The sequence below is a fragment of the Chenopodium album genome, chromosome 18 (genome assembly GCF_948465745.1).
Source record: "Chenopodium album chromosome 18, dcCheAlbu1.1, whole genome shotgun sequence".
In the NCBI taxonomy this organism is placed as follows: Eukaryota; Viridiplantae; Streptophyta; class Magnoliopsida; order Caryophyllales; family Amaranthaceae; genus Chenopodium; species Chenopodium album.
The window spans coordinates 2,995,698-3,136,178 of NC_137851.1; the positions used below are offsets into that span (position 1 = coordinate 2,995,698).

The 140,481-nt window shown below is 34.2% G+C and overlaps 21 protein-coding genes and 1 pseudogene across 23 annotated transcripts; 11 read left to right on the forward strand and 11 right to left on the reverse strand.

Moving 5' to 3' along the window:
* Positions 1–3,073: 3,073 nt before the first annotated feature.
* LOC145591167 (coronatine-insensitive protein 1-like) lies at positions 3,074–8,969 on the forward strand. The gene is made up of 3 exons (XM_081647567.1): positions 3,074–3,890; positions 6,621–7,089; positions 7,362–8,969. The coding sequence occupies exons 1-3, from the start codon at positions 3,385–3,387 to the stop codon at positions 8,169–8,171; spliced, it is 1,785 nt and encodes a 594-aa protein (XP_081503693.1). The 5' UTR covers positions 3,074–3,384; the 3' UTR covers positions 8,172–8,969.
* Positions 8,970–11,773: 2,804 nt separating this feature from the next.
* Positions 11,774–12,643, reverse strand: LOC145590707 (uncharacterized). The gene has a single exon (XM_081647111.1). It carries the CDS (start codon positions 12,641–12,643, stop codon positions 11,774–11,776), a length of 870 nt encoding a protein of 289 aa, XP_081503237.1.
* A 2,353-nt stretch (positions 12,644–14,996) lies between these two features.
* On the reverse strand, positions 14,997–16,951 carry LOC145591169 (transcription factor DIVARICATA-like). The gene is made up of 2 exons (XM_081647568.1): positions 15,997–16,951; positions 14,997–15,572 (listed from the first exon to the last, which is right to left on the reverse strand). Exons 1-2 carry the CDS (start codon positions 16,422–16,424, stop codon positions 15,152–15,154), a joined length of 849 nt encoding a protein of 282 aa, XP_081503694.1. The 5' UTR covers positions 16,425–16,951; the 3' UTR covers positions 14,997–15,151.
* Positions 16,952–21,360: 4,409 nt separating this feature from the next.
* LOC145592701 (laccase-22-like) lies at positions 21,361–24,739 on the reverse strand. Its single transcript, XM_081649213.1, has 6 exons — positions 24,656–24,739; positions 24,136–24,287; positions 23,753–23,997; positions 23,020–23,154; positions 21,895–22,821; positions 21,361–21,662 (listed from the first exon to the last, which is right to left on the reverse strand). The coding sequence occupies exons 1-6, from the start codon at positions 24,737–24,739 to the stop codon at positions 21,532–21,534; spliced, it is 1,674 nt and encodes a 557-aa protein (XP_081505339.1). The 3' UTR covers positions 21,361–21,531.
* A 1,760-nt stretch (positions 24,740–26,499) lies between these two features.
* LOC145591170 (sedoheptulose-1,7-bisphosphatase, chloroplastic) lies at positions 26,500–29,593 on the reverse strand. Its single transcript, XM_081647569.1, has 8 exons — positions 29,383–29,593; positions 28,957–29,079; positions 28,680–28,865; positions 28,069–28,150; positions 27,759–27,980; positions 27,504–27,604; positions 27,319–27,390; positions 26,500–26,985 (listed from the first exon to the last, which is right to left on the reverse strand). The coding sequence occupies exons 1-8, from the start codon at positions 29,479–29,481 to the stop codon at positions 26,704–26,706; spliced, it is 1,167 nt and encodes a 388-aa protein (XP_081503695.1). The 5' UTR covers positions 29,482–29,593; the 3' UTR covers positions 26,500–26,703.
* A 2,247-nt stretch (positions 29,594–31,840) lies between these two features.
* Positions 31,841–32,587, reverse strand: LOC145591171 (ferredoxin-1, chloroplastic-like). Its single transcript, XM_081647570.1, has one exon. The coding sequence runs from the start codon at positions 32,511–32,513 to the stop codon at positions 32,061–32,063; it is 453 nt and encodes a 150-aa protein (XP_081503696.1). The 5' UTR covers positions 32,514–32,587; the 3' UTR covers positions 31,841–32,060.
* A 2,060-nt stretch (positions 32,588–34,647) lies between these two features.
* LOC145592703 (uncharacterized protein At2g39910-like) lies at positions 34,648–40,442 on the forward strand. The gene is made up of 9 exons (XM_081649214.1): positions 34,648–34,735; positions 34,831–35,293; positions 35,389–35,475; positions 37,259–37,449; positions 38,197–38,392; positions 38,481–38,545; positions 38,872–38,973; positions 39,071–39,164; positions 39,754–40,442. The coding sequence occupies exons 1-9, from the start codon at positions 34,689–34,691 to the stop codon at positions 39,763–39,765; spliced, it is 1,257 nt and encodes a 418-aa protein (XP_081505340.1). The 5' UTR covers positions 34,648–34,688; the 3' UTR covers positions 39,766–40,442.
* Positions 40,443–41,391: 949 nt separating this feature from the next.
* LOC145590708 (glucan endo-1,3-beta-glucosidase 13-like) lies at positions 41,392–42,525 on the forward strand. The gene has a single exon (XM_081647112.1). It carries the CDS (start codon positions 41,392–41,394, stop codon positions 42,523–42,525), a length of 1,134 nt encoding a protein of 377 aa, XP_081503238.1.
* An 803-nt stretch (positions 42,526–43,328) lies between these two features.
* Positions 43,329–44,746, reverse strand: LOC145590709 (uncharacterized protein At2g39920-like). The gene is made up of 4 exons (XM_081647113.1): positions 44,698–44,746; positions 44,068–44,455; positions 43,691–43,876; positions 43,329–43,557 (listed from the first exon to the last, which is right to left on the reverse strand). The coding sequence occupies exons 1-4, from the start codon at positions 44,744–44,746 to the stop codon at positions 43,329–43,331; spliced, it is 852 nt and encodes a 283-aa protein (XP_081503239.1).
* A 1,424-nt stretch (positions 44,747–46,170) lies between these two features.
* Positions 46,171–50,330, forward strand: LOC145591174 (ER membrane protein complex subunit 8/9 homolog). Of its 2 annotated transcripts, none has more exons than XM_081647573.1 (6): positions 46,171–46,336; positions 46,837–47,096; positions 48,454–48,600; positions 48,720–48,779; positions 49,826–49,980; positions 50,070–50,330. In XM_081647573.1, exons 2-6 carry the CDS (start codon positions 46,893–46,895, stop codon positions 50,098–50,100), a joined length of 597 nt encoding a protein of 198 aa, XP_081503699.1. In that variant the 5' UTR covers positions 46,171–46,336; positions 46,837–46,892; the 3' UTR covers positions 50,101–50,330. The 2 variants fall into 2 exon arrangements, with proteins under 2 accessions (XP_081503699.1, XP_081503698.1); XM_081647572.1 differs by having other exon boundaries at positions 46,172–46,336; positions 46,821–47,096.
* A 90-nt stretch (positions 50,331–50,420) lies between these two features.
* On the forward strand, positions 50,421–54,696 carry LOC145591172 (uncharacterized). Its single transcript, XM_081647571.1, has 9 exons — positions 50,421–51,448; positions 52,421–52,552; positions 52,641–52,739; positions 52,834–52,941; positions 53,296–53,433; positions 53,530–53,646; positions 54,000–54,158; positions 54,267–54,325; positions 54,443–54,696. Exons 1-8 carry the CDS (start codon positions 51,325–51,327, stop codon positions 54,281–54,283), a joined length of 894 nt encoding a protein of 297 aa, XP_081503697.1. The 5' UTR covers positions 50,421–51,324; the 3' UTR covers positions 54,284–54,325; positions 54,443–54,696.
* Positions 54,697–57,141: 2,445 nt separating this feature from the next.
* On the forward strand, positions 57,142–60,118 carry LOC145591175 (LIM domain-containing protein WLIM2b-like). Its single transcript, XM_081647574.1, has 6 exons — positions 57,142–57,314; positions 57,449–57,701; positions 58,591–58,690; positions 58,812–58,861; positions 58,952–59,041; positions 59,685–60,118. The coding sequence occupies exons 2-6, from the start codon at positions 57,567–57,569 to the stop codon at positions 59,922–59,924; spliced, it is 615 nt and encodes a 204-aa protein (XP_081503700.1). The 5' UTR covers positions 57,142–57,314; positions 57,449–57,566; the 3' UTR covers positions 59,925–60,118.
* A 1,223-nt stretch (positions 60,119–61,341) lies between these two features.
* LOC145590711 (leucine-rich repeat receptor protein kinase HPCA1-like) lies at positions 61,342–74,582 on the reverse strand (annotated as a pseudogene). Its single transcript, XR_014102130.1, has 20 exons — positions 74,144–74,582; positions 71,534–71,620; positions 69,871–69,991; positions 69,690–69,761; positions 69,201–69,275; positions 69,045–69,116; positions 68,602–68,763; positions 68,440–68,514; positions 67,785–67,856; positions 67,638–67,709; positions 67,453–67,521; positions 67,224–67,298; positions 66,356–66,427; positions 66,074–66,205; positions 65,493–65,950; positions 65,234–65,386; positions 64,997–65,121; positions 64,149–64,368; positions 62,232–62,464; positions 61,342–61,965 (listed from the first exon to the last, which is right to left on the reverse strand). The product of XR_014102130.1 is annotated as a leucine-rich repeat receptor protein kinase HPCA1-like (transcript).
* A 7,852-nt stretch (positions 74,583–82,434) lies between these two features.
* LOC145590712 (ubiquitin-ribosomal protein eL40z fusion protein-like) lies at positions 82,435–84,012 on the reverse strand. Its single transcript, XM_081647115.1, has 5 exons — positions 83,910–84,012; positions 83,571–83,657; positions 82,767–82,887; positions 82,586–82,652; positions 82,435–82,485 (listed from the first exon to the last, which is right to left on the reverse strand). Exons 1-5 carry the CDS (start codon positions 84,010–84,012, stop codon positions 82,435–82,437), a joined length of 429 nt encoding a protein of 142 aa, XP_081503241.1.
* Positions 84,013–84,766: 754 nt separating this feature from the next.
* LOC145592705 (leucine-rich repeat receptor protein kinase HPCA1-like) lies at positions 84,767–93,202 on the reverse strand. Its single transcript, XM_081649216.1, has 19 exons — positions 93,121–93,202; positions 92,069–92,189; positions 91,892–91,963; positions 91,241–91,315; positions 91,062–91,133; positions 90,740–90,901; positions 90,583–90,657; positions 89,730–89,801; positions 89,571–89,642; positions 89,391–89,459; positions 89,169–89,243; positions 88,284–88,355; positions 88,030–88,161; positions 87,421–87,881; positions 87,205–87,345; positions 86,976–87,100; positions 86,074–86,293; positions 85,561–85,793; positions 84,767–85,420 (listed from the first exon to the last, which is right to left on the reverse strand). Exons 1-19 carry the CDS (start codon positions 93,200–93,202, stop codon positions 84,974–84,976), a joined length of 2,778 nt encoding a protein of 925 aa, XP_081505342.1. The 3' UTR covers positions 84,767–84,973.
* Positions 93,203–95,646: 2,444 nt separating this feature from the next.
* LOC145592706 (DNA sliding clamp PCNA-like) lies at positions 95,647–98,270 on the forward strand. Its single transcript, XM_081649218.1, has 4 exons — positions 95,647–96,042; positions 96,996–97,148; positions 97,252–97,349; positions 97,454–98,270. The coding sequence occupies exons 1-4, from the start codon at positions 95,724–95,726 to the stop codon at positions 97,997–97,999; spliced, it is 1,116 nt and encodes a 371-aa protein (XP_081505344.1). The 5' UTR covers positions 95,647–95,723; the 3' UTR covers positions 98,000–98,270.
* A 592-nt stretch (positions 98,271–98,862) lies between these two features.
* LOC145590713 (putative sugar phosphate/phosphate translocator At3g11320) lies at positions 98,863–109,998 on the reverse strand. The gene is made up of 9 exons (XM_081647116.1): positions 109,849–109,998; positions 109,515–109,743; positions 109,380–109,418; positions 107,968–108,065; positions 107,740–107,873; positions 102,240–102,712; positions 101,659–101,762; positions 101,294–101,522; positions 98,863–99,243 (listed from the first exon to the last, which is right to left on the reverse strand). The coding sequence occupies exons 1-9, from the start codon at positions 109,914–109,916 to the stop codon at positions 99,097–99,099; spliced, it is 1,521 nt and encodes a 506-aa protein (XP_081503242.1). The 5' UTR covers positions 109,917–109,998; the 3' UTR covers positions 98,863–99,096.
* Positions 109,999–115,559: 5,561 nt separating this feature from the next.
* LOC145590714 (uncharacterized) lies at positions 115,560–117,044 on the forward strand. The gene is made up of 2 exons (XM_081647117.1): positions 115,560–116,150; positions 116,976–117,044. The coding sequence occupies exons 1-2, from the start codon at positions 115,560–115,562 to the stop codon at positions 117,042–117,044; spliced, it is 660 nt and encodes a 219-aa protein (XP_081503243.1).
* A 706-nt stretch (positions 117,045–117,750) lies between these two features.
* Positions 117,751–118,660, forward strand: LOC145590715 (uncharacterized). Its single transcript, XM_081647118.1, has 2 exons — positions 117,751–118,485; positions 118,580–118,660. Exons 1-2 carry the CDS (start codon positions 117,751–117,753, stop codon positions 118,658–118,660), a joined length of 816 nt encoding a protein of 271 aa, XP_081503244.1.
* Positions 118,661–122,417: 3,757 nt separating this feature from the next.
* LOC145590716 (uncharacterized) lies at positions 122,418–122,771 on the forward strand. The gene has a single exon (XM_081647119.1). It carries the CDS (start codon positions 122,418–122,420, stop codon positions 122,769–122,771), a length of 354 nt encoding a protein of 117 aa, XP_081503245.1.
* A 6,266-nt stretch (positions 122,772–129,037) lies between these two features.
* Positions 129,038–129,604, reverse strand: LOC145590718 (uncharacterized). The gene has a single exon (XM_081647120.1). The coding sequence runs from the start codon at positions 129,602–129,604 to the stop codon at positions 129,038–129,040; it is 567 nt and encodes a 188-aa protein (XP_081503246.1).
* Positions 129,605–131,960: 2,356 nt separating this feature from the next.
* Positions 131,961–132,774, forward strand: LOC145590720 (uncharacterized). The gene is made up of 2 exons (XM_081647121.1): positions 131,961–132,602; positions 132,697–132,774. Exons 1-2 carry the CDS (start codon positions 131,961–131,963, stop codon positions 132,772–132,774), a joined length of 720 nt encoding a protein of 239 aa, XP_081503247.1.
* Positions 132,775–140,481: the final 7,707 nt, after the last annotated feature.

Consider the following 140,481-nt stretch of genomic DNA (forward strand, 5'->3'; position numbering starts at 1 on the left):
AGTTTATCATTTGGGGTGAAGGAGCCAACTTATTTGACAAATGACCACTTTTTTGCCATATAATATAAATATAGTATGTATAATCTTTCAATTTCATAAAATAACCCTTTAAAATAAACCCTTTTAAAATACAAATTACTTGTAATTCGTAAATGTTTTCCCTCGAATCGGAATTGTTCATCATTATGTGCAGTATTTTCTTTAAATCCCAATTTATGAATCGTCTTGATTTTCATATTTGCTGATTATAATTATTATTGGAGTTATGTTTAATTTAAAAAAAAAAAAAAAAAAAAAAAAAACTTCTTTCAACTTATTTATGTAGATTTTTTATTTTTTTAAGTAAAGTTATATAAGCGCCGGTTCTTATTCAACTACCTAGCCATTTCTAAGAAATTGTATACGGAGGAGTAATTAGCAATGGAAATTAATAATAGTACTGTTTCTTTTAATTTCAATTATATGTAAGATGTAACCATTATGGAATTATGGAGTAGTCCGTATATTATTGCATTAATATACTTGTACTATCTACAGTATATTTTAATCCTAATAAAACACAAAATGTTAAGGCTTCAACAGTTCAACTAGCTGAGGTCCAATGAAAATGGGAGTAGTACAAGATGATTATAAGTCAACAAGTAGTTGCGTTACAGCTGTCAACCTATGATTACAGCAAGTGAAAAAAACTAATGATGATGTACTCCTTAATGGAAATATAATTACACCTTAAAGATGGAAAAACTCACTTCCACTGTTTACTCGAGATTCCAAGTTCCTATTTTTGTCTCTTAGTTTTTTTTACTAAATTCATACTCCATTTTTTTGTCGTTTTGTGTATAAACCCTAGCGTCAAAGGGTATTGAAATTAGAAGTTTTTCTCAACTTATAGTTGGATTTAAAAAATTAAAAGACATACGGAGTACATATTATGTGTTGTTCAGTTGACATCGAACTAATTATAAGCCTTTAATAGTACACCGTAATACCATAGTAATTAAATGTTTTTAAAGTTATTAGACGTGGTCATTATATTAGGCGAAAGCTAACAAACGTTTCAGGGTGTTGGATAATATAATTAAAAGTAGAAATATTTTAATTATATCAATCAACGCGTGATTTTGTCATGCATTCCCAAATTGAGTATCACTTTAAGAAGTATTTTAAATGCTTATCTAATGTCTCTGGAGCGTTCATTATTAGCAAGATCCTTATATTATACTCGTAAGTATTTATAACTTCATTTTGGATGAAATTACCTCATTAGTATAGATTGAGTAAATGAGATTTATTGCCTTGCATATATGTAATAACTTTGTATATCTTTCAAAGTGAATATTAATTGAGGTATTAATTTGACACACCAATATTGACATCAACTAACAGTATCCCCATGCTATAAGCATAAAAAGAGTAAGAGGCTTTTTGCAAGCATATTATTAAGTAAGGAGTAGCATGGGAGAAAAAAAAATATCAAACTTAAATTAGTACAATTGCCATTTAACACTACTTTATTATTAAAATCAATAGCAATTGTTTAACCGAGTTTTTACTAATATCAAGTTTCACTTGTTATATTTTGAAGTAGTTTTCAATGCACACAAGTGTATTAAAAATTATAAACCATATATTTTGTTTAGGGTTTTTTTTTTTTTTTTTTCCCTCCGATATAGAGAGAGTATTAGATGAATTTGTCGAGTTTCTAAATATGAAAATTAAAAAAATAAAAATATAGTGAGTATTATGTTTTATACTTTTATGACACATTATTAACATCCAATCAATCTAACACCCATTTGTAGCAACTACTCCCTAGTCCCTAACTACTTGCCCCATGAATCTATGATGCAGCTAATATATATATATATATATATATATATATATATATATATATATATATATATATATATATATATATATATATATATATATATATATATATATATATATATAAGGAGGATTATAATCAAACCTCAATTTTTATTATTTTATTGTTTAGTATTTGCGGGTCAGACACTTAGGAGTAGAGTAGAGCGTAAAAAAATCTCTACACCCAAATACCCTTATTTGATAGGATTCGAATTCCAATCCTCTAAACCCTATTAAATGAGTCAACACTTGTTGATAAATTAAATGTTATGGAGTAGTAAGTAATATATTGATAACTGATACATATATATGCGTGACATAATATTCCCACAAAACTACAAAAGATATAATTTTCCAAATGTCACAGATTTAAAAAAGCTGAGGGTTAAAAAAAGTTCCACTAGTAATAGTGATCTTAATTCGTTGACTTTTGTATTTTTTAGTTTTCCAAATTATGAACCACACTTGATTGATCAATCTTCACTGCCTACTTCACAGATTGTAACCCCCTAATTTGAAATTTTGAACAAATTTTGAGTAGTAAGAACATTTTCCCTTGATTAAAGATATGGTCTGTTTGCTTTAATACAGAATTTTATCAAATTTTATGAAATTAAAACACATTTGTTATAATCTGGTAAGACAAATTGGACCACAACATTATCTTTTCCATACAACCAAGTACAAGTACAACCAAATGAGCAAATTGGTTTGCTCTTATATATGGACATCTGATATTAAAATAATATATTATGTCCGAACTTGTTTGAATAATATAAATTGTGTCTAAAATTTCTTGAAATATTTTTTTTTTTCAAACTTATTGTTTTAACCTTTTTTTTTTTTCATTTTTTATTTTTTATTTTTTTAAATTAGTCAAAATAAGATGAAATAAATAGATTCTAAGATGTGAAAAACATCAAATCAGACTAGAACAAATCTAGGAAAAAATGCATATGAGATCGTATAATTCTAGAGAATATAGATTCTTTTAATAAAAAAATAAAAAGTAAAAACAAAAGATATAATATCATATGATTAGAGTATCTAATGATATTCAAGACACAAGTGGTACATTTATTAAAAATTGGACCACCCTAAACCCCTCATTAAACTATATACCGAGTAACGGAGCCACGTCTTTATAGTTAAGACAAAATTAATTCCTGTTTTTTATTTTCTTCATTTTCCGCTCCAAACTTCCCATTGTTTTGCGAAAAAACCTGAAACTTAAAATCATTTTTCATCATCTTTATTACAAAAAAAAAAAAAAAAAAAAAAAAAAAAAAAAAAAAAAAAAAAAAACTGTGTTAGTGTGTTTCTACTACCACTAGCTAAAGTCACTTTCATCATCCAAATCTATGGCTTTTCCTCCATTCTCTCTCCTCTCAAATCTTCTTCTTCTACTTTTATCTTAATTTCTGCATATTCAATTTCAATTGAATTTGATATAATTTTCGATTTCAACTATTTTTCCAGATCTTCAACAAATTTCTGCTATACTATACTATAAAAATGGCGGATACTAATAATAAACATCTTCTTAATAATCATAATAATAATAATAATCGAAGAAGTATGTCAGATGAAATCCTTGAATGCATCCTACCATATATTGAAGATTCCCGCGATCGATCTTCAGTATCAGCAGTGTGTAGAAGATGGTACGAGCTAGATCGATTAACGAGAAAACACGTAACGATTGCTCTGTGCTACACAACAACGCCGCAACAACTCCATGATCGATTTCCGAACATCGAATCGTTGAAGCTAAAAGGAAAACCACGAGCTTCAATGTATAATTTGATTCCAGATGATTGGGGAGGTTATGTGGGTCCATGGGTTCAGATTTTGGCCAGCTTTCCTCGTCTTAATAAGCTTCATTTTAGGCGTATGATTGTTAAGGATTCAGATCTTCAGCATATTGCTAACGTTAAAGGTCGTAATTTAATTTCTTTGAAGTTGGATAAGTGTTCTGGCTTTTCTACTGATGGTTTATTGCATATTTCTCACTCTTGCAGGTAATTTTTTTTTATTTTTATGTTTATTTGCTTTAAGTTTTGATTTAATTTGTTTTGTTTGTTTCGTGTTTGGAAAATGATATATGTAGTCTTAAGTGCTAACTATAAGTCGATATGTTAAGTCGTTAGGGTTGCGTATTGTTTTACAGTATGAGTAGTATATTAATTATTACTTGTAGTAAATTAGTACAGTGTATTGTTACTTGTTAAAGGATTGAATCTGAAGTACTCGTTTATACGTTTATATACTTATGTCAAAAAATTATATACTGTTTTAATTTTTTTTTTTTTTTTTTTTTTGAGATATCGAAAATTGAAATGGTTTATTATTTAGTTTTGTTGAGGTAATAATTTTAAGTACCTTAGGTTTCGGAAAAGATAGTTGACTTGGCTGTTTATTTATCGTACAGAGTAATGGAATAATGTAGTTTTTTTGGGTTTTAATGTTCTATTGCCCTGTTTGTTGAGTTTGTTATAGGGAATACTAATTGAATTTACATACCATCATCTTGTTAAGAGTTGGGCTATTTTGGCTAACTTGTTCTTCCCTAAACACCACCTGAAATTATGTTATTACTCTACCGGGGGTATTGAGTAAGATGATTTCGGGTGGTGTCGATGTAAAACAAGTTAAAGTAATGTTTTGCTGTAATAAAGTACGATTTAATGTTGGCTGATATTGTGATTGATTGTATTTTTGGACTAAAGATCATTTTTTTTGGATTGTAAATGGTTTAATGGTTTGAGTATTGTTTGGAATTCTTGTGTTTAGCACACCGTAGGCATAAAATGGATGTTAATTATATTGTGATTGCTTTGACAAGTTTGACACTCATGGTTAAAAGAGGTAGAAGAAGAGAAATATGGGCATAACGGGGAAAACAGAGAGAGGTCAAAGATGTTTTCCTAGTAATCTGATACCATGAAAGAGATTAATCCCTTGATGGATTCCATTAGATCATCAGTTTATATACACCAATACAAGCGTATGACTAGGCTATAATGCTCTAAGTTAGGAACAAACTAATAATAACAAATATACACTTAATGTAAGGGATTTGTTTTGTTGCTCTTGGTGGCTGTTTCACTTTTCTGCTGTGCAAAGGGCATCTTATTACATATTTACATTGTACTCGTAGTATTTAATGTATTAAAAAAAGGCATGCCTAGGCACTGACGTGCAATACAATAGGGATCAAGCGTTTTTATTGGCCTAAACAAGTAGATTCACAGGAGCGCAGGGGAGACACAAAAAGGTGCACAACTGTATTTTTTACACCAATCTTAAAAGTTATTTATTTAGTTCACCTCACTCTAACAAGGTGCAACAAAGCGCTGAGGGATCCTTACACCTCGATGTGCCTTGAGCTTCTTTTGTACATATGAGCATGTAAAGTTATTGTGTCCTGTACTATAACTGTAACTGTTATCAAAGGCTAAGCAGAGGTGACAGGAGGCATCTGAGTGAATAAGTGAAGTTATGCTTGACAATAATCAAATTGTCCGATGGAAACTTAAACTGTGGATGCTGAGTAGTGTGAGTAAAATGTGGAGTTCTCATTAGTGGTCAACATGTATGTAATTGGTTGGGAAAATCGTATACAGAATTTAACCTTAATGCCATAGTCACCTTGTGAGTGGCTAGTCGCGAGTACTTACTGTTCAGATTTTGTTTGATGGTTATGCCTAAGGTTTTCCCTTTCTTTAGAGGAATGATAGGTCTGATCAGCATTTGATGATATCATCAGTGCATTGGAGGAATGATAGGTTTGATCCTTGAAAAGGCCAGTATATGAAGAGCTTAAACCAGAGAACAATGGGCAATGACTTAATCTAGAGTGCAGACTGTAATTGCGTCTATTGATGGGTGTAGATATAAATTAGTAACTGATGGATTGTGCTACCAGAAGCAAAAAAAATCATTAATTTACTGGTGGCTGGTGTTGACACATCCTCCAATTTGCAATGTTACGCGCCCCAAGCAAAAGAGGGGCAAGAGGGTGGCAAGGTGAAGATTTGTATCTATTTGACCACCAAATTAGTCCATGCTTGACTTAATTTTTCAATTTTAGAGTTTGATGAAAATAATTTAGATTTGCTATTTTGAGGTAAGATCCTTGATAACAGCAAGCAGCATATTTTGGGTTTTTATTCATGGTTGTCAGGCGAGTTGAATTAAGTGGATTATGCACCAGCTGGTTATTTTCTGTCATGCAGTTTCTTTTATTTCTATCTCTCCTTTCTCTCACGGCTGGACTGGCTGGATTTTATATGATTGTCGTGTCCTCATATTCAGATCCAAATTTAAGATAGAGTTCTGTGTCACTAATTTTTTTTTTTCCTTTTTATTAATATCTGTGTTAGATAATTGGATTTGTAGCTACCCAATCACTCATTTCCCCCCTCTCTTTTCTGGAGTTCATGGTAAGAAGGATTTGCTAGTAGACAGTAGAGCTGTAAGTGCTCTGCCCAGGATATACCTGATTGACTCTTTTCTGATCCTGTTATGATTTTGCTTCCTCTTCCTGGTATTGCTATTATATTGATGTTCTTATATAGAAGTGCACAATCATTCACAATATTTTCCTTCTTCTCAAGGATGTGGTTTTTAATACATGTTGAATGCTTATCTTTTTTTACTGGACAGGAAGCTAACTATGTATATATGTCTTACTTGGTTGTGTCTAGTATGTCTACTTGGCTATTAACTTTACTTTTCTTCCTATGAAGGAACCTGAAAACACTGTTTCTGGAAGACAGTGGTGTCGATGAAATCAACGGTGAATGGTTTCACCAGCTGGCACAACACAACACAGTTCTTGAAACTTTGAACTTCTATATGACTTTTTTGGAGCAAATCAAGGTTCAAGATCTAGAACTTCTTGCCAGTAGATGTCCTTTAGTCTCTGTGAAAATTGGAGATACTGATCTTGTCCATCTTGGAAGCTTTTTCCGTACAGCGACAAGATTGCAAGAATTTTCTGGTGGATCATATAATGAAGATTTAGACCAATATGCTAACATTGTATTTCCGGCTAAATTGACCTCATTGGGTCCCATGTACTTGGTGGAAAGTCATTTGACTGTATATTATCCAATTGCGCACTTGTTGCTGAGGTTGGATCTTGTTTACGCATCACTTAATAGTGAGGGGCACTGTGACCTGATACGTAGATGTCAAAATTTAGAAGTTCTGGAGGTATAATCTACATTTTTCTCTCATTAAGCATGCTGGTTTTGTTTTTGTTTTCCTTTGATGCTTTAACAAAACACATTTTTAGTTTCTCTTCTTTTGGTTGATTTTATCTCTCAATAGTGTTGCCTCATTTTTCGTAATAGTAATATATCTTGTCTTCATATTTGTTGTGACCATGTTTTAATACCCAGATTTTTCATCTGAACTTGCAACCTTGAGATTCTTTGCTTGCTCTAATTCTTCTCATGTGCTCATTGTTTATCTCTTGTAAACAGACGACAAATGTTATTGGTGATCAGGGTCTGGAGGTTGTATCTTTGACATGCAAGAGACTGAAGAGACTTCGTATAGAACGAGGGGCAGATGACCAAGGATTAGATGCTGAACTAGTTACACAGAAGGGATTAATTGCTGTAGCACAGGGATGCCCTGACCTGGAATACCTAGCGGTTTATGTGACCGACATAACAAATGAAGCCTTGGAATGTGTAGGTGCAAACTTGATAAATCTGACTGATTTCCGACTTGTATTACTCGACAGAGAAGAAACAATAACTGATTTGCCACTCGATAAAGGAGTCCGGGCTCTTCTACAGGGTTGTAAAAACATGCAACGCTTTGCGTTGTACCTCCGACAGGGAGGTTTGACTGACACTGGTCTTGGTTACATTGGTCAGTTCAGTCAAAATGTGAGGTGGATGCTTCTAGGTTATGTGGGGGAAACTGATGCAGGGCTACTCGAATTCTCTCTGGGCTGCCCTAGCCTTCAGAAACTTGAAATGAGGGCTTGTTGCTTTACAGAACATGCACTTGCTACTGCTGCAACAAGACTGACTTCTTTGAGGTACATGTGGGTCCAAGGATACCGTGCATCTCAAACAGGCATTGTTGATATTGTACAAATGGTTCGACCATATTGGAACATTGAGCTGATTCCTGGGGATCAATACAGTACCAACCCCGACAATGATGGTCAGCCTGTAAGGGTTGACCACCCATCCCACATTGTTGCTTATTACTCGCTTGCTGGACAGAGAACAGATCATCCAGCGACTGTTTACCCGCTACCTCTGCCAGATCTCTAGAGCCTGTATATAGTTCCACTTCTGTCCAATAGGGATCTTCTGCGCTTACATGCACTCTGCTCCACATCTTGTTCATACAGTTTTGACATCTTTCTTTGGAAAACGAATTTGATTGTTGAGACCATTTTTTACATTTTGCAGACAATAAGGTTGTTTCTGAGCTGTTGTATTCTTGTTGTAGTTATTAGTATCCTGATCTCATTCTCATATACCCGATGTATTCTGTGTATTCCATCTCATTGTTTGGCATGCTGCATTTTTGGAGCAAAAATGTTAAAATTTGCCTATTGAATGCAGAGGTTTGTGGTGTCCTTGAGAATAAATATTGTAGTCCTTAACTATATATGGTTTTATACTTGCCTACTTGATGCATTGTGAATCTGTACAAAGTTTAATTTTCTAATTGGCATGTATAGTATAGATGCCTTAAACTTATTCACATCTTGTTTCTTATGCAGGGACTGAGGACTCTATCTGCTACAAGGCCTAGGCCTACACGCTAGGCAGTTGAGCTTGTTTAGTTTTCTCTCCCACAATTTCTTTCCCTGACTCATGTGAATTGGACTTAATACTTAAGCCTCCTCTTCTGAAATGAAGGGTGAGCCCCAAATGTCGAAATCATCTCATTTGTTTCTATTGCTCTTTCTAGTTTCCTCCGCTTCTTATGTTTGGGGTTGATAATTCCTATACCAGTAAGAGAAGCCATTAGATTTTAACCATGTTTTTAACCTTGAAGATGAATGTATATAGAGTTACTGTTCTTTTCGATTCTCTTCTTTTCTGGTTTTCGCTGCACAAGCCATGTAACAGTTAATCAAATAGCAGGGCATAGAAAAGTCTGTCATAACTGTGCTGTTCTCCTTTGTTAACCAAAGCTATCTCTTAATTTGGTTTATCAATGGCATAACAATTAATTCTTCTGTTATTAGTTGCATAGCCTGTTAGGTTGTGTGATATGTTTATGTTTGGTTTACCACAATAAATCTGTCTGATGTATTAGAAAGCGACTTGTCTGATATCTCAAAATTACCCACAGGATGAATCAAAATTCTGAGTGGGCTGAAAATTATGAAATAAGAACTTGCAGGATATCATATGAATATCCTACGGGAAACTGAGCATACTAAATTTCACTCGCATCTAAATCAAAAACAAATACAGGGTCATAAATCCACAGAATACAGACACTATGAACGAGTTTCTGGTGCATTCGCAATGCGCATTCAGAGTTTAGTATATCAATCAGATCTTGATTCATTCAACCGTTTTCGACTTATCTATTTTGCAGACATTATATATGGACCAAGGGTAACCCTGCTGAATTGAGGAACCCTTTGTTGAAACTTGTGAATTTGATGAGTTGATCTCGACTGTCTGAAAGCAAACCCAGAAGTTGTTGGAACAGAAACATCCAGGGTGTACCCAGGTTAGCAATGTCAATTATTTCTCAACAACAATTTTGTATGTATTGTTCTTTGTTAGCTAGCTGCCTCATTTACATTATTGACCTTTTTTCTGAGATTATAATTCTATCAGTCAACCAACCACTTAATTGGTTGCTATGATATTGGGACCAATGAACTAACACTAATCCTGTCATTAGTGCTTGATTAGGACATAATTAGTCGGCTTCGACAACGTGCAACGCAGGATGCACAGTCCCAACCTCAAATGGTTGACTTGAGTAATATAGATAATTAACATTAACTAAACTTAATTCACTCTGTTCATTTCAAATGACACAATGAATGTTTTTTTCAATTTTTTTTTAACTGTAGTGATTTACAAATGTGAAAAGTACTACTAGATTAGCAAAATCTAAAGAGAAATTAGTGTTAATTTATTCTTTGAATAAAAAGAGCATCATAGATTTTCCATTAAGTGTGTTTTATGGTTTAGTCATAGTCTACTTTAAAAAGTTTCATTAATCTTAGAATAAAGCTTAAAGATGGGTGACATTATGCTTTTCTTTCCCCATAATATGTGCAATTTGCAATTGCATGGAACTATTTAAAAGAACAAGGAGCCATAAATAATTATGTGGGATATTTGTCCTTTACCTTAAAAAAAAAAGTTGAAGAAAAAATAGAATAAACTGTACTGGATCAGTTTGAAATTGGGGAACTTTAATCTCTTAGTTTGTGTTTCAGAAAATCAAATCTTTTGTCTATACCTCTTTCCCTTTTTTTTTCCTCCTATTTTTTTGAGGGTTGTAATCCCCATAATTATTTTGGCTGCATACATGAAAAGTGAGTGTATGAACATTAGGAATTCATATTGCTGCAATGATATGCACTCCCTATGATGGCAACTTCAATAACAGCTACCCCAAAATCCATGCAATATTATTGAAAGGGGCAACACATTCCGAAACACACACCTATCACGTTACATTTGATCGAGTGTCATTTTTAAGGAATTGGTTACATCTCTCTAACTCTCTCTTTAGATTTTCACGTCCAACAATAAGACTATATGAGTGATAATTTTTTGTTGAATCAAATTACGTGTATAAATAATATAGAGTATAATCAATATGGAAATTAGAGATTCAAAAGTTAATTACTGAACATAATTAGAAATTGGTTTATTACGCGCATTATTTTAGAACATCTTAAAATAACGAGGTGGTCTATTATTTTGGGGTGGGAAGATCAGAGTTAATATCAGAGTTAATAAAACTTCAACCGCTCGACTAAAGAGGGAAGCTACCAATAGTCAAATAAAGTTCACATTCTATTTGATCCCTCTATTTGCCTATTATCATTAGAATATAACAATTTTATCAAGTACTTGGAAATTATATATTACCTCCGTTACATATTATTTGCAACGATTAGACATTTTTCCCCTCTATTTTATGTCAAATCGTTGCAAATAATATAAAACGGAGGTAGTATATAATTTCCCTCCCCTTCCAATATATATACTTTATACGTAGAATTATGCCTAAACTTTTTTATGGTGATACTCATGCATAATTCTCTTCCAAGAATCATGACCTTTAAATTCAACAAATGAATCTACAATTTTTTAATTAATTTGATCATGCATGTAGTAAGTTAAATAAGAATCTTGAAAAAAAAAATCGAATGTTTTTATCCTGTCGGGGGATCAACCCAATCATTTTGCTTTTACTCTGTAAAAAGAAATTTTAATTTTTAGTGCCGAAAGTTGTTGTAAGATTCAATTCTTATCTTAATTTTGCACCTTGTAATTTCTTGAATATAACATTACTAGAAATTCAGAGCTCAAAGAGATGAAGTATTCTCTACCCAAAGAAGGAATAAATAAGGTGTAAATCAAGATAATGGAATATTAAAACTACTATTAAGCTTCCTAGACCATTTGAAAAGAATAGTCAAAATCTCATTCTATATAATGGAAGATAATGGAGATGCTTTGTTCCCACAACACAGTGTTAAATGTGTAGACTCGACCAGTGGCGTATCCAGGATTTCCAAATAGTGGGTTCGGAATCAGAAAAAAAAAGGAACGCGAATACATTAATTAAATATTCAGTACATTAGTTCAAATTTCGGATTACAAATGGATTACACTTAGAAAAATGAAAAAAAAAATAATAAATTAAAAAAAAAAACCTACAAAAGCATTCTTCGAGTTTTCATACTTTGGAAGCGTATCAATACATCATCATCACTAACTCTAGCAAATAAGTCTCTCTCAAGAAAAGTGACTAAACTATCATTCAATAATTGATCGCCCATACTATTCCGCAACTTATTTTTTACATAAGTCATTGATGAAAACACTCGTTCCACACTTGCAGTCGCCACCGGAAGGATCAATGCTAGTCGTATAAGCAAGCAAACCAATTTGTAAGAATTATGCTTATTTGTTTCAACAAGCACCATAGAAAGCTCATTAATATCCTTCAAGTCTCCAAACCTTGCATCTTTGCGCATATCATCAATAAAAAATCCAAGTTCATGACGAAGTGCAGTCATTGTCATATCATTAGTTGGAAATTCATTGGGATATAGCTCAGCAAGTCTCATCAACTTTTGCTTATCAAATGCCGCAAATGAATTGACCGGATTTAAGCATGATATACAAATAAGCAACTCCATATTTTCCTCATCAAATCTATTATTGAGCTCTTGGAGTTGTAAATCAATGACACTTATAAACATTTCTACCCGAAATCGGTGGAGATTAGAAACTTTGGCAAAGAAGCGTTTCGATCTTCCACGAGGAACATACATATCATCCATAGCAGGTACTTCCACATTATACTTATCACAAAAAGAAATTACAAGATGTAAAAAGTCTTCCCACCCATGGTCCCTCATATTTTGCAATCGCTCCTTAGTTAATGTTACAAATGCCATGGCATTAACAATATCTTGGTCCCCTCTTTGCAAAGCTTGGCACAGTTTATCAGTTTGGCCAAATATTTCAGACATCAAATGTATCATGAAAACAAATTCAAATGATTCAAATGTAGACATAATAGTGATAGCCTTCACACGATCATCCTTATAAATCTTATTTGATCCAACCTTCTCAAGAACTTTAACAATAGTAGAATACAATGAGGTAACATTTGAAACTCATTTGCAAACTGAAATCAAACAACAATCATACAATAAATTAACTACATCAAACAATCATCAATTTATCAATTATAAACCCCACAAATTATATTTATCAAACAATCATCAATTTATCAATTATAAACCCCACAAATTATATTTATCAAACAATCATCAATTTATCAATTATAAACCCCACAAATTATATTTATCAAACAATCATCAATTTATCAATTATAAACCCCAACAATCTAAGTATTCAATATTTCAATCAATAAATCAATTATAATTTATAAACACCACAAATTTACAATCTAATTAAATGAATTAACATTTAAGTATTGAACTATATAGAATTGTACTTGTAGAATACCTAAAAAAAAGTAGAATTGTAGAAATGTAGAATACCTTACTCAGTTGCCTCGCTGCCGTCGCTGGAGTCGCTGCCTCGCTGGGCTGTTGCCGACTTGCCGCCTGTTGGGAAGGTGGTGGAGCCGTGGGTGGAGGAGGAGGAGCCGTAAGTGGTGTCGGCGTGCTGGAGAGGAGTGGTGGAGCCGTGGAGGTGAGGAGACGAGGAGAGCTGGAGAGGCAGAGAGGTGAGTTAGGGTTTTCGAATTTGGGGGAAATAATTTGGGAGTGAATCAGTGAATGACTGAACTGCTGAATAAAAAAAAATTACAGAATAAAAAAAAAAAAGGGTTATGGCAGGGTTCGAACCCGTGCCTTCTTAATAAGAGGGGAAGTAAAGGCGCGCAAGGCAAAACACCACTAGGCTGCACATTGTTTTGTTGATATTTAGTGTAAAGATATTGTATTTAACCTTTTTTCGTTTTTTTTTTTTTAAAAAAAAAAACTTTTAATTTTTTTTCAAAAATTCAGTGGGTTCAATGAACCCACTTGAACCCAACCTGTATCCGCCCCTGGACTCGACTTATGTTTAAATTAACATTATTAAACTCAAGAATTTAGAAAGGAATGATGTTCACATTAACCATTTTTTGTGTGGTTAGAAGATGGGGGTGTAATTTGTAAGATTAGATATTTTTGACTTTTATTTCAAAAATTGCATTCTATTCAGTATGGAATATTCCCAAATGTCGTTCGTGGTTGATATATCTCATCGTAAATACATGAAAATGATACCAATATTGTACTTATTAAGGTAAAATATTCTTTCATACAGGTAAAAAAACATATTTCATATCATCTATATATACACAAGTAATAAAAGAAACCAAAATTCTATCGATAGGGTAGAAAGGAGAGCACAATTGCTTATTCAACCCAATTTCTCAAGTCGATTCTTTTTTTCTTACCTTTATAAATACATTTCTGTAAAAATTATACTTCATTTGATAATTTAAAGCCTTGCAAGCTACTAGATCATTATCTTACATGTTATTGTAGATGTAGCCTTTAATTTATTTTATTGAGTTAATTTTCACATAGTTATTTGGTAAAAAGGTAAAATATACTTGGGATATTTGTCATATGTCCTTAATAATGTAAAGAGGTTATTTATTAACTACCAAGGTGCTTTGTTTGTTAGTGGAATTCAGAGTCACCCCAATGACTAATTGATGCTGATGAAGTGGTTTGGTCACTTTGGCCATGTTTGATCCACTATAATCTAATGAATGGTTGATACGTCTTTTACATTTAGCATAAGAGCAAAAAAGCAAGCAATCAGTTTTAAAGGAATTACCCTTGAAGGTGACCTCCCTTTAGTCAGCTAATTTGGCTACTACTTTTTTGGTGTGACATGGCTTATTATCCTACTTGTCTAGATTCTTCTTTTTTTTCCTAACTTGTTATGCTTATCACTCCTAAAATAAATTAAAAAAAATTAAAAAAGGCGCAGATCGGGTTTGAACCTTGTTCATATTACTACATTAAGTAGTGTTATTCATGCTTATTGCTCCATTTAGTAGGGGTGTAAATAAGTGTAATATGATGCAGGTTTTGGTGGAATCTTAGTCACTTTGCTTCTGATAATTGCATGCACTTTGTTCTACTAATTGTGGAAAAGTGCATTAAGAAATTTTGTAGAATGACAAGTTTTTAGAACACTTGGTTAGCTTGTAGGGAAATGGAGAAGTTGTAGAATATTATGCTCAATCAATTTTCTGAAGCTGAAGAAACTGACTTATTCATTCTCATAAGACGCGAAACCCATCTAAGGATTATAAACAGCACGCGAAAAAATTAACCTTCAGATTGACCCTAGACGACTAGATATCATATCATGAGTACTCTCAAAAGGAAATCGTAATTCAAATATACATTCATTATACCCTCCAAAAGATTGAGATGTTTTCACATTCTATTGGTGTCTACAGACTAAAACCTGATGAGCTTGAGACATGTACTGATGTACCACACAAGAACCATAAGAGATAGTTTACCAGTTGTATTACCCTTACTCTAATGTGATCCTATATAGGCTGAGGCTCCTTGGTAGGCGCTACTGTACAGATTTTGCCGCCCATGAGGGGAGTCGAAAACCATTAATGCTTCACCATTCGTGTTGCTCCAATCGAGTAGCATCTTAGGCATGATGTTGAACGATTTTTGAAGCAATTTAAATGAGCCAGACGAGTGTTCTAAGAGTGATTTGGGCTTTTCATCAGTTTCTGAAACTGATGGCATAGCATTATCAGAAAGATTAGCAGTGGTGATATCATGAATGCTAGGTCTTCGTTTATCCTTCCCACCCGAACTCTGCCTTAGGAAGTACTTTTGGGCATGGCTAGCCACTTGAGTTGGAGTTTTCGATATAACAAAGTTCCGTGATATGTTTCTCCAGTCCCCCTTTCCGTGCTTCTGAAGTCCAAGCAGAAACCGCCTGCATAACTCATTGTTAATAACTCAACCTTCCCACAATATAAATTCCTAACATAATCAATCACATATCATAATGTTTAATCATATCCATTATCTAACATAAAAATAATCAGAAAACATAATCAAGGACATCCTGCATATATCAGACTTTTACAACAGAACTTGCTAACCTAATGCCAACTGTGGAACAATCACATAATCAGACTCACAATTTCTATAAAAACACATATCAGTACTCAGTATATAATTCGTGCATTCGCATACAAACCAGTGCAAACGAAGTAACACGAATACTCAAAGCAGTCTAACCTATTCAGTAATCACTACTCCAGTCTACAGCTTATAATTGCAATATACAATAAAATTTCACAATCAAATTTCATTGACAGTCACAGAAAATGAAAACATGAATTAGCTGATGTTACCTGTGTTCATCCTCAGTCCAAGGCACACCCTTTTTCCTTTCTTGATCATGAGGCCTAGACATAGACATAGACATGGCCATAGAGGCCGCAGACCTCTTCCTAAAAGGATCAAATTTGGCATTATCAACCCACTCCAAAGTGAAGGGAGAAGCAAGGTAGCCAGGAATCGGAACCAAGCCGGCTTCGATATCGGTTACATCTTCCAACAATTCTTTATACTGTTTCATCACATCCCAAGCAGATTTCCCAGGGATCATATCAGCAATCCTTGAAAATCTATCAGGGGTATTCTCATCAAATATTGCAAGTGCTTTCTCAAATCTCTTGTTCTCTTCCTTTGTCCATATTGTACTCTTGGAATCCCCAGGAAATAGCCAATTATCATAACTTGAATTTGTAAACAAAGAAGCAGGATATATTGCTCCCATTTCTCTCCCTCCCAAAACCCTTTTTTTTTTTTTTTGGAATTTGTGATTTTTATTTTATTTGTTTCTCTCACTAAAAATTTAGAATTTTAATTCATGGGGTTTAAGAGAGATGAAATGGGTGAATTTAAAGGGGGGATTTGAGGTGGTGATCAAATAGCAAGAACAGAGGAAATAAGAGAGGAAAATGAAGTTTCAGAATGACCCAAAATTTTTTGTTCAAGGAGAATCAGAATAAACTTTGGGTTATAAATCAAATTTGAAGAATCCCTTATACTATAAAGACCTAAACTTTATAAATTTTACTTCAGAATATCAAAGGAAAATAAAATAATTAATTAAAATTTCTAAAAAAAATATGGAAAAAGCCACCGACTTTGTCCTCCACAGCACTAAAAATTAGAGCTAGTGCAGACCCTACCAAATACTGCTACCTTACAACTTGCACTGCCTGCCCACTGGAGAAGAGGGGAAGAAGCAGAAAAGGCAAAGAAGAAGAACAGTACTCCTAGATTCTGAATTATTATTATTATTTTTAAATTTTTTTTTTTTATACAAGGTAAATTAAATTATGAAGAAAATTATAATTTTGTTATCTTTTTAATGTTTTTTTTTTTTTTTGGAGGTTATGACTCTTATGAGTTATTGGAAGTGTAGAAAGAAGCGGGAGAGAAAATGCTTTGACCTTTGCTTTTGGAGGTCGAATTTGAGAATGACAGGAAGGAAGGTGTGATGAAGAACAGTAGGCTTTATTTAATTGAGTTGCATTAATAAAAGCTTCAGGTTCAGCTGACTTTACATATGTATGAAATACGGAAGTTTTTTTTTTTTTTTTTTCCTAGGCTTGTTCGGCCAAAATAGTTGTTAAGATTGCATATTTAGTCGAGTATTAGGGTTTTGAATTACGGAATAATACTTTTTGAACCTCTAATCCCATTTGGTAAGGTATTGGATCAAGCTATGTTTATAATAACTTTAGCTTGTAGACTTGTAGTTGGCTATGGGTGAGGAATTTGTTGTTTAAGTTCTGTTCTAAGGCTAATTTTGATAAATTTTACATTTTATGAAAAGCTAAATTTGGTAAAAATTAATAAATTAAAAGTTGCTTCACAAACAACAATACCATGTTGAACTTAGGGTTTGGAATTAAATCAAATAATAATTTTTTGACGAATTACAACATGTCCAATTATGCAATATTAATGATACGACACGTGTTTACTGGAAATCTTTTGTTATAATAAAATAATTTCTATCATCCAAATAATATTTATGAACAATTTTAATTAGATTTCTAATCTTAAATTATTATAGCAAATGTTTTAGGAAAGTTTTTACAAAGTATCTTTTTTCTATTAACTACAATAATGAGTGTATGTTATCTCTAATTAGGAACAGGTAGAGTAAAACAGAGAACACGAGTGTGTTTAAATTGTGAGAGCAAAAGACCAAATGGTGATTGGGTAGTATAAAAAGAAGCTGACATGGTACCAAGAAAAAAGAAAAGGGTGTCGACTGTATTGTGGCTCATTAACTCATTATCACTGGAGGCTTTACTTCCGGTAGGTCTTTACCAAAAGACAAACTCCTCCACTCTTAAAAACTATTATTATGAATTTTTAACTCAATTTAGTATTATGATCAATACATAACTTATTCAATACTGTATTTGTACAAACTACAATTCTTTCCTTATATAACTTGTTATATTTTTAAATTTGATTAATTAACTAGATGATAAATGCTTCCAAAATTTTTTATGGAGTTCATTCATCTCAAATTATTTAAGGTAAAAATGCATGGAAATTGAAATTGTTAATTCATCTTATGTTACCTTACCATTAGTAATAAATTAAGTACATATGGGTATGTTATTTGCTATGATGCTATCTAATTTCAATAAAATCAAACTTGTGCCAAAGTCACTTATTAATTCGTAAATTTCCATTTGCAGTATGTGGGGATAACTATCGAGAGCTATGTCTAAATTTTAGTGACGGTTGTAACAACAAATAAGAGGTGTGTTTTGTGAAACGTTGGGACTTCGTATTTAAAAAGTAGTTAGTCTTGTGACACCTGTTCATCTTGTCAGCCCTTCTCTATCCCAGATTTGAGAACTCAACTGTATTTGAACTGTTCCTTGCAATTCATCCGACGAGTAATTAAAAATTTTAATTAAGTATGATTACCCTTTTTCACGGAATTAAAAATGAACAAAACTTTATAGTTTTATACTTTATTCTTAAATTAGATTGGTCCCTCTAATAATGATTCCTAACCTAGTACTACAACACTGTTTATGCACATGCATGCAGCTAGTAGAAGAGAACTCAAACTACAAACAAGAATATCGTAAACTGTTGTTGTATAGTTGTATTAGTGTTTATAATTTATTTAATATAATATATATTTTTTTTAAGTAATTGATGTGTTTCTGATTCCTGATTTCTCTAAAGTGGTACGGAAATGGAATTTTTCTTGGTATATTCTTTGCTACAGCTACTTTCATAAACGAAATACTCAGTAACTAATTAGTTATTCTCTTTCTTGTCAAAAAAATTAGTTATCCTCTCTAATCCAAATTACTAGTAATCAAGAAAATTATTATAGGTTAGACTTTGATTATCATCAAGAATGTCAGTATTATTTAATTTTTAGCTTTATATACGTAGGGGTATAACTTGTCTAAAATTCATTCTCATTATTGTAAGTTAGGGCCTGTTTTAATTGACTGAACCGAAGTGCATATTTTATGAGAGAAGGAAATTAAGAATTGAACTGAAATGAATCGAACTGAACTGAAAATAAGCCCTTATTACTAAAAAATGTACGTGTTTATAATGTACGTGTTTATAATGTATTTCTTATAATTACTCCCTTAATTTAATTGGCTGTTTCTTCAGTGACAAGCCTGACAGCCTAGGTTGCTGATCAATAATTCTTAGTGGTCGAGTTCAATTAAACTATATTGACTGCTTCTAATGAATATTTAATGTAATGCTTATCTACAATTAACTATTTAAGCACTCCTATGTGGTAGGAATCTCTAAACTCCAAGCACGGTGACCCAAGCACCATTATAAAGTTGGTCTTAAAGCATCTCCCAATGCATTAAAAATAAGCCATGTCAGCCGCACTCTAAAACGAACTTAATTACTCCATCATTTTTTCTATAGTAAAGATAATAAAGTACTTCGTATATAATGAGCTTGTATAGGTATATGGGTATACCATATGGAGGCTGCTAATCTTGAGCGAAATTTGTAAAATAGTAGAATTAGAGTCTGATTACATATAAATTTAAATGAAGTTCTAATCTAGAGTCGATTGTTTGATGGAAGATTGGAAGTGAAGTGTGGTGGTTTTGGAGGTAGGACCAGATGGAAATAAAATATTGCCCTAGCCTGGCCTTAACAAGTAGTGGCCTTTAATATCAATTAATGGCTTTTAGGTACGACAACAAATTAAATTAAAATATACACCATTAGAATGGTTAACTTATATTAAAAGAAGAGTATGTAAATAATCATCTTATAGAATTAGGTAGTCTCTTTTCTTATTGGTAGAGCATTAGCTCCTCCATCATGAATCCGGGACTAATAAATGATAGCTCTTCTCTCATTATTTCGGGATCTAGTCCGAGTTGCACCAATGTCAGTAACAATCCTTTTTAAAAAGAGGAAAGGGCATTTGAGACACTTGGAACCCAATTGAAAAATTCAATCCCTTATTACAAGTGCCCCCTGCCATGTAATTTTGAGCAGCCAACTTTTTGAATGACGTCCTTTGAATTGCTCCACTTTAACCAAAGGAAGACTAAATTTTATTGTGGGTGGAAGTTTATTGGAAAAATTCATACTATAACGATATTAAAAAAAGTTGGTGCAGTGGATTGTGAGCAATGATGCATGTGTAGCCTCGCACAAAGACACTGGTGATATGTAATGCTCAGCACCCAACATTTTGTATATGCTATACTATGTCTTAAAGTTGAAGACAAAATATGCCTGTATTTAGTAATTACTTTGTATTCTATATCTGAGTGCCTAAGCAATTTTAGGAATTATATGCTTATAGTGTGAAGGTAGTAACCACTAACCTTCTTTGGTAGGCTAAGCTAGCAGAATCAGCCTCGACTGCAGTAAGGGGCAGCCATATGTGTTGTATCGCGTAACTGCTTAGCCCTAGGGACCATTATAGGGCTACAGGCTCATACCACAATGGTGTTCGTGGCCTATTTTGGAGTTGGACTGTCACTTGGAGCCTGTGGCATGAGCATGTAAGTATATAGTTCATGGATGACGTGATACAACCTTGATGGCTAATCAACATTATTAACAAAATCCCGTAGTACGTAAATACTCTGCATTTCACTATATGAATACTTAATCATCTACTCTCCCCAACGGCCCAACCTAATAATGTGTCTAATACACTAGAATTTTAAGTAGCATATACTATATATACTCGTATAAAATTTTGGTTAAATGATCAAGTAATATAATATGAGTAATGGATTTGATGGTACATATACAGTATTCATATGAGCATACTCCTGAGATACATTTTGTAACAATTAAATTTTTCAATATTTGACGGTAAAAAATTAATTAATTATGGGAGAGATTTGTTCAACAACTAATCCATTGCTCCAAGCTATTATTTATTACAAACTTCATGCCTACTGAAAATTTAAGCAAACAAAAAGAGAAACAAAAAGGATATATGAAAGTGTTACATTGTTTTTATCATCAAACATTGCAGAAATTTACATAATTTAGAAGAAAATATAGAAGAAAGAAAAAACAACACGATGATTTTTTTTTTTTTTTTTTTTCATGCCTTAATTCATTCTTCTTTCAATTTTCTTCAACTGATGCACTCATTCATCTGAAGCTTCTTTGCAATCTGAACTCCAGAATTCAAACGTCTACTCCCTTTGTTTTTTTTTTTTTTTGTTGTTTAGCGTCCGTACAACTCCAAAAGTTCTATGTTGCAAATGCAAACCCATTTTTTTTTAATGAATCTCAAAAGAATCTTCTCGATCTTCAATGAGTATATTCCAATGGAATCTTTCAAGGAGCACCAATAAAAAATACTTATTGAGAACTTAGCATTTAGGTAGGTCTTTTGGAGGTGGCACGATTGACTCATTTGGCCCGTCGCCATTCTCTATTAAAAATGCCATCTTTAGTCCCCATGAAGTGTGTACTTCTAGATGACAATGCATAAACCAAACACCTGCGTTCACCATTTAATAATGTCAAACTCGTTAACTAACTCGAAATTCTTTTTAATTTCACTCTTGGAATTATAGGTTTATCTCGAGATATTAAATTATGCTAAAGTCTCAAATAAAATCTAGTACTATTAATTATTTGTACATTTTAAAGTAATCTATTTTCTATACTGCGTTTACTACATTATTTTAAATGTTTATATGATTAATTGAAAAACTTTTGTGATACTATACCTGGATTATCAGCTCGAAATCTTATAGCAGTCCATCCACCCGTAGGCACGTCAATAGTGTTCCTCTCAACAGGATCGACGAGATTGAAGCTCTCGGGATCCTTAGTATCATCGTAATTACCTATCCCCATACCAACAACGAAGAAATTGAACCCGTGCAAATGAAGAGGATGGCTTTCAGGTGCTATAAGAGAAGTGTCTTGCAGTACAACTTGGACCGTGGCATTAAATGGTAACCTATAAACCTTAGTACCATTCATAGTAGCCAAAGAGCCAGTAAAATTTGAAGTAGTATAGTTAAAACTTATAAGAGGCCTCCCTGGAAAATCATCCGTAAATACTCCCTCTATTTTGTAATAATGAGCCTGAAGCAATGAAATAGACGGCATAACAAATGTGACATTGTTAAAACTAGCTACGAGCTTACTACCATTTAGACATGTTGGACAGGGGTTAACCCCTACACTCGTGGTGAAAAATAGGGAATGATCAATGTCTAAGGGGACTTTCGCGGGGTAGTCTTTTGAATTTAGACTTCGTAAGGCATGTGTGAATTTTAGTTGAGCTTGTGTCGCGTTTAGAGGTGGCATTGTAGTCAGGACAAGGTGCGAGTTAGCTAGGCCACCCTTGTAGCGCAAAAGGCCATAGGTGGTTGCGTTATCAACCGCAACAGGCGCGTCCATAAATGAGGACATGCCAATCAAATATTTTCCTGTAGGAGATTGATCGGCCTTAAGAAGAGCATTTGTGGTTTGTCCTGGTGCAATGTATATTGTGTCTGTTATTAAAGGCTTTGTGTAACTTGCATCAACTTCTACCACGGTAAATTTGTGACCGGCAATTCTGAAGAAAACCTCGTCATTGATTGCAGCATTGACAATTCGTAATAGGTATGTTTTGCTATGCTCAACATGTAGGGTGTAAGTACCTGAGTAAAAATTATGGAATTGAATAATCAAATGTAAATAATTAGGGCTTATTCTCATTTACTGAGCTGAACTGAGCTAAACTGAATTGTTTATGAGATAAGTAAATTAGAAACTGAACTGAACTAAAATTAAGTTGAAGAGAACCGGCCCTAAGCAATTTTTTGGTGGTAACAATTATCAAGTATGAGTATAAGTACCCTGTGTCGAGATTGAACAATTTCGGACCGGTCCAGTATGGCCATTTATGGTATGTGAATCTGATACATTTGGTGGCATACCAGATTTTGTAGCTTGATTGATCACTGCCTCTGTATCTGCTTTCCACCATTCCCCTGCAATTGACGGTAGAAGCTTAATTCAATCCAAATAATCAATACTATCATCCATATTTGGAAATAAATTGACCACAACGTCACACCTAACACAATCCTTCATAGGCGGGGAGAAATAAGGGGATCTCATAGTCATTTGGTTTTACACAAAATTAAATAGTTTAAACCACTATATTATCCCAAATTCCCAATTACCAACTATAAAATTGTTGGTGACGAGAATTATTGAACCCTAAGCCTCTTGAATAAAAGTGGATCTATCCATTAATTATTATACTATATAAGTTGAATTACTTCAACTTGCATACTTTTTGATGGAACATAAGTACATATAATGTGTGTGCTAGAAACATATAACATGACAATTGTTGTTGGGCCGGTTTAGTAGGTCTGTAGGTCCAATGTCGTCTTCCAATTATATTTCAGAGAATATTAAAGAAAATGTCAAGGAATACTAATTGCATGGGAGTGTGGGACTTTATATGACATTGACATTATTTAGTACTTCGTGCAAATTAAAAATTCTACTTAAGTAATGATATTGAAAGTTTAAGTAAAATATGAATATATAGTCAATAATAAGGTATTAAAGCCTCACCTAACACAATAACTTTCTCTTTGACAGGATGTGGGAAAGGGTATGGGGTGCCTTTCTTAGGCAATATAACAATGGCTCCATGTAGGGTTGCCCTTAGCCAGGATATATGTGCGTGCCAGAGCAATGTTCCTCTTTGACCTATGATGGTGAAGTTGTAAAGATAGCTTTGTTCCGGCTGGATAGGGCATTGTGCTACATATGCTGGACCATCGGACCACCCCGTTCTAAGTTGTCGAATACCGTGCCTACAATAAACATATAGTTATATCATAGATGGTGGGTTAGTCCTGAACTGTCTAGTAACTTTAAGTCATTACGTATAGATACATGGCGAGGATCAATTGATCAAATAATTAACGTGTTTTAAAGGTTTAGAGTTCTACCAATGTATAGTAACGTTGTAATTGATGTTATTGATGACTTTGACAAGAACGTTGTCACCCTCCCTTGCATGGAGGGTTGGCCCGGGAAATTTTCCGTTGACTGTGGCAATAGCCTTGGTGGAACAAAGTTTTGTGTAGTTCTTCATGACTACCTACTTGTGCCAACATATAGAAGTTAATTACAAGAATAGTAGTACTTCTTAGTTTGAAAAATTATTTGATGGATGTTTTTAAAGATCTAACACGTTATTAACAATTTTGACCATCATTAGAATAATATAACACTAGCTAACACATAATCGTACGTGTTACTATATTTGTATATTCATCGGTTGCCTTTGCTTACCTTACCCAAAACCATTTATAACACGGTCGTTTTATCATTGATAGAAGGCACCAAATAACTTGTTATGGGAAAGGAATCAAATTGTTTTGACTTCTCTACTAAGTGAAATATAACACTAGCTAACACATAATAATTATAATGTTAATTATCAAGTTAATTAAGTATGTAACGTACCTTGAAGTTGTAATGCCTAACAGTGGCCTCTGCTAATGCAGGAAACATGAGTAGAATAACTACAGCATGAATCCAACGTTGCATCCTTCCCTCCCTCGATTTCGATACTTCCTTGTTCATTCTTGTTGTTTGATCTTTTGTAATTTTGTTTTTCTATTTGATTAGTAGTATTAGTTTGTACTAATATATATTTGGTAGATTTAAATGTTGTTCCTCAATCTAGAACTTAATAAGTATGCAATGGTCTGACTCCACGGCAGCGTAGATCACTACAAATGAGATGCAGTGTCATTTTACTTGAGTAGGTAAGTGAATTGCCATCCATGGTGTGTGTGTGTGTGTATAGTTCTTAGACTTGTATAGTTTTCCGCCATTGAGGGGTTTCTTACATGTTACATAAAGTTGCTACTATTTATCGTATTACTTTGATTTTAACATCAGTTGTCTACTTGTTACCATTTCTACTGTCAGTACTCAGTAGTATATTACTATATACATACATGACAATAGTCAGTAAGCTTTCCAACAGTCGACGCGAGCTGCAAAAACTAATGTGGGACGAAAGGAAAAACAATTATTTTATTATGCACCATACTTTATTTTCACTTAATTGTGATTCATTAAATGTTAAGTTCTGATAAGTGCACGAAAAAATAAGGATTATTAAATCAAATTTTACGACTAAAAATATGTTTAATGACATAACTTTATGTTTGGAGCAGTTTAGATAAGTGAAAAACTTTTGATGTGCTTTTATTTAATTTAATCTATCCCTTTGTAACAAAAGATTAGAGTTAGTAAAGATCTTTTGCTATTGAGTAGTTTGCTGAAGAACTTAGGAACTATTGGTGTACATGCTTCAAATTCTTACACGCAGCTTGCTTGTTACTTAATATATACACAAATATCATAGTCTTAATTATTTTTCACATTTGAAAATTCTGTGTTCGTTGAGTACTTTATCATATTGCAAATAATAAGCACACATTAAACATTGTAAAAATGGAAATTAAGTGGTTGGATTGCAGTAAAATATAGCAAGAACCAATGAACTTAAATAAAAAGTGGGAACAATTAGAAGAATTGCCCTATTTGTTGGACTGTTTGTTTCATGATGTGTTAATTCATCATTTTGAAGGCTACATGAAAGCGTTAATTAAACATTAAGATGGGCTAATTAACAGCTTAACTTTTGATTGATATCTCAAAGCTTCTTAGGTGCTTAATCTCTAGTGGATTGACTCCTCTTAATCACTAGTCATATCACTAATTTACATTTGGTTGTGCTGTTATTTTCAAGAGAAAGACAGAGATAGTTTCACAGCAAAATTAATTTCTAGTAGGAATTTTCGATGATGTTCGTTTCGATTTTGCATGATTTTCTCTGAGGTTAACAGCTTATCTTCCTCATGAATCAGTTTTCAATTTCTGTATGATCTTATATTGATTATCATGTACTTCCTAGGACGAAAACAAGCCAAGTAGCTTAATTTGTTGAACAAGCAAGTAGAAGGGGAGCAAAGTTTAAGCAACAACATTTGCTTGCATATATATGCACCTCTCACATTGTTATGCATCATCATATCTTTGTTAGCTTTTCAATTCACATGAAATTGATCATGTCATCTATTGTTAGCGAAATATGATATAGACGGAATCTGAACCTATCTGCAGGAAATTTTACTAATAGATTGGTTGTAGTGCTTCTTGAAACTAGTAAGAATTTACCAAATTAAGCTAACATATGCATGCCCAAAGAATGGTTTGTTCTGTGAAAATTTTCGAACATTGATTTGAATCATTGCATCACAATAACAATTTACAAAGGATAAAGATTCTACCCATGGTCCATTGAAAGATGTATTAGTATTAAACACATGAACTCATTTCCTTTTAAGAAATGTAATTTCCTTGATTTTTCATTATGGTGAATATACTAAATGCAACAAGAAAGCAAAGGTGAAATGAAAGAGCCATATAATTAATGGTACGTAAACTATAGACAAAAAAGGGGATATATGATTAAAAATGGAACATAACTAGCTTATTTAAGCAGCTGCTCCAACAGGAACTGGTTCCTCTAGTCTGGAAGATCCATATAGTGTCTTCTCAAACCGGATGATCTCATTCTTGGAACCATAAGCAACTTGGGTTCTGTCATCAAGGTTTTGGACTACAATGTCCAACACAGACTTGGTTCCATCACTGCTGTGACCGCCGGCCTTCTCAATCAAGAACCCTAGTGGAGCTACCTCGAAAAGCAGCCTCAATTTTGCTTTGGCTGAAGGTGATGCTACATTTGTGAATATACCTTTTTCCTTGACAATGATCTACATATGTAATATAGTTACATGTTAGTGTTACTCAGATTTAGGGTTACAATGTGCATCATATTTTATATAGAATCTCACATAAATGAGGAATAATTCACACCTATAGATTGTGAATATATATACAGATGAATTTACTATGCTTCTAGTTTTTAGTTTTTAACTGCATGTTTGGATTCAGTGTTGCATGCTACTAATTCGATTCACACAATCAACGTGAAAACTAATTCCGGATGGAATAAAAATAAATAGTATTTCAATAGCAATGTTGTTAGTTAGAGTCACACCAAAAGCACACTATAAGAATGAGAAGGAAAAGGATATTTCTGAAACCTGGTTAACATCAGGAACCATTCCTCCTGTGTATCTCAAAGTGTATTTCTCCCTCACGTAGTATTGGATCAGCTGAAATACAAAAGAAATTAATAACATGGGTTAAAATAAACACATTCTAGAACCATATTAAGTAGGTAGCTTATACATGATCCAAATGAGATAAACGAGTCAAGATCGATCACCTTGTCGTAGTCAGGATTGTCAGAAGTGGCTCTCAAGTTTCCAGGGCAGAACAATTTTCCTTCATTAATTTCTGTTGTTTCCTTCACATGTTGCCATTTTCCTAATATTGCAAAAACAGGGGATTTCAAAACAGAACAAAACAGGGGTAACATTCTTAGTCACCAAGTCATTGTACTAATTACTAGTAATGTGATCAACTTATGCATTGGACATTCTGAACTTATTTTTCAATGTTTCTATCACAAAATACTAACCTTCATCGAGAAGAAGAAATTCATGGGTGCCGGGGTAGTCCTTAAGAGCCAAGACATATGTAGTCCTAGGACCATAAATTCCCATTGCAGCTGCCACTTGATCTCTGCCTGTTACACCGGTTAGCTTGTCACCTGGCCACACCCCAAATATGGTGCCAACTGAGAAATTGGTATCGACGATGCTGGAGCCATCAAGGGGGTCAAATGCTACACTAAATCCACCTATAAGAAGAAAAAGTTAAAACCTTATATCTAGATAACGAAATCAAAACAAACTCAATGAAATTGGTTAAAGACTTGAGTAAATAACCATCAACTGGGCCTCCCATATCTTGAAGCTCAGGAATTTCTTCTGAACAAGCATACTTGCAGAAGTGTGAGTAGTTCAAGGCCTGCATTAGCACACATCAATTCTATTAGTTTCATGCAGGATATTCTTCAATAATGAGTTCTCAAGAATAACTAAACTATCTTTGTTTCCTCTTTGGTATTCATAGGAGGCACAATAGTTGAAATAACCATTAGGCCTGAATTTCACTAGCAGCAAATATCTTAACAAGGCAATGTCTTAAAGATACCAGTCATGCAACCACAAAGGATGACATAGTACTCCAAAATCAATCTTACAAGCTCTTTCATGCCTTAATGTTACAATAGATTCCATATTATGCAGGACACAATTTAAAGACCGTTTCAGACTGATTTTTGTGACACATTCAAAAGTTTCTCTTAGATGAAAAGTCATATCATAACTAGTGGTTGTAAACAGCGTTTCATATAAGATTTTACCCTTTTTAATGTGTAGAATCAGAATTTCCTAAGCTCTCATTTGTATGCATCTCATATTCTCATTTGATTATCTAAAAGTTCCAACATATAAAATTAAAGCGAGCATGGCATGATTCAGTAACGAGCAATAACCTCGAAAAGAAGCTTGTCAGCAAGCACATCAATAGCAAGCTGTTCATCTCCAAAAGTGTTAACACACTGAGTTCCACCACATGAAGCTGTTCTCACTTTAAAGCCAATAGTCCTCAATGCTTCTCCCATGCACATCAGCACTCTAATCAGCCCTTTATCTGTGGTTGCCTTTGCTAGGAACTCCTCCTACATTAATCAATTTATAACTCATTCAAAATCCTAATATATAAAACTCCTACTGGTAATTAAAAAGTAATGTAAATTACTTCAAACTTACCAAACTGTCACCAAGTTCACATTTGGTTACAAGGGAAGAATTCTTTGCTTGCTTGTTGACTCTAACTGATGACTTGGTTGTCATCCGCAATGATTCTCCAAAGAGCGAGCTTGATTTTAGACTCTACATATAAATTAATTTAATTAAATATGAGTAACTCCAATTTCTATATTGGTCTATACATAACAATAATTTAAAGGTGTCAATGTAACACAGTAAAAAGGTTGTACGTAGTTCATCAAACTCCTAGTATGTCAAATTTCAAGAAAAATAAGTCCTGATAAAGACTGATCGAATTATGGATAGGTAACAAAGCCGTTGTCTAAGGTTGCAGCGTAAAGTAGATTATTGTTAAGACCAAAGAAAAAGTAATCATGTATATGAATGTACAAAGTTATTGAACATAAACCTTAAGCAATAGCATACCTTAGGGTTGAAAGAAGAAGGCAAAAGAGCAGATGAATGCTGAGAAGAGACTCTAGGGAGTAAAATGCTTCTAGAACAACTAGCCATGCTGGTCTCCATGGTTTACTGCTGTGATGTTCAGAGAGATTTGGCAGCAGAAAATTGAGGGAAGGAAAGACAGAGTGGGATTGGGAAGTGAAAGAGTAGGATTTTAGATAAGCAGTTAATGGGTTTGTGCCACGTGTCTTTCTTCCAATAAGATAGAATATAAAGCTCAAGGATTGAGTGAATTACCATCTCTCAAATTTATGTGGTTATATATTGGCATTGTTTTAGATAGGTGATTTTGATTTTAGTGAAAAATGGAAAATGTGGACCCTTGTGAGTTGTGACTCTATGAGTTTGTTTTTTTGATCTTTCTGAACAATATGATTGAGGTCTCAAAATTATTTTTGTATGATCTTTTCTTAAACAGTATTGGAATTCACTACACTTACATATAGTATTGCCCTAAAAAAAAAGACCAATAATCATACTTTTTATAAATATTATTACTCTTTCTATTTCTTTTTTATTCTTCTCATTTTGTTTTGACATGTTTGTTTAATGTACGGTTTTCATTATTAAGCCGTTTAATTTCATGTTAATTAAAATTATAAAAAATGAAAACGTTCTTAAAGTACTCATTAAAACAAATTAAATCAGGTTTTACATGACTTTGTTTTTCTTAATATATGTATTCGAAAAAAAAAATAATTATTTAAAAATGATTAGTGATTAGATTTCAAGTGGGAAGAACAACACCACCTTTATATACACCCAGATGTACATAGAGATAGGAGCACCCACTAGTGACTTTTTTTTGCTTATTTTAAGTGTAAAAACTTGCGCACCTATATTTTTTTTTTTTTAAAGAGCGCACCTATAAAATTTTTAGAAGGGTATGAATAGAATAATACCCATTTTGTATCCGTACCCGTCCTGTGTTATACACTTAGGGCCTGTTCTCTTCAGCTTAATTTCAGTTTAGTTCAGTTCAACTCCAATCAGTTCAGTTCAGTTCCTAATTTCTTTCTTTCATAAACAATTCATTTCACTTCACTTCAGCTTCATTTTAGCTCACTTCAGTTCAGTAAATCAGAACAGGCCCTTATACGGGCATGCAGCTGCAACCACTTCCCAAGTATCTTAAGGCTTAATACTAAACGGATATGTCCATGGACTATAGATGGGCCTATTAGTTTCGGAATTTTGGGCTTAACGTTGGGTTACTTGGATTAGCCAGCCTAGTCAAATTTAAGGTCAACTGTTTTAGCCAAGTTGACTAGTAGCTTTAAAACATGCAAATTTTACCAATTTTAGGTCGTCGGTGTCCAATTATTGTTGACAGGCATGCATGGCAGTGTTCCACTACTCCGTATTAATTTCTTGGCAATCTTTAGCCAACGGCTCAACCGCTCAACTCGAACTCTAGTGGTTCACATATTTATTTATTTATAATTATTTATTGACATAGGCTCAAAGAAATTAATTACATTAGAAAACAAAACTAAGGAAAATGTGTAGATTTCAAAAACTTTTTACTCTATCTGCCTTATGCATTTTTTGATAATTGGTATGCTCTTTCCCTTCCATAATATCAAAATTTGTAAATTTTAGTTGTAACTCTTAATTAATACGAGTTTACAATATGAGCATTATCAAATTGTTAGACTATAAGTTTTTGTGTATTTTCAACCTAATTTCTCCATCTTTTAGTTTTACCATATACACTTTAATTTTACAATTTTAGTTATACATAACAAAAGAATTGGTCAAAGCAACACACTAGTAAACATTACTCCGTACGACATTACCAGACAAATCAAATTAATAGATAAAGTCAAGAAGTAAAAAAAATTTCACAACTTATCATTGTGTAGTGAAAAAATGACTAATAGATAAAGTCATGCCCTTATAAATCATAAACTAAGTTCTTATATAGTGTTGTAATTAATTTGGACTAAACAAAAAATTATAGGTGTTGTAATTAATTTGGACTAAACAAAGTAGTTCTAAATTTCTAAGTTCTCATATAGTGTTGTAAGTTGTGACAAATTCAGATGTTGTACTCAATTATTGGTATAAATTTCAGTTTAAAGAAAATTTGATTTGGAGTGAAATTTAATGAAACTAATTAGTCGGAATAATTTTCACCGTGGTATGTTAGAGTAATCATCAAATACAAAAATAAGAAAATTAAGATAAATTATCCTTTCTAAATTGTAAACTATCTTTTCTACTCGTAAATTGTAAATTAACGAGTTTGTAAAGTTATCTTGTAAAAACTGAATAACCTGACCATTGCGGCGTGACCATGTGAATGAGACACACGTAATCATTTTTGTTGAATGTAGCTAAATTTAAGTAAAGTAACTACTCAAAACAATAACATAACATGATAAAAGCTTAAAAAGGTACTAAAGGATGCGGAGTAAAATAAAGCATATAAGAAACTTGATCAATTAATGATTAACATGATAATACACAATTACAACCCACAAAGGAGCAAAAACTCCCATGTCAATTATATCCCACGGCTTAATTTTGCATGGAATTCATCCATGACTAAAATTTTCAGTTTTTCTCCCTTCCAAATTAGAACAAAAAATGAAAGGGCCCAATATTATGAAGAAAAAAACACACTAAAAACTGGTGATTTAAGCAGTAAGCTCCTCCTCCTTGTGAGTCTCAATGGTAACATCACTAACAGGGTAAGCAGCACAAGTAAGAACCCACCCAGCAGCTATCTGGTCATCATCTAAGAAGGATTGATCAGACTGGTCGAGAGTACCAGACGTAAGCTTACCGGCGCATGAGGAGCACGAGCCAGCCCTACAAGAGTAAGGCAAATCAATACCTACCTCTTCAGCAGCATCCAAGACGTACACGTCATCTGGGCACTCAAACTCCTGAGTACCTTCAGGTGTAATCAAGGTGACCTTGTAGGTTGCCATTGCTGTCATCCTTCCACCTCGGGTGCCGGATTTGAGGCCGAAGAATGAGCGGCCGGTGTTGTTAGGTAGCGCCGCCATCATTGGTGGTGCTTGGGGTTTTGGGACCAGGGTTGCGGTGGCGGCCATGCCCATCATTGTTGTGCTTGCTGCTGCCATTTTGAGTACTTAGTTTTTTTTTTTGGGAGAGAATAATTGGTTTAGGTTGAGATTGTGTATGTTAAGAAAGAATGGGTGAGAGGGTAATGGTGTTGATATAAAGGGGAGGAGATTGGTGATATCTTATCTGACACGTGGCGCTTTTCTAGGGGTATGTATGTTATCTTGATTTGCTTATCTATTGAGACGTTGTGGTCATTTTAGCCGTTGTGTGTTTGCCACACGTTCGATATGGGCATCTTAGCCTTAGGTTTTCACTACATGATGACAATAAATTGCCACTTAAGGATGATGTTGTAAATTAGTGGTTCCAATTAAGCTTGGTAAGAGTCATTTTCAAATTTACTGATTAAATTTTGAGTTTATATTATAAATTTGATATTTTAAGGTTTTTATTGAGGTAAGGTATAGTATCATCAATAAACCATTTTTTTTTTACTATGAAATGATTTAATTCAATAACAAATTTCTTGACATTATTACTAAAACTTAACCTCTTATCCATATTATTACTTAGCAACATTTGGTATGTAAATAAGTTTTGTTAATTAAATTCATATTAACATGTATGTTCTATAAGAAAACTTTCATAATTTTTTAAATAATTTCTTTATTTTGAAATTAATTTTCTCATCAAATTATCTGATGCTGAAGACAATCCATATTTGAATTGAGTAATCAATATAAGTTTTCATGGAAAAAAAAAGGTAATCAATATAAGTTATAATCCGTATACTTAGATCTAGTATTCTTGTTAAATTTGATAAGAAATTTAATTTCAAAACGATTTATATTGTATGTAGTCCGATAGTGACTTTTAAAGTCGTATTACATATAAATTGGGCAAATTGATAGAGTTAAGGGTCTTGTTTGGTAAAATTTTTTAAACTTATTAAGCCCTATTAGATGTTTGGCCAATTTAATTAAAAAGTTATTTTTGAGAATTTGGTAAATATCTTTTATATATATATATATATATATATATATATATATATATATATATATATATATATATATATATATATATATATATATATATAAGCTCTTAGGCTCAAAATGCTCTTTAAGGAAAAGCTCATTATAATTTTTGAAAGTAGCTTATTGAATAATTAGCTTTTCAAGTGATTAGAAACACTAAAATAACTAACAATTAAAAACTATTTACCAAACACTTTTACACAATTTTTTTTTTTTTTTTTTTTTTTTTTTTTTTTTTTTTTTTTTTACACTTAGCTAGTCAAACCAACTATTCCCTCCATGTTTTATAAGTGTTACAGTTTCACTTTTTTCATTATTCACAATGATTTTGACTTGATTACTTTACTAATATATAAAAAACAAATGTTATTGTATAATACATTGTTGGATTTGTTATAATGTATATTTTTATAATATCAATTTTCCTAAAATTTGACTAACATATAATTAGATAAATTAATGGTCAAAGTAGTGTCTCGACATGCGTATTTGGTCAACTTATAATACTTATTAAAATATGAATAGAGTACGGTACAATACCTTGTAGCTTACCTTGATACATCAAAATTTTAAGTAGTATATTTTTAAGCTGCATCACATATCGAAATAAGTGGATGAAGTTTTTATTTTTTTTATTAATTTATTTTTTAATAAAAAAAAATCAAGTAACTTAAGCTTAATCTAGCTACATCAATATAACCAATCCAATGGTAAGCTACATGGTTGTAATTTTATATTATTTGCAAGTAGGTACTTTTTCTAAACCATTGAATATTTGAATATAGCCTTTTTTTTTTTTTTTTTTTTGTGTGTGTTTTACCCAATTTTTTCTTTAAGTTAATCCGGATTTGGGATTAATTCTGGGTGGTTAGATATTCAGGTGATGTATCACAGCATTGATTTCTTGTTCACGGCGAATATCCATAACTATTGATACAAATATACAGTGACCCATCTCGTCAAAAAAAAAAAAAATACAATGACCCAACTACCCAAGTCGTTAACAACTCGTTATCGGTGATTGAAGCCCTAATACAGCCCACTAAATTTCATGCAACCCACAAGTTTCTTACACCGACCCACTCAATAACTTGAATCAAATAATCAACCGTCCAATAGTCCATTACACTATTCAAATACTCGTACCAAAAAAAATTACGAAATCTTCCACAAAATTCAATTCAATCGCCAACAAAAATGTCGACAAATTTCTCAACACTTATTAGTCACCAAAAACTAACAGAGTAAGCTCCTCCCATGGCTTCTTCTTCTTCTCCTTCCCACCTCCACCTTCTTCTGCATATAATTAACCCTTTATTTTCTCTGCAATTTTTTACAGGTTATCTCAATCAGTTCAGGAACTACTTTCAACAACTCCTTACAATCCCCCTGAATCCCACGATGTTTCCATCAAATCTCTCCTTCAATCCCTTCTTCCTTCCAAAACCCCCAATTCCACCAACATTTTCCCTCAGATTAGGGATTTCTGTCTCCTCTGTGCATTGATATCTTCTTCATACACTTCAACTTCACCTCTTCTAAGCTGGATTCCTGAACGTCTCATTGTTGCGTCGCATTTGGCTATTAAAGCTCTTTCGGAAGCTGTTTATGGCGATTCTCACCCGTATTTGAGATCCGATACGAGATTGGTTATTGATTTAATGCCGGAAGTTATCCCTTTGATTAAGGAAACGATTAAGGAGAGTTCCATTGGTGGTGATGAAATTTCTGCGGCGTCTTCTAGGGTTCCTACTGCTTACGCCATTGTTGCTGCTTATCAGCTTAGATGGTTTGTCTCACAGGTTTATTTAGGGTTTTTTAAATTTATGATTATTCAATTTTGGGTTTTATGATTTTTTTGAAAATTGTTTAATTCATGTGATTTTGGTGTTTTCAGGTTCAGTATCTAGAATTAGGGAAATTATGTGGTTTGATTATTCCATGTGGGCTTACAGCTCTTGATCACTGGTCTTCTGAAGTGAAAGTATGTTCTTAATAATATTTCACATTGGCTTGTTTGTTTATTTGGTTGGTTGATTGTATTTGTTTCAGTACATGGTGAAATTATGAATATATTTGGTATGATTGTATGTGTTTCAGCCTATTACATTGCATTTGGGAAAATTCTTCGTTTCGAATCACGAAATGGGTTGTGGAACTAGTAACAATTTCTTATTGTTGTTGATATTATATCAACTATTTGAAAATATGTTGCATTTGAGAAAAAATTTCGTTTCGAATCACAAAATGGGTTGTGGAACTAGTAACAATTTCTTATAGTTGTTGATATTGTATGAACTGTTTGAAAATATGTTAATCAAAGGTGAATGTAACATACTCTTAGCAACGATGAAATTTATGTTTTCTAAAATCTTGGGTAAGAATTGCAGGAGGAAGAAATTTTTTATTTTTCAATACATATGTTGACATGTCGTTTTGGCACTCAGAGGGGGACAAGCAATGAAGTGGTGAGTTTGGATGGAAAGGATTTGACCATGAGTGAATGTTTTAAGTATCTTGGGTCGATCATCCAGAAGAATGGTGACATTGATCAAGACGTAACCCACAGAATTAAGTCAGGGTGGCTTAAATGGAGAGCGGCCACGGGAGTGTTATGCGACCGCAGCATTCCCCTACAGTTGAAGGGAAAATTCTACAGGACTGCCATAAGACCAGTGTTGCTCTATGGTACAGAATGTTGGGCTTCTAAGAAAGAGCATATTAAAAAGATGGAGGTTACGGAAATGCGCATGTTAAGGTGGATGTGTGGAAACACTTTAAGAGATAGAATCAGAAATGAGGTTATTCGCAAGAAAGTAGGTGTGGCAGACATTGCAGATAAATTAAGGGAAAATCGTCTGCGTTGGTTTGGACATGTAAGACGGAGACCCGTGGGTGCACCGGTGCGAAGAGTGGAAGAGTGGGATCATGGAGGGATTAAACGAGGAAGAGGGAGACCAAAAATGACTTGGTTGGAAGGAGTGAGGAAGGATATGAAGTGCATGGATTTACGTGAGGATGAAGTTTTGGATCGTAAGGGATGGAGGAGAAAGATTTATGTTGATGACTACACGGAATAATCATATTTGGTTCATGTTAGCCGACCCCACTTTTGGGATTAAGGCTTTGATTGATTGATTGAATACATATGTTGACATGGAATATTTCTCTTGCTTATATTACTCGTACAAGACTTTTGAAGAACACAGTTGGATGAAAAATGTGTATGTGGGAGAGAGAGGGGGGGGGGGGGGGATCCGGGGAGGGTATGGTTTGTGTGCTAGGAAAATCAATCATATAGGCATATTTTCTAAATGTGTGTGACATAGTCAATCTTTGTAATTTCCTCTACACGACTACACATAGTCAATCTTGTGATTAAATCTTGTAAATGAAAACATGGCCACAATGTAGTCCTGCTAAGTTTTTCTTGCTCAGCCTGCATTTATCCATTTTTCTAATACTTCCTCCGTTTTCTTTTACTTGCAACACAGCCTTGTGGCACGTGTTTTGAGCTCTGGTTTATGTAATGTAAATGGACAAATTTTTCATTATAATTTTTACAAATGATACTTAACTCTATTCTAATTTTCGTGTAAAAATTATATTGATAAAATCGCTCGTTTACCCTCACTAATCATCTCCTAAAACTGCGTGCTTAAAAGGTGTGTTGCAAGTAAAAGAAAACGGAGGAAGTATAATATATGGCACTTTATGAGATAGTTTAAGTTTTTTGATTTGAGCTTTTTTGTTTCGGTTGAACCTAGGGTCTAGGAATGAGCAGCTTCATACATGTAGCTAAAAATGTCAATACTGCTGATCTTGGCGGATATGGAGATGTGCTTCTGGATGCATGCTGTCACAATATTATTTCAGATGATGAGATATGGCACCTTGCTGTTGAGATGTCAGTACGTTTTGTGACTTGTTTGCAGAGGAATAACCCTCGTAGCCCTTGGTATGTATTCCTTTAGTCTGCAACTTATAGGATTTTGTTGGATTTTAAAAAAAATATATAAATGAAGCATGAAGAAACATTTGGTTGATACTATTGATGGCCATCATATCTGCAGTGTTATTTTATTTTGGAGTTAGATTAAATGCTATCCAAATATCTGCTCAATTTGACATTTTTTTTTTGGCGTTTGTTGTATGAATATCATTTTTTATGCTTCGATTTCTCTTTAAAAAATTATGTAGCAATAATTGTGAAAAGGCTGTGCCTAGAGTTCTGCAATTCTTATGTAGCATTAATTGTGAAAAGGCTGTGCCTAGAGTTCTGTAACTCTACTCCTGTCTCTGATTTCATAGTCAGCTACTTGGTCACTTTCTCATGTGAAGTTTCATAAGCTTGAAAGTCCAAATGAGCTGGTCCTTTTGTGTTAAGGTGAATTATAAAAAATTTGACCTTTGGATGTTATATAGCTATTATTAGTTGCTGTCTGGTATTTCCTTGAGTTTGCTGTCAAGTGTGAGTGTAATTTGAGATATTTAGTTATCATTGTTAATGACTGACTATTACTACCTTTCCTGTTTCAAGTTGGACTCTGAGATTTATTTGTGTATGCATTTATTTAGCACCATGGGTTCATGGGACTTGTATAAATAATAGTTATACTACTATATAGATGAAATAAAGTTTTCAGTATATGTAAATGTGTGATAATGTAGCCTATTTATTCATAGTTATGGTCATTTTACACAGGTTTGAGAGGCTTTTAAATGAGATGCTAGGTCATTTGGAGCGCCAACCTAGGGACAAGAAGCGCCGTATTGCATGGCTGAAACTTGTTGAACCACTCTTCTGCTGTGTTGGTCTTGTTCTGCTAGCTCACTTCAGACGTTTGTTTCCCCTTTTCTTCCAATGGGTGCATGCTGATGACGATGAAACTGTTCTGTTGGTAACCTCTAATTTATTGCACTTTAGCCTAAACATCAATTTTTATGGTATGTAAATGGAACTTTTAAATGGTCTCAAAATTGTTATAGGCTCTTGAAAGTATTTACACAGTTGTGAAATTGACATGGTTAAGGAGCAGTCCACACACTATAAGGTGAGTCAGCATTACTGTCCTGCACTGCATTTGTGCATGCCATATTGATCTTTTATTATTGGCTAATAGTTTATATGCCGGTGAAATTGTTATTCTGTATGTATGTCACTGAACATTCAAATATGGTAATAGTATATATCTGGGATTGTATGACATACTGGCCATGATTGTTGTTTTAGCAAGTGGCTACAATGTTGTATTTGTTTGATCGATTAATGTGATGGCTGAGAGTCTTGATACCACCTTGAAAACCCTCAATTTCCTTGTGTGTAACTGAAAGTCTGAGAGCCATCTGGTTTTTTTATCACTTCAATCTTTAATTGCAGGTTAGTAGATGAACTAGCCATTGTATATAAGGAGGCTGCTTTGAAAACTGCGCGAGATGATATAAGAGCACATATTTGTCAGATAATGATCCTGCTTCAGCAGTAAGAACAGATACCGATAGTTAATTTGTTACGTTGCCATTATTTTGTTTGAGAGGTGATGTTTGATAAATCTTTGTTTTTCTTCTGTAACCCTAAGATCCAAAGGGCTGCAGTTTGAAGTGACTTGGGAGAAGTACAAGGATGACCCAAACTTGGGGACTCTTGTTCAGTCCATTGCAAATGGTTTTCTGGTAAGAATTCTTGCTCTTCCTTTGCATTTCCCTTATCTAATTATAGGGCTCCCAGTTCCAAGCTTGTGACAGGAAAGTTGAATCTGTTGCTTTCCTCCATCTTGGACTAATTCTTCACAGGAAGAGTTATCTTAGATATAAAAAATAACTATTCATGAGTGTTCTTATATGCCAAATTTAGGCTATAGTTGCTGGATTTTTCTTGAGTTCATGGTTATAAAATGAACCCCACAAGTATTTGAATGAGATTTCAGAGGAAAAGATGTAAAAAACTATGTTTGTACTCTGTACAACAATAGGCGGAAAGATGTTAATATGGTGAACAAAATCCGTCACACAAAAGGTGTGAACCTTATAGCGGATCAGCGGTCACCATTATCTCTTTTCAGCACATTGGTAAATGAGCACAAGACCCATCCCTATGGGTCTTCTGCCTTGCTAAAAGCTTGTTTCCTGCTGTTGTTCTACATCTCCCTATATCAAGCCCTGTCTCTTACTACTATTCTTTGCTGCTCTGCTTTATGGAGCATTTTGTGGCCTCAATGAGGCAAAACAAATCTGATGTGCATGCTATTCTGGTGCAATGCAGGTTGTCCAATGAACACTATGGTGCTCATAAATGCAGCGCAACACTTGAGACTTGAAGACTCAAATAGATTTGATATGCATTCCTTTGCACTACCAAGGGCTTAAGCCTTGAAGTGTTGATCAGAAAACATCGTAATGCAGCCCAACACTTGAGAGGAGTCGAGGGACATTGATATTGGAGGCTTTGGATAGGTTGGCACTTGAGTCACCCGGGCTTTGCAATATTAAAGAGGCTGCTGATTATATACGGAGTAGGAGGACATCGTTCTGGAATCAGGATTATGCTATATTTTAGTCTCACTTTGGTTTCATCTACATGTAGGCATGTACTAAATATTCAGTATTTTTTTTTCCCTTTGGAGCTGTGTTTATTCCAAAAAAAAAAAAAAAAAAAAAAAAGGTGATATATTGGAGTCAACAAGTGTCCTCTGTAACTATTGAGCACAACGTCTTCACTTACATTATTCAATCACTCATGGAAAAGGTTCTTACTAGTGTTGTTGCACCATGACGTTCACTCGCCTTTATCCAAGGAGTTCACACTTAAATTATTTCAATTTAATCTAAGTTATTGTTAAAACTTATACTTTTTTTTTTTTTTTAGGGATTGTTAAAACTTATACTCGTAATTACTTATAGAGTATTTACCTTTATAATTCTTCCTTGAATTAATTGATTGAAATTAATTTTTGCTATACTTAATTTTATTTAACAATAAACATAAACTTATAATTACTCATTTCTCAATTTTAAATGTTTGTTTGAAAACCAAACAAAAATGGAAGAGCTCGTCCGTCTTTGTTTTTTGTTTAGTTTTTTATTTTCAACTAGCCTTCTGGCCCGTGCAATGCACGGCTTGTTCATAGAAAACTGCATTGAGAGATGAGTAAGGAAATACCAATAAATAATTATGAGTGTAATATGTAACTGAAAACATAATTAGAGAAATAAAAATTTTGGGACTTTAGTTTGAAATGAGACTTAATAGAAAGAAGATGGAGGGACTAAAATGAAAGAGAGAAAATAAAAAGGTTGAATTAAAGAGGGGAAATGAAGATAAAGTGTTTAATGAAAGAGTTAAGAAGAATTGTATAATTAAAAATTAAAAATATAAAACGGGCACATTAAGTTGAAGAAGATGATAGAGAAGTCTAATAGAATGATGACATATGTCTTTTTTGGTTTACTTTTTTAAATACTAAGTATAGATTTTTAGAAAAATAATGATAATTTTAATAAATTTAACTATTTTTTTTTTTATGAAATATATTATATAATTTTAAAAATAAAAAGTCAAAAAAAAAATCATAATAATGTCAAACGGACCCGAAAGAATAAAACCCAAAATCATACAACTCATTTATTCCGTAATAGTGTAATACCATACACCCTGACCGTAACGAATCAAAACCATCTTGTTGAAACAAACTCAAATAACCGCCAAAACTCAAACACACTTTCCTTCCTTTCTCTCTCCTCACTCTTCCCTCCTCTGTAACAAACTCTTCCCTCTCCCTCTGCAACTCCTTTCATTATATAAACAAACCCAGAATCACCCAATTTTCACTCCTCCAGAACATTCTCTCTCTGAAACACCATTTTCACAATTCTGCAAGATTCTCTGCTCAAGCTCACAACAATGGCGTTTTTTCCCCTGAAATTCTCTCTCCTCTTCCTCCTAACCACCATCACTTCCTTCTCTCTCACGACCTCAACCCCAGCTATCGGCGTTACAATCCAACACCACCCATTTTCCGCCACCCCTGAGCACATTGCCGCCGCCGTCAACCGCCATAGAATCGCCGCCGTTCGCCTCATCGACCCAGACCCAAACCTCATTCGAGCCTTCTCATACTCCTCTGTTTCACTCCTCCTCTGCATCCCCAACACCCTCGTCCACTCTCTCGCCGCTAATCGCTCCAACGCCGCCGTTTGGCTTTACACCCACGTCGTCCCCTTCTACCCTCGCGCAAACATCTCCGCCATTTCCGTCGGCTCCGACATCCTCTCTTCCTCCGACGACCTCGCCGACGCTCTTCTACCCGCCATTCGTAACATCCATGTTGCGCTTCACGAGCTGGGTATTCGTCGAATCTATGTTTCATCCACTTTCTCTCTCATCCCTCTCATCACCTCTGCTTTCCCCCCTTCTTCTGCTGAGTTCAGTGAACCGCTAAACGAACACTTAATCCGGCCATTGCTGGATTTCTTGGAAGAGGCGAATTCCTCTTTCTTGGTGAATATTCATCCGTACGATCTTTACCGGTTGAACCATGAGGTTGTTCTTGGGTATGCTCTGTTTCAAAAAAGTCGGTACAGTTTTGTGGATGATCCGACCACCGGAGTACGGTACCAGAATCTTTTTGATACCATGGTTGATGCGGTTCTGTCGGCAATGGCGGTCGCCGGGCATGAGAATATTCCGGTTGTCGTAACTGAAACCGGGTGGCCGAATGCACCTGCAATCTCGGAGGAGAATAATGCTAACCAGGTGTTCGCCGAAATGTATCTGAGAGGTTTGCTCAAGCATCTGAAATCTGGGGTTGGTACACCTCTGAAGAAGGAAGGGGTTTCTGGGGTTTACATCTATGAGCTGTTTGATAAGGAAAGGGGTCAAGGAAACAGCAATGCTTCATTCAGGCAATGGGGGATTTTCTACCCTAACTTGACCAGCAAGTATGATCTTGACTATAGTAGGTCCTACAGAACTGCTGAGAGCAATGGTTTCTGGAAGATTCTTGCAGTATCTTTGGTTGTTCTTGCTTTACTGTAAGCAACACTGATTACCCTCTTACTGAGAATTGATGCCTGATTTAGTAGAATCTAACTTTTGGTTGGATTTCAATAATTCAATTGAGCATTTCATGCTTCCTGCTAGTCTCTTGTTCAATTTTTTGTTGTTAGATGTTTGAGATTTAGTTGTAATGCAGAGAGTTCATTGATTGATGTAAAGAATTGTAGAAATCAGTGGTTGTTCTGAGCTTGTTGATCACTGGTTTAGGAATATTATACGAGTAGTAGTGTGTTGAAGAACAATTGTTGATACTGGGATTACTGTATAAATCTTTGTTACACAGTGAATGAAATGAACATTTAAGTTTTTTAGAATATTTGGTACTTTGTTGTTCATGATCTTAGTGTAATTTGAATGTTATTACTTAATGCAGATTTTTGTTGCATACTATATTACTTATAGCTATTCCATTTTTCTGCTTTTGGTTTGATATTTGTTATATGATAGATTTTGGGTTTAATTGAAGTACAAATCATTGCGAAGAACGGATATAGAATTAGGGACTTGATGATAATCTCTTTCTCTTTTAATATCAGTCAGGTGTTGTTCTTGGCTAGATAGAATGGACTGACTAATGTGAAGGAGTAAAGTAAATAATTAAGACTAGCCAGCATAATTGAAACCAAAATGAACCTACATATTGAAATGTTAGTTCTACTGTAGTATATTGATTGAGTAATGGTACATTCCTACATACAGCATGTTGGCAATTTTTCAGGACTAATTTAATTGCACAGTTGCCTTACTAATGTGAGCTGGGACTATGGTCAGGTCAAATTGTTCTAGCTAGTTTTTGAATTATTAGTTGGTAGCTTCAACTGTTGTTTCGAACACTCTATATTCTGAAATTTCATTTTTGGAAGTTTGAAAATAGGCTTTCCTATGGAAAACCCTGCTAAGATGTCCAAACTGCTGCTAATCACGCCAGCAACATGATATCCTTGTCTGTCTATTGCTGCTATTTTTCTTGAGAAGTATTCTAGGCTACTCAGCATCATTTCATCACTTGATCTGCCAAAAAAAGCAAATAGCTCACTCAAATCAAATAATACGTAGTATATGTCAACTATAGCATGTGCACATTAATACAAGTTTTAATGTACATACTCAGTAGGAGGTGCAGTCTGTGCAAGAATGAGCTTACCTCGTTATCAATGATGTCCATCCAATATACCCTGCTGAGACAAGATACATTGTGATGGCATTATGTTGTTTCTGTGCCGTTCTTGTTATCAACATCAGAGTCCATCCACTTTCCTGAATTCTGTTATACAACCTTAGCATAAGCATACGCCTTAAATTGATCTCTTCTTCATTACAATCTCTACAACTGCTTCCTTGATAAAACATGTATCAACTATTAATATAAATTCGAAGTACAAATTTTGCAATTTGAGTATATTGCACGAACACTAGATGTCAGCAGTCAAGATTAGAGCTTAATGCAAAAAAATTCTGCAAGCACACAGCTTTGATCAGGAAAGAATAGTATCTGATGATGTTTTGATATGTAAGTTTTACCTATTCTTCAAGAGTTCGCTGTAATGAACACTCGAAGGAAGGATGTCATCTATGTCCATTAAGACGACATTGGAATCATGATTGTAAGGCCTAATAATACTGCTGAAGTATTTCTCAGCCATTGATATGCTGAAGTTCAAGTCTCTAACAAATTGGCCTTCACTAGTATAGTAAAGAGCATGATACTTGCAATAATCCTCATTATAATATGACTTCTGGCTCTCGAGTATACCAGAACTTTGACTAAGACATGATTGTAGCATCACAATCAGTGTAACTAACGAAGTGATCAATAAGATTCCTATAGTTATGAAACCAGCTATGAAGACAGTTGCGGCAAAGGATGACATATAGAATCCGGTCTCATATTGGTTGTGGCTTCCTGACTCTGCATAAGTTTGTAAGATAAATAGAAGTTATAATGAGTCCTATTAAACCTAATGGTTGCAGAAACGAGGAAAATGATACCTCAGCAACAGTCATACACTAATCTCAAAAGGTTACTAATCAAGTAATCATGCTTTCATGCCATATAAATTATATATCAACAAGATCCTAGAGGAACTGTCTGAAAAGTATGTAACTTAGAGAGTTAGAGGCCGTTTAAGAAGGTTTTATATATATACTAACCAGAACCTCCTTCGCTAGAAACATTTTGAAATGAGTTCTCCCGTTCCATGTGATGATCGACAGCAGACAGTCCGGACTATCTAGCAGATGATTGAAATTTTCGTCACAGACTTAGCTTCCTCCTACCACAATGAACATTAACCTGACATAGTTAGATCATAGTACACATTAAAAAGATAGCATTATGTAGTTTTTGTCAAAAGAAGGTAAAGAGATTAAGAGAGGAGGCTTGTGACTCAAATGGGGAGCAAGAAATGAAAAGATTATAAAGATTCATGATTTTCATGCTCACAAGTCAGAGCTCAAAAGTGTTATGCATCACCATCACGAAGTTTCCTTAAAGTGCTTGATTTTGGCAACACTTATAAATCAGTAAATTTGTATTTTATCTCTTATCAAATGTTGTAAATTTGTTATGTGTCGCAAAATGGAATTTCATATGAATTGGTACAAAGTTACAAACTAGGAAGGTCTAGTAAATCAGTTCATTTTGTATTTTTTTTTAGCACTACCACTACCCATGGTAAATTTGTCAACTACTTACCTTACTTCATAAGTTCATAATTGTCACTTACATATTTAATAGGAGTATTTTAAAAACGAAACTTGAAAATACACTCATATAGTCATGAATCATGATGTAGCAATACCGATATAGAGTATACTGTTAGGTTCTAGTTTGAAAATACTTTCAATAGACGAGTCACTATTTTCTTACTAATTTTTTTATTTTTTTTTTATTTTTAATAACTCATTATGCACTTTGTATTTAGGGCAACCAAATTTATTTATTTTTCTTTTATCATCGTCTATTTTTGGTAAATGAATGAGCTACAAAAAAAAAAAAAAATAAAGAAATTATTGGATTAACGAATACTTTTCACTTTTGTAATTGATTCTATTTCTATTCAATTATAACTTTGTACAAATTATCCTTATTCAACTGTAAAAGTAAGTTCTCTCTCTCTCTTTTTTTTTTTTTAGAATTAATACTACGGGCATGTTCACATTTACTGAAGTGAGTTGAATTGAACTGAACTAAACTGAACTTAACTGAACTGAATAGAGTTGAAATGAATATTTTATGAGAGAAGGAAATAAGGAGCTGAACTGAACTGATTGGAGTTAAACTGAACTGAAAAGCTGAAATGAACAGGCTCTACGTATTTAAGTTGTAATTTAACAATAAAAATAAATTAAAATACCACGAAGTATACATCTCATTTTCAATTTCAATTAATTGATCAATTTTATAGTCTAATCAAGAACCCTATATGTAAAACACACTACTACACTAGTGAATCAATTACTCATAAAATACTTTCGTCAAAAAATTTGTTGTATTCCGTAAAACTAATTTATTTCAATAAAATTAACCTTAAAAAATCCCTCCTTACATAGCAAATTCTATCACAAGCCGGGTCCCACCCAAAAAGAAATCTGGGTATCTCTCATTCAATCAAAACAGAAAAAGAAAATTAAGAAAGGTCCCTGACTTCCGATCGTCTCCTCTAACATCTTTGTTACCCAGATCTTCAACCCACTAAACCTGGGAAGAGAGAGAAAGTGACGCTATTTTTCAACTTCGAATTCTCAGTTCTTCTCAACTACATCATACAATTCTTCTCCTTTGTCTCAGGTACGTTATTCAATTTCCCGATTATTTTAGGGTTTTCGATTTTGTATTCACTTCACTATAATTTTCTACTGTTTCTGATTTTTGCTTTGATTTTGTGGATTTTTGTTAGTGTTGTTTACTACTATATAGTGTCGTTAATGCAATCAGCGATGACCTGAAACTGAATTGTTTGGATAATTTGCTTAGCTTTTGGATCATATTCGATTTTCTTGTGTGAGCTGTTAGCATAATTTAATACAAGTAGTAATTATGAATCTATAGTTTTCAAATACTTTAATTTATGAATTATATAATGTCGATTATATTGTTCGATGTTAAGACTTTTTTTGTGTAGGATTGATTTGGACTTTTGGAGCAGAATGATGAGATTCACTTAGTGATAGGGTTGATTGAATTGCTTAATGAGTTTGAATGGTTTGCTTATGTAATTTACAGTAATTAGAAGATCATACTGAATTCGAGCTATTTGACATAATTTATATAGTGTGATGATTATGTAGGTGTGAATTGAAGTAAATCGAAGCCAATTGGTGATTGCTTATTGTGTTAAATTATTATGGGGGATTTGATGTATGAAATTGGGCAAAATGCGTATATAAAGCTAGTGCTACACGCCTTAAAGCATAAGGAGAGCTCTGTCAATGGGGTTTTGGTCGGCCGCTTTGATGGTGGCAAGGGTGTGGTCGAAATTGTTGACGCTGTCCCTCTATTTCATTCTAACATTGGTCTTCTCCCTGCCCTTGAGATCGCCCTGATGCAGGTATGTAATTTTTCTTCTCTTTGTTGGGGTTGTTGGCTCCTTTTTGGCTTAAATTATTATAATCAATTGTAGATGTACTTTTTTTTTTTTTTTTTTTTTTTTTTTTTTGCCTACTGGAATATGCGCCTTATATATTGAACTAATCTTTTTGCATATTCTTTGTAACCTAATGAGATTGATTAACTCAGTTCATGCTAATTTTTTGATGTTTGAAGCCTTTATGCTTGATGAGGTGTATATATAAATAGAGTGCCAGAATATGGATCATCTAGGGTTTCCAAAACTAGAATTCAATGCAATTTTGAACAATAGGAAAGTGAATACTGGGCCAATAACTATATAATAAATTTTGAAAAACTTGATGTTTGCTACTCGTATGGGTAGATTATTTGAAATCCATGGTTTTTCTCTACAACTTAATACTCCATACTAGCTAATGTTAGCTATTAGCATTCAGCATTACAGGAGTACAACCATTCCTGCATTTTGAATGTCCTACTTGTTTAGTGGTCATACACTTGTATAAATATGATATACTTGACATGCACTAGTAGACATTTCACTGTGATGTGTTTCCCACCCCCCCCCCCCCCCTCCCCCCTAATCTCCCCGGGTGACATTTGAATTGTCTATTAACTTCATTTGTGGGTATTAGTTGGTGTTTTCTGAAAAATAGGATTATGCTTGAGAGGTACATTGATATGATGACACCTCTAATATCGTCCAGCCATCTCATCTGGCTTGCTTCAATCCATCACATTGAGTATAGTCAGTTTTAAATGGGATTGCATTCTTTTAGTAGGTACTTTGAGATGATGACACTCTAGTATTGGCTTGCCATCTGGCATGCTACAATATGTTAATCATGAGTATAATCAGAATTAGATGAAATTGCATCCTTTTAGTGCTTATTCGTGATGGATGTTTAAGATCTTCTGTTTTATGTGCAGAGATAGTTAAAGATAGCTTAATAAAGTATTTTTGGGTAACCGATCTTTTAACTCCTGCTAAGTATATCCAGAGTATCTTTATGACTATACTCAGCATAATTTGGCTACTTTGTGGTGTTGTGGCCGGAATGGTAAATTTGTTTAAATAGGGATCCTCCTCAACCCTGACGGTCTCCTTTGGTAGCCCCTCTTGATGAGTAGCATCATGGCCTTTTGGAAATCATCTATGCTATATATAGTGATTGACACATTTTTTAGTTTCATTAATCTCTAGGTTGTATACTCCTAGAGTCTTGGTTTTCTTTGCTTTGGAATTGTTTCCTTTTCTATTATCTATGTTTTTTTTTGTTTTTTTTTTTTAAATTTTTAATATAAAGTATGTACTAATTTGATGTCTGCTTAATTAGATAGAAGAGCACTATGCTAGTCAAGGTTTGAGCTTGGTTGGTTACTTCCATGCAAATGAGAGATCTGATGAAAATGATCTTGGTAATGTTGCCAAGAACATTGGAGATCATCTTTGTCGATACTTTCCTCAGGGTGGAGTTCTTTTGGTATGCATGTTGACCAGATGCTGACTTGAATTTCATTATCCTTATATATTCAAAATTCATGGTGAAATTCATGCTTTTAATTGGATCAATGCTAATTTATATACCTTTTGATTTCTTAGTTGGACAATAGCAAACTGGAAGCGTTACCAAAAGTGAAAGATCGTAGCCCTGTAATGCAGGTAATTTTTTTTCTTTGTTATTATGGAACACTAGTAATTTTTCCATTTTACTTTGTGATCCTCTGGATCTGGAGTTGTTCTGTTAGTTTATTACTTTGAAGTTTGAACCAAATCTGTCCTTTGGCTCTTGGATGATGATTTGAGGCTTGACATTGCACAGTAGAGGTTTTTGTGGGATTGATGTGTATATATGCACACTCCCTTCCTTTAATTTTGTTGTCCTGTGTTGTTCTTGGTCTATTTTTAAGTGATTGTTCTAGTTATTCATCATCACTCTGTGTAGTTGACTGCATATAACTTCATATATACATGCATGTTTTGTGAATCTGACGGGTGAAAAGGAGGGGGTATCTCATGATGCATGCTGATTTGAGCTCGCAAAATGTCCAATTTGCATTTATTAATATCTCATCCAAGTGAATTTTTTTATTTAATGTCAAAGTGCCCTGTTCACTATTCTGTTTAATGAACTAGGTTTCTTAAGTGAAAGATAGGGCTTCACAATTGTGTGTTGTCGCTTGAGTCTTAGTTTTTTGCTGAGTTACTAAAACTTGTACAAACTGGCCCAAATAAACAAAGCTTAGCCAAGTTTCATGTTAAAATTGTATGTAAAAGGTGCACCATATAGTGGTTGTCTCATCAAGTGAATTTTTTTATTTAATGTCAAAGTGCCCTGTTCACTATTCTGTTTAATGAACTAGGTTTCTTAAGTGAAAGATAGGGCTTCACAATTGTGTGTTGTCGCTTGAGTCTTAGTTTTTTGCTGAGTTACTAAAACTTGTACAAACTGGCCCAAATAAACAAAGCTTAGCCAAGTTTCATGTTAAAATTGTATGTAAAAGGTGCACCATATAGTGGTTGTCTCATCAAATCCCTTGTAAGGTTGTTGATGTTGTAGTGGTGCTTGCCATGACTCCGTTTTCTGAGGAGTATCTTTGTCAAGCTCTTTGTAAAGCTTTACCGACTAAGTTGATCTTTGTTCTTGTATACTTGTATCTTAGAAATTTGATCATCCTCTCTTATTACTTTGTGGGTTTATTGTACAGCTATATTCAAAAAATGGTTCCACATGGAAAGTAGAGGAGAGTAATCGGCTGGTATTAAAGGAGCCATCAGCAAACATAATATTGCTGGACTATGTATCAACTCAGAAATGGGAGGACATTGCAGACTTTGATGATCACCTTGACGACATTAGCAAGTAAGTTCATGTTATTTTACTCCTGTAATATTGTATATTGCTAAAAAAATGAAGTATAATTCTGATAAGCAATCAACATTTTCTTGCAGGGATTGGCTAAACGCTCATTTATTCAAGTGAGATTTTTAAAGCTAGACAGCATTCATCTGAGTATGTCCTGTTTAATTTTGTATGCAATTTGGAGCAAAGGAAAATTAAACGAAAAGATGAATTATAGGTTCAGATCTCATGAATTTTCTCCTTGTTTTTAAGCTTAATTTTTTTGGTAATTCTGATGAATTATTTGTATTGCCTTTTGGCTTTTTTTCACATTGCCAATAGCTAAGCAGGATTTTGACAAACTCGCATTTGAGGATTTGCATGCCTTCACTTTATTTACTCTTTTAGTCTTCTGCTGTATCACTTTTGTTGATTTTTTTTTTTTTTTTTTTTTTTTTTTTTTTTTTTGGAATCGAAAACTAGAAAGGTACAGTAGTTAATTAAATTTAAATGGTGGTTGTATGTTAAATTTCCTTGTGCAAGGCACCTACATATGATATACCTAAAACTTCTCCTCTCTCCATGATGAGAATTGACCCAAGCCCCAGGTATTTGCTAGCTTAGTAAGAGGATGGGACTGCTCACTAGATCGGGTGTTGCTAGCATTCCGGCCTTAACTTAGCATTTTAGCCACAGGTTTTTGCCACCTTATTCGACTGATAGCTTACAAATATATACTTTGTCTAACAGCCAAGTTAGTCACCAACTTATTTGATTAGTGAAGGTTGAAGGTAAATGAACTTTCTTTCAAAATAATATTAAAACTAGGATTAGAGAAGGGTTACATATCATATGTAAAAATTATTTTGATTAGTTTAGTTGTTTACATCATATAATTTCGACCTCAAAAAGCGTGTCATAAGAATGTGTTACAACTTACAAGTAAATTTTATTTTTTTTTGGAAGAAACAACTTACAAGTATTTAAAAGCAGATGATGTACAATAATACAAGTAATTAGATACTCCGTATAAATGTATAATAATACTAATCGTCAAAGTTAAAAGACAAGTTTTCCGAAACAATACTCCCAAAAAAAAAAAAAAAATAAATAAATAAAATGAAGTAGAAAGTAGGATTATGGATGGTCGAGCTGAGCATATAAATATATTGCATTTAAGTCAATTACGCGTCGTTTAGTTTAGAGTTAGTTGATGATAATAATATGGACCAAAAATGAATATTTAATACGGTATTTAACTCGTGATTCACGACTGGAATGCGGTATAAATTGTTGTCATTACCAATCTGTGACCACACTAAAAAGTAGTCCCAAATTTGGTAGACCAAAAAATAAACAGAAATCATGAGTTTTGGGAAAGAAGCTCCACCATTGCCAATGTATGAACGTAAAGTTCTGAGACATGTTCCTACTATGGTTAGAAGACGCTATGATCCAGATCTTAACAACAATTTTGATGCAACTCAAGGTATGTACTACTTCTTCATTGTTGCAATTTCTTGTTTTTGTAGCTAGATTAGCTCAATATATATAGTTATTCTTCATAATCTCATGGGATGATCGAGATCCTTTTACTACGAGTAATAAATTGGGAAACATACTTTTATATCATTTATATCTTCCTTGTCTCAATCTAATTTTTGGATTGTCATTGAAATATGTGAAGTAAAGGAAAAGTGATAGAGCATTCAAGGAGATAGACATGTATCCATGGAGGTCAACGGGTATGAAAGGGTTAGGTAGGATTTTGGAGTAATGAGTATTTCGTCTTTCCAAGGAGCAATTATGAGAGCAATACCATGTTTATCACATGATTCTAGATGAAGTCAATGATCTAGGTAAAGAAGATGGTAGAGGCGGGTAATTAGTTTACTACATATAAATTTTTATGGTAGGGAGAACTGGAGAAGACTTTTGATCAGACTTTTACCATTATATGGAGTAATTTTCTAGTTCATTTATTACGGAACAAACACTTACGGAGTGTAAGTATGGAAAAAATATCAAGGGACACGTAAAGGCTTTTTCTTTTATAGTTTGAATTTTACAATATTATAACTTAACTTTAAAAATACGGAGTACTATGGAGTACATATCTTTATCAAATAAGTCAATTATATTCTTAATGGCTTGTTATTTAAATTTAAAATTACTTTTATAACACGTTTTCCCTACCACGAAATCAAATAATTTGAGTAAGTATGAAAACTGGCCTGGGTGTGCAAGAACTTTTTCATTGAATGAGCTAGCTAGTTAAACTTTTCCTATTATGGAGTGATTGTGGTATTAAATAATGTAAAACATGATTAGAGGTATCACAAAGATTGTAGTAAGAAAGAAAACGAAGTCAAGTCTTAGGATAGTTCACTAAATAATGGAAGTCAGCCTTTAATTTCAATCTTTCATCCTCTGAGTTTGATCATCATTCCCAATTTTATAGGTATGCATTCGAAACATAGCAATAGCGAAAGTGGAGGAGCCAAAGATGATGCAAACCTTGCAAGCATTATCAATGTTTGTGTTGAAGATAAATTTGTAGATGATGGACATGCAAAATTTGATGATGATCAAGGTAAACAAAAAAAATAAATCATTGTTAAGTTAGCTTTTCATTAACCCCAAGAATCTAGAGTAACGGAAATGTATACTTTTGTATGTAGGTTCATTATGTTTAGAAGATTGCAAAGACGAAGACAATGGAATTGTTGATGGGAATACCCATGAAAACATTGTGGATGTCAGTGTAAAAAATATACAGGGTATGGATGAATTTATGAATATCGTGATTCTAATAACCCTGTAAAATTAAGAACAGACCTATCTAATTTGAAGTACTTATATTAATATATGTAGGCTTGCATATAGAAGATAGCGAAAGTGAAGGTGATGGAACTGTTGTGGATGTTGATGTCGAAGATAAAATTGAGGATGATGGGCAAGCAAATTTTTTTGATGATCAAGGTACGCGAAAGATTTACATTGTATTGTTATAAGCTTCTTATTAACCCTACAAGGTAGATTAACCAACTATTATCATCATTAAGATAATCAGATTGTAGATGTGATCCTTGATGAAGATTATTTTGATGCTTAGAACTTAATCCTTTGTCTTTGTTAATACCTTTGTTTCGCGCCCAGATAAATTGGGCAAAACATTTTCTACTTAGTAGACTTACTACCTGGTGTATTAATTATTATTACCCGGCCACTGACTAGAACCCGAAATGGGACAATGGTTGATACACCTAAGATCAACCAAACCATATTGTGAAGATTTTAATAAAACCCTGAAAAGTATACTATATATACATGTAGGTTTGCTTGCAGAAGATGGTAAAAGCAAAGGTGATGATGGAACTAAAGCTGTAAATGTTGCTAGCTATTATGTGGATATTAGTGTTCGAGATAAAGCCCAAGACAATGAGCTTATTGGAAACTTTGACAATAATCAAGGTATGCAATTATGCAAATAAGAGCACATTGCATCTAGAACTTTCTAAATGGAGGTTCAACATAATTTCAATGAGCTCATGATCATAGTATATATAGGTTCTCAAGTGGAAGAAGATTGCAAAAACAAAAGCGATGGATCTGAAGATGCAATTGTTGTCGGTGCCATAGATCAGCCAGTAGAAATTGCTAATGAAAACTTTGACCATAAACAAGGTATGCAATATTGATGCAATTCTGAGGAATTTGTATCTTTAGCTAAGTCTGTTCCAACTTCTTTGATTATATTAACTAGATTGATGCAAATATGTTTAATTTGTGAGTATCTTAACCATTTTTATAACTTCGTACCACCGCACGTACTTGTTTGTGGAAATTGTTTGTGGAAATTTAAGAGGAAGTTGTTGGAACAGAGTAAGTAATAAAAAATAAAAATATGTTTTTTTGTTTTGATAGAGTTTTATGGTGGAACAAATAAAACAACAATAACAACTAACCAAGCCTTAGTTCCAAAATGGTGGAACAAATGTAATTGTTTATTATTACTAAAATTTCAAGCATTTATGCAGATTTTATCCCAGGAGCATTGAAGAATACACTGGAACAGGGTGGCTACGATTTACGTTGTCCGATTTGCAAGCAGTATTTCACCCAAACAATGATTTTGAGACGAAGGGAAGACCCCCAACCATACAAAACAACATGCTTTTCCAGTTTAGATGCCTTATGTAAGATTTAAGGCCAGCCATCTAAGCCAGTTTTTCCCCTTTCTTCTGCCTTTTTATATTTTTATCATCACATCATCTAACTAATAAAACCTGATATTAACCTTTCAGTTTGTAGCAACCGGTGAAAGTTGTCTAATAAGGACAAACAGTCTCGTGCTTTCATTTTGGTAAGTTTCCTAACTCTAAAATATATGAACAGTCTTATTTAGTTTGAGGATATGCAAGTTTATTACTCTCGATCATCAGTAACTGATATCTGTGTATTTGTTGTTACGTAAATAAAGGCATTGGCGGAACAATGCAATGCAATGATCATGAGTAATATGCGAGCAAGCTCCATCAACATACATCGGCGGTGTTGTAGCAAACACAGTGTAGCTAACTACAGCTTAGAAAATGAAATCTCTTTTGTGATAGATGTAATGTAACGTTTTGGGGGGTCTTGTAGGCTTTGCCAAACCCTCTTTAGTTATCTTGGCCTTTCTTAATAGACTATGAACTAATGCTATAATAATACGTAAACGAACTTTCAACATACGTCTCGTGCATCACACATTCACACATGTTAAACTAGTATTTTTATCAATTATACCTCTATAAATGCGATATATAACACATGATTTCTTTTAAGAGGATAAATTACGTAATGTGTTGTTATTTAAACGTATTTTTATTGGAAAGTATTGAAAACCTAGCTAGCCTTAAATAACAGTGGGAAAAATTACTTCACAATGGTTCTAAAATATTACTCCGACTTCGTATAATAAAATGTTTTCTAAAGGTAAGAAATTTTTCTTTGAAAAAGTTAAAAGTTGCGGCTCCATCTTAATTAACTTGGGTGCAATGCTAAAAAAATACAAAAATATGATTAATTTTGGGTCATATTTCATGTAGTGCATCCAACTTTATTGTTATGGGTGTTGCCAATTAAACTTGCAACATCATGTGTTTCCGAACCATTTGCTATTGGATTCACTCAAAACTTTAATGAGCACAAGATGAGCAAGATATTATCGTGTTTAGTGAGTAATAAGTACAAGCCAAGTACATGCAAAAAATTTCAAGCCGAGTCGAGCACACACCCTTCATCAGCTTGCGATCAACTCAATTGATTAGCATCATATCCTAAATCATGCCAAAAAATAATGGGGGAAAAAAAACAAAAATATAAAGTCGTGCCTACACGTAATTATGTAAAGGGAATCAAATCAATGATAATTAATTATAAGTGGGGCAATACTATCCCCTCAATATGCTCAGCCAAAAAGAATAAAATTAAGAAGAAAAAAAAAAAGATATTCTCCACTAATACCACGGAGTTAGTTTTAATAATGGAGCTAAGGTGCCAAGCATAAATATGCATGCAATCTGCTTATTTGACAATAAGGAATCCTTATTCCATCAAATCATATACGAGTATAACTAAATCGTTTGCTCAATTACGTCATTCTATGCTGAATGATGTTCCGTATAATGGTATATATTTAATCAAATACTCGTATATATTACCTCTTTCGATAGACATTGTCACATTAATAATTTTAATTATATTAACCTTTATGACAAGTAAATTTGAACGGGTGAAGTATTTAATTTTAATTTTCTTATTATGTCGCAATCTATTGATTAGATGATCATTATATTAACGACATAAAATGACGATGCAGTCCTTTCTATGTACATAGAAAATTCTCTAACAGTCACTTCCTGCTGTGGCATGTAAGCGGCCAATTGATTCCGAGCGGCAAAGTCGTCAAACATTCCTTCAGATCTTGGCCTGTAAATATCTTTGACTTTGGATATTTCTTTCCTCCGTTATTCTACATATAAAATAATCGAATCTAAAATATATCAATTCGACTCAAATTAACAAGTAAGGCTCCTTGAAAGTGAGCCAAATATATAGATACTCGTATTAGATATAGGACAAATTTGGCTCGGTCGATATTTAACTAGGTGGTTTAATTGTTTTAATAGTTGGTAAATTACTTTTTTCCATGTTAAAAGCCGTTAATTTTGGTGGAATTGTGCAGTTTGATTGATTAGAAAGCTTGTATTAACCGTGAAGAAATGATTCATTGGCACTTTTAACTTAGGTCCTAGTACATTGCTCCAGCTGATAATTGCATGTGAAATGAATAGACATAAATAGATTTAATATGCTTGATTGCTACTATAATCCTCAGTTGTAAATGTACTGTGATGCCCAAATAATGTAGGCAATGTAAAAGTGAAGAGTCTAATGTAAAAGTGAATCTTTATTTGTTGGACTAATAATGTAGGCAATACCGCAATATAGCTACCTATATAACCATAAACAGTGAAGATACTATACTAATTAAAGATATCAATGCCATGAATGTAACACAAATGCACACGTCACATATATTTACTTATTATTGCGATTTTCGAGTATTTCGTAAGAATTAAGAAAATTATTAATTTGATTAATTTGAAAGTAAAGAAATCAAGATACAAATCGACGAGTAAATATATAGAGCAATAGATAATTTTTAGACCAATTTGTATTTTAAAACTAAGCCATCGAGTCAAAATGACATCTTTAACTTACTATAGTAATTTTAACAAATGAATTCCTCCACAAGTAATAATATATAATGTAATTACATCTCGATTACCTCTATAAAGACAATATTGATAAAACTAATTATTTGAATAGATACAAATCGCTAAATTACATCTATAAGGAAACGCATAATGTTCATATCCATGGTGACCCTAAAACATCAAAGATTTTTTCATCTCTTTGTAAAATTGTAAATGTCTTATACCATGATACGTAGACAGGATCACAGGACTCCATGAATAATTGAACTTTCATGAAAACCATAATTTTCTTAAAACCCAAAAAAAAAAAAAAAAAAAAAAAAAAAAAATCTAAAAAGCCGCGCATAAACATTTGATTATTGATATTCAAGTATTAGTGGAGCCAGGCAAGGTTTGGTGTTAACTTTGGCAGATTTTTTTTATTTATCCCATCTTTTTCGACTCTTTCTCTCTCCTTCCTTCTCTACTTTCTCTCTCTTCTTCCACCTTCCATCATTATCATCCTTCTTCTCTACACCCACCTGCTTCTGTTCTTTCCTTTCTCTCTCCTCTTCACCATTTCTTCTTTCCAGATCCCTTTTTTCTAAGGTTTCTATTTCTTCCCTAAATTTTTAAACCCCATTAAAAATTGCATACTTTTACCCTTTATTTTCCTTTAATTGTTTGTTTTTTGATTGATTTTTTGATTTTTGAGTTGACCCACTTTTGATTTTGGTGTTCAGATCAGCTTGATTGTTGCTGGAGGAGAGAGAAAATCAGGGAGAGGTTTTGGGTTTTGGTGATTGGTAGGAGGAAGGAGTTTGTTAGATCTGTTAACAAGAGGGAGGAGGAAAGAAAACGATGTCGTTTACAGGAACTCAGCAGAAATGCAAGGTTTGTGATAAGACTGTTTATGTGATGGATCAGCTTTCTGCTGATGGTGTTGCTTATCATAAGTCTTGCTTCAAATGCAACCATTGCAAAAGCAGGCTTCAGGTAATCCCTTTTTATTTTATTGCTATCTTAATTAGTTAAGTTTGATTAGATAGGATTTTTAATATTATTATCATTTATTTATGGCATTAAGACTTAATTTTTGTTGCAATTTTCCACTATTGTATTGTATTGTAATTGACAATGTGGGGAGTTGGAAGTTTTTGCCCATGACAATCAAAGCTTTTCTGGGTTAAAAAATTTAAAGCTGTTGGTTTTGTTGTGCATGTGATTATTTTGATTTTGTTGATCAATTATTTTTCTCTGATTTATTTATGTCATTTTATAAGGGTATTTTTGTCATATGGATGCCAGCTAGCTAGGATGTTCAATTGGTCTTTTTGTGTAATTGTGCCTTCTTTGGACCAAAAGAGAAGGATAATTTGCTTCTGTGTAGATTGGTTTGATGACTTGTTATTGAGCTATTTGAATGTAGTCTGTAATGTAGCTCATATGACTCAATTTAGTGTCTCAAATGTCTCTTTAGAACAGGACGATCCATACATTTGTACCAATTATATAGGAGAAAGTAGATGGAGGAGTCAAGGATCAGGATATTCTGTTAAACCTTAGAAGAAGAATAAATGTTGTTGTATTAAGACTTTTAACATTAATGAATTTCATTGATGTGAATCTTAGCCATTTTTGTCTGGCTGGTAAGCTTGTTCTTCGACAAGTCTTTATATGTGTATGTTTATGTATACTGTTAATGTCTTGGTATAGAACTATAGTTGAAAGAGTCGTATACTGTATTAACAAATGGAAAGTGAAGATTTTAGCTTGGCTATTCGTGTATCGTGTAATTAGTCTTCTTGTTATTTGGGTTTGTACAGCAGTATATGGTCGAGGAGGTCAGTATTAATGGCTAATGTATCTTCCATCTTGCTTGTAGCTGCACAGTTTTTCTTCAATGGAGGGTGTTTTATACTGCAAGCCTCACTTTGAGCAATTGTTCAAAGAGTCAGGGAACTTCAACAAGAACTTTCAGTCTCGTATGATTTCTTTCAATTCCTTAAACCTGATATTAAGATCTTTATAGTTTTTGACCATTTAACTGAATAATGGAGTATTTTCTTGTACTATTTAACTGATCTGTATATGTTATTTCAACAGCGCCTACAAGACTACTAGCTGAAAAGTCACCTGATATGAAGCCTGAGCTGGTAAAATTCTCCTCCATTATCATGCTTCTTTGATAAAAATGGGCGACCTAGTTGTTTCTTCTCATATCCAATAATGCAATTTGGTCTCAGACAAGGTCGCCAAGCAAAGCCGCGAGCATGTTTTCAGGGACTCAAGAAAAATGTACAACTTGTTCCAAAACTGTTTATCCCATTGAAAAGGTATTGTCTTTGTTATTAAATTTGCACTTCAATTGGTCTGGTTTAGCAATTGTTTATTTATCTCAGAGTTTGATTGTGTAACGCCCCCTCCTCCCTTTTCACCACAACTAAAGGGACTGGGAAGAAAAAATAAAAGAGGAAGTCGTCAATCTCATTTCACTGGATTGCCGTTGTTGTACTTTTTTTTGAAGTTTTGTAGTCAAGATGAACAAACTTACAGGTGAAAAATGTCGGCCAATTTATAAGCTGCGTAGTTGAGGCCATTTCTATTTTATTTAGACTCTTCATGGAACCTACCTCAAGAACTTGTTTGATTTTTAAATCTGACTTGACTTGGACTCTTTCCATGTGGCTTAGTCATTGCTCGGAATGCATACCTGTGTCCAACACTAGAATTAACGTCTGAGTAACATCTATGTTTACTGCTTCATAAGCCTTCATTGGGTTTCATGGTCTGTCATGGTAGTGTGATTTGAGTACCTAGTCCTTGGCTATCCAAGGGTAGCTAAAGATATGCTTGTTAGTTGTCACCTTTTGCTCATCCTTTTTAAATTCGAGTCTTGTTTCTTTCATGTGTGCGTTTTTACGGCTATCTTGGTTAACTTTTCCTCGGTCATTGATTTTATATGCAAATACCCATCAGGTGACAGTGGAAAACCAATTCTATCACAAGTCTTGTTTTAAGTGTTCCCATGGTGGCTGCTCAATTACCCCTTCAAACTATGCTGCCCTTGATGGAATTCTCTACTGCAAACATCATTTCTCGCAGCTTTTCAGAGAGAAAGGAAGCTATGCTCATATTATGAAGTCTGCTTCAATCAAGCGAGCAGCAGCTCTGGTTCCTGAAGGCGTTGCAGCTGCTGTTCCAGCTCCTGAATCTTGAGTGCCTGATTTTTTTTTTAAAAAATGAATTATTTGGATAGTGTTGCCTTCTTCCTGTGTGACTACTGTGATAAGAAGTTAACAAAAGACTTTTGCCTCTCTGTTTTGTTGTGTATTTATCGTTCATATTGACTCTGGTGTATGCTTAAAGTGAGCTTCGTGCTCTTTGTAACGCTTGGAGGATGAATTTTCTCATATAGTTCTCTGTTAACCATTGCATCAAGAAGATTAACTAAAACCTAGTGATGAATCTCTAAATATCCCATGATGTTCGGCCTTAGTTGAGAATATTATTCTTAAAATTATACTGCATATTGTCCTTCTCCTAAAATTTGGGAAAGGCCTCTGGTTTAAAGAGCTTTGTGCTTTTAAACTCAAATTGGTTGAGATAAGGACAGTTTAAGTTTAGCTTGGTCACGGTTGCTCATGTTCAATTCGTGCTTTAAGCTCAAATTAGTTGAGATAAGGACAATAAAGTTCAGCTTCCTTACGGTTACTCATGTTCAAATGCTCAAATTAGTTGAGATAAGGACAATTAAAGTTCAGCTTCCTTATGGTTGCTCATGTTCAAATCACAACGAAACAAGTTATGAGAAGGAATAAGTTCAAATAAGAAATTTTTTCCAAGTAAAACTAAGTGTACTCAAGGGAAAAAGTGCAAATAACGAATTATCAAGTGAAATTTTAAAGGCTTCATAGACAAGAAATCCATAGAAGTAGCAAAGCTGAAGTTGGAGCAGTAATACCAATTATGCAAGGTGTCCTTTTTATGTTGTTTTTAGGCAACGAGAATATTTGTGAACCATTCCAAAAGAATGCACCATTAGGAATTAGGAATGGAGCAGCAACTATACGACACTAACATCCTAAATTCCTAACTCCAGGAAAACAGTCTGTGATTAATCATTGGATCAATGGGATGGATAAGCTCACAAGAACTAATGAGTAGTGGACCACCTTAAATCAATTCATGTCACTTTCGGGAGTAATTTGAGAAAGAAATAGCCATCAAGAAGCAGATAAATAAAGAGTGTCTTTCGGTGCAGAGTACTGCAGACTCATATTGTCTACATAACCATGAACCATGGTTGTTAAGTTCCCATTCCGAAGTAGAATCTGTATAACAATAGGATCTAAATATCTAATGATCTTCAACAACAAAATCTAGCACTATTCTATACTTCAAAGATTCATTAATCTGAATCAGCGACACAACAAATACTCTGTATGGACCAAATTAAGATGACAAGTGAATCTTGCATGTTATTTCTTACCAACAGTGTAAGTGTGTAACTAGCAACATGTATATACAAACAGCAATACGATAACTCTAAAGTAGAATCTTCACGCTGACAATATTTCCCTGTACGATGAAAATATAAAATTACTGTGAGATTAGATTAATCTTGTTCTGTCAGCAATGCTTAATATCACCCCCTAAAGTACCACTAGTTCATCTTCATACACGTGAAAGAAATGCACTCTGTCCACCCCTAACGATTAAATTCAATTATTTTGTACACAGGCTAAGAAAGATAGTTCCGGTCACCAGAGAACAAGACATGCCCAAACAAAAAGATAAGCCAGAGTACACCTGAGATGTCCACAAACATTACATCAATCATGCTCTATCATCTTGGAAAAGGATTGCTTATTCTGGAATCAGAGCCATCCCTTGTTCCTGCATAGGAACTTAAAACAGCTTTCAGGTTCTTTTCACTTGCCTGAATGATACTCTATATTTCTTTCACCACTTTACCCATTGAAGGCCGCTTGTCTCCTGAGTACTCGACACACTTCAAAGCCAATTCCACGAATTCTTCCATACCAATCAGATTGCCAGAACGAATGACAGGGTCCACAAGGTTGTATATGTACCCTGTCTCATTCATTGTGACCTTAACCTCTTTTACAATGTACTCCTTGTTGTTCTCTATCGGCAACCTACCACTTACCAGCTCCAGCATCACCACACCAAAGCTATAGACATCACTCTTCTCAGTCAACTGTTGGGTGGTCAAGTATTCAGGATCTAAGTACCCCTGGAAAAGGAGGACATATTTGAATGCAAAGGAAGAAATAAACATCTAACGTGATAGAAAAATAAATACACAAATTGTTATATGCACAAACAGCTTCAAATAGGAATTAATTTGGATCCGTTGGCAATTGATGCAAAATATAATTAATTCTACTTCTACCCAAATTTGATGGAACGAAAATTCTACTTGAACCATCCACATGCCCACCCCCTTTCCCCAGAAATCATAATTAAAATACCATATAAGTTTAGGCATAGAAGACTAACCATTGTTCCCTTAACTTGGGAACTAACATGATCTCCATCATTACTTAACAGCTTGGAAAAACCAAAATCTGCCACTTTTGCATTTAAATGATCATCAAGAAGTATATTTTCCGACTTAATGTCCCTGTGTATGATGGGGAGCTCAGCAAGCTCATGCAAATATGCCAGACCTCTTGCTGCCCCAAGAGCCACCTTTAATCTTTTTGTCCACTTTAATGTAACTCCTGATCTCCCTGCAATGACACATCAGAATAATTAGTACCAATTCATCTAGTATAGTGTAAATGCAAATTTCAAGTGACAGCATTCACAAGATGTCAAATACAAATATACAATCAATAACTAACAAGATCAACCAAGTAGCACTCCTTAATTGACAACAGCACACATGAGCCCCTTAGGGAAGTATGAGGAAATGGGGAAAATTAACTTGTGCTCATGCCTCATGCCCCGAGCCTTGGCTTAGGAAGAAACGCACATGCCCCTGCCATAGCTTTATCCTAACATAGATCTATGTATTCCTTCACAAATCAACTCCCTCTCTGGGAGCAAAGTAGCAGAAATCTGAACCTGAGGAGTGCAAGTTGGTGATTGGAACCATCTCTTATAGATCCTGACTACCATTACAACATAATTCCAAAATAGTCATCTTATTGCACTAAACTCATTTTGGGACTTTATAGACGGCCTTTTATGGCTCCAAGCCATCTTTAATTAAACCTTGGAACACCTACCACATCCACTTCAATTTTTAAAAAAAATTCATAAAATTGGTCCAAAAACGTGGGTTATAGGCTTCAGTTATGGACACAATTTTTCAAGTCCGAAAAGAAGAGGTCAAGGTGTTTTTATGGACCCCATGAAACCCTAAGAAGGTATTTGGGTGGTTTAAACTTTAAACCATCCACTTTGCATTTAAATTGTCAAGTTGGGAGGTTACGTACACGACTCCCTTTATTGAATTCGAAGGTCTCTACAAGCATTTATGTGAAATTGTGAATGATTAAAGGATATTTAAGGTTCCAAACTACATTATCCCTATTGCAAATATAAGGAGCATTTTAAGTGTTAAGTGTTTTTATCCCTTGCACTCATGCCTTGTGCCTATCCTTGGCTCAAGATTCGTGCCTATCCTTGGCTTACCCTAATATCTATGGCTCTATGGATTCCCTCCCAAATATCTGTGACTAGTAAGAATCAGACATGAGGATTGCATAAGTGATGAGAAACGCACTGAGCTCTTGACTACCAATACAATATAATTCCGAAATAGTCTTAATAGAAACAAAATCATTTTTGGGACTTTAAGGCCTTTTATAATTTGAAACTATCTTTGATGAGTTGATGACACCGGGAGACACGCCCCGCATCCACTTCAATTTTGAAAAATTTCCCGAAAAGAGTCCCAAAGTGTGGATTATAGCCTTCAGTTTTAGATAATTTATGATTTTTTCTATGCCCGAATAGAAAAGAGGTTGAGGGGAATTCTAAGGACTCCACAAGACCCCAGGTAGCTATTTGGGTGGTTGGAACCACGCACTTTGCCTTGAGATTTTCAATTTGGCTGGTTACATAAAAAGCTCTTTTCAATAAATTCAAGGCCACCACAACTGTTTATGTGACCGACTGGTGGGTATTTAAGGCTCCAAACACACCAATCCTGACATATCTTAAAGAAGAAATGTCTGACAGCATGTTTGGTGCAGCTAACAAAGAGTTGTGCTGGCTAGTGAAGAACAGATGGTTCACTCAGTAGATACAGCTAGAAGCATTGAGAGGCTTGCGTGACTACTTTGCATTATTGGAAACATTGTTAAATAATTAACGCCACAGATTATGAACATGAATTAGCATTAACAGTCTTTTCTACTAGCATCAAAGCCTAATATTAGTGTTTAAATATAAGCAAAGAATTACCTGAAAGACTTCCCCTTAAGCTTCCATTTGGAACATATTCATAAATCAGCATCTGTTCACCTCTATCATAACAGAAGCCTACTAAACTCACAACATTTCTGTGGTGAACCCTTGATAAAAGCTCAATCTCAGTTTTGAACTCTAGAGCACCCTGCAATGACCCAACCTGAGCTCTTTTGATTGCAACTAGTTGTCCATTGTGAAGATTTCCCTTATAAACCTGATCCAGATGTTCAACAAAACACCTTTATATAAGAAATATAAGATCGGAGGGTAAAATCACTAAAATGATAAATGAGTCCTTTTATAGACAAAATACAAGTTTCTTTTTATACAGAAATTCATAAGATGTGATTAAATCATCTGAAAAGAAAATTTTCAATGTGTAAATTGTTAAATAAAATAGAACCTATAGTTATTAGAACTATGAGCAAAGCTTGCTGACTAAGGCAAGCAACATAAATTCCTACTACAAATAACCTGATGCACTTTGTGAAGCATAAGCTATTAGCAGAACCAGGAGCAAGTATTGTTTTGTTACTTGGGCAATGATAAAGCGTCTCAAGTCATTCGAGGTTTAATATTCTAAATGAAAGTATACAGTGTTATGACAAGCGTTGTGAATAGACTCGGCAACATAGAGTACGAGTTTAAAATCTTAGATGCTTTAAGTTCTGGTAACAATATTGAGGTTGGCTTCAGCAGCAGATCTCAAAAGATTATATTGCGCTAATAAAACAAGTTAGGAAAAGAGAGAAATCTAGGGGCAAACACACCAAGCTAAGCTGATTCATGATGAGTTACAATCCTTTCTTTGACATCTGCTCATAAAAAATATAAGAACTTACTTTCCCATAGCCACCTATTCCAATCACATTTTTGTGAGAAAATGTATTTGTGCAATGCATGACATCTTCAAATGAGATGCACCTAACTCCCTTTAGTTGAGGAATGTCACCATCACTCCAGGATGCTGCACTTATACCAAAAAAAAAAAAAAAAAAAAAAAAAAAGCAACCATTAATCTTCAAGCACATTAATTTAGTATCGAATAAGAGCAATTCAACATTGGCATATGATCTTACAGAAAGGATTATTTAATTTATAGGCTCTTTGAGCAATCTTTCTTTGACGATACGCATAAGCTCCAGCAAAAATTGTAAGCAGCATAAGCACGAATCCAGATATAGAGAGCCCAATAATGAGGGTAATTTTTTTGCTTCGTTCTGCAGGTTTCTCTGTGGCATGAGCAGAATTAGGAGGGAAAAAAATCAATTAAAGTAGAAGGTGAAATCTAGTTCAAAACATAAGATAATTATTCAATGAAAACAGATTTATTATCACCTGGAAAAGCATAAGGCACAACAAATTTGAAGTGATAAGGTCCATATGGTGTTTGGAAAAGATGGTCATTAAGGACATTCCCAATTCTAGATATATCTGTTCGATCAAAACGAACGCCAGAAGGAGGAAATAATGCTATTTCCAACACAAGATAATCAAAATCAGTTTCTCTCATTGAACTAACCAAGCATATTTTTGTAACAAAGGAACCAATAGCAGTCTTCAGATTTCCATCCAAAAAGTCGTAGTAAATCAAATTTTCTAGATTAGAAAAGTTAAAAGATAGAAAGACCAGACGAGCAAGATAGGGACGTCTGCAATCAGATCCTGTTAAATCTGTAAAGCAAGACAGAGAAACACAATGCACTTCAGGTATAAACTTTGAAGCATTCAATGGTTTGCTATTCTTGCAAATTCCTATTGCTTCTTGACTTTTGCAGAATGGGTTGTCATCAAGTCTGCCACAAATGACACGGGTTCTTACTTATTCCAGCAATAAAATGATCATATAGATACCAACAAACAGCTGAATCAATTCAAGATTAAGACAGACCAAAAACAATGCATACAGTAGTACTTACAGAATGCTGTGACTGTATCCTCCTAAAATAAGTTCTTCAATGAAATTATTTCGCAAATCTATAAGGCGAAGCTCACTATCGAAGCCGGTCCCAATATCGACAGTGCCATTGAGTAGGTTGTTTCTTAGTAACCTGTTGTCACACGCATAAAATTAATTTATTAGTAAAATTACAATCATTTTGTTAATTAATTTCACATTTAGCTTCTGAGACAAACTCACCAAAGTAAGGTCAAAAAAAGAAGCAAAAGGTTTAAAAAAAAAATGAGAAGGATAATCATACACAGTTTGCAAATTGGATTGGTTGAACAAAGCTGCAGGTAGTTGCCCACTTAAGCTAGAGTTTTCCATCCTTCTGTGCAAGCTCAAACAATAGATTAAATCTACACAAAAGGGTGAGAAAGAAACAGAAACGATATACAAAATATAATCTACATATCCTGTCTTTGATCATGATATTCTTGAATTTTGTGAAATGGAAAAAAAAAATGAGAAAGCAATTTAGAATCAGCATAAGCTTGCAATGAACACTACTTGTCCTATATCAAACGATTTATAGTTCTAATGACATATGAACTTATTCAGTATTTTCCTTTGGAATATCAATCATTTCTCTTTGAAGCTCATAATTTCACCTTCTTCAGACTGAAGTTGCAAAAGACGACCTGTGTGCAAATCCTATAAACACCATCTTGTCAAATATTTTATTGGATGAAACGATTCTTGTCTGTTTGATCTTTAAATCCCAATTAACTGAATTAAGAGTTTATAATTATAATGCCACTTGGCTTTTAAAAGGAAGATGCTGTGTTTCATAAAAACTTCTAGTTAGAAGTGTGTGCCAAGCATTGCACCAAAAGAATTTCTAATATGCAAATCACAGTACTTCGTATTATAGTACAGAGGTGTAACCTAAGAAAGCTCATATCCAGAGACAGGTAATTTCTCTAATAACAAGGATAAGATAGACTCAAGCTAGTCTGTCCCAAGGATCTTATATCCACCACTGTCACTGGTAAACATGAATTGCAAACATATATTTTTGGCATTGTCTTCTCTCTGCTGATCATCTCTTATTCTACTTCCTTTTTTTTAATAACAATTTGTGTCTAGAAGGAGTACATAAAATGGACAGGATTACAGGAACATACAATGTAGTCAAAAGTGGCAAAGTGTTGAACCACAGAGGGACATCTGAAGCAAAAAAACTGTTATTACTCAGATCTCTGCAAAACAAAGGTTGGTAATGTGAATTCATTAGGAAGATTTGTAATACCTCGCAACCAAAAAAACAATTATGATGCATGGTTGCGTGCACTATTCAATAATCTGACAACAGGAATATATGATAATTACAAATTGGATAGTCAAGCTACTAACATATATGTAAGGCGATTCATTCCAGAAAGCTCGGGTAATGGACCACTCAAGTTATTGTTTGCTAAGTACCTGAAAACATAAGCCATCAGCCCATCAGTGTAGGACTTGGACAGACAAGAGTAAAATTGACATCAACTCTATGGCTTACAGTGAAGTGGGAGAGAATTATAGTTTGTTTTACTTACAGCTCACCCACGTTTATGAGGTCATTCAGATTCTGGGGAACCATGCCACTAAGGGAGTTCCTGTCCAAGCGTCTGCAGTCAGTGTAAGAGGGTCAGTGGTTAAACTAAAATTCACTTCATCACAATATAATTCAAAGGTATACTCACATAACCTCTAGAGCCAGCACAAGCCCTAGTGTTTTTGGGATAGTTCCTTCTATCTGGTTGTCATTCAACATTCTGTAAAAATGATACAGTAGAACATCAATCTTGCATATATCAATTCATGGTAGGAAAATAATCACAAAAGTAGGTTCATACAAACTAGCTGAATTAGTTTTATAGTTTTAGCACAGAAAGCAAGGTTAATGTAGATCATATTTCAAACATTTGCAGTTTGTCTAATTTAACTCAACTGATTAATCCTTAGTTAAAAATAAAATTAAAAAAAAAAAAGTAGAAATAGCTTGTAATAATCCTTAAACCTAGAGCAGCAGAGGTAGAAATAATAGGGAAGATGGAGGCTGTAATGTAAACTAAATTTGAAGAAAGTTTACTGTCATTGGTTATGGATTTTGCTGAAGGCCAGTGGAGGCCTTTCATAACTTTGGAGTTTATTATGTGCAAGAGTACGATATGCTTTTAGATAGTTACTTTGTTTAAACTATTATACAGAGTACAATTTTCAATATATATGCCAGAAATGAAAAATGATAAGTGAAGCCACCGCACAAGACAAAAGGTGGGCTACTTTTTCAGTCAAACTGATGCAATCTATTTATGAATGTATCTCATCAGTCTACAGCAACTTGAAAAATCTTACAGATGCCTAAGAGCCATATCTGAGCGGAAAAATCCAAGAGGAATTTCACCAGAGAACTTATTCTCCCCAAGATGACTGCATGCAGATCAAAATACTGTTAGATTTACCATCAATACATGTAAGGAAAAGAAGCATCAGAAAATCTGCATCAAAGACTCGTACAAGTGCTCGGCCTTTAACAGGTTATCCAGGCCAGGCGTAGTCTTGTTTGAAACTGGTAGGTTTCCATCCAGCTGGTTGCCAGTTAGATCAAGCCAAACAAGTTTCTCAAGATTACCGATGGAATGTGGTATTGGTCCACTGAAGTGATTGGAATTGAGAAACCTAATGAAGATCAAACAAATTTGAGTCAGAAGCAGATGTAATGTTAATGAATTGATCAACAAAGACTTCTCATAGATTTTGGTATTCAGCAATGAAGAAAGGCAATAGCCAACATATGGAGCATGAAGCTGTATTCCACTGAGGCAACAACAATTTAAAGATAAATGATAGACATTATCCTCAATTTAACTTGAAAGAAGAGGTGAGCTGATTTTCTCTACCAAATTGGGGAGAAGGAAGGGGGTGAGGGGAACAATACAGACAACAGAGAAAAGCCTTACAAACGCTGGAGATGTAGGAGGGATCCAATTGATTCAGGAATTGGGCCAGATAAATTACAGCCTGAAAGAACACTACATCAAGAAAACACAGCAAGGTTGATCACTTTAGATGTTAGCAAGATGGTTTTTACAATGTTTATAGAAGAAATTGCTTACAGCCGTTCTAAATTCTTCAGACTGCCAATATTTGATGGAAGTAGGCCAATCAGACCTCTGTTGTCGGACAGATCTCTACATACAGAAAATAAAGAGTAAACTTTAACACGGTACAGAACTATAAGCATTATAGAAGAAAGCCAAGTTATGTGTAAGTGTGTTGCAGCACCAAGTGTCTTTGGGGTGTTGAGCACATTATCATTTTGATTAAGCAAATAACAAAAAAACACTAAAGTTTGCTAGATAGTAGATGGTAAACTGAAGTTTTAGACAGTAGATGGTAGATGGTAAATGTTGTTTACTGCTATCCTAACCTACGCTATCTAAAGCCAAAAACTCCCCTTTCTAATTAAAAAACAATGTTGCATTTGCCAAGTAGTCATATGTCTAGGTGCTCTATAAATTGGTTATACTAGAATATGATGTGTTTCTGGAAAATCAAGACATGCCGAATAATAGCAATATCAACATTATATAATTACAACTTACAGTCTCTGCAGCTCAGACAATGAAACAATTTCTTCAGGCAAAGGACCAGTCAGATTTGTACCTGATAATAAGCTGCAATATTAAATTTAATAGCTCAGTTGACAAAGCTAGTGTTCATCAAGAAATTGACAAAAAATGACCGATTGAAAGTTGTAAAAAAACACTTTCTCAGCAGACTAACATAGCAATCACACGCGAACCATTGCAAAAAATACCATCCCATTTTTTACCACATGGATCATGCCCGACCCAGTTGGGAGGCATATTTTTCCATTGTGTCTTGAGATTCTCCAACACAGCCACTGCATCAGTACATTTCATGAAGTCAGAAATAGAATTTGACAAGAGCCAAGTTTCAAACATGAAAGCTATGGAAACATCACTTTAAACTACTACTTGTGAAAGAAAACAGAAAATCTTGAGCATAGACATGCACACGGTCCAACCGATATAGAGGATCATCACGTAAAAGGATCCACAATACTAAGGGCCTCTTTGGGATTGTCAGCAGATGGGACTCTCTTAACACAGAGTCTTAAGAGCCAGATATCTAATTATCATTGAAATGACACAGCATGAAATCTCTACACTGGATGGATCCCTTCAAATTATGGCTAGATGTAAATCAAATCCATTGTAGTTAATGAAAACATAAGAAGTCATCTCGAATTGAATCAACCTCATCAATGCTAAAGAACAATGCAACATTGACCAAAATGGGGCTACATTAAAGAGTGCAGCCACAAAATAAAACTAGGCAAGATTATTCAAGAGCTACTTACAATCTCTTGAATTTGTTTTTGCTGATACATGTAAAACCCAGCATTGTAAGAATATGAGCAGAAGATAGACCAGAATTCTGTGATTCATGACTAAATTTTAGAAAGAAATTGACAATGGTAACCAATTCAATAATCGGGGCACCCCAATTATCAGAATCATTCAATTTTAAAATATACAAGTAGTTTCCATAGAATTTAATTAAATTAAATTACTGGGTGTCAATTCATTTGCAGAAAAATTAATGTGATAAACAAATAGACTAATGAGCGTCAATTCATTTGCAGAAAAATTAATGTGAAGAACAAATAAACTTGTAGAAGATGCAGTTTATAAAATTCGAAGAAAATGGCATAACCCAATTAATTAATACAGTAATCTGGGTCACATTCATCATTTGAAGCATTCAAATTAAGAAATGGGTTTACTAATAAGTAGAAAAACTGAAATTTTACCGGTGCAGAAAGTGGCAGAGACATTCTTTTGACGTCCACTTCCATTGTTGATCAAGTCTCACTGTCTCAGTCTTCATGTTCATTCTATGGGCGGGCATTCACGTACGGGTGAAATGTGAGTAACAATTTGGATTTTGGACACTCTCTCCGTCTTTTGGGCTCTCATTAGTCATTACTTCTGATTTCGGTTAGAAATGGAAAATATTGACCCATGTATTAGGCTACTAGCTAGCCAGCTAGGGTTAATTAATACCTAGTATAAAGTTTTCCGACCGAACCGGACCAACTCTTTCGATTGTCAATTATTTTTAGTTTTAGGGCTAATTGAATTACGTACTAAGGGTCTGTTCTCATTGATTGAACTGAGCTGAACTAAACTTATTAGAACTGAACTGAATATTTTATGAAAAGAAAATTAAGATAAGAACTTAACTTAACTTAAATTATTAGAGTGAACTGAAAATATGAGAATAGGCCCTAATTATCTCTATCGGACACATTACAATCTCAAATAATGTGTCGCTTTGACGCTTTCTAAATTTACAAGTTACGGAGAAATCATAACTTAATATTCCCATAAATTTACACGCGAACCATTGCAAAAAATACCATCCCATTTTTTACCACATGGATCATGCCCGACCCAGTTGGGAGGCATATTTTTCCATTGTGTCTTGAGATTCTCCAACACAGCCACTGCATCAGTACATTTCATGAAGTCAGAAATAGAATTTGACAAGAGCCAAGTTTCAAACATGAAAGCTATGGAAACATCACTTTAAACTACTACTTGTGAAAGAAAACAGAAAATCTTGAGCATAGACATGCACACGGTCCAACCGATATAGAGGATCATCACGTAACAGGATCCACAATACTAAGGGCCTCTTTGGGATTGTCAGCAGATGGGACTCTCTTAACACACAGTCTTAAGAGCCAGATATCTAATTATCATTGAAATGACACAGCATGAAGTCTCTACAATGGATGGATCCCTTCAAAGTATGGCTAAATGTAAGTCACCTCCATTATAGTTAATGGAAACATAAGAAGTCGTCTCGAATTGAATCAACCTCATCAATGCTAAAGAACAATGCAACATTGACCAAAATGGGGCTACATTAAAGAGTGCAGCCACAAAATAAAACTAGGCAACATGATTCAAGAGCTACTTACAATCTCTTCAATATGTTTTTGCTGATACAAGTAAAACCCAGCATTGTAAGAATATGAGCAGAAGATATAGACCAGAAATTTTTGATTCATGACTAAATTTTTGGAAAGAAATTGACAATGGTAACCAATTCAATAACCGGGGCACCCCAATTATCAGAATCATTCAATTTAAAATAATACAAGTAGTTTCCATAGAATTTAAATTAAATTAAATTACTGGGTGTCAATTCATTTGCAGAAAAATTAATGTGATAAACAAATAGACTAATGAGCGTCAATTCATTTGCAGAAAAATTAATGTGAAGAACAAATAAACTTGTAGAAGATGCAGTTTATAAAATTCGAAGAAAATTGCATAACCCAATTAATTAATACAGTAATCTTGATCACATTCATCATTTGAAGCATTCAAATTAAGAAATGGGTTTACTAATAATAAGAAAAACTGAAATTTAACCAGTAGAGAAAGTGGCAGAGACATTCTTTTGACGTCCACTCCCATTGTTGATCAAGTCTAACTGTCTCAGTCTTCAAGTTCATTTTATGTGCGGGCATTCACGTACGGGTGAAATGTTAACAATTTGGATTTTAATAATTCTGGGTCTGGTTCACACTAATTTATTATGAACCACTAACATTAAAGACAATATCATTGTTTTATTAATTAAAAAAAAAATTACTATATTAAAATAAAGGTTATGATGTTGAAATAAAAGTTAGTATGACATTATAAAAGCTATTAGAGGTTAATTTTTTATAATGAAAATTTTAATATAATGGTCAATATGAATAACAAAGATCAATATATTAAAATTAAGTCACTATTCAACTTAATGTTGTACTTTAAGTTCATAATAACATTAAAGTTCACACAAGTATTAAAAAAGATTACTATGTTAAAAATAAAGTTACTATATTAAAATTTGGGTTTACTATGTTGAATATAATATCAGTTACGTGTGTATAAACTTTAGGTCCACAATAATATTATTGTGGATCAGGTCCACGTGAGATTTTCTGTTTGGATTTTGGACACTCTCTCCGTCTTTTGGGCTCTCATTAGTCTTACTTCTATTTTGGTTGGAAATGAAAAATAATCCAATATTGGCCCATAAACTCCCTCTGTCCCCCCCCCCCCCCCTTTTCCATTTGACTTTTTACGGTTTCCAACACTTATGTTTAAATGCTTATACCTTCAATTTTTATATGCATAAAAATTATAAAAATTTGATATTAATAAAATTTACAATGAGACGATTCTAACAAAATTCCACATAAATATATTATCACTTACAGATTAATGAGAATTCATGGTCAAAGTTTTATAAATTTGACTCATATATTTGCAATGGGGCAAAAATAAGAGACGGAGAGAGTATTAGGTTATAAATAAACTTTTGATATACTTCACAAAAATTTGCGTCTGTTAAAGTGTTAATTCGCACAAAGTACTCATGTCTCATGCTACGCATTACAAATAATCAATTTTAATGAAAATAGAAATTCAACAAAAAATTATCCCTAATACTCCAATGAGCATCAATCCCAATTATTTTTGAGGCCTGCCTAACATTTTTACTCCTTTCAAGGTTCAAGTATTTGTACAAGTGCTTAATACGTTAATAACTTAATAATACTATCCATCCACTAAAATAAACCATGCACCATTTTTTCATAAGATTTAAAAACATTAAAATAACAAGTACTGTAAAAAATGAAAATGAAGTCATGCATGCCATAAACATACTGTAAACTTAACCCAGATTTGATTATATTCACAAAACATGATGATAACATCATTTCATTTTCATGGCATCTAGCCTTCTTTCATTACATCATTACTACATATATAATAAACTTAATACTACTACCACTCTCTCTCTTCATCATAATAAAACCTAAAAGCATTAAACATCATAAAACGAACCCAGAAAATCAAACGAACCAACACTTGATCTGAAATTTCAAGCAGCAGAAATCTGAATAGACTTAGCAGTCTTCTTAGGAAGTTGAACCTTGGGAAAAGTAACAGTAAGAACAAACTTATCTCTGCAAAGATCCACTTGTCACCCTCTTGTTCATTCTGCTTCTTCTTCTCTTTCTCTTTCTCCTTCTCCTTCTTCTCACCGGAGATGACAAGCACGTTGTTACCACCTTCATCCTCCATTTCAATCTTAACTTCCTCCTTCTTCATCCCAGGAAGCTCGACCTTGAGGACATGAGAGTCAGAGGTCTCCTTCCAGTCCACCGCCACCTGGAAGTTTCCAGAAGAAAGGGCCAGAATTCCCAAGGAAGACAAGAGTGAGCTGAGTGAGCTCGTCTCAATGGGAGACGAAGAAGAAGAAGAAGACGACGACGACGCCTTCTTCTTCTTGGAGAGAGAGTCATAAGAGGTCATGGACACAGGAATGTGGATGGGAAGGATTTCGGGAAAAAGACTGGAGTTAGGGCTGAGATGAACGGAAAAAGCTTGGGTCGCCATTTTTGGAGGTTTGGAGTTGCAGGAAGGGTAGAAATGGTAGAAAATTCTGGAAGAGTGTAGTAGTACTGTGTTTGAGAGTTGTGGTGAAAATGGAGAGAGGGAGGGGGTCTTATTTGTAAAATAAGGATGGTAGGTTTTTAGGGTTTGGCTTGGACAGCAAGCTAAACGAGAAAGTTGTACTCACTCACTACTGAAATTTCAGTAAGGAAATGCACATTTTTTTGGGCTTTTGGGGTAGCTAGCTACTTACATAAATAACAGGATTAAGTTTGTTTATTATTGAGTGTTTAACTTAATTAAAACCACTAGATTTTAATATAAGATATGAGTTGTGGCTAATTATTTTGAAAATCTTTAACATTATCATATTATAATAATAAATTAATAATAATTCGAAAATATACTTGTCAAAAAAAAAAAAAAAAAATAATACGACAATATAATTAATACTCTATAATAATGTATTGTGAAATCGAAATGGTGTACTTGTACATTTTTTTAGGACTAATGTTTTATTTTAGGGTAATGCTATATGTAGCCCCAAGAGTTATATATAAGCATTAAATATACTCTTGGGAATTGTATAAATTAGGAATTCATGTCGAAAACACGCGTAAATCAGTGTAATTAGTGTTTATATTTCCATGATTTCTTAACTTTTTATGATTTTTAAGTGTAAATTTAATGCTTATATGTAGCCCTGTGACATAATAAATTAGTGTAATACGATAATCATCTCAAAACTTGTTACACCAAAAAATATAGAATTTTTTTTTCCTTCTCTATAGGCTATATGTAATCATTTATCAATTATCACAACACCGTAGTTCTCCTTAAATAAGAAGGAATTAACTTTTAAAAAAAGTAACAATAAATTATAATACACAACAACATAACCCGAAACATTATCTAGGTAAGTTGACTAGTTATACTTGCATCATACTTCTTTATTTGTGGATGCCGCAATTAAACCTTAGCACAATGCAGATTTGGATGTCATTAAGGTTAATTGGGTAGTATGATACTATGATGGTGAAATATTATTATGTCAAACTCGAATAAAACGGCTCAGCTTTCTCATTCACATGTAAGGTGTATATATAGGTACAAGAGATATTCCTAACCCTAACTAGAATAGGAATAAGATAAATATGAACATAATTAGAAAACTAAATATATTATACAATCTTTCCTAATTATTATCTCAACATCTCCCCTCAAGATGGAGCATGTAGATCTCGAATGCCCATCTTGTCAAGTAACAATTCAAATTGCGCCTTCCCTAAGGCTTTTGTAAAAATGTTCGCCAATTGAACCTTCGTAGAAACATACGATGGCTTAATTACTCCTTCTTTAATGGCATCTCTAATAAAGTGACAATCTACCTCAATGTGTTTTGTCCTCTCGTGAAACACCGGATTATTTGCAATATGAAGTGCCGATTGACTATCACAGTACATGTTCATACCTTGTTTATGTTCTACACCCAAGGATCGAAGGATTTGTTTCAAGTGTTTCAACTCACATGTCAACATTGTCATGGACCTATACTCGGCATCAATGGAACTTGTCGCTACTGTTGGTTGCTTTTTAGTCTTCCAAGACACGGGAGATAGTCCAAGAAGTACAAACCAACCAGTCAACGATCTACGAGACAAAGGACAACTCGCCCAATCCGAGTCACACCAACCTTCCAACTGAAGACTGCTATCAGACCTCAAGAGAATACCTTGACCCGGACATTTCTTCAAATATCTGACTACTCTCAAAGCTGCCTCCCAATGTTCCTCTTTGGGGCATTGCATAAACTGAGACAGAATATGCACCGAATAAGCCAAATCCGGCCTCGTGACTGCCAAGTAAATCAACCGCCTATATCGTTCAACATCTGCAAACTCCTTCCCTTCTGCGAGAGCAAGTTTATGATTTTGTTGCATCGGGAAATCTGCCGCTTTAGCACCTAGTAGCCCTGTCTCAGAGATAATATCCATAGCATACTTGCGTTGACATACATAGAAACCTTGCTTGCTATGAGCCACTTCTAGCCCCAAAAAATATTTCACGGCTCCCAAATCCTTCATTTTAAAGCATTCACGCAGATATGTTTTAAAATTCTCTAATGCAAATGTATTATTTCCTGCAATTATCATGTCATCCACATAAATCAAGACACTCAACTGCAATCCACCCTTCGAAAAAGTGAATAGAGAATAGTCGGAATATGACTGTTTAAACCCATATTGCTTCAACGCCTTGGACAATTTTTCAAACCAACACCTCGGAGCCTGTTTCAAACCATACAGAGATTTCTTCATTTTGCACACTTTTTCAGAATTATTTTTCTGAAACCCCGGTGGAACTTTCATATATATCTCTTCTTCTAAATCACCATGCAAGAAAGCATTATGCACATCCATTTGATGTACATCCCAGTTTTTAATCGTGGCAACTGCTAGAAAAATACGTACCGTTGACATTTTTGCTACAGGTGCGAACGTTTCATTATAGTCAATGCCTTCCTCCTGATGATTGCCAAGGATCACCAATCTTGCTTTCAGACGCAACAAATTGCCTGCCTCATCTCTCTTCTCGGTGTAAACCCACTTGCTTCCAAGTGCCTTCTTTCCCACCGGAAGATCTTCTAGTGTCCAAGTTCCCTGATCCTCGAGAGCCTTTATTTCTAAGGCCATAGCTTCTCTCCAGCCTTCATGTTGCATTGCTTCTTTGAAAGATCTCGGAATTTTTGCCTCTGTCACTGCAGCAATATATTTTCTGTGTTTTTCGGAAAAACGATCATAATTCACAAAATATGTTATAGGATAGGGAGTACCTGACGAGGATGATGTCGCGGGTGTAGGTGGACTTTTACTTTTCCGAATGGTGTGTGTGACGCAATCGCGCAGCTTTGTCGAAGGAATTTTTACTCTCTTTCCCCGACCCAACTCTTCTTCACCGGAAACCGCCTCACCGGAAACCACCCCTGCACCGTCCTTGTCCCCCCTGCATTGCTGCTGTTGTACACCCTCCGACACCTCATACGTACCCCTAGGGGCTGCTGCTGCAGTGTCATGTGTTGTGGCAGCTTGGGGCTGCTGATCTAGCGAGCTGCCAGCGCCTGCTGATGGTGCTGCCTGGCCAGCGCTCACTGGATTTCCAGCGCCCCGAGCAGAAGCAGCAGCGCTGCTACCCTGCGTGCTTGCTGCGGACGTTGGGTCTGGCAGCTGCTGGGTGGCTGCGTGTGGCTGCCTTGCTGCACTCGGCTGGCCAGTCACCTCCCTCACACTCATCTCATCCCCCTTATCCACCAATGCACCATTGTGCCACGCCATAAATTCATCTTCTTCATCATCATAACTAAACTCCAAGTCACCAAACATCATCGAAGTCTTCAATTGATCACTATTCTCTGTCAAACTCTCCTTAAATGGAAACACACGCTCATGGAATTTCACATCTCGTGAAACAAAATACTCACGAGATTCCAAATCAAACAGTTGCCACCCTTTCTTCCCAAAGGGGTAACCCAAGAAAACACATTTTCTACTCCGCGACGCAAATTTATCTCCTTTACTTCGTTGATTATGTGCATAACACAAACAACCAAACACTCTTATAAGCTCATATGGGGGAATTTTACCAAATAACATCTCATAAGGAGGTTTATTTTGAATCACAGAACTAGGAGTTCTATTAATCAAATAACATGCTGTCAACACACATTCACCCCAAAATTTTATAGGAAGTTTTCCTTGAAAACGCAAAGCTCGAGCCACATTAAGAATATGTTGGTGTTTCCTCTCTACTCTCCCATTTTGTTGAGGCGTTCCAACACGGGATAATTCAAAAATAATACCATTTTGAACAAAATAATCTTGAAGGTGATTGAATTCGGTACCATTATCACTTCTAACAACCTTTATATCTCTATTAAATTGTCGTTTAATCAAGGCAATAAAATTGAGAAAGGTAAATTCAACTTCAGTTTTATTTTGAATCAAATAAACCCAAACACCTCTAGAAAAATCATCGACTATTGTCAAAAACAACTTAGCACCACATGACGATGCTACCTTGTACGGACCCCACAAATCAATGTGAACTAAATCAAACAAACCGCTAGCTTTATTCTCACTATCAGGAAAACTATCTCTAGATTGTTTTGCCCGAGGGCATACATCACACACATCATTATTTTTTCTAATAGAGTTACTCACAGGTGGAAGTAACTTTAGAACTTTCTCCGACGGATGACCCATTCGTTGATGCCAAAGATCCACCACACAATCCACTGCTAGAACCTTCACATGCGGCACACCTCGGAAAAAGTAAAGTCCATCTTGTCGTTCACCCACGCCAATCACCGTCCTCGTCAACTGGTCCTGAATAACACAAATTTTGTTAGTGAATTGAATTATACATCGATTTTCATCACTAAGTTGAGTTACAGAAATTAAATTGCAATTTAAGTGGGGAACAAATAACACATTATCAAGCACCAAACCACCCTCTAGGGTGACCGAACCCAATTGATTCGCATTCATCGTTTGACCATCCGGCAAACCCACCGGACAATTTTGTATGGTCTTGATATTTCTCATGATGGACAAATCATTAGTAACATGATTAGAAGCTCCTGTATCCACAATCCATAATACGCTTGTATTACCTTCCAATCGTGACTTGGTTTTGCTCAAAATATCGATTATTTGTTGTGCTTGCTCTACCGAAACTCCCGCAAGTCCTTGAACAAGATTTGTTTGCGATGAAGAGCTACTACCGGAGTTGGTTGCACCCCCTCCTTGCACCGCATTAGCCCGTGCCGATGTAGGGGCAGCATTAGATGAGTTCCCTTGCTCCCCCACATAACCACGACCTCCTTTACCTCCACGATTGCTAGAGCCACCACGACCACAACCTCTTCCACCTTTCCGATTGTCATCCCAACCCGGCGGAAAGCCAATAATCTGATAACACCCCTTTTGTCATGACCCACACGATTGCAATGGGTACAAAATGGTCGGTCTCCATCTCCCGAATCACTCCTAGCACGGGAATCAACCTTGAATGCCATCACATTCTCCTTCGGCTTATTGTCACGACCTCGTAATCTTCCGGTATTAATTACCGTTTGATATGCACTATCCACCATGGGAAGAGGAGATTGTGCGAGTAATTGTGCTCGAATTGACTCATATGAATCATCTAAGCCAATCAAAAAATAATGCAAGTAGTCCTCTTCACGAATATCTCCTACTTGCTTCGCAATATTGCATGTGCAACCACCACAAGAACATTTAGGAACACGGCAAAATTGGACCAATTCCTTCCATATTTTAGATAATCTTCCAAAATAATCCGTCATCGTCTCGGAAGCCGCTTGTTTACAAACTCCCAAATCTTGCTTGAGTTGGCACACACGAGTCCCACTAACGACGCAATATCTTTGTTGCAAATGCCTCCATAAGTCACGCACAATATCATAGTCATCAATCGTCAATCGTAAACCATCATCCAAAGTATTATTCATCCATGATACTAGCATTGAATTCACGGCTATCCAATGCTTATATTTAGGAGAATCAGCAGCCGGTTCTTGAATGGAACCATCTACAAAGCCAAATTTCCACTTCACAATTAACGATCGGCGCACAGCCTTGGACCAATCATCATAATTCGATCCTGTCAATTTGATCGGTGTAATTACGATACCCGGATGATCACTAGAGCCAAGATGATACTCAAGATCATTCGATGGTGGTGGCGGTGGTGTTTCATCATCACCCTTCGCCATCTCTCTGCCTCACTGTATTTTGTGGAAAAAAAAAATTGATTTCGGAACCTAAGCTCTAGATACCATGGAAAATATATTATACAATCTTTCCTAATTATTATACAATCTTTCCTAATTATATATATTATACAATCTTTCCTAATTATTATCTCAACATATTATAGTGAAGTATTATATATATTTCATATTGGAAAATTCATGTACTCATATGATTATGAGATTATCATCAGCGATTTGTGAGGCTATATATTACTATCATAATGGACAGGAACACGGTGCGAAGAGTGGAAGAGTGGGACCATGGAGGGATTAAACGAGGAAGAGGGAGACCAAAGATGACTTGGTTGGAAGGAGTGAGGAAGGATATGAAGTGCATGGATTTACGTGAGGATGAAGTTTTGGATCGTAAGGGATGGAGGAGAAAGATTTATGTTGATGACTACACGGAATAATCAAATTTGGTTCATGTTAGCCGACCCCACTTTTGGGATTAAGGCTTTGATTGATTGAATGGACAGGAACACCTTAACATCGATAATTAATTATTATAACTAGGATAAAATTATAATTATAATGGACTAATTAAGGATAAAATCATAAAAGACTATCGAGATAGGAATAGCTAATTTTGTGAGGGCAGTAAAATGAAAGATTAGAATCAAATAAAGCAATATATTGAGATAGAAAGAGAAAGTAATGATTCAACGTCAAATTAAACGTCTGTGTGCAGTGGTAGCTCTATGCCATGCATCCAATACACCTCAGGTTACTAACTTCTGATTTCTGACATCACAAAAAGACAAAATAAAAGATTTGGCAGCTGTCCCTACTAACAGATAAGAATTACCCCGTACACAGCACCACCATATTAGCATGCCTCTTTAGGAGGTGAGATAATTTTTGGCCTCGTCTTCTAAATTAATTGAACAAATGTGCAAATAAAGCTCGATTATGCATAACTCGTTTATATATCCGACTTATAGAATAATTAAGCAGATCATACATAAACCTTAATAAATCGGAGTTATTGATAAAAAAAAATTGAACTCGATTGAAAGTTGAAAGTTAGGGTTCACGCATCTACATTTATAAACACAAATTTAGAGTAGTACAACTAATTTTATATACACCTCCAAATTTATACATGTTTATCATAAGACAATTAATCAAAATGATAAGAAATTACTCGTAAATGGATGAATATAATTAATTACTCCATGATAAAAGACTAACAAGAAAATTTTGGTTCTTTAAAAAAGTCACGAACCCATAGTGACATTTTAGCCAAAAAAATTGGCCCAAGCATTGTTGAACCTCACGCGTATATTTCACTTAAAACACCTTTACTAGTAGCATTTTCATTACTTTATTCAATTTTTTAACCCCCTATATATCCCTTTTAATTAAACAAGAAGTTTAACCCCCTATATATATATCCCTTTTTCTTTCCCTTATGTGAGTATTTATTTGTGTGATCTAATTCAGACATTGGTCAAATATTTTCAAATCTTTTTAAATCTCACCCAATTATCATCAATGTTTGTTAATTCTAAGTTTTTTTTAAAGGATTTTTCAATGTTTCCTTTTTATAAAATGCAAAAAACTTTTAAAAACTGATTTAAAAATAAACCTTTTTTGGTTGAGAAAATTCTCGTTTCCTATTGAAGCAATTAAAAGTTAAAATTCTAACATGCAGTACATAAGGAGCTAGGTGAAAATAATTAAGCAAAATCAAATTCCAGTCATTGTTTTACCAACTTTACTCAAGAGAAACATTCAACTTGATGATTAAAACTTTATGGCAACTTCAAAAGCTAGGCAAAATCATCCAATTTTAAAACATACTTGTCCAAATATATACATAATTAAACCATAATAGTAGTAGCAACATAATATTATAATGTTTCATGCCATAAACTTCACCAAAACTAAAATAGTAGTCATAGTTGTACAGAAATTAGGTTTAAAGCAGAGTATTAGAAGTAGTGTCCTCTAGTAAAACTTCATTACTGTTATGCTAAAAACTCAACCAAAGTCGCAGCAACCATTGCCCTTCTTCATTTAAGTGACCCGATTGGCTCCCTTTGCTAAGAAAACCTTCTTAGCCCTCAACTGTAACATAAATTTAATACACACACCATTAGAATTAATCGATTACATGAAAATAAAACAAATAATTTAATTATGAACATTAGTGATACTATTTTTGTACCTCATTGGAGTGCCCACACTTCTTCTTGCGACAGTTTGTAGCCCTCAATGGCAGACGAGCATAGCACCTGAAAAATTATCATTCAACAAATTAAATGCAATTTGCTACTTATATTGTAGTTCGTACTCGAATTAAAAGAGATTGAATTAATAAAATTATTGAGGATAGATTTGATGATTACTTGCGGCAAATCTTCTTGTCTTGATTGTACTGACGAGCCAACACCACCATACTCGGGTTGAATTTGTGGAAGTTTCCGTAGCCTCCTCCCCTCAACCTCAGCAACAAGTGAAGTGTTGATTCTACAATTTTGTTTGTTAAAAATCAACATCATTAATCATTATCAACCACAACAACAACAATACGATTATTTGTAACAGAGAATTCAGAGATTTCACAGATAAGACAGAACAACAATTTTGATGGATTGAACAAAAATTGTGTTAACAATCAGCACTGATAAAAAGAGGTAGCATTCGTAGCAACTTATTTTTTTGTAAAATAGCCAACAAAAATTTGCGATTAAATCCAGAAAACGGTGAAATTTTGGAGTTGCTTCAAAAATATCAACAACAGAAACTGGATTTCAAAACTACATAGGAAAACAGAGGATTTCAAGATTTTTTGAAGAAAAAGCCATTTACAAAAAATACAACAAACAAAACAGAGAGATACTCAACAAATACGACTATAAAAATTTATCATGAAAACAAGATTTTTTTTAAAAAAAAGGAAAATAAAACAGAGTAGAAATAAAGGCAAAGCATCAACTACAAATATGAAGTTTGAAGTTTCAGGAATATGAGAAATGGCGATATGGCATTAAAACAGAGTAAGAAGAGCAAGACAATAGTAGATGCAGAAATCATCCAAAAAATAACAAAATGAAGCATAAATAAGTACATTATCATCATTAACACCACAAAAAGCAAGGAAGAACGATATTCTGGAAAGAGAGAAAAACAGAGTAACAGAGGAGGTAAACCTTTGAGAATGTTGTAGTCAGCAATAGTACGGTCATCTTGAAGCTGCTTCCCACTGAAAATCAGGCGCTGCTGCTCTGGAATTATTCCTTCAAAAAAAAAAAAAAAACAAAAATATGCAAAGATTAAAACACACTTTTCTGCGTGAAAACTGACAATCTCAAAGAACAGAGTGAAATCAGTAGGAGTAAAAACTTCAAAAATAACAAATGAAAACTCATAATTTCAAGAAAAATATAAGTTGTGATCTCAAAAAACACTGTGAAATCAGCCAAAAAAAAAAAGTAAAAATGAGTTGAAATCAGTAATAGCTTCAAAAAAAAAAAAAAAAAAGGAGAAACCTTGTTTGAGGTGGATCTTGGACTTGAGAGTGGTAATGGAGTCGCTGGGTTCGATCTCAAGGGTGGTAGTATTACCAGTGAGTGTTTTCACAAACATCTGCATTTTTGTTCTCTCTTTTTTTGGCTTGGTTTGTTTGAAGAAACTTTGTAGTGAAATTATGGAAACTGTGAGTTTTAGAGGGAGTGATAAATGGGTTGTACTGTATTTATAGTGAAGATCCCTAGGTTTTTGCCTTTCTGGGATGAAAGGAGGGGTAATGACACGTTGACACCTGTCCAAAATTTTTTGATGAAATAAAAATTAAAATGTTGAAAATAAAATGAGGTAAAACCTCTCCCCAAGTCATTTGTTTTTGTAATTTTCCCCCCAATTTTTTATTTTTTATTTCTATAAAGTTATTTTTTTCTTTTGTAAGGGTATTGTGGTCTTTACATTAACCATAATCTCATATACTTGTAGTAAAATTATTTTTTGAAAGCAATTTTCTAAAAATGAATTATATGGTATAAACATGTTATAAAATTCAAATTGCAGGGAAAGCGGCAGTTAATTTTATTTGCTTTAATATTAGTATGTAATCTCTTTGTATCCTTTATCAAAAAAAAAAAAAAAAAAAATCATGTTATAAAATTCATGTATTTGGTGATGGGGTGGTAAAAATAGGTAAATGGACAAATGTGTTTGGAGACGAGTCCATTTGCATGCCATTTACAATGCTTGGGCTCGGCTCGGCACGGCTTGGTTGGCTATTGAGGCCATCATCTCCCGGTGCTTACAGCCCTTATCTGAGTTGATTTTGTCTAAAATATGTTCTTTCAACCTGAATGGGAAATCAGACTCGATACATGTGCTGGAAGTCCTATAAATGCTGCTTTATTATGTATGTATATGTATATATGTACAAGTAAAACAGTAGCACCTCATTTTATATACACAATAATAACCTATCAATATTCAAAAAAAAAAAAAAAATGTAGTCAGAGAAGTCTACTACACTCCAATACTAAGATCAATCAGAGTGAAGCAGTCAACAGATAGAATTTGTGACAATTCTCTGACTCTCTCATTTTATAAAAGGGCTGCTCATCCTGCTGTCCATGGATCCATAGCTGTTATAAGGATAACCACTATCTCTTGTTACATCGAAGCTGGCAGAGGTGGTAGATGATTCAACATCGTAGTACATATTACTTGCTTCAATTATACTCTCGATCTCTTTCACCACTTCATTCATTGAAGGTCGCTCATCTCCTGTGTCTTGAAGACACTTCATAGCCAGATTCACAAATTCATCTGTGTCAATCAGAATGTCTGAACGAAGGGCAGGGTCCACAAGGTTGTATACGCTCCCCGTTTCCTTCAATGAATCCCTTACTACTCTCACAATGTATGTGTGTTTCTCCAGTGGCAACTTTCCAGTAACCAGCTCCAGCATCACCACTCCAAAACTATAGACATCACTCTTCTCAGTTAATATTTGAGTCATATAGTATTCAGGATCCAAATAACCCTGCATGACATTATATCAAATGATCAAAACCACTGGTGAAACATATACATGATTGTAATTTTCACTCCTAACCCATCTTTCCTCTCTCGTCCATCTCATATTATATAACAAAGATAATTGCATAGGCATCAAGGACTAACCAATGTTCCTTTAACTTGGGTGGCCACCTGACCCTTATCATCACTGAAAGGTATGGACAGACCAAAATCTGCCACTTTTGCATTCAAGTGATCAGTCAGCAATATATTGTCTGATTTAATGTCCCTGTGTATGATGGGTGGGTCAGCAAGCTCATGCAAGTATGCCAGACCTCTAGCTGCACCAAGGGCAATATTTAGCCTCCGTGTCCAAACCAATCGAACTCCAGATTTCCCTGCAATTGGATCACAGGATTTTAAAGCTTCACCCAGGATAATATAAAGGCATGCATCACTGTCTTATAAGAGTACTCAGAAATCAGAATGACTGTTTATAACATTCGAAGGCTAACAATCTATAAGTAAGTGATTGAGTACTAAATTGGTTGGGATAGAGGTTCATACTTCATATATGTAACGAAAATATACTTTTGTTGTTTAATTTAGGATTAGCATTATACACAGTCATACACAACCACTTGCAGTTTATCTGTCTTAGGTGAAGTGAAATTGTACCTGAAAGAGCTGCCCTCAGGCTCCCATTCGGAACATATTCATAAATCAGCATCTGTTCACCCTTATCATAACAGAAGCCAGCTAGATTGACAACATTCTTGTGGTGAACCCTTGATAAGAGTTCAATCTCGGTTTTGAACTCCAATGCCCCCTGCATTGATCCCTTCTGAGCTCTTTTGATCGCTACTACTTCTCCAGTGATGAGTTTCCCCTTGTAAACCTGCCCAAAGTCAAATATCAATTATTCTATCTAGAAAGTTTCAAATTGATACATATCAACAAAATAAAGGAAAAATGCTTGATCAAGAAAATGTAGAAACCTCTTCCCAAAAGAACAAAATTATTGAATCATTTGAGATTCTACTGGCATTATGCCAATAAGTAGTACTAGAGTACTTGCAGGTAGCAAGATGTTCAAGGTTCTATTTCCTATGCTTTGGGTTGTATCCTTAATCCATAGAGGAGTAGAAGTTCTCAGATTGCTGAGTATTAATTGATGCGGTCTAACAAATTTATATGTCCATTATAAAGTATCCCATTTAATTTTTTTAAATATGTTGTAAGACTTCATTAGTTCAGATCTTATGCCTAAGATTTCACAATTACAATGCAAAAGGAGATACAACAAGATATGAACTCTTGAAGCCGTGTGAAAAGACTATATTCTTCCTTTTGAGATAGTATTGTAGGTTCGATAATTGTTACAGGAAATTTATGAACTCCTAATAGATAGACATTCTCAATGCTGTGAAGAAAAAACCTAATGCACCAGTATAACACAAAGACATAGTCATTCTCATCACGAGCTATGCCAGTCCATATGAGGGTTTTCTAAAATAGATGAAGGTGACAATTCTCAAGACAGCCAAAAATTAAAAGAAATGGGAGATGGCGAAACTCACCTTCCCGTAACCCCCAACTCCAATCTCACTTTCAGAAGAAAAATCACTGGTGCATTGTCTAACATCTTCAAATGAGAACCATCTAGCTCCCTTCACTTGAGGAATGTTACCTTTCTTCCAGGATACTGCGTTTACATAAAGAAGCAAGATTTATTAATTCAAACACATGAATGCAAAAAAAAAGACACAGGGATTAACTTGACAGCTAAACATTGATGGCTAATCTTACAGAAAGGATTGTTCAATTTAGCAGCTCTCTGGGCTATTTTCATTTGGCGATAGGCATAAACTCCAGCAGCAATTGTTAGCACCAAAAGCACAAAGCCACCAACTGTTACTCCTATAATAAGAGCAGTGTTCTTGGTTCGTCCTGCAGAATTTTTGTTTGAGCAAAGAAACTAAAATTCTAAAAGAATATCCTACAAAAAATAAAAAATAAAATTACCTGGAAAGGTATACGCCTTATCAATATAGTAATATGGTCCATATGGCGAATCAAAAACATGATTATTGAGGACATTCCCAACTAAAGAAATTCCTGTTCGATTGAAGTATTTTTCACCAGGAGGAAAGAATGATATATTCAATACAAGGTACCCATTTGTATCTATCATTGAGCTCACTAAACACACTCTATCTATTGAAACTTGGGGTGAAAGAAGAGGTTGCAAAGTGTCATTTAGAAAGTCATAGTAGCGCATGTTAGCCAGATCAGAAAAGTTAAATGATCTGAATACCAGGTTACCAAGGTAAGGACGTTTGCAATCAGATGGAAGTATTGGGTCTGAAAAACAAGTTGGAGGGGCACATTTAAGTAGTGGTATAAAGTTTAAATATTTTGAAGGCTGAACAGTAGTGCAGTTTCCTTCAGCTTCTGGCCTCAGACAAAAAGGATTTTCATCAAGCCTGGAGAAATTGTACAATGTTCAATTAAATCTTAGGACAAAAAAGATACGAGTAGTACTCTGTAATGTTTATCATGTAACAAATTATCAGAATTCTAAGGTAAAAGGGAACCATATAAGGATGGAAGGAGTAGAGATAAAATGCATACAGAATGCTCTTGTTGTACACTCCAGAACTAAAGCCATCAATGGAATTATTCCGCAAATCCAAAAGGCGGAGATTCATGCTCACATTAGCTGGAATTTCTATAGTGCCATTTAGCTGGTTGTTATTTAGCACCCTATGGTCCAATATGAAAGTTCATAAGCCAGATTAATTTAAGAGCACAATAAAACAAAGTACTTTAAGAAAAAGAGAAAATCCAAAAGAAGAAAGAAAAGGAAAGGGAAAGGGAAATCGTACACAGTCTGTATTTGAGGTAAGCTGAACAGTGTTGTTGATATATTCCCTTCAAGACTAGTGTTTGCCATCACTCTGCAAATTCATAGCCGATAGATTAGCAACGCAGGGAAAACTGACAATTTGCCAACGAAAATGTAGATGTCTTGCCAATTATTTTACTGATCTTGCATCCATGGTCACAACATCCTCGATTCCTTGAAGATACCATCAATGATGCAGGAAGAAACAAGGGTCCACCAATCAATACTCAAGATCAGAGTGAATTCTTTATATTGCAAAATCTAGAAAAGAAATGTGATCACCCAATCATATGGTTGATTGATTTAATTGGGCAAAGACTTATACGATAATGATCACCCAATCATATGGTCATTCCTTATGTATCCTTAACATCAAAATGATCCCAATATCTCTACTAAAGTTTTACCTTCTAATGGTAGGGAAGAGGGGGAATGACTATACGGTATAATCCCTTTTGGTTGATGTTGCCGACCCCACTTATGGGATTAAGGCTTTGATTGACTGATTGAATGGTACGGAAGTGGGGGTCAGATGAAACTTAGAAGTTAGTACTACCCAATTAAGATACAAGTATGAGTTTTGTGTTTTCAGCATTTATAAAACCTACTTACACCCATTATTACTACCCGTGTAAACATATCTTGCTAATTAATGTGTTTTATCATTGTTTCCACTTGGTTAACTAATAATTATACTACCTTTGTTTCTTATCATGTGCAACAAAGGGGTATTATTTGTGAGACATAAAATATTATTTTGCTGCACATAATAAGAAAAGGAGGTAGTATTACACATTTACAATTAATTTCAGATCATTCATAAGAAATCAAAGTACAGAAAAAAGAAAAAGGTAGAAAAACTCACAAAGTAGTTAAATTTGGTAACTCCTCAACCCACTGAGGAACAGACGTTGCATCGAAATTATTATTACTCAAGTCTCTGCAAATCATAAGGGGCAATCAACTAAAATTCACAAATTCTAGCGGATAGCTTCAGAAAATATAATTTGTAATAAGCTATATCTTGATGATGATGCTAAGAACAATATGTCAAGCTACCAAAAGTTCAGATATTGCTACTACTCACACAAATGTAAGGAGAGTCATTCTTGTTAGGTCAGGGATTGACCCACTCAAATTGTTGTTTGCCAGGTAGCTGTAATACAGTACCAACAACCAAAGAAAAAAAGGACATAATCAATATGCATTTGAACTCGTAAATCATGACGTAAAGAGAGTAAAAAAAAAAAAATCTCGAACTACTTACAGCTCACTCACGTTAGTGAGCATGCTCAAATTTTGGGGTACAGAACCACTCAAGGAGTTCCTGTCCAAACGACTGCAAAGCAGAGAAAAGTTAGTTACCCTGAAATGGTGTTAATTCTTTCCAGTAAACTACACTAAAAAATATCTAATATGTACTCACATTACAGTTAAATTCTGTACAAGCCCCATTGTTTCTGGAATACTTCCATTGAGCTGGTTTTCATTCAAAATGCTGTTCAAGTCATTAAGATGGTCAATAAATTTGAAGTGTGAGAGCAAGAAGTTGAAAAGGTTTTCTCCATAAATCTATGATTAAGCAAATTATTGACTTTATTAAGGCTACCAGTTCACTATGGAATAAATGCCAGCTTCTCTGTAATATTGTAATTTCATAAGGACATCTATTCATTAACTCATTAGTAATGGGTAAATCATGTGGAGTTGCTATTTGGAAATACTATTCCACATTCTTTACAAGCTTAGCCTTGTCTGCATAGACTGAAATCAGGGACTTGAATCACTGGTGTAACAGATTGGAATTTGAGATAAAAGAACTGAGAGCAGAAAAGGGCAATAATAAGATTGATCACAAAAATCTGATGCAATCTTCAAGCATTCAAAAGTCTTGATACACACCCAAAATACATACTAATTTGCTCCATGATTTATCTTGATCTACTCTCCTCTTTAGAAATATAAGTCTGACTTCCTTTCCCTCTCTCACCTCTAACTAATCCTCAGCTTCCTCCACAAGCCATTCCCAACAGTACTCTTTGCTTTAGCTGTATCATGCCAACTTTCACATTCCATTTTGGAGTGCCCCATAGTGCTCTCTTCAGTTTTTCAGTAATCCTTTTGCTCTCAATATTGTTATACAAATCCTTTGCAGTATAGAACAAAGTGCTTCTAAACAAGTTATTATACAAGAAAAATCTACTTGTGGAAGAGGTCCCTGAATGCACATATTGCATTTAGTGATATAGTTAAATTCAGATATCAATTTCAGAACTTACACATGTATCAGAGACATTCCTGAGCTGAAAAGTTCACGTGGAATTTCACCTGATAACTTATTTCGTCCAAGATGACTGCACAGAGAACATATAGTTATTGCTGTACGGAAAGAGAGAAAATTGGTAAGAAGTAGACTCTGCTGCAAAGAAAGCATACAAGTGCTTGGCCTTAAGCAGCTTATCGAGGCCACTTGTAGTCATGTTGGAAACTGGTAATGTTCCATCAAGCTGGTTTTCACTAAGATCAAGCCAGACAAGATTTGTGAGGTTACCAATGGAACGTGGTATGTTTCCACTGAAGTGATTCATATTCAGAAATCTGTGAAGGTTTCACATAACAAGGGTTAGATAGGAGATAAAGTAGGGTTGCTCATAGTAAGCTAGTCAATCATTTTTACAATGGGATATATAGGAAGATTGGGAAAAAACAAAATCAGAAAGGAGGAGGGGGGGGGGGGGGGGGGTGTGTAGACACTTACAAATGAGTCAGTTTCTGAAGAGTTACTATAGACTCTGGAATCGGGCCAGAAAAATTACAGCCCACAAGTACACTGCAATAAAAGAAGGCAATGAAACAAATCATAATTTTTTCTAATTTTTGAAAAAAAAAAAAAAAAAAAAGGTCAGACATTATAATGAAGAAAAAAAGTATCCTTACAGGTGTACTAAATTTTTCAGATTCCCAATATTTGACGGAAGAGGGCCTGTCAGACCTCTGTTGTTTGATAGATCCCTATATAAGAACGATTTATCATTTAGTAAAGAGATCAGTTTTGAGAAGTTAAAACTCTTGAAGGGTGATGAAGAATAAGACCAGAAAGAAAGGGATGCTAACGTAACATGATAGAGTTCATAGCCAAATATGTGGAAGGGAATTTAAAACTTTGATGCACACCGCACACTGGGACTGAGAGGCAAAAGTGAGAAAATAGCCATGCATGCATTCCTGAGGCCAATTTCTAAATAATATTGCCTCATCTAGATAGGCAGTGAAAATACAGAAATAAAATCAGAATAACCCACATCAGCAGTAAAATGAAATAACCTAAAAGCTACTGGTCTTCAGTTGCATATACAACAATGATCTTTGATAATTATCTTTTAACTTGTTTTAAAATAGCTAACAGAGAATACCTAAACCCAGTTTTCCAATCAAAATTACCAACATTTCACCATTTGTTACAAAACTGCCTGAAGTAATCTTTCAAAGAAAATCACTAATTATATTACGTCAACCATTACTCAATTTAGCTGCAAGACAAAATAATAAGTCTAGTTGTTTTAGCAACATAAGATTCATACAACTTACAAAGTCCGTAGTTCAGATAATGACAAGATATCTTCAGGAAAAGGACCTGCTAAATTTATGCCTGATAGTTTACTGCAATGTCAAACAAATTGGGTTAGTAGGTAAATGGGCCATATTTATCAAGAAACATACTTATAACAACTGATTCACAGATTATAAGTCAAGAGCAATACTCACATGCTAATCACACGTGAATCATTACAGTAAATGCCCTCCCATTTCCGACCACATGGATCCCCTTTGCCCCAATTGGGTGGTGTGTTTTGCCATTGGTTCTTGATAGATCTCAAAGCATCCACTGCATAAGATATCGAATAAGTATCTATATAGAATTATAAACACAATAAGAAAGATGATAGCATAAACCATGTAAAAGAAACTTTAAAAAAAATTGCTGAGAAGATATCTCATGCAATGCAACAATCAAAAGTGTCTCTTCATATACCAATTCAATGTAAGCTGAGGCGGTCCAGTATGAAATACAAGTGTCACAGAGTAACTTCAGGTTCTAATTTAAGAAACAACAAACATAGGAAAGCCATTTAAGGGAATGGATGTGTATCTAGCCATTTAAGAACCTCTTAAGCATAGTAAAGTGTAGAGTTAAGCTGACCTTTAGGAATGCTGTCGTAGATTTATTACTTCATATTCTATTAGCTAGAATTTGTAATTTTAAGAGCTGCTAACAATTTTCAACTCAACTCTGCAAACTTTTCCAAATAATCTAGCAATAAATTGACTAGGATTTCTGCTATATGACGGTTTCAATAAGAGGATCCAAAGCTACTACACAATTTGGTTCATATTCAGCCTATTAGTAGCACTGACCAAGAAAGAAAGTTGAAAGGCTTCATAACCCAAGCAAGACCATCTATATCAGGCTGTGGGAGTAAATAGTTCCACAAACATGATCATTATAAAACACAGCTCCTGAAAGCAAAGGCAATCATGACAACTATAGATGCATTAACCGAGCATGAAACTACACAAGGTGAAGCATGCTTTGAAGTACACCCTCCTTCCAACTAACCCACTCAGCAACCTTAATAATGAGCAACTTGAACCCCTAACTCTCCAAGCATGAAAATTATCAAAAAAGCCGAAACTCCAGGAACAAAATCACAACAATTACAGCTTATCATAATGGAGAGACACCAGTCATTGGTTCTCAATACCATATAAAGAGCAAGCAAAAGGTGCAAAATCACAGGTTTGCAATCAAAACTTACAGTCACCAGGATCTGTTTTTGCTATTACAACACAACAGCATGACAATAAGAGCAGCAAATACACCAATATGCCTGAATTCATAGCTCCAGGTTGCCTATTTGTCTCCACTTTCTCCTCTCAACAATCAACATACACAACAAATTTCTCTTGCCAATTAGTAATTTAAAAGGCGCTCAAAATAAACAGTAAAAAAGAAGAAGGCAAACTAATGATAATTCTTTCTTTATTTATTAGTAATGTACTTATTAATTATTATCCAATGCCAACCACCCTAAAGAAATTACAGAAAGGAACATCAAAAAAAGAAAAGAACTGACTTTGTCAAAGTCAAAACTCAAAACCCATATCCAGAATTGTTCAATACCAAATGGGTTTTACTCAGATTATAAAAAACTATAAAGGTGATGTAATCTTTGATAAATCAATAAACATGGTCAAATTATTTCAGATATTCTATTTATTTTAAATTAATTTATGGTAATGACGACGGGACAATTTGACAACTATCAACTCAAGTTAACATTAAGATGAAAACATGGAAAGTGGGTAAATCGTGGGTTGAAATTGTAGAAACATACCTGAAAATCTGAAGCACGAGAAAAGGGAAGAAGATGAAGAAAGACATTATGTCAGCTGCCTTGAGCCCCTTGACTCTTTCTCGTAACGAAGAAAAATCCTTTCGTACAATTATAAAATTAAGGCTTGAAGGCAGCTTTTAAGGCACGTAGATGAGGGAGGACGAGTGGAAGACCCAATTTATGAAGCCCCGTCTATAACATGGATCAAATGATAAATCAACAATTTTATCCACCCGTCGTTACGAGGTTAAACAAATTGACCTAGGTGCAATGAAAAATATTAATTTATTTATGAAATTGTCACAAATATTTTTAAGTATGTGATCAACTTGCATTTTCTCTATAAAATGTCATTATAGTATATAAATTAGTATGACAATATGTAATTGTACGGAATACACAATCATAGAAAAAAATAATTTTCAAATTAAGGATGACATAAGACTATAAGAGTTGATTATCACCCCTCACCATTGTAAATGATAAAATAATAAATTGGTAGAAAGGTTATACAAGAAGTTGCCAAATTAACAAGTATGTATTTTAAAAAAAAAATAATAAAAAAAAAATTAACAAGTATGTATGTTGCCATGTTGGTTAATGGTTTTAGTTTTACACTTTTACAAGTTGGTATACGAAACTTACAATCAAACCTCATTAATAGGGTTCTATAATATTCTATCTGATTGGAAATGAAAAAAGGTTAGCAAATGGCAATTCGTATATAAATCAACAACTTTTTATATAAATCTAAGCTTCCATAATTACTATATATTTTTTTTACTAAAATGTCGTACATATTGCTAATTCGGACTCCCTCAAATCTCAAATGTGAATTATGTCACTGTTTAAAGCCTTAAAAAGTATTAAATAAAAAAATATTAAAATAAAAAAAAAACATTATTGTCGAATTCGGAATTCCCAATATCATCAATCGAACGCCAATGTTAGAGGTGTCAATTCGGATCAGATCTAATGTGGTTGAATTGAGTCATACTCGTACCAAACTGTTGTGTCCCCACGAGTTTAAGGGCCAGTTCTCATGAGATTAATTTCAGTTCAATTCAGTTTATGTCCAATGATATTGCTAATGATATAAAACCAAATTTCATACTTTTAAGCTTATATTACAACAACGACAATAATAATAATAATAATAATAATAATAATAATAATTATAATAATAATAACTTTGCATAGGTTGTATAACTTTGTATGATTTTGAGATATAATAATAATAATAATAAAATAATAAAAATAATATTGATGACTATTATACGGTTATACCACATTTCACTTAATGACTATCATACCATATTTCATTATTTGACGAGCTAGGAGTAAAAATAGGATCAAGTTAGTTTTTAAATAAGACCGGCCCAACTCTTTGTTTTTTTTGTTTTTTTTTTTTTTCATTTTGAGAATTTTTTAAAAAGTGTTTTATGCTCTTTTGTCATCTTAATATTTTATTGTTTAATTATATAGTATATTTTTGTAAAATGTTTTGGGGTTTCATGTTTTTAATATATTTTTCATAAATATTTTAATTATATAGTATATTTTTCTTAAATATTTTAATATGTATATTTGTATATACACATATTTATAATAATAAATAATCAAAGATCATTAATCCGTAGTTAAAAATTCACTAATTAATAAATTCAATTCAGCTCATTTCAATCAATGAGAACAAGCCTTAAATTTAAATTGGATATTTTTCAAGTCGGTTTCGAATCAAATTGAGTGTGCTTTTAACAATTGTAGTCCAAAATTACCGTGAGAAACCCATAAAAGAGAAAAACCAAAACTTACCTAATACAGACGCCGTTGATACTGTTATCATTTTTTTGGCGGGAACCATTTCCCGCCAAATCCACTCCAGTACCCTCATAAATATATAACACATTACTTTTCCAGGGTTCCCACATTTTCCCCTGCTCCCACACTCTCCTCTCTTTCTCTCTCTTCCACCTTCAACATTTCAAGAAAATCCCCAATTCCTCAACAAAAACCCTAGAAAAATGTTTGAATTAAGGTTAGTACAGGGCAGTTTGCTGAAGAGGGTAATTGACGCCATTAAAGATCTTGTCAATGACGCCAATTTCGACTGCTCTTCCACCGGATTCTCTCTTCAAGCCATGGATTCTAGCCATGTCGCTCTTGTTGCCCTCCTCCTTCGTTCCGAGGGGTTCGAGCATTTCCGGTGTGACCGAACCTTTTCCATGGGTATGAGCATTGCTAATATGGCTAAGATGCTCAGGTGTGCCTCCAATGATGATATTATTACCATTAAGGCTGATGATGGCACCGATACCGTCACCTTCATGTTCGAGAGCCCTTGTAAGTGTTACTACTATTTATTAATTCATCTTCTTTTTGTTTCGATTTTGGGTCTTAATTTGTTTTTCTGGCTCAATTGGGTTTTAAATTGGATTAGGGTTTTTGGAAATGATAAATTGATTAAGGGTTGTTCTTGGTTTACTTTTTGACGATTGATATCAAGAAAATGACTTAATTTGCAATGGTAATTTTTTAGTTAATAATGGCAAATTGTACTGTATTAGGGTTTTGTTGCCTCTTGCATTCATTTCTGGATAGTCTGTTTACCCTTTTACAGATTAAACGATAATGCATAGGTGATAGAGTGTGATAATATCGTTGGTTTTTATAAGATGAAATATTATAAATGTGGGAAGAATCTTGGATGTCAAGTTAAAGGAGAATCTTCTTCTTGAATGATTATAGCTTTTGGGGTTAATCTCTGATTTTGTTATTCCAAAGTCCAAACTATTGCTACACTAGTTGACTGTCTTAAGTTATCGGTTATTAGGGCTGACACTTATTCGGTCAATTCATTGAATGTCGTAATTTCCAAAGTCATTATGTTTGAATTAGGTCCTGGAGTGTGTATCTTTGATCTTTGTCTGAATTTTATTGCTTTGGTTTGATTCACAATAATGTTGGATCTTTTTATCAGTTGTTTAGCATGTGTTTTAAGTAGAATGTGTTTTGATTTTCTTTCTTGTTGTCTTGTAACAAATTGCACTATGAATTGCAATGATCATATGCTAGCAATGTGATGAATGTGACTTATATGCAGTGTCAGACTGTAAGTGTCTACGATTTAACAAAGTATCTCCACTTGTGAATTTTTAATAGATGCATCACACATTCACACATCTATGCTATATTGCTATGTCTTGTTGTGACTACACTAAATGATAAGTGTTTCTCTTGCTCACACTGCTATCCAAGAAGTATTGACTTTGGTGATCATACACTTTGATGTGCAGCACAAGATAAGATATCAGATATCGAAATGAAGCTGATGGACATTGACAGCGATCACCTGGGGATCCCAGATGCTGAATATGATGCAATTGTTCGAATGCCATCATCAGAGTTTTCTAGTATTTGTTCTAGTCTTTCCTCGATTGGTGATACTGGTAAGATGGACTGATTGCATTTGTATATTACTAGTGTTGCTTTCTCCTACTGCCCTTCTCAACAGAGAAAGGTTAGCTAACTTGTACCCACTTGTGATTGCAGTTACTATCACTGTGTCAAAGCAAGGTGTAACATTCTCTACCAAAGGTGACATTGGATCTGGGAACATTACCTGCAGACAGAATTCCTCAACAGAGAAGGTTGGTCTTCATTTGCAAAAATTATTGTGAATTAGGCATTATCTAGGTCAGTGAGGAAAGTTTATCGCTTATGGGATTTCATTATTTGGTTGTTGTTTTGGCAGCCAGAGGAAGCCACCATCATTGAGATGAAGCAACCAATTTGTTTGACATTTGCTCTCAAGTATATCACTACCTTCACTAAAGCAACCTCGCTGTCCAGCCAAGTGTCCATTAGCTTATCTTCAGATATGCCAGTGGTGGTGGAATACAAGATCGCTGAAATGGGCCATGTCAGGTACTACCTGGCTCCTAAGATTGAAGAAGAAGAGTTGGAGACCAACCCTCAGCCTAGAACACAGCCTCCTGCAGAAAACCACACTAAAACCAAGGCTCAAGAAGCTGTGCCTCTGACTATAACGGGCACCAAGCAAGAAAATGGAGAAGATGATGAAGTTGTAGAAGATTATGAAACTGTAGAAGATTCCCAGGTTAAGATGGAAACTGAAAGAGGAGCCGAAGTGAAACCTAAAGGGGAGAAAAAGCCAGTGAAGTCAGAATTAGTTACGGATCAAGACTTCAAGATGGAAACTGATTCTGAGGCTGAGATAAAGCCTACGACAGAAGCAACCCAACCAAAGGCGGAAGTTGAAGTTATGGAAGTGGAGTGATCTCTTTGAGCTGAATCACCTACCTATATCTTGATCTCTTGAAACATGTTCATAGTAGACTTAGTAGAGATTTTCAGCTGCATTCTATCCGGCTGGGTAGGTTCTTAGGACCGTTTTGGCATTTGATTTGCTTCGATAATTCTTGGTCCTGAAACCATTTTGATGTAAATCGGTAATTGGTTGGTTAGAAGTAGAAATTTAGGGCTTTCTTCCAAGATTTTCCTTCACTTTTGTAGTTGCTGTGTGCTACCAGAAAAACAAGGAATTGGTGCAGCAGGTTTCTATATTGAATGGTCTTTTTACTAGTAATATGTTATCTTCTCCGTTTATTTATAAAATCAAAACATTTCCTATCTGGATGATAATTGATTAGATTGAATATAAACTGTCAGCTTTCTTGTTGAAAACTTGTGAAGCAGCAAACTGTTTCTTGCCTTGATTTAAAATAGCGTGTCCTTCGTTATTGCATGGAACTTACATCTGAACCAAAACAAACTTACATCTGAACCAAAACAAGCGATGGAAGTGCCAATAATCATGGACCAAAACACAAGTGAAAGGCAGGCAGACAAATATCCTGATGATCAGACATACGAAACCTGGAGATCTGGATAAAGAAACTTATACAGTGAGTTTATTCTTGGTAGAATCACACCTTACTAGCAGATATACCAGCAACTTTTAAGAAAATTTAACCGATGAATGTATTTCATTAATTACTCAATTTTGAACTGTTAAGGACAGACTGTATAGAGAATGCAATTCTACAACTTTTTGCTAAAAGAATACAAAATATTCCCCCCCTCAGAACCCAATATAAGCAAAGAATAAAGAAACAGCAGTTGCTTATTGCCTTATAATTTCCTTTTTCTTTTTAACCCCTACATATTTAGTTGACTAACTCATCTGTTGTGTTGATATTACAAGCAAAAATCCATCCCCATAGACTTACAGGGGAGAATCTGAAATACAAAAGCTGAACCTTTGGCTCGAATTTCAAGTGTATTGTCAACCCTTTGCTTCGTGATGTCAATTATGTTCCTCGGAGGTAGGAATAATAAGAGCAAAACTATGTCTAATCATTTATCTCAGCTCGTTCATTTGCTTCTTTTCTTTGCTTCACTATAAAGAATGACCCCAAGGACAGTGAGGGAATAACCAAGCATCCCGGTAATTGAGACAGGGTTTTTAAAGATCAAAATTGAGACTACAACAGCTACTGCTCCCTTTGCATTTCCAAGGACCTGGCATAATAAATAAAATTTTATTATTGAACTGTAATGGTATAATAAACGTAGACATAAACAGTCAAAATCAAATCATATTGGAGGCTTAGGGCTAATTGATTAAAAGGCTGAAGTTTGATTTTAAGTGCAAAACTGCAAATACCCGCCTTGAAGGAAAAAAAAAAGAAAAGAAAAAAAAAAAAACTAGAAACAACACCGTGAATTAACACAACAGAAGCTTATGAGGTTATGAGATACTGAATCTAAGCTATCTAATGACATTCATACATTTTAGAAGGAGATGTTTTATGGATGACAAGGTATTTTAGAGGTTAGGAAAGCTTTCTACTTCCAACACAGAATGGAAGTGTGACATCCAAACACAACAATCACCAACGAGGCAATGAATGATCGGCCAAAGTTATACTGGTTTACAAGGATGCAAACAGCAGACAAACACGACAATAGATATTCACCACAATAAAAAATTGTAATGTGATCACCAAACACTTTCTCATGAGCCATATATCCATTTCGTGAGCAGATCAAGATCAGTAACTTGTAATATGCCATGAAAATATTTTCTTAGCTCCTCCACCCACTTCCAAGCTCCAATAACTATATCTACCAAAGGAGCCTCATATACATCCACTTACAAAACAGAAATATCAAGCAAAGCTTAGGAATTGACTTTGGGTCAAGGTTAATGCCTTCATTTCATCTGATGATGAAATAACCCATTATTTGCCAACAACATGATTTAAAACAAAAGAGCCTAAATGGAAGAAAAAGGGAAAGATTCACAAATAACATGAACAGACCACAGCTGCAGTGATCCAGAATTCACACAAGTAGATTTGTAAAATGCACTTGTATATAACATTTTAGTTAGAACTTAGAATAAATTATTACATAATTATACTATGTGAGAGTAATAAGAAGAATGGCAACACAAGTTACCTCTCTCATTTTCAAGAGCATAATAAAAGCTAAAAAAGATCACTAGGAAATTCAGCTAAGCATCTTTGTAGTTTGTATACTGCCTCTATTCCGAAATCTCCCTCTCGGCCTCTCTTATGAACTTCTATTAAAGATGAGAAATGAGAAGGACGAGAAGTAGGGGATTGTTGGGGGGGGGGGGGGTGGAGTTTGGTTGGACTCTAGTGAGACTGGCTATAGGTGACTTGATAAAATTGAAATTCAAACAGGTAAATGCCTCATTCAGACATTTTCATCAACATCATCTCAAGAATGACTTCAGGATGAGTTGAGGAGTATGGGACCCAAAGAATAGTCCAACAATAAGACCAACTTAAGTTCTCAAGCAAAATTGCATGTTCTAAATAAAATATCAAACAACGAAGCTTCAAAATTAGATATTATGCACAGAAACAGTTTTGTCAACTGCTAAATGAAAAGGATTAATGAAGTGCAAATATTCTACTCGTACCCATTATAGCATTTGTTTTCAATCTTAACCAACCAATACATTAGTAAACATGCAAGAATTAAATTGGTGTGGTTGCAGTGAGATTATCAATAACATACAAGAGAACTCCTAAATGCAAACTTATTGATTCAATATTATCCATGCATTTATAACTATCACAAGAGCACCTACACGTCTATTATAGTAGGCTTACACCTCCAACAATGTTCATTCTCAGATCTAACAAGCTATGTAAGTTTTCTCATCATTTGTAGATGAAAATAATTTTGATACCATCCCAAACTATTATTTACTTAACATTACTGCAAATCAGACACCCACTTTGCTCTCAGCTCAAGTATGTTAAAACACACGCATGCATGAAGGGGCATGGTAAACAAAAAAATTACAGGCTCATAATCTATGTTTAGATGCTATAGGTTCAGATCTCCAGGAGTGGTTTTCAGAAAGAGAAAATGGGGTATTTAACCAAACCACACATGAAAGAATCTTCGTCAAGAAACAAAACATGAATGTTCATGAACCAGTAACAACACGAGGAATCATATCGTAGCAACATGCAATCACACAATACAACATTCCCACCAAACAATGGTAATAAAAATCTCATTTGCATACCTGGAGAGTCAAAGCACTGGTATGTTTAGTGACCAAGAAGTTGGTCAGATTCACAAAGTATGCCAGAGAAGAATTGAACAATAGGTACCAGACAATCTTGACATCTTCCCTAGCAAGTGCCAGTGTAATACCAACCACATTTTCTTCCATGTACAGTGTTGCAGGGAGAAGGAAAACAACAGCTATGGGAGCCATATAAAGGAGGAGGTTCATAGAATTGAGCTTCTCCCTAAGTAAGCATAATAAATTGTAATTAGTCTCCAATGAACAAAACATACTATGACAGACGTGGAGTAAATGAGCAACTCATCAACTATACTGAGAAAGAATAAACTACAAAACAATGAAAAGGATATGCTCATTACCCTTCAGATGACAGCAAAATTCCCTGCACCACTGACTTTAGAGCTCTGGCAGCAGTTGCAGCAACGCACATTAAAAACCCGAAAAGGTGGAAACTCGGTTCACTCTACAATAGTCAACAGCAACCAAAAATACATCAACCACTACTAAAATCCACAGCAATCAGAACATCTAAACATTGAAAGGCAACCCCAATACCCAAAAATTGCTTTCGAAACCCAATCAGATCAATCAAAAAACTAACATCTACTGTACCAATCTATATGTCATTTAATACCTCACAAATTTTAGCAAATTCACCCATAAATCAGTAAAGCTACAGCTAATGCCTACTTCAACCTCCCAAATCCGATTTATGATATTCAATTTCAAACAAAACAAAAAGCACCCCTAAGAAAATACATTAACTTCCTCCAGACATGAAAGGAAAATCAGCCTAACACATCCAATTTGTTGTTCATTGACAAATTAATGTAATTTCCAAAATTCACAAACAACCTAAAGCCACAATCTTTACAGGACAAATCAACAACAATTTGCAATAAAAAGAAATTGAAGTTGAAATAAAGAAAAAAGAAATTACCCCACTAGCAATAATAACTCCAGTAACAACAGGAACAAGGGTAGCATAAGTAAGCCAGGCCTCCCTCTTAAACGTCATAAGATAAGCAAAAACAGCAGTAAAGAAAGGCGTAGTTGCACCAATTGCTTGATTAAATGAAACAGGAAGATATTTCAATGAAATATTGCCACTAACAACAGAAGCACAGAAAATAAGACTAAGAGCTGCGATCTTAAAGAATTGAACTCGAGATCGGATAGTTTGCATTGGCACCATCTTCATCCAAGCTATAGCAATGTAGCTCAGCAATGAACAAGCAGTCATATGACACATAGTAAGGAAGATCGGGTACTTGAACCCGTAATTGCTTAACAAATACTTGTTCAGCAATAATACCCCAATATTTGATGAATACCATGCTGTTACCAGCCCTATTGTGAAGAATCTGCTCGTCGTTTTCATCTTAGTTTTCTTCTGAATTTTCGAAACCTCGTATTATCGGTTAATTAAAGCCCAGAAAAACGACGAACAAATTCAAAACCCTAGAAATTGTTTGTGGATCTTCAATTTTTGCTAGAGATCTGACATTTTTGAGGGAATCGAAAATTCAAAAAGTGAATCGAACAGCAAAGAGGTTTAATTGCTGTAATTGTACGAATCACATTAATCAACCAATCAATCAAGTCGAAAATCCGAGGAGAGAGAAAATTGAAGAAATTGAAAATGGAGGATTTGGAAATTCGTAGGTTGAAGAAGACGACGAGTTAGAGGGTTTGTGAAATGGGAATGTGAGAAGAAGGTGAGGGAGGAGAGAGAAAGTTCGAAGGTGAAAACGCGTTGATTGTGTGTTTGTAGAGAGAGATTGAAGATATTGGCAATGGCGGATGATGGGTTAGTCGTCGGTCGTTTCTAATTTTATTAAAGAGAATTAAAAAAAAAAAGGAAAAGATTTATTTGTAGAGTCGTTTTCTGTTTCTAATTTTTGCTTATTTTATTTGTCCTTTACTCAATTACTCTACCTTTAATTTTTGGAAAATTATTGGTGATGAAAATTGAAAATTTATAAATTTGAAAACACTTGAGATAGTGAAGTTTAGTTTGTGTTCTCTAAGGATTTATGGGTGTGAAATGGGGCCAATTTTGTGAATATTGTGTCTCACGTTTATTTTTATTAAGTTATAGAATCGAACATAGGCATGGAAATATAGAGATAAAATTGTAAAAAAAAAGGCACCCACTTGTTTCACCCTTGCATATTTAACAATGTCTTTAAATATAACTACTTGTATTTTATATTTTCACATGTGATTCACCACTGTGATAAAGGAAGATTGGTAATTAAAGTGGGTTTTAAATGTGTCTTTTTGCATAGAATAGGGGTATAACTGCAAAAATCATATACCCAAATCAACACAAATATGAGAGGACAAAAGTAAAATGAGAAATGGAATTGAGATTATAGTAATTTGTAAATTTTGTAAGACTTTAGAGTTTATGCTAATTTCACTTTTTAAAATGTGTGTTAAATTATCAAACAATTGCGTTGATCCATATTCTTAATTACAATAGTTGATTTGGTGTTGCATACTTGAATTTGGTGGGTGTTAGAAGCAAATGAGTGAGATGAGTAATGGATGGATAAGGTACTTATGCAATTCAGCATTTGGGTAAGGGAACAAGTATGAAATTTAAAGATTATTAGCATTTGATTGTTTGAAAATCATCTTCTAACCCTCTCCAACAATACATAATTAACTTATAAGGATTAAAATACAAAATTATATGCTCATATAAAATTCAACTAAATGGGTTGATCTTAACTTGCCAACCAACAATACATAGTCCCAAGGTAATAGAAAGATCATCACGTTGATAATTTAATTATTTATTCATGAACATTGTTATAAATTCATCATACAAGATACATATATATCGGCATCTACTTATTTTAAATTTCAATAACTAACCCAATATAATAATAATTTTTCAATAACATTTTAGAAATAAATATTTTGCAATTATTCTCATTGATTACTTTTTTATTTTTTAGGTGTGCACAATAAGAATGAATGAAGTTCTACCAATCCACCATGATCTACCAAATATAATTTGACTATATCTAAAATATTGAACTTTAATAGCTAAGACATGTCAACATATGGTCTAATATATGTCTTTATATTGGAGTTAATATTATACTCCAACTCATTAAAAAAATGTAAAGGCAATAATCTCATCATTCATTTATTATTTTAATTCTCAACATTATTTGAGTGACTCACCCAACCCTAGGGAGGACCAAGCAAATGTGGAAAATTAACAATTTTTGGAGTCTTATTTAAGTTCGTACCATGACTAAAAAACTAGTCGCCTTAATTTATTAAGTTTTCTACTATTCTCCCACTAAAAATTTATGGGTCTACTACCATGTGGATTTACAACTTAATTTTGCTTTAGTGATAATTTACCTTATTGTTTACAAATATCATGTGATTGAAGATGATGATCCACTCAATGTCATACTTTACAAGTTTACATATACGGATATACCATAAAGAGTGAAATCAGTTTCGAATAATTTAAGGAGATCTTTATGATAAATTAATCAATTGTTTGGGTGTATGATCAAGAAATATGGTAAATTATTCTAGATTTTTTGATTCAAGATAAGCACATAATTATAATAGTTTTTTTTTTTTTTTTCTTTTTCTTTCTTTCTTGTAATGTTTTCTTTTTTAAAAAAAATAAACAGAAATTACGAAGTACATAACCATAATAATTCATACTCTGTTTATTTTTTAAAAAATTAACTAGTTTCTTAAACAATGATTTTCCAGGCATGCCACTATAAGCTCCTAGCGAAAATGAAATAGGAAGTACTTTGTATTAATTTTAGGAAATTTTGCGAACAACTACCGCAAAAGTTCCAACTTTTGCGAACAACTACCTTTATCTCTTTTTTTTTTTTTTTTTTTTTTTTTTTTTTTTTTTTTTGCGAACGACTACCACAAACTTTGTATTTGTTTTGTTAACACTACCAGTTAACGAAGGACGTTTGCTTGCCGTATGTGGGGCCCACCTTTCGTCCTTTTCCCTCCAACTATCTCTCCTTTATATTAACGATCTTCCCCCTAATTAGATAATCTTTGTTTTTTTGAATGTTTGTCTTCGAAAAATTTTAGGGCATAGGTGAAATTGCTCACCTAGAGATAGAATTTATGCTATTAGGATTGAAAAAACAGGTAATATTCGTCCATTTTATTAATCTTTCTTATGATTTCTAGTTAATTGTTCATTTATTTGTGTATTGAACGAATCAGGGTAGGCCCCACATACGGCAAGGAAACATCCATCGTTAATTGGTAGTGTTAACAAAACAAATGCAAAGTTTGTGGTAGTTGTTTGCAAAAAAAAATAAAAAATAAAGATAAAGATAGTTGTTCGCAAAAGTTGAAACTTTTGCGGTAGTTGTTCGCAAAATTTCCTTAATTTTATTTTTATGGCTGCTTTTATTTCTACTTCGTGATTAAGTGAATGTTAAATTTCACCATGAACCATGAATGCACAGTTGCACAAGATAGGCTTTTGAGTTTTGAAAGTGAAATTCAGATTTGTTTGGTAAACGGTAAAAACATATAAATAATAACCGTATCATGAAACTTAAAATAAAGGGAGTATAATCTATTAATCTAACTACTTAAACCTAATAAAATAACCATTTACCTAACCATCTTTTCTATATTCTTTGTCACGAAAGATACCCATTAACTAACTTTCAAACAAATCAATAATTTGAATATAGCCTTATTGAAAGGCCAAATTCTCATAAGGGTGTAATTAGTACAGGTACTAGGAATATAAATTAATTGGAAGGATGCAACTTGACCCTTCTTAAATAAATCAAGAACAAACAGAAATCCGATACAAGGAACACATGCACATCATGAATCATATACGTTTTCTTTCACTTTCGGTTCATGTATAATTATAATTATAATTTATTTATTTATTTTTGAAAAATGTGTAATTATAATTTATAAATGTCATCTATGTAAGTTTTCATGTATTCCTTGGAAATTTGAAATTTAGAAGAAAAATCATGATGTGAACATGCCATTATTGACGTAAATTGTGCAAACATCATACTCGTAACATACATGCACCTTATACTGGACTATCGACTGGGTAGGCATGCTCACACAGTCACACGATTTGTACCAAGTATATACTCCCTCTAATCCTTTTCTATTGTTTCATGGAGCAAAATTCAGAAGTGAGACAATTGTGCTCATGGGGCTGCAAGTAAGGTTAAAGGAGAGGGAAAGAAAGAACAAGTGCGAGTACTGAAATTTCTAGCTATATATAAGACAATAAAGCAAATCTCAAAGGAGCACTCTAAGTAGAGTACAAGGCAAACAAAGAAGGGATAGAAGAATACAAGATCATTGCTCACAAATAACGATAGTTGCATCAACTTAGCTTTTTAATGTAACATAAGGAGTCGTTACCTTACTCCCAAGTTTATTCCATGTATTTTTGAGACCTTGATTTCAATTACTCTTTCTTATATTGAGAAGTGTGTTTAATTGTGTTAGAATCACAGAGTATTTATATACTATACTAAGTTACTTAGTCTTGCGCATTTTTTGTTTTACAACCAAGATCTACTTGACATAGCACGACTCAAATGGCATGGCACCAATGGTAGTGTCATTGGAAGTTTGGAACAAAATCAGCACCCTGGAGACAAGCTACTTTCATTTGACATGAAACACAAATCTTGGTTTTTTTAACACAAGGTAATTTCCACAGAATTAACCTATGAACGGGTAGATGCAAGCTCACTAATTACAAAGCTTACAGCCATAGAAGTACTCCGTATACAACTTACAAGGGATACTGAATGATCAATGACCATTTTCTACCACATAGAAACTTGCTCTGACTCTAATTTCTCAGGGCATCCACAATAAGAGGTTTGTCATTGGGTTTGTGGGAATAATTTTGAGGTTTGTTGACAAACCTCTTATTGCGGGAAGAGATAAATGAGCAACAGCTTTGTATATACAAACAGATTCATTTTGCTCCAAATGGCCCACTTTCTCCTTTTTTTTAAAAAAAAAATTAAATCTTGTTAGGGCCTATTTTATTGTTTAGATAAATTTAATGAGTTGTAACTAAATCGCATATACCTTTGAACAAGTTTGTTTATTGTTGATGAAAGGTTTGTTAAGTGTGGGGTTTGTATGATGATGATGTGGCAAGTAAACAAACCTCTTAGAGGTTTGTTCTATTGCTAATGCCCTCAGTTAGATGAGTCAACAAAATTGGGCACACAGGTCAACTTTAGTCATTCTAGCATTTGAGTCATGCCAAGTAAATATAATCATGAAGATCAGATATTGGTTCACGTCTTGGGTGGGAAAATTCTCTAAACAGACTTGGTTTTTACAGCATTAGACGAGTGCTCTAAAGTTCTACTCAATTGCTACACCCAACTTACGAATTAGCAGTTATCTACCAAAACCGGTAGTTGTAGCACATAAAGCAGCAAGTATTGGAGAGACTATGTAGATCATCACAAAATGAGCAATCATGAATTTAGTACTCGTAAATGCCATGAAGCAAGCGATCATAAATATCAGCAGTAATATACTAAACATATCAATTTAGATCCAAAATTTCAGATGTCAGAAACAGGTAAATCTTCAATACATCCTAGTGCAAAAATGATGACCACATAACATACAAGTTAGAAATGTCAAGAAAATGGCCCTTCTTGGAATTCAATAGAATAGCTATCCTCCAACAATTCTGCACTTCACCATCTCTTCTCATTGCTAATTTCTGCAAGACAATTGTTTATCAAGTAATTATCCAACAAATCTTGTGATGTTTATAAACAGAAAAGAGAAGAGAAACTCCAAAATGCAAGAATCTACCAAAAAATCATACAGGGTGACACTCTATAATAGGTTCATATGCGTATAAATAATACAAGTATACAACTGGATAATCATATTAATGGAGAAGACTAATAAATTCAAAAGTAAAGGAATAAAAGAATCCAAGTAGGGCACAGATCAAGAATGATGGGAAACCTAAAGGCAAACATGAATGGCAGTAGAAAGTGAGACAGGGTTTCAAAAACGATCATCCTCTAAACAGCCAAGAGGCTTATCATAAGCCCAAATAAAACTAGCCAAACTCACTAATCACTATAGTTAATAAAACTATTCTTGACCCAAGAAAGTTTGATTTCTAACTCGAACAACAGCATTTCAGAAATCACCTCTATCTATTTCTACTTGACACTGCAAAATGTCTTCACTAGTTGTGGTTCACTGGTTTGTGGAAGTGTATTTGGAGAGCTCTTTGGCTTTTAAATCAATGAACAATGGTTAATAACTATTTTCAAGTTAGTGCCGCAACTCTTTTTATGTAATTAACCAAAAAAAAATCTAGGGCGATCTAACAACTTGGAACATAATCACACTGATAAATACCCTCTTCAACAACTCAGTTATAGACTTATAGATAATCACTACAATCTTTAAACAACAATTTCAATAGATCTAAACAGCTCACTAATCCATATAACTTAAAATTTTATAATATTTGATCAACATACGGTAATTTAAATTCAGGACGCTCCCATGACTTAGAGCCTAGTTACACATACATATTAAGCTCCTAAGTCCTAAACTAAAATACCGGGTTTTCTACTAGACTATAATGACATCTCAGTGTATTTTAAACTGGATTAAATGGTACATTTATATTCCCAAGTACGGAATTACCTAATGAGTCTTAGTACATGATCAGTCACCAATAGATATAAGCATAATTGGCTCTACTGTACTAATATTTCTACATGAAACCTTCTGCTATTGCGTATCACAACAAAACGATAAGAATCAACAACATATACACTACATTACCCTAAACAATTTGCTATTGATTACCCCCTGATCATCACATTAGTCACATAGCATATCCAACTACATGCTTTCAAATGAATGGGCTAAAATTTCATTCACATAGCATACATAGAACTGTATATTCAATATCATTATACTATGCCAATATAATTTACAATCAAAATGGATAAAGCTGCAATATCATAAACTATAAATGAAATTAACAGTAACAAATACCTTAGATATTGCTGGGGTACATCATAACCCTAATCTTGTCACCCTGCAACAACAATGTAAACCACTAATTCAGCAAAAAATCAACTTTTCAAAAAACTTTGAATCAAAAAACAAAGAAAACAAATAAAAATAGATTTACCATGGATTTAGGAGGAAGATTGGAGGTGAACTTAGCACGAACAACACCACTGTTACCATGAGGTCTGCAAACCTTGCCCCAAATGCAACGATAGTGGGACCCATTCTTCTTAGTCTCAGCCTTGTAAATGTAAGCCAATCTCTTACCCAAATACCAGGATACTTCTTCTTGAGTGTTAACTCCTTCAATTTGAACCAAAGAAGTGTTTGGGTACTGGTTCGACTTTGACCTAATTACAGTATACAACAATCAAAACCCAGATCAAAGTTTCATGATTTGAGAAAATCAAACAATACCCAGTTGAAGATTTGAAGACAGAAATCGGGGTTATTACCTCTTGTAGCCGAGGATTGATCCGCGGACATAGAGCCTGACGCGCTCGCCTTGACGACCCTTCACCATTTTTGAGTTTTTCTGGCGGTTGAGCTTGAGATTGCAGGGAAGGGGAATAAGGCAGGAGGCTGAAAGGTTAAGAGGAGACGAAGCTAGGGTTTAATTAGGGTATTGGACTTTGAATTGGGCCTATTAGGTGGGTTTATACATTTGGCCAATTTGGTGTGCGAGTTACATAACCCACTTCTATGCATGTGTTTATTTGTTTACTAATGACCATCAACTAAGGTCTAAGGGTGTAATCGGACTTTTCGGGTTTTTTTTCAAGCCAGTTTCGGATTTTTAGCGGGTCGGGTCGTAGTAGATCACATTGTAAGAAAAAATGTTAATGTCAGTAACGTATAGTGACTAACTATTTTGGGTAATTTTGTAGAATCATTGACATAGGATTAGTTTGTCATACAAATTGATTATGTAGAAGAATTTTTTAAAAAATGGGGTTAATTCAACCGTTATAAAAAATAATCAAATAGAGTTAGATTTTAATAGCGCTAAGCATAATATTTCAAATTAGAAAAATTTTCATTTTACACTCGGCGTTAGACATTTATTTTTGACGACTATCAATTTGATATGATTAATTTTGTATATCCCGTCAAAAAAATAAATAAAATAAAATAAAATTGTGTATGACTAACCACTAACGTGGTTTTATTAGAAGCATTATTCCATAGTAATTTTATTGCGCAATTAAGTTTAAAACATAAGTTTATTCTTCAAAACAACTTATAGCTAATAGATTAGCATGAATGCATGAGTATTTCATAAGAAAAATAAAAAAAAAAAGTCATTTTTATCAACTACATTGTGTTTTTACTGTCTAGATAATTAGTCTCTAATTGACTTCCATGTATCACATATTTGTATTAGCTCTAATTGTCAGGATAACTGTGAATGCTAACTAGCATAATTAAGGGTTGTCATTTTTTTATTCATTCAAAGCGCATCGTTGTCATTTTTAGTTTTTTTGTTGTAGTTTTTCCTCAAAATAGAACAAAACAGTGTGGCAAAATAGCTTTTAAAAAACATCATTACAACTTTTTCGGAGAAATCTAAAGACTAAAACCCCTTAAAGTAGTTTTAAAGATTTTGTTTTTAAAAAATATAGAAGCCAAAAACAATGCTCGTATCTTTGGTATGAAGGCTTCTCCTCTCTTTTTTCTTTTAATTTCCTTCGAAATCACCACCTGCACCCTTCTCTCCATTGTTCTTTCTACCGTGTTGATTTATTGATGTTTTGGTTGGTGATTTAGCTGTATTCTATTTTTTCCTTTAAAACTATATATATGTGCTCTATTTTGTTTTTTATTTTTATTTTTCAATCATTCTTTGTCTAATATATATTCAAATTATTTTGGGTTTTCAAATTTTCAATTTTTTTAAAATAATCAGATGATTAATTATTTTAGTGTAAAATATATTGCAAGCTATTATATCATGTTGTGAATTAAATCGATTGAATTTCTTTTGTTAAAATTGAGGAATTAGTTGGTGAATTTGTTTTTTTAATGGTTTATATTTTTATTTCTTATTATTGTAAATTATATTCCGTAAAGATTTTTTGTTTCAAATATTATATGTTCAACAAATTTAATCTTTTTAGTGGTTTGAAGGCTAAAAAGTTGTGTCATTGATCTTAATTGCTAGGGATAGAAGGGGAGAACGTCAATACGAAGTCTTAATTTGCAGGTCCGCATTCCTTTACGTGGTCGAGGACTTGAGGTAATTTTATTGAGGGTCTATCGGTACATTGTTTTCTAGCATGACTAGCACATATATTGGATTTCCATTCTTGAAGTCAACCAAGAAAAACTGATCTTTAGTTCTAGATAATGAAGAGTAATAATATTAATATATTATTAATGCAACTAACATCATCTTCCTCTAATCTATTTAACTTTACAAGCTTTTTAGTATCAATGTATCATCTACGTGTAGGACGTACTTTTGTGAGGCTTTAAACTATGTTATTATCTTCGAACTAATACAAATGACGATCATTGTATAAGAAGATAATGATCATTGGCTTAACCTTTTAAATGTGGCTAGAATGCAAAGAATGAAAGAAGAAATGGAGGTAACAATGCCTTTGAAGCTGTTGGTAAACATGGAGGGGGATAAGGCAAAGGTTCTTTATGCGGAAGCTGGTAAAGACTTCGTAGATTTCCTCTTCAACGTCATGTCACTTCCATTAGGTACCCTTATGAAGCTCATTAAATCGAAAGACAACATGGCCGGGTGCCTAGGCGAACTTTACACGAGTATTGAGTCTCTCAATTGTGAGTACTTGCAAGAAAATGTTGATAGAGACGCGGTGTTGAAGCCAAGAGGTTCTGTTAGTGTTCCTTTGCTGTCCATAAATCATGATGCATTAGTTAATTCAGAGGATGAGGTTGAAAATCTAAGCAATGTTAGTGTTCCTTCTTTGTCCATGAATAATAATGATGCCCCAGTTAATTCTGAGGATGTTGAAAAACCATGCAATAAAACTGGTGCTGGATATGTGATGGGAGGAGTATTGACTTATATGGTAATGGATAATTTGGAAGTCAAACCTATGTCTACCTCTTCTGTTGTTACTCTTATGAAAAAGTTTCATGTCAAGGATGCTTCTTCATTGATCGAGAGGAATGTTCGAGTTGGTCTTAATCAGGTACCCATCCATGTATACATACTTCAAAATTTGATTACAATTTTATCTATTTATTTATTTATTGTAAGGAGAAGAACCCTGACCGAAGTACTTCATCCATGTATACATATTTCAAAATTTGATTACAATATTTGATAGTCACACTTTGAGAGTGAGGGGGAAAGGGTAAAATATCCCCACCCTCAAAGTGCCTCTAGTGAATCCTTTTTACTAGACCAAGCTTAGCTTGGTAAAATTTAATTACAATTACAATCTATCTATTCATAACTAATACGAAGTATAAAGTACTAAAACAAAAGTCGCTGACATTACAGTATTATTGACTTTCTCATGGCAACTTTTCATAAATTCTTCATTTTCCATTATTATTTAAATATATACTTATTTATTGCAAAACTTTTAACTTCCAAACACTCTTAATTTTTTATGCTTGTTTGATTGATACTTCATTTATAATATTCAGTACATTTTTGTTCCACAAACCTTCATATATATCAAATTTGTTACAAAACCGTATTGTTTAAAATTGTACTCCGTACAATGCACTATACGGAGTACTAATGTAGTTTAAAATTGTACAATGTCATTTTTTTTTTTTTTTTTTTTTTTTACAAAAATGTCATTTTAAATACTATCCTTCTATCCGTAATTATTTGTCATGTCAGTAAAAAAGTCATAATTATAAATAGGGCATATACTTAATATTTACTCTTTATGAGATCATTTCTAATTTACGAAGTATGAGTATGTCTTAAAGAGTCTTTAATTTGTATGACAAATGAAAAATAAAAGATTTAAGGGATGAGTATGGGATGAGTATCTAAAGTATTTATTAATTATGCTCGCAGGGGGTAGCAATTTTGAAGGCATCCTTGGAGACTCGAGCTGTTTTGACCAATGTATTCCTCGAATGTATTGACTTGCACCCGAGTACATCTAGAGGAAGTGGATCTAAAGGAAGATCTAGATGGCATTTATTCAAATAAAAGTGACATGCATTATTGTACATGTTGGTATAACCTCGAAAAATGAGGTCTTCCTTTCCACTTGTCATGTGGAATTTCCCGCAATCTATCATATATGTATCTTGTTTTAATGTACCTTTTAAAATGAATTCAAATTATTTGATGCAAAAACAACAAAATTATAAGATATGTATTGATTATTGAGAAAAATTATCCAAGCACTACCTTATCAAACACACACACTTATTTATTTGTTCCTAGTACTCAGGCCCGGCCCTGAGGGTAGGCCAGGAGCGCCACCGCCTAGGGCCCACGACTAAAGGGGGTCATTTTTTTAAAAAAGAAAGTATAAATGTGCTTCAAATTTGCCCCATTAGTGTGATCTGTAATGTAAATTTCTACAAGTCAAATATAATTATACGGAATTCGAGAGTGTTTAATTAGCTTTAATTACTTTTATGAATTGATCAAATAGCTGAGAGTTAATGTGGTGAAAATCACAATGCACCTCTTTGGTTCCGCGAATAATAGCTTAGCTTCCCACTTTACAATTATCAATCGGTATAGATTCGCATAATATTGATTCACATTCTTTCTTCAATTACCCAAATTCAAGTTCTCTAGATTATGGCAATTGGCAATGGGGTTAAGGTAAATAAGTTTTAAAAAAAATATCTAACACTAATTATTCAACTCCCATCTTGTTTATATTATTAATGGTCTTGGATCAATTTCGCATTGGCGATTTGCTCTTTGTTCTTTATACTTTATTTCGACAATTATGTTCATCACCCGACGTCCGACCCTCCTTGGTCGATTGCATAGAGATAACACAATATAGCTGTTTTTTTTATTTGTATGCACATTTTTTTGTAAATATTGTGCCATGATTTAAGGGATTTGATTTACTTTAATTATAGTATATAATTATAATATAATTATTAGTATGAATTTATCATCCTAAACTCTAGTCATATCTAGTATAATCATTAGTATAATTTTATACGTTTGAATAATTGAATAATGTATGTTTGGCAAGAGATGCTGAATGGTTTGGCAACACAGTGTGCCACAAATTTGAAGTGTGCCACAAATAAGTCACTTTGTGGATATATAAAGAAAATCAACCTTGAGTTAATTATAAAGACTTGTGCCACAAATTTCTTGAAGTGGGGATTATTATTGTGTATCATGAAGTATAATTCAAATCAAATAAGTTTTATTTTTTTTTATTCTTTTTTTTTTTGTCAATTTTTTGTTTAACTATATTTAAAGAAAAAGATTAGTTATGTGAGGCCATGAGGGGCCCGTTTCTAACATTATGCCTAGGTCTCATAATATATCAGGGGTTGCTACTTGCTAGTACTCTTTTGACCTAGTAAAATAACAACAATTTCAAACACTATCGAAGTATAGAGCTAATAATCTATAACGAAAATAATCTACTCTATCTGTAATACTTGTAAATAAATAAATAAAGTAATACTCCCTCCGTCCCCTATTGATGGTCACTTTTGCCATTTTTGATGACTCAAAATGTTAGTCACATTTGCTTTTTTCAAGTACCATTAATATTATTTTTTTACCAAAGTTCTCTAACATTTGCAAAAATATTTGTGGAAATTTAATTTTCCCACGTAAATTTTACTTTCCCATGTAGTTTAATTACTTTCCCTCTCTACTTTTTTGCATACCCAATGTAAATTTACTTTTTCAATGTACTTTCTTTATTTCTCCTTAATTCCCGTGATTTTTTAGCAAAAGTGACCATCAATAAGGGACGGAGGGAGTACAACATTTTTTAAAATTAGGAAAGTATTAAAATAAAATAAAATACAAACAGGCTATTGAAATTCCCTAAAAAAAAAACTTTGAGTTTATAGGTGGGAAAGTATTGGAACTCAAATATACTATTGCGCATGCATGCTATGCAACATTTAATTACTCATCTGCTACTGTAATACACCAATAATCCATATATAAATTCACACCATAACCTTAATCAACATGAAAGCATTGCATCCCTTGCTAAAAATGAAAAAATTAAAAAGAAAGAGAAGTGTTAATAAGAGTAACCAGAGTGAAATGAAAAATGAGAAGAGCAAAATAAGCTTAAAACTATTAGTAGACACAAAATCAAAAAAAGTTCTGTTTGCTGAAGCAGGCAAAGACTTTGTGGATTCTCTGTTCCATATTATGTCTTTGCCTGTTGGTACTGTCATTAAGCTCTTGAATGGTAAAGGTGGCATGGTTGGTTGTCTCGGATCGCTTTACGAGAGCATCGAGTCCTTGAGTGAAGACTACTTTCAACCGAACTTTGACAAAGACTCTGTGCTGCAGACAGAGACAGCGGCTACTGAAGTTCCATTATTATTGTTACCAAAAGATAATGTTGCTGCATCAGCAACTGGTATTAGTAGTATGAACACGGGTTCAGAGACTAGTACACCGTATTCAAGCAATGGAAGTGGTGGTTATGTGAAGGGGGTGGTGACCTATATGGTGATGGATGATTTACAGGTTACGCCGATGTCTACCATTTCTGGTATAACTCTTATCTCTAAGTTCCGTGTTAAGGATGTCTCTGCATTGGAGGAGAAAGAGGTCCGAGTTGGCCTTAATGAGGTAATAATGAAAAACTAGTTGGTGACCCGGGCAATGTCCCGGGTTTGTTTCTCTTCTTCATATTTCAATTACATGACAAATAATTACATGCACTATATTATTTTTTTTTTAAAAAAGATGTAATATCATTTTCAAATTGGATGCACAAATGAATCATCAAACCAATATTCAACCCCTGAGCATAAATAGTGAATAATGAAGAATTTTACACGTACTAACTTTTGAGTGAATTATATATAAAGAAAATCATATATAGAACAGTAATAAAATGTTTCTCCAATAGGTTTAGAATGTTTAGTGTATTATTTCCTTGGATAAGTTAATATATAGGGATAAATATATTGAATACATATTTTACAAATTAAATGGGTCAAAGCAATTTAAAAACATTTTAATTATTCAACTTTTCAATTATGACAAAACTAATTACTAATAATGGCTAGTTTATTGGTTTGCAAGTAACATCTTCTCTTTCTTTAAAGTTGTAATCAATAATTCAATTGATCATTATTTTAAGGTGTATATTAAATCAAGCACATTTAACTACAATAGCAAAAGTGACGTGGCAATAATTTAAAGTGATGTGGCAAAATGACAAAAAAGAAAGAACAAATGGCAAAATGACACTCCTTGTCTTGGAGTTTTAATTTTAATAATTTTAATTTAATTTTAATAATAATAATAATAATAATATAGATATAGATTAGTACCTTTCTAATTTTGTTTGAATTATATGTTCAGTTGTACTGTGTGATTTAAGGAAATTAAGGTTGAAATTTCAAAGTTAATTTTATTTGTTATGTTTTTTTTTATTTATTTTTCCAGGGGTTAGCTATGCTGAAAGCTTCTTTGGAGACTAACACAGTGCTCACCACAGTCTTCCTTAATGCATAAAAGATGTACAACTTCAATTAGCCACTACTGATGACGTCACTCAAAGCAGGACTGTTTTTGTTAATTTTTTTCTGGCTAGCTAAGAACTTGTCTTTTGGATTATCTCCCGATGTTTATGTTTTCTTGTTTGGTGAATTTAGTATGAATGAATCCATGACCTTCTTTTGATTATCTGTTGGACTATTATATCATCACAAATAAATCTTTGGTCTCTCTGCTATTTTCATAATATGACACAAAAAATTGCCTTTTTATGCTGCCTTTATTCTGTATCACAATCATATTTTCAACCTCTAATTACTGGATCAATTACTCTGATTTAACTAATTCAGTACAAAGTTAGTGAAGTGCGGTACTACAGAGTATTTTTTTAAAGTATGAAGTAACCTAAGCTAGTTAAGAAATTGGCTAGCTGGTGCCTTTTCGTGTACGTGTAATTATGAAGTGAAACTCAAACAACATAAGTTATGAATATGTAATGCGACTTGGCATTCTCTTCAAATGGTTGGCATTCTCTTCAAATGGTTGGCATTTTGCACATTTGCAACTGCCAATAATAATTATTTCCAGCCTTTTCATATCTCAAGGGTAGATGAAGAATTCCCAGTATAATGTCTCAATTAAGTAGGAGTGTATAAATATGATCTCAAACCTTTTATAAATTTTCCATCTGATCTAGATGTATCATCGAAAATTCGAAATTACTATGTCAACAAAGAGCCAGGTAAGTTTGAAGCTCCTCATAGATACAAATGCAAACAAAGTTTTATTTGCTGAAGCCAATAAGGATTTTGTGGGTTTTTTGTTCCACATTATGTCATTACCTGTAGGAACCATTGTCAAACTCCTTGGTGTAAAAGTCATGGTTGGTGGCCTTGGATCGCTTTATGAAAGCATCGGGTCTTTAAGTAGTGACTACTTACAGACTAATTTCGATATAAATTCTGTTCTTAACCCAAAAACTGCTGCCAGTGCCCCTTTCTTGTCGCTGAATGATGCACCAACAACTTATTCCAGGAAGTCTCGCTCTTACTTCAGGTGTTGCTCGTCTAATAATGATAAACCATGCTTTCGTTGTCAAAACAATATGTATGTTGCATACGATGACGACGACAGTGACTATGTTCATACTTATTCTGCGAATGGTGATCAGAAACACTGCCGTGACTATGTGACTGACGACCCTGAAGCAAATTGTCCTAAGTGTAACAACAAAATGTCTACTCGGGTGAGCTATGTTGCCCCGGAAATGTCATCGGAGCCAGTGGCATGGAGTAGCAAAAGTGATGGATATGTTAAGAAGGTGGTGACATACATGGTGATGGATAACTTAGAAGTTAAGCCTATGTCTACCATTTCCAGTATCACTCTCCTTAACAAGTTTGATGTCAGTGATATTGCTTCTGTTGCTGAAAAAGAGGTTCAACTTACTCTTCAAGAGGTAATCAATCGCATGCTTTTGTTTGATTTCATTCAAGAAATTTAATTCATTTCTTATCATTATATTATTGTGCTATTACATTTTATGTATGTAGGGGGTAGCAATCTTGAAAGCGGCCCTGGAAACCCAAGCTGTGCTCACCACTGTATTCCTGGGAAAGAAGTCAAAGAACTAGTTTCGATGTTGGCTATTTCATACTACTAGTATAATACTACTCGTAGTATAATATGTCTAGGATGACAATATCATCTCTTTTTTTTTTGAGTTTGTAATTTTGGATCTGCCAGGATTTACCTGGATGGAATAAAACAGCTTTTTTTTTTATGGTGTTTTGCTATATCATGTATCATTCTAAAATGCAGTACATGCACTTGTATATTTGGCAATCAACTAACAGAGCTGAGGCTAATGCAATGTGCATCATCGCAACTCAAATCAAGGATCATACTCGTATACTTGTATAGTTGATTGGTAATATAATAGGCCACTGGACCATGTAAGAATGAGCTTGTCCATTGTAATATTTTAATTTAGTCATTCGATCAATGGTACTAATATTAACAAATACCATATCCATATAGTGGCATAGAGCATGAGCTATGAGGTTTTGTTTTACCTAATTTTAGATAAATAGCTAGGTGATTTTGAGGGAGATATGAAAGTATATTATTCATGTATTTAAGTAATTTACAAGAAGGGGAGCCTTGGCGCACCGGTTAAGGTGTTGCTACGTGACTTTGAGGTTACGGGTTCAAATTCTAGGAGCGGCCTCTTGTCAAAATTGACAAGGGAAGGCTTGCCCCCTATACACCCTTGTGGTGAAATCCTTCCCCGGACCCTCACCTAGCAGGGACGCCAATGTGCACCAGGCTGCCCTTTTAGAAGACATTAATAAATAATAATTTCATTGAAATTAACATGGTGACAAATAGACAATTTTTAGTAGATCAAAAACTAAGATGGCCATAGAGTCTATATCTTTGGAGGCTATTCACTAACTTGCATATGAAGGAGGTCAGTATGACAGCATATTAGCCTTTTGGTGGAGTAGCCCAATAGTATTATATGCAATACATCTAATCATATGAATTTGAAAAAGGTTATAACACCTTGAATGTACCCAATTTAAACTTTATCCATTGATGAGACAATGACAATTCTAATTGAATTGACACGGAAGAAAATTAATTAAATCCTAAATTATATAACGAATAAAAAATTATCAACTCAAAATTTAAGACCTATTAACAAGTTTGAAAATCCTAGATCCGCCACTACCGGTGTTCTAGTTGGTTACACACTTATATTACATGAAGTTAAAGAAAATAATAAGATGATTGCTTCACACAATAGTGTGTTTTTTTTTTTTTTTTTTTTTTTTTTTTTTTTTTTTTTTTTTTTTAAAAAAAAAAAAAAAAAAACAAAAGATAATTGCTACTTGGCTACACACAATGACACAATAGTTTGTCTCTTGAACCCCTCACAACTCACATCCAACCAAAAAAAAGGAGTATTATGAAATTTAGATGGTAGATCTTGGGTCAGACGCTTTGACCAAATGGATACTACGTATTTGGTTAGATGAATTAACTTCTGACCCTTTTTTTTTTTATTTTTTTTTATAACTAAGTATGATTATTTAACTAGTTTTTGTTGTTCCTAAAAAAGAAAAAAAAAAAAGAAGAAAAAAAAGGGTCAGAAGTTCATATTCATGGACAGTTTTCAAATGGCTACAATAATATTGTAGTCATTATATTAGATTAAATCTCAACCCTTTATTTATTTTAACTAATACAAACCATTGGTTGAGGATTTAAGTTGATTTTTAAAAAAAACTGATTAAAAAAAAAGTTTCTTTATACTATTTCATCAGCAATCTTTTCGATCTCTTATTAATGCCGCAACTTGCAAGTTTCTAGATGATATTAGAGTGTTCATTCGATCCCTATCCTCCTCATTTTGCTTTTATGGGGCAAAGCTTACTATATAATATACGCCATCGAAGTTGTTATTCCAATTCAGATCTTCAGTAACGTATTCAAGTTTTTAATTCCGTAAAAAATTGCCGCAACGTTTATCTCCATTGTATATTAATTTAGCATAATCCTTTAACATCTAAATTCTAAACGAAGAAAGAAAGAGTCCAAAAGAGAGAGGATTATGGATCAAATTATTGAGGAGAAACTGAATATCTAAAAAAAATTCTAAATAGACATCTAAATCAACAGTTTATATTAGTCAAAATAGATTAAAAAGCTGAGATTTGATATAATATAATGGCCACAATTATATTGTAGCCATTCAAAAGTCATCCATATTCATAAGATAGTATTGTACAAGTAAAATTTCTCTTGTTGAGAAAAATATGGTTTGTTCCACACGACCTCATTTACCAGCATAGGAGTGTTACTATTATACATATGGTGGCCTCTTCAAATGACTAACAAAAAGATGATCGTAACTGCCATAAGTAAATCATCAGTCGGTCTTTTAATGTATTTCTCATCATTTATTTGTAATTATATAAATTTGTAAATTCTTAAAGATCAAGTTAAAGTAGATCAGTTAAGGTATTCAACTCTTGAAATTCTCCAATTTAATGATGGTGTTAGTTCAAAGCTTTAACGTTACAAACATTTCACATTCTCATAAAATACAAGCTAAATAATCATTCTAATCATGTCCATATATACGTACCACGTATAATCCACACAATTGAACTTCGAAACCCCATCATCAAACTATGGCAGAGACAAAGGTGAGTGTGAAGCTCCTTATCGACAGCAAGGCTAAGAAGGTTTTATTCTCCGAGGCCAGCAAGGATTTTGTGGATTTTTTGCTGCACATATTGTCATTGCCAGTAGGAACTGTTGTGAAACTACTCGACGCAAAAGGTATGGTTGGTTGTCTTAGTGAACCTATGCAAGAGCATTAGTGTTCTTGACACTGACTACTTGCAGAACAAAGTGGGGGTAGACGCGCTAGTTAATCCTAATGCTAATGTCAATGTTCCTTTGTTGACTGCTAATACTAATGCTTATAATCCTAGAGGTGGGTTTGTTAAAGGCGTAGTGACTTATATGGTGATGGATAATTTAGAGGTGAAGCCGATGTCTACGATTTCTGGGATTACTCTCATGAATAAGTTTCATGTCAAGGATGTCACGTCTTTGATTGAGAAAGAAGTTGAAGTTGGTATGGAGGAGGTAATAGTTATTCTACTCTGTACCATTTATTGTGATGTATCTATATATGATTAAAAAGAAAAACGCGACAAACTTTAATTTGTTGCTCTTATGTTTGTACAGGGATTAGCTATGCTGAAGGCTTCTTTGGAGACCAAGGATGTGTTGTCTACTGTCTTCCTGGGAAAGAAAAACTACTAGACCTGATGTACTAAGTCCTGGAATTTGGTGCCTTTTATGTTTTTTTTTTTTTTTTTTTTTTTTTTTTTTTTTGTCAAGCAGTGTTACTGTTGGCATGTTCGCGTTGTTTTAATTTTGGAATCAAATAAAGTAGCTATCATTGTTATGGTGTTTCAATCTCTCGTGATGTAATCGATTTTAAACTCATCTACTTGCACTCTCATCAATGCTTGTTAAATATTCTACTTGTATATATCTTAATTATCCCGGCCAGGCCAATGCAACCTTTCCTTATAAATATTGCGTGGCATAATACAAGCCTAATTAGTGGAGTATAATAATTAATTAGAGAGAAACTGGCTATTGAACTTGTGTTATTCACATAGAATCTGTATGTATTTATGGCTAAATACAAGCTAGGTTAGGTATTTAGAATTCGCAGTCATTGGGATACTTATCCCTTGGAGATCAAGCTATACAAGATATACATGCTTAACGATATTAATCTATAGTAGTATCCTCATAAATTAAGATTAATCCGAAGGAAAAAAAAAAAAAAAAGGTGAGATGAAAGTAAGTCTGAAACTGCTGATCGATACTTCAGCAAACAAAGTTCTGTTTGCTGAAGTAGGAAAAGAGTTTGTGGATTTTCTGTTCCAAATTCTGTCTCTTCCAGTAGGAAAGATTCTGAAGCTCTTAAATGTAGATAGCATGGTTGATAATAGTCTGGGAGCGCTATACAAGAGTATCGACGCTTTGAGTAATGACTACTTAGTACTGCCATATATGAACAGCAAGCACTCGGTGCTTAATCCTACCGTACTTGTTACAGTTCCTTTGTTGGCTCTGAATGCATTTCATATGACTAGCACGGCACACTATAGATGTGACAACACGAGGATGTCCCAGTTCTCACGGTGAGAAACGAATTCGTTTCTCATGGTGGCATTTTTGAGAATAAATCAACAACTTTTTCAACTTTATTCAACTGTGGAGCCCACAATATTGAAAAAGTTGTTGATTTATTCACGAAAATACCCCCATGAGAAACAAATTTCGTTTCTCACCATGAGAAACAGGGAATTTCCCTGACAACACACGAAGTAGTAATTGCGTATTTTATTATACTGACTGTCAATCTGCGCCATGTCCTAATTGTGGGCGCAAAATGATCGCTCTGCTTTACAATAATGGGCCAGCCGCGGGTGCACAGAATACACCGTCTTCCAGCACCAATGGAGATGGTGGATATGTCAAGGGGTTGGTAACTTATATGGTGATGGACAACTTGGAGGTTAAGCCAATGAGTGCTATTTCTGGGATTACTCTCATTAATAAACTTCGTGTTAAAGATGTCTCTGCCTTGGAGGAGAAAGAGGTTCAAGTTGGCTTTAAAGAGGTTAACTAATCACCTACTGAGTATAATTTTTTTAGTTTGTTTTCTAAGATTACTTTGTGAGTAATTTTTGGATAATAATTTCAGGGAATAGCAATACTGAAGGCTTCACTGGAGGCTAGCAACACCGTGTTGACTACTGTTTTCTGCTCAAAGGAGATATAGGACTACTTGAGCCCGTCCTCCAAGATAAATTGTTATGCTTTAGACATTGACCTAAAAATGATTATGATCTATACTTCTGAATTCTGATGTTTAAGTTGTTATTTTCTAATTATAAGCTACTAGTAATGGATTAGTAATTAGTAATTCCCTCTTGTGGTGTTTTCCTTTTGTTGATGAATAGACTATTATAGTTTTACTTATGTCAATTGCATTCCTCTTCTCATGCAATTTCCATGCTCTGATCATTATTGTTTTAAATCAACTACGGAGTCAATTAAAAAGGAGTGAGTGCGTGTGACGCTGTCGATCATATTTGGAAGACACTCAACAAGTTAATAATGAACAAAAATTTCATATACTCGTAATACAAACCTTTCATATAATTAATTACAGAATAATTAAAAAATATCCCTAAGGTCCTCTGTATTCTTAGGTAATTTTTATTGATTATTTCCGATGTAGTAGTTACTCCCTCCGTCCTCAAAACTTTGACCCTTTGACCTAATTTTAGTCCCAAAATGATCGATCAATTCGCATTAAAATACCCACCAATTTACAACAACATTTGTGCAAAATTAGCTTCCCCATATAAAATTTTGTTTTTTCATGTATTTTTAATACTTCATCTCTCTACTTTTTTACAAACCCCATGTAAATTTATCTTTCCAATATGTTTTTATTTCTGATTTTTAAGTTTCTTAATAACCGCAAAATCACTCCAAAAGGGTCGAAGTTTTGGGGACGGAGGGAGTACTAGTTACTAAGTCATATACAGAGTATTATATGACGGTATGAATAGGTATATAGTACATCAAGTTGGCTATTGAAATTCCCCAACATACATTGATTCAAAATTTCAAACTAGTGTATTGGGAATTCGTTAATAAGGAGTAATAATGTACAGAGTAATATGCATGGTAAATTGGCGATTTAATAAACGTTACAGCTACCTGTATTGGCTCAATACACTCGATCTCTATTTATACAGGATTAAAAATCAACGAACATTGCCAAAATTACATAAAACTATAGAATTGTGAAACTGAAAAATTCAATCTGTAATATGGATACAGATTGTAAGCTATCTTCATCACAAGGTAAATTAATGAGTTTGAAGATTTATATAGATCCAAATACCGAAAAGGTGGTGTTTGCTGAAGCAGGCAAGGATTTTGTTGATTTTCTCTCCAGCTTATTGTCATTGCCGCTTTCAAGCGTGTCAAAATTGTTGAATGAGAAAGGCAATATTAATTTTAATTGCCTTGGAGTACTCCACCGAAGTATTGAGGATCTGAATTCTCAGTACTTCGAACGTGAGTCGCTTCAAAATTCAGCATTGAAGTCAAAAAGTTATGCTCCTATTCCTATAAGCTTTTTAGAGGTGGACTCAGGCAATCAGCCTGATTGACAAAATTTCGTCAATCAATAGCTGATGTGGGCCATATACTGTCCTTTTTAGGAGTATTATATTGTATTGTACGGATTTTCGCAACAGTGGGAAATTGGCCGTTAGTAACTGTAAATTTAACGGGTCACATGAAACTTTAACAGGGATTCGAACCCCTAGCCATAAAAACCTCATTCTTTACATCATCCCCTGTTTTTCTTCATCACCAAAAAAAAATTAAAAATGGCGGTTGAATTATAAACAGATGGTCCTTCAAGTAGAGGAATGAGTCCCAGAAATTGTTCCAATTGAACCCTTAAAATCATATGTTCTCGATTACGATTTCGACTTTTGTGTAACTCGAAAAAGCTCTAATCAAGAACCTACATTAGCCGATGAATTATTTGCAAATGGGATAACTATTCCAATTCAAATCAAGAAAAAAAATATACCCACAATTCAATTTTAAAATCAAAATCATGAACAAGCTTACCGTGATTCGAGGTCGCCAAATCAGATCGCAGAAACCTGGTAATTCCCCGAACTAAATTTACGGGAATCGCTCGGCATCAAAATCTTCCCAATTGATTTGACAAAGAGCGGACTAGTTTAGGGGAATTGGTATCACAATCTTCCTTGTTGATTTGACTGGGAACGAACAATGATTCAAAACGGACGAAAGTAAAAAAAAAAAATCACATTTGGCCTTACACTAACTGGAATTAATCTTCAATTGGTTGGAGAAGATGATTTCACTCGCTTTGAAGTTGATTACAGTTTACAGGGTTTACAATTTGAGAATGTAAAGTAAACTCACGGACAACTAACGTCTTGACTTAAGAAGCCGTTAGTCAAGAATTTCCCCCGTTAGTCAACAAAAACCCATCAAGTTACCGTTTATATAACTTCAGCATGAATTGACACATTTACCCCATACATAAATGTATAAAAGACGAAAATACCAGCTGATTTACATGGGATGTAAATCAGGCTGATGGACTTGGAATTCCTCAGCTTTTTACGCTTTGAGATTCCTTGGATCACATTCTACAAGTGTGGTCATTTTTCTAAGCTTAGTGTTCTTAGTGATATCGTAGGGGAAACGTGCCCCATTTGTTATTCGGGTATGTCATACGTAATCCATACTTCTGCGAAGCAATCTGTGAAAAGGGAAGTGCCATACATTGTGATGGACATTGGTGAAGCCAATGTCTATGTCTCTTATCAAGTCCCTTGTCAAAGATTTCGATTCCATGGATGAGAGAGAGGTTCAATTTGGCCGTCATGAGGTTATTATTATTTTTTAATGTTATTTCTATGTATCGATCTGTATATTTGTTGGAGTAATGTGTGTAACCTTTTTTATTTCACTCGGTATCATGTTCATTGTTTGTTTTGATAGGGGATAGCGTTGCTAACGGCATCTTTGGATAACCAAGGTGCACTGACTAGTGTATTTCTTGGAAAGAAGCGTGTATCTCTAAAAAGAACCAGCATCATCTATCGATGAGTAATTACAGTCTATCAACTTCGTAATATTTATGATCTTTTGTATCCTTAAACAGTTAAATTTAAAACTCGAAACATTATCCTTCAGTGGTAGTTGTTTAATTCTTTTTTTTCCAAAAATTCTCTGGTTAATGTATGGTGCAGGCCAGGGTTATTAGTGTACTCTTGATATTTGGTGTGTGACCTGTGTGTGGATGACCTTTAACATCTGGGGCTGGCTTTTTGTTCTGGCTGTGGCAACTAGAAGACATAGACTGCTGCGATTTTGTTTTAATTTCTGTTTCATTCTTTGTTGTTTTGCCGTGTTCTCTGATTAGTTTTGATGCTCACATGTTTTCAAAAAAAAAAAAAAAAAAAAAAAAAAAAAAAAAAAAAAAAAAAAAAAAAAACAACTGTAGCTAGTTAATAAGCTTAAGCTTTCTTGTTTATCTTGCTGAGAACGATGTTAGATAAAGTTAATCTCTTTTCATCATGTCGATCTATACTAGTGATTGGGTCCAATTTATCTAATAGGGCCTGGTCCCTAAATGATTCAATTTAAAGCCCAATGTTAAGGTTCAATTCTCCATTCCATGCCAAGTCAAAGTCAAGTCAAGGTCCAAGTCCATATTGCAGGCCCATTTCTCCAATTATGCAAAGGTATAAAAGCCATCAATTGTATCACTTTACATTCATACACATATAGCCTCAAGCAATTAATTCTCTTGCATAGCTTTCTCTCCCTAAACACTGTTTGACTTTGGCATCGGAGGGGTCTTCCTCGGCACAACCCCCGATGCTAGTTTACGTGTGTTCGCTGTGCAAGAAACCCTCGGCCCGGGATTCTTTGAACCGAGTTAGTCTTCATCCATTTCACAGGACCTTCGGCAAGGTCCCATTGTTTGTACCCAAAACAATTTGGCGCCGTCTGTAGGGAAGACTTTCCAAAATCTTTAAGCTGATCTCAATCTTGCTCTCACCTTAGTATCAATGGCTAAGAACTGCAAGAACAAAAAGTCCGAAAGTGGCCCTTATCCAACTAAGAAAGGCCACGTGGCGACGACGCCGGGGAAGAGGCCCTTAGACCCTCCTTCTCCGTCGCCGTCGCCTTCCCCGGGTAGGCAATCCTCCGGGGAGGCCAGCTCGGGAGGGGCATCTCAAGGGAGATCTCAATCTCCCTCCATCCGTTCTCAGCATAGGACGAATCCTCCTTGGTCCAGTGCTATTTGTAATGCATGATGCCAAAAGGAAGGAGGCAATGATGCATGTGCAAGAAGAGTGCAAATAATGTTATTTAATGACCTTATTTTTCGCTCGGCCTTCCCATTTTGTGATGAAGTATGTGGACAAGAAAGACGGAAAGACATACCATTAGAATCACACAAAACCCAAAAAGGTCCATTATCATACTCCCTTCCATTATCACATTGAAATGTTTTAATAGGTCTTTCAAATTGGGTTCAAATTAATGCTTGAAATGCCAAAACTTTTTCATAAACATTCGATTTCTTAGCTAATGGGAATGTCCACAAAAACTTAGAAAAATCATCCAAAATAAGCATATAATAACAATGGCCCGATGAGCTCAAAACAGGTGATGACCATAGATCACTATGAACAATATCAAAAGGCATAGTAGTAGTAGAAGTAGAAGAAATAAATGGCAATTTAATATGTTTTCCAAGTACACAAGAATGACAAACACTTGAGCTAGAGGACTGAGTACATTCAAAGTTTTTATTATTACTAAGAGTCTTTAAAATAGAAGATCCCGGATGTCCCAATCGATCATGCCAAAAGGAAGATGCTAAAGCAGTAAAGGTTGAAGGAGAAGAACGTGAGAAAGTGGTAGTGAGTGGATAAAGGTCCCCTTGGCTATCACATTTCATTATTGGCATCCCCATCCGATAATCCTTCACAGAAAAACCATAAGGGTCAAACTCAATAGACACATAGTTTTCAGTGGTAAACTTACGAATAAAGATTAGATTTTTAATTAGTTTTGGGGCATGTAGGACATTAGAGAGGGATAAAAGGGGGATTTGGGGACGGTAAAGTCATGTTACCACAACTACGAATTGGAATAGAATGACCACTACCAACAATAATACCATTATGATGATTGATCAAATTAACATAAAACGAGATATTACCGTTGGTGGATGTCATATGAGAAGTAGCATCGGTGTCCATGTACCACGAGGGATCGGGCTGCTGCAAAGACATAGTGTGAAAAGCCGCTTCAAGGTCCGTTGGAGCATAGGAATTAGACTGTGAAGTTGCATATGCCTGTTGCTGGGGTCGTGGACCAAGGAGGCCCTGTTACTGCCTCGGTGGGCCTTGAGGCCTAGCCCAACCTTGGGTTGGATATGGGCACAGTGGAGCAGCCCATGGCCAACCCCAAGTTGGGTAAGCTTGCTGCTGCCAAGGGGACATACCCCATTGTTGCTGCTGTCCACTGCCGCCACGGCCTGCACCAGAACCTACACCGCTGGCGCCACCTGAACCTTGACCACCACCAGCGGTAGAACCACAGCCACCGCCGTTGTTCCCTTTCCAGCCAGAATTTTTCTTCTGGTTTTTCCCCTTCCCGCGAGAATTCCTTGAGCCATCAGAACCCGAATCACCATCACGAGAAGTCGCCACCATACCAGACGCCGAGCCCAAAGCCATGGCTGCCCGTTTTGCCAAGCCCGCCACCTCCAAAGTAAGCATCGAACGAGCTTGGTAAAATTGAGGGAGAGGAGAGCTTTATCGTATAAGAGTAGCAACACAATTATACGGTTCGATGAGACACGAAACCAACTGTAGAACGAGTCGGTTATTGTCCACCGAAGCTCCAACATTCCACAATTGATCGGAAAGACCCTTGAGTATTTGACAGTAAGCCGATGCATTTGAAAAATCCTCCATTTTTGTAGAGGAAAATTCTTGTTCTAGAGTTACGACACGAGAGTTATAATTGTCTTGGAATATATCACACAACCTATTCCAAGCCTCCATGGTCGTAGCATCGGGTTCGATAATTGTCTGCAAAAGATCGTTGGAAATAGTGGCATAAATCCATGAGATCACGGTTACATCCAAAGTTGACCACAATTCTTTCTCCTCGTCAGTGAGAGGTGCCTTGTCCTTCGCCTTATCCTTGGACAGGGGAGGGATAATGTGATCGAGAACCCGGTGAGAACGAGCGTGAATTTTAAAGAGTTCCGCCCAAGTAGAGTATTGGGAGTTGTCCAGTTCAAGAACTACCGGAACGGAGGTCTTGATATTATTCACAATGAGTGCGGGGTGATATGAGGACTTTGATTCCCCCATAGATTGAAAACAGAGAAGAGAAGAGGAGATTGAGGAAGAAAGGGCGGAAAATTGCTAGGGTGCAGCGGAAGAAATTGCCCTAAGCAACTGATACCATGAAAGAAATCTTTTCCGTGAGTATTGCATTCCACTTACTGTCAATATATACAATCTACATGCTTAAGTTAAGCCACTAATTAAGCTAAGGGATATACATCAAATATTCTAAGCTACAAAGTAGGAAACTAATTATATACAAAGTAAAAGATATATTATGAGTAACTAGCTATTGGGCCCGTACGACGTACGGGCTTATTATAAGGATATTATATTTTAGTTTTATATGTATTTGAATATTGAGCATAATATAACGTGTATTTGATAATGTTCCCTCTCAGCATACAATTGATATAGTAAAAAAGAGTGAATTTTTTTTTAGTAAGGTAGACCGGTATAGCGATATAGTAAATAAAAAGTACTTGTATGACTTATTTACAATAATCTCATACAATTGATAAAGTAAGAAAGAGTAATTTTTTTTTGCAATAAGGTAAATAATGAAATGAAATAATTAGAAAGTTAGCATCCATCATGTTGAAGTCATGATTTAGTTTTTTTTTTTTAATTTTATTTCTTTTTACTTTTGTACTTGGGGCCTTCCATCTTTCAAACTGAGGCTTTTGCTTATTGAGAAACATTTGTGTCTTCATTTGGTTGGTTTTCTGCCACTGTCACGCCGAACCTATATATATATATATTAATAATAATAATATCCCAACTTAGTAATATGAATTTAAGTACTCCGTAACATACAGGTAGTATTTGCATAACTTTCATAATAAGTAGTACTTGTCAAAAAAAAAAAAAAAAAAAGAATAATTTTATAATAGCTAATAGTTGAATTCTTATCTAAAAAGTGATAAATTCTAAGTGGTTTGGCAAATAATCTATCAACTACCTCAAATGGTAATATTTCGGAGTACTAATATAATTATACTAAAGCATGTGATTTTTTTTTTTTTTTTTTTTGACGGGAAGCATGTGATTTTAATTAGATACAGAGTATTTATTTAGATTAATTAGTAAATCAAAATTAGCAAGCCTAACATACATCCCTTTGAGATGTCAGATTCACAATATAAGATCAGTATAAGAGCTTTTTAGTTTTTACCTCTCGCAACTCGCAAGCACCATCCCATCGATCTCTCTGCAAAACACACAATAATTTCCCAAATTTAGTAATTAGGGGTTGCATAGAATAACTAATTCGTCTATAAAAATTTAATAAAAATAAAAAATCACAAGGTGAGAGTTTCTCACTAAATCTGAATTTGCATGTGAATGATAATGAAGTAACTTTGTTATATAGTGTTAGAATTGCATAAATTATTTTGGAGATATACCATAATACCAATAAATTATTTTGGGGGAAAGTGTAACCGAAAACTTGAGTAAAGATATTAATTGGTAATTTAATTCGAAGTGAAGCTAGATGAAGGAGTAGGAAGGTTGAGCCGGATTAATGCTAAAATTAAAGAGAGAATTGGAGAAGTTGAAGCTATCAATACTAAAATTAAAGAGAGATATGGAAAGGCTGGAGTGAAAAGATGAAGTGAGTCTGTTAGCTTTTTGTGGTTCTCTTTTATAAGAAGACACGTGGCTTTCTTGGGTTGAAATAGAAATGATGGGGAAATGTAGTAGGATGATGACACGTGGCTTCCTTGGATTTTTGTGGTTAGAGTTTTTAAATTGGCTTTCTTGGGTTGAAATAGAAATGATGGGGAAATGTAGTAGGATGATGACACGTGGCTTCCTTGGATTTTTATGGTTAGAGTTTTTAAATACTAAAAAATATAGATATAGATATAGATATAGATATAGATATATCTTTAACATAATACTTTTTTTTTCTCTCATTTAAAATCTTGTACAAATTTTACATAAAGCTTCTTTCCTTAAATATAGTTAAGTCACTCTAACATGACGCTTATATGACACGAATAATAAATAAGTGTTACATAGGATTGTTAACAATATTTGTTTGTCCCAAATTGTAACCTTTTAGTATCATCCAATTTTAGTACTCACTATTAATTTTGAAGTGAACTCTAACAAAAGCCACTGACCCTTGGCATTCTGCTAACTTTGGAAGTGTAAATAATTCATTTTGTGCCTTTGGAACCACGCTGCTCTCAACTTACGAGAGAGAAAGCGCTTGAGCTACCCCAGACACAATATTCAAATTGTTCTGCAACTACTCGTATTAAGAGCAACAACAGTACAGCTACAAACTCTCCTTATAAATATCGGCATAATACATGCATTCCTAATCACCATTAATCTAAGGAAAAAAAATTTAAAGGCGAGGCATTGTAAAATGGAAGGTCAGAGCGAGAGTGAGAGCAAAGTAAGTCTGAAACTGCTGATAGATACGAAAGCGAACAAAGTTCTGTTTGCTGAAGTAGGAAAAGAGTTTGTGGATTTTCTGTTCCACATTATGTCTCTTCCAGTGGGAACTATTATCAATCTCTTGAATGTCGATAGCATGGTTGGTAGCCTTGGATCGCTTTACAAGAGTATCGAGTCTCTGAGTAGTGGCTACTTCCAGCCACACCTCAACAAGGACTCGGTGCTTAAGCCTACATCACCTGTTACTGTTCCTTTGTTGGCTCTGAATGATGCCCCAAGCCCAGTCAATGATAAGCGATTCTATAGATGCAACAATTACAAAAGTAATTGTGTATATTATACTGACTGTCAATATCATCCATGTCCTAATTGTCGGGGCCAAATGAGCACTTTGCTGAACTATGCTGCAGGTACACAGAATACGCCGTCTTCCAGCACTGGTACTACTGGAAGTGGTGGATACGTGAAGGGAGTTGTGACTTATATGGTGATGGATAACTTGGAGGTTAAGCCAATGAGTACTATTTCTGGGATCACTCTCATCAACAAATTCCGTGTTAAGGATGTCTCTGCCTTGGAGGAGAAAGAGGTTCAAGTTGGTCTTGAAGAGGTAAAACTAATCACCTACCCTAGTGCTTTTTTAGTTTCATATATATTGTAAGATAGATTAATTTGTGAGTAATTTTTTGGATATTGTTACGCAGGGAATAGCAATACTGAAGGCTTCATTGGAGGTTAGCAACACCGTGCTGACTGCTGTTTTCTGTTCAAAGGAGATATAGGACTTCAGAAATTAAGGGCACTAGAGATATATGGTGTGTATGTGCCCTCGAATGCCTTGTAATTGCTCCCGAATTTGAATGAATATGAAGTACTGATGTGAATGTGGTTAATTCTTGTTGTGTTAAAAATGAATTTTCTGTGAATAATTATCATCCTAGGTTAGTTTATCAAGTGGAGAAGACTTTGATATTGTGATTTAAATGGTTGATTGGTACTGTATTTTGTTGAAGAAGAAGAAACCCTACTATAGAATATGGCAGATGAGAAGGAGAAGCAGAAGCAGCTAATAAGCTTGAAACTGTTAGTGGACACAAAGGCAAACAAGTTTCTGTTTGCAGAAGCAGGAAAAGAGTTTGTTGATTTCATCTTCCACACTCTGTCATTGCCAATCGGAACAGTTGCTAAACTCCTTAATAATAACCCGATGGTTGGTTGTCTTGGAGACCTTTACAAAAGTGTTGATTCTCTTAACACTCAGTACTTCCACTCTGATGTTAACACTCAGTACTTCCAATTGTTCCAATTTTTGTAACAAAATACATACAAGATATTTGTGAGTTTATTAGTTTGTACTTTGTACGAGTATATATTTGGTGGTTAAGTAATTATGAGTTGTATGTTTATGCAGGGATTGGCAATACTGAAAGCGTCATTGGAGACAAAAGCTGTGTTGTCTCTTGTCTTCCTCAGAAACAAGATTTAGTAAGTGTCCTAGAAGTCATAGCCTAATGTTTATGTTGTTTAGTTTTCTAAAGCTATTACTGTTGTTATCTTAATTAGAAGTTTATGTTGTTTTGTGGAAGCTAATGTCATCTTTAATTAAAACAAGAAAGTCAATTTATGTTTTTCAAGCTACTGTGGACTGTGGTGTTGATGGACTCTTAATTATGTTTTCTTTCTTTAGTGAGTAATCAATTTCTATTCCATAGTCTACAATTTTAAAGCAATCGCTAGTAATCAGTACTAATATGGTGGTTATATATAGTACTGTAGTGTACCATTCAAGAAGTTAAATGTCGAGGAAATTCCCTCCTTGATGGAGATCAGAGTTTCATGCTGTGAATTGAAATTCAGCTGCAGAGTAAAGACTAGGCAGCTTGTGTGTGTGTGCTCTTTAACTAGCAGTGGCATGTGCAATTGATGGTCACTGTGGTGTGTAAGTGTGCTGTACAAACGCCTCATACTGTACCTCCACAACCAATTCATGGTAGGATTTGGGCATTATAGATTTATAGCTATGAGTCTTGTAGATACACGATCCAAATCATATGCGATGATTGTTTAAACTGATGGACCATATTAATCTACACTGTATTATAATCCAACTTTAGATTCGTTATATTGAGCTAATTTTGAACCCCATTTATGATTTATCAATGCAAACTGTAAAACGATATCATTAAGCTAAGATGAATTGTGGATATATCCAACATTGTAGGTAACCTTGTTTGTAATTTTGTATAATGAGTTTCTTGTTTTAATTGACGTAACTAGAGAGTTTAGGATTTTTTTTTATCTTTAATGTTCTAAAAATCGTTATGGCTTGTGTAGTTGTGTGACCTAAAAAAAAGAAAGTTGCTGCTATAACAAGTGTGTTTCAAAAAAGAAAGTTGCTATAATAACAATAAGTGTAAGTTCAATTCACTATACGGAGTAATAAATTTCTTGTTCATTCACTGTTGCATGGTGCAATAGTTGATGCATGGTGCTCCGTAAAATCAATAAATTGGATGTTGGAAATTCAAATGGTATTGTATTAATATTTATTAACATAAACAAAGGAAACTCTTAAAACCACTGGCTTTTGAAATTCCCCTAGAATATTGGAAACAGCTACGAAGTAGAATAATGCATATGGGTTAAATAAATTCATACATCCAACATAACCTTTACAGTAGTTTTCATGTTTGCTAGTAAAAAAATATTATTCCCAACACAAATAATCCAATATGGCTAGTCCAGGAAGGGAGTTTGAAAATCTTGGTTGACATAAAGTCTAACAAGGTAGTGTTTGCAGAAGCTCGTAAAGATTTCGTAGATTTCATATTTCAAATAATGTCGTTGCCACTTTCTACAATCACAAAACTGCTGAATGAGAAGGAATTAGGCATGGTAGGTTCCCTTGAAGCACTCTATAAGAGTATAAAGTCTCTAGATGTTGAATAATACAAAGCCGATATTAACAAAGATTCAGTGCTCAAGCCAAGAGATGATGTTTTGGTTCCTTAGTTTTCACTCAATAATGCCCCAAGGCCTTTAACTACAATTCCCGTTGCATAATATTCGTGTGATGGAAAAGGGACTGATGGATACGTTAGCGCTTGTCAAGGGACAGTCTGCCCCTATTGCCTATATAAGATGAATGCAGTTTATGCTAGCTTAAATATCGTATCCCCAAGAAGCACATTGAGCTGTGGATATCTTAAAACGGCCGTGAGTTACATGGTGATGGACAATCTGGAGGTTAAACCAATGTCCATATCGCTTGTAAGGTCTCATGTCAATGATTTTGATCACTTGGAGGAGAAACAGGTTGAAGTTGGATTCGAAGAGGTAATTATCAAGTATTTATATTAAATTAGTAGCATGTTCAAGCTAATTCTTGTGTTATCTTTTAATTTTACAGGGATTAGCACTGCTGAAAGCATCCATGGAGAGCTAAGCAGTGCTGACTGATGTGTTTCTCCGTAAGAAGATATAACGCGTAGCCACTTCGTGTTGTAAGCTTCGTAGCATCCATGGAGAGCAAAGCAGTGAACGAAGTTGTATCTTAGATTCCTAGTTGTAGTCTGTTTTTTTTAATTAATTGTCCATTGGTTTTGCTTTGTCTGGCTTAATGCTCTCGAATGTCAAAATTAGAGTTACTTCCAAGTTACAAGTCTTTCAATCGTGTTTGGATTATTTATTTAATGGTTTAGTTCCTACTCTAGTTGTCCCTTTTTTCAATTGCGTTATGACGAATATTATGATATCGACTTTGAATTGAAGGTCCATTAATCAATAGTACACACAATGATACAATATGGCCAATGCTAATGTAAGTCTTGAGATCTGGTAAGACATCAAGCTAACTAGCTAAGGGCAAGGCTTAACTTAAGGGTCTGTTCACTTCAGCTTAATTTCAGTTCAGTTCAGTTTAGCTCTAATCAGTTCAGTTCAGTTCAACTCTTAATTTCCTTCTCTCATAAAATATTCAGCTCAGCTCAGCTCAGTTCAGTTTAGTTCAGTTCGATTCAGTAAATGTGAACAGGCCAATTACCCTTGACAATTAAAAAAAAATTGTGAGTGAATCTAAATTAAATAAAATGACCTAGTAAAGCTTTAGATCTTTCTTTTTTTTCTTTTTTTTTTTAAGAAGAAGCTTTAGATCTTGCTTTAAAATATGATTGACAATCAAAAAATATCTTGTTTAATTCTCTTGTCCATTACACAATAATGTTGAAATTCAAAATACATGCATATGTAGGCCAATTAAATTCCCCTATTGACTAACATCTTTGCCAAAATCACAGTCAAACAAATTAAAATCAACCTAATAACGACCCATATGACCTCAAAATAACCTTATTCATATTTTAAACGAAACCTAAATGAATAAATGATTCAAAACTGATTTTGGCCTAAAATTAACATGACCAAAACCGTAACTTAACCAAAGAGTACTTCGTATGTTTCACCTGACAATCTGACATCAATAAAAATCCGAAAAACCGAAAATAATTTGATGAAGAACCGGTGAGCCTATAATTATAATGACACAACTTGTATAACTGTAAATGGAGAATCTTAATTAAGGTTATGTGTAGTACACTTATCAAATTTGATCTAAACATATTTTTCCAATAATACTCCTATTATTTGCTCTCAACTAATTTTTTTATTTACTCAGTATAATATAATCTGATTAGATATATTTGACTGAACTTTGACCTTGATTAATTATTTTAACTTAATGTGCAAGTCAATCTATAAGAAAAAATATACATATTGAATGGGGTTGAAGGACATGTCGTCTTCAATTTATTTCAAATACATATCACTTACTATATCATTTTTTTCAAAATTAGATAAGATAAAACCAAAAATATTCAAATTAGACTAGTTCAAACATTTAAACATTACTCCGTATTTACTATTGCTAAAAAAATTTGATCGCATACCAAAAAATGTACGAAAATTATATATTTGAAAAGTAATAGATGTGAAAAATCTAATCTATAGATTGGTGTAAAAGAGCGGTCAAAATTTAGTCAAATAAATACTCCCTCCGTCCAATAATATAGTTTTTATTTTTCTATTTTGGAGACCCAAAATGTTATTCCTATTTTTATTTTTTGAAAGTATGTAAAGTCCATAATACCCTCATTTTTTCCCTTGATTCATTGTACTTTCTACATTATCCTTGAATTTTGCACATGCCTTGTACTTTTTTCCACTTTTTCTCTCTAACTTTTGTCAATAATTGTACTTTTCACTTTTATTAATGCATTTCATCTACTTGCTCCTCTTATTTCTTAAATACTGTAACAAAATACAAACAGGAAGTATATTATGGGACGGGGGGAGTACATTAATTCAGACCATTCCAAATTAGATTTAATTCATTCATTCAGACCTTAATTCTTGGATTTAGACCAACCTATGATAATTCAAGCCAAGTCTTTATTAGAATTTGTTTTAATGTGTATTTTTCAAATGTGTACTATTGTACTAGAATATCTTTTGAAAATACATTTTTTTACTACGAAATTTATTATATTCAAATAAAAAAAATTCGCACATATACCTACAAATTATATTCAATTTTTTTTTTCTTATTAAATCGGTCATTAAGTAAGGTGAATTAAACATAACCAAATTTCCAACCCTCTTGATTTTTTTAAATCTAAACTAAAATTTCTCAAATTAGAATCACTAGTAATGCAAGCTTGCGGAGTATTATACTACCTTTGTTTCATATTATTTGCAATAATTTGACATAAAGTGTGAGTGCAAAATATCTAATCTTGCAAATAATATAAATCGGAAGTACTCCCTCCATTTCTTTTTAAATGTATCACTTTGACAATTGCATTATTCACATACCATGGTTGACTTGATTTTTTCACCTCTATAAAATAAATGTTATTATATAATATATCATTAGATTTGTCATAATGTCTAGTTTCATAATATAATTTTATTACAATTTTTACTAATACACAATTAAAGATATTAATGGTCAAAAGTAGCGTTTGGGCAAATATACCGGTTAAACTTATGCATATGAAAAAACACATAGGGAGTAGTTATTACTACGGAGTATGAAATTTGGTAATGATGGTCTTGAGCAAAATAGCAACCTGATGAAGCAACCCAAAGTCATTTGACCTTCTGCAAGGTAGTGATTTCAATATCCCAGATCAGTAAGAAAAAAAAGAATAATAATAATCCTCGATCAGTAAAAAAAAACAGAGTAATCATTTCAAATGGCAATGTTCAGACACAGTGAGTAGTCATGGAAAGTAAGCTATAGTAGTAGTAGCTACTCGTAGTTGGTAAAAATGGCAGGAAATGAGGCGCAGTTAAGCTTGAAGCTTCTAGTTGACACAAAGGCAAACAAAGTGTTATTTGGCAAAGAGTTTGTGGATTTCATCTTCCGCGTGATGTCTTTGCCGCTTGGTACCATTGTCAAACTCCAAAATCTGCTGTTAATGTTCCTCTTTTGTCCCTGAGAGAGTCTCCAACTCCCAGTACTCATAAGCAATTCTATTAGTGTAGCTCGACGTATCATAATCATAACTATGCAACTGATATCCGAGGGGTAAACTGTCCTTGTGGTTGTGGCAGCGGAATAAATACAGAAATGAAGTTTGTTGTCTTCCTTGGAAAAAAGATCTAGTGTGTTCTAGACTTCATGATAGTTGCTGCATTGGTGCTTATTTATTGTATTTTGCTTTAAAGTAGTTGCATTTTGGGTGTGTTGATCGGCCTGGTGATGCTTATGGTTTTTTTTGCTGAAATATTGTGCATCTTAGAAATTTATTGGTGAATCTGGTCTTCTGTGATGGTGTAAATCAACTCTAGCTTTAAGTTTCTATGTACTCCGTATATATATATATATGTATGGCCTTTTGTGGTGTTATGTATCTTGGAGCACCTGATCAATGTATTCACTATTCCGTATTATAAATGGAGGAAGGATGAAAAATTATTATAATATCAGGGTCAGTTTTAGTATTCTCTTTATATGTTACTCGTAAATTAATTTATATACAAGCAATACGAGTATAATGCAAGCCTAAGCTAAGGAAACTATTTCAATGCAAACAGTAGTACATGACTAGCTAAATAAAAGAATTCCGATCCTTACTAAAACTGAACCGATCATATGGGATGATGGAGGGTATTATGTCCACTACGGGGCTTAATTCGTGGTAAACAGGGGATAATACATTAGTTATGTACCCTCGAAACATAGTTCAGGAAAGTCCATAGAATGCTGAAGTACAGAGTACTAATGCAACCACATGATAAATACTTGCTCGCAGAATTGTAGGAGTCACTACGATGAATTGAATATAGAGTAGCTCGTACCCGGATGTGCAATGGGAGTCAGGACAGCCGGGATTGCAGTAAGCATGCAAGATAAATAGGCCGGTATATATACTAAGTATGATGAAATGGGAAGCCCCCGTGTATAATACGGAGCATATCAATACGGAAGGCATAAAGGGTTGCCTAAATTTCGTGACAAGGGTGTCTATTCAATTATAGAGCTAGTTCTTTGAGGAACTCACTTTGTAATTTTGAGGTCACGAGTTTGAGCCCCACCAACTATAAAATGCTTGGGAGTAAGGGGATTTCCTTACCTCCCCCCCTCTACTCTCAAGCGATGACCTGCGGAGCTGGGCTGGCTAAACCTGTGAGAGGTGCCGGCTCAGTAGGGTCCTTCTTCTTACCTTAAAAAAAAAATTATAGAGTTAGTTCTTTAGCAGTAATCTGATTTCAAAGGCAAGATAAGCTTTAGGTTTTCTTTTGTGTCACTATATGAATTATGATATCCAAAGTACTCTGTAATTAAGTTGATTAAGTTTGCGGGAAATGTGGTACATACTTACATTATACGAAGTACATAAAGTGCTAAATTGGGATAGTTAAACCAATAGAATCTTAAACGTCCTCACTATAACTTTTCCATATGCTCAATTTATAATTAAGTAAATTTAATAATTTACTGCATTGGTTAACTTTTGAACTTCTAAATAGGAGTAATAAATAAAATCAAAGGCTTGTGGCCGAAGGTGTGGTAAATGGAGTATAGGGAACCCAAATCAGCCGCCGATGTAATTATTTCCTGCTCCAATTCTCATCAAATCCTCAACCACTAAATTAATTTTGTACTTTACTATATAAGCACTAGCTAGAACTCTTACATATCACCCTTACAAGTACGGAGTATTCAACAATCAAACTGAAAAAAATTCAAAATTCACAAGTTGATTAGTGCCAATAATTCAATATGGCTGAGGTAGTCAAGACCGAGGTGAAGCTGAGTTTGAAGATCATGGTAGACACAAAGGCTAACAAGGTGGTATTTGCAGAAGCAAACCACGACTTTGTCGATTTCATCTTCAGTATTCTGTCATTGCCACTTGCAACTGTCGTCAAACTTCTCAATGCATAAGACATGGTTGGTTGCCTCGGATCACTCTGCCAAAGTATTG

Coding starts and splice junctions, on each gene's coding strand:
- LOC145591167 (XM_081647567.1), top strand. CDS start 3,385: ATGGCGGATACTAATAATAAACATCTTCTTAATAATCATAATAATAAT. Junction 3,891..6,620: donor CATATTTCTCACTCTTGCAG/GTAATTTTTTTT, acceptor CTTCCTATGAAG/GAACCTGAAAACACTGTTTC. Junction 7,090..7,361: donor AAAATTTAGAAGTTCTGGAG/GTATAATCTACA, acceptor TCTTGTAAACAG/ACGACAAATGTTATTGGTGA.
- LOC145590708 (XM_081647112.1), top strand. CDS start 41,392: ATGGCGTTTTTTCCCCTGAAATTCTCTCTCCTCTTCCTCCTAACCACC.
- LOC145591171 (XM_081647570.1), bottom strand. CDS start 32,513: ATGGCAGCAGCAAGCACAACAATGATGGGCATGGCCGCCACCGCAACC.
- LOC145592701 (XM_081649213.1), bottom strand. CDS start 24,739: ATGCAACGTTGGATTCATGCTGTAGTTATTCTACTCATGTTTCCTGCA. Junction 23,998..24,135: donor TACAACGTTACTATACATTG/GTAGAACTCTAA, acceptor TGTTTATTGTAG/GCACGGTATTCGACAACTTA. Junction 22,822..23,019: donor TTGTTCAATCTCGACACAGG/GTACTTATACTC, acceptor ATTTTTACTCAG/GTACTTACACCCTACATGTT.
- LOC145591172 (XM_081647571.1), top strand. CDS start 51,325: ATGAGTTTTGGGAAAGAAGCTCCACCATTGCCAATGTATGAACGTAAA. Junction 52,740..52,833: donor CAGTGTAAAAAATATACAGG/GTATGGATGAAT, acceptor TAATATATGTAG/GCTTGCATATAGAAGATAGC. Junction 53,434..53,529: donor AAACTTTGACAATAATCAAG/GTATGCAATTAT, acceptor TAGTATATATAG/GTTCTCAAGTGGAAGAAGAT.
- LOC145591174 (XM_081647573.1), top strand. CDS start 46,893: ATGGGGGATTTGATGTATGAAATTGGGCAAAATGCGTATATAAAGCTA. Junction 47,097..48,453: donor TTGAGATCGCCCTGATGCAG/GTATGTAATTTT, acceptor CTGCTTAATTAG/ATAGAAGAGCACTATGCTAG. Junction 48,601..48,719: donor CTCAGGGTGGAGTTCTTTTG/GTATGCATGTTG, acceptor TTGATTTCTTAG/TTGGACAATAGCAAACTGGA.
- LOC145590714 (XM_081647117.1), top strand. CDS start 115,560: ATGAAAAAATTAAAAAGAAAGAGAAGTGTTAATAAGAGTAACCAGAGT. Junction 116,151..116,975: donor TCCGAGTTGGCCTTAATGAG/GTAATAATGAAA, acceptor TTATTTTTCCAG/GGGTTAGCTATGCTGAAAGC.
- LOC145590707 (XM_081647111.1), bottom strand. CDS start 12,643: ATGTCTACATTTGAATCATTTGAATTTGTTTTCATGATACATTTGATG.
- LOC145592705 (XM_081649216.1), bottom strand. CDS start 93,202: ATGAATTCAGGCATATTGGTGTATTTGCTGCTCTTATTGTCATGCTGT. Junction 92,190..93,120: donor AAAAACAGATCCTGGTGACT/GTAAGTTTTGAT, acceptor TATCTTATGCAG/TGGATGCTTTGAGATCTATC. Junction 88,356..89,168: donor TTACCAAATTTAACTACTTT/GTGAGTTTTTCT, acceptor ATGAATTTGCAG/AGTGATGGCAAACACTAGTC.
- LOC145591170 (XM_081647569.1), bottom strand. CDS start 29,481: ATGGAGACCAGCATGGCTAGTTGTTCTAGAAGCATTTTACTCCCTAGA. Junction 28,151..28,679: donor CTGACAAGCTTCTTTTCGAG/GTTATTGCTCGT, acceptor GTGCTAATGCAG/GCCTTGAACTACTCACACTT. Junction 27,391..27,503: donor ACAATCCTGACTACGACAAG/GTGATCGATCTT, acceptor TTTGTATTTCAG/CTGATCCAATACTACGTGAG.
- LOC145590716 (XM_081647119.1), top strand. CDS start 122,418: ATGAAAGTAAGTCTGAAACTGCTGATCGATACTTCAGCAAACAAAGTT.
- LOC145590718 (XM_081647120.1), bottom strand. CDS start 129,604: ATGGGGGAATCAAAGTCCTCATATCACCCCGCACTCATTGTGAATAAT.
- LOC145590709 (XM_081647113.1), bottom strand. CDS start 44,746: ATGGAACGGGAGAACTCATTTCAAAATGTTTCTAGCGAAGGAGGTTCT. Junction 43,877..44,067: donor AGCGAACTCTTGAAGAATAG/GTAAAACTTACA, acceptor TCAAGGAAGCAG/TTGTAGAGATTGTAATGAAG. Junction 43,558..43,690: donor TGGACATCATTGATAACGAG/GTAAGCTCATTC, acceptor TTTTTTTGGCAG/ATCAAGTGATGAAATGATGC.
- LOC145591175 (XM_081647574.1), top strand. CDS start 57,567: ATGTCGTTTACAGGAACTCAGCAGAAATGCAAGGTTTGTGATAAGACT. Junction 57,702..58,590: donor ATTGCAAAAGCAGGCTTCAG/GTAATCCCTTTT, acceptor TCTTGCTTGTAG/CTGCACAGTTTTTCTTCAAT. Junction 58,862..58,951: donor CTGATATGAAGCCTGAGCTG/GTAAAATTCTCC, acceptor ATTTGGTCTCAG/ACAAGGTCGCCAAGCAAAGC.
- LOC145590720 (XM_081647121.1), top strand. CDS start 131,961: ATGGAAGGTCAGAGCGAGAGTGAGAGCAAAGTAAGTCTGAAACTGCTG. Junction 132,603..132,696: donor TTCAAGTTGGTCTTGAAGAG/GTAAAACTAATC, acceptor ATTGTTACGCAG/GGAATAGCAATACTGAAGGC.
- LOC145591169 (XM_081647568.1), bottom strand. CDS start 16,424: ATGGGAGCAATATATCCTGCTTCTTTGTTTACAAATTCAAGTTATGAT. Junction 15,573..15,996: donor TGGACTGAGGATGAACACAG/GTAACATCAGCT, acceptor TGAGTTATGCAG/GCGGTTTCTGCTTGGACTTC.
- LOC145590713 (XM_081647116.1), bottom strand. CDS start 109,916: ATGGTGAAGGGTCGTCAAGGCGAGCGCGTCAGGCTCTATGTCCGCGGA. Junction 107,874..107,967: donor TTTCTTGACATTTCTAACTT/GTATGTTATGTG, acceptor TGATATGTTTAG/TATATTACTGCTGATATTTA. Junction 101,523..101,658: donor ATTTTGCTGTCATCTGAAGG/GTAATGAGCATA, acceptor ATGCTTACTTAG/GGAGAAGCTCAATTCTATGA.
- LOC145592703 (XM_081649214.1), top strand. CDS start 34,689: ATGTCGACAAATTTCTCAACACTTATTAGTCACCAAAAACTAACAGA. Junction 34,736..34,830: donor AGTCACCAAAAACTAACAGA/GTAAGCTCCTCC, acceptor AATTTTTTACAG/GTTATCTCAATCAGTTCAGG. Junction 37,450..38,196: donor AATAACCCTCGTAGCCCTTG/GTATGTATTCCT, acceptor CATTTTACACAG/GTTTGAGAGGCTTTTAAATG.
- LOC145590712 (XM_081647115.1), bottom strand. CDS start 84,012: ATGCAGATGTTTGTGAAAACACTCACTGGTAATACTACCACCCTTGAG. Junction 82,888..83,570: donor TGACTACAACATTCTCAAAG/GTTTACCTCCTC, acceptor ACAAAATTGTAG/AATCAACACTTCACTTGTTG. Junction 82,653..82,766: donor GACAAGAAGATTTGCCGCAA/GTAATCATCAAA, acceptor ATAATTTTTCAG/GTGCTATGCTCGTCTGCCAT.
- LOC145590715 (XM_081647118.1), top strand. CDS start 117,751: ATGTCAACAAAGAGCCAGGTAAGTTTGAAGCTCCTCATAGATACAAAT. Junction 118,486..118,579: donor TTCAACTTACTCTTCAAGAG/GTAATCAATCGC, acceptor TTATGTATGTAG/GGGGTAGCAATCTTGAAAGC.
- LOC145592706 (XM_081649218.1), top strand. CDS start 95,724: ATGTTTGAATTAAGGTTAGTACAGGGCAGTTTGCTGAAGAGGGTAATT. Junction 97,149..97,251: donor TTCCTCGATTGGTGATACTG/GTAAGATGGACT, acceptor TTGTGATTGCAG/TTACTATCACTGTGTCAAAG. Junction 97,350..97,453: donor AGAATTCCTCAACAGAGAAG/GTTGGTCTTCAT, acceptor TTGTTTTGGCAG/CCAGAGGAAGCCACCATCAT.